Raw genomic sequence first — 144,179 nt, forward strand, 5'->3', positions numbered from 1 at the left:
GGAGAGGCAGACCCCGGCCCAGGCCGCTGGGTGAATCATTCTGACCTCCCCAGGAAGGTGGCGGAACTGGGAGCGGCCGCAACCCCCGAGGAGGCCCCTCTCAGACTGTCTCCTCCAGGCAGGCACTAACCTTGCTGCGGAGCTGATGGGGAGCGCCCACAGGGACCCGAACCCGCAGCTCATAGGAGCGGGCCACCAAGCCCGGGCCGAGCCACCACCCTCCAGTGGTCTCTCGGCGCCTCATTCGCACGCGCCGTGGCTAGCTGCCGCGCGAGGGCCGAGCGTCGAGGCTCAGGAGGCAGGGCAGGGCGCGCACCTCCCTGCCCGCGGAGGCCGTTGCTCGCGTGCGCACGCGCCGCAGGCGCGCGGCCAGAGGGTGGTGTGCTCGGGCCGCGCGGGCACCCTGAGGCCCCCTCCATCGGCTGCTCTGCCTCAGCGTGCTTCTCTGCCTGTTCCGCCTGCTCGCGGCACTTGGCCAGCCCCGGCAGGCGGGAGACCTGCAGCCCCGGGCTAGCGTCCCGCAGCCTGACCGTCCGGTAAGCGGGGACGGGGGCGGCGGGGAATGGGCAAGCACCATGAGGGGCTGGTCTGCGGGCAGCGGACAGCCCTCCGTGGACTCTGAGATGTGGTATTGCGGCCGCCCCGGAGCGGTCCCTTTGTGAGTGGATGAACCTCAAGTGAACCTCAGGGGTCCCTGCTTCTACCCTCTGGGAGCGTGCCAGAAGCAGAGCTGCCACACGGGGAAGACCTCGTGTGAATGGAGACTCCGGGGTGCTCTCTGCATTTGCTGCCATGGGGAGGCCCTGTGCGGAGGACGCTAGATGGAGACCTGTGAGAGGGCAGGGGTGGTCTCTGGTGTTGTTTCAGTGAAGACGATTCGGGAACAGAAGGGAGCCTCAGGACCCTGCACCGTGGGGATGGACCCCGCAGAGGACTGGTATACGGGAGGACCTGAGTTCTGCCCCAGAACTGCCTGGAAGGAATCTAAGTGGTGGGAGGGATTCAGGAGTATCTTCCCTTATGCCCAAAGATCTCTGGCCTTGATCTCCTTCAGGGTTTAATGTGCCCTAGGTTGTGTCCCTCCAACATGGTCGAGAGGCAGGAGCCCTGTGGGGCTGGACTTTTGTCCATTCCTCCCCCAAACCCTGTTAGAATGAGTATGCTCTGTGGTAGCTCAGTTGGCTCCAAGCCGGATGTTAGTGTGGAGGCATTAACTTTGATAAGAGAACAAGGTTAGGGGAGTTGGGGAGGACCAGCGAGTCCTCTGAAACAAAGAAAGGAGATTTGAGACCCTAGACTTGACCCCCAGGAAGAAAACGGTAAAATCAGGTAGAATAACTGACTCTGGCAGGTCCTGTAAAGAAAGTACTTTGAAGGAAAAAAGAAAGGAAATAAAGGTTTATTGAGCACCGGTGTGCTAGGCACTACACTAGCAATGTTTAAACCTATAACTCTTAAAACAACCTTGTGAAATTATCTCTTGAGGGATAATTAAACTGAGACAGATTAAGCAATTTGAGAAAGGTTATAAGGATTAGAATCATGAAGTATGGTTTTCAGATTTTATTTGGAAAGAAATATCAAGAGACTGCAACGAGAATGTATGTTTGTCTAAGATCTAGAACTATAAAACTCTTAAGCGAAAGAAGGAGAAAATCTTCATGGTCTTGGATTTGGGAATGGTTTCTTAAGTATGACATCAAAAGCACAGACAAAAAAAGAAAAAATAGAAAAATTGGGCTTTATCAAAATTTAAAACTTTTGTTTATCAAAGGACGCTGTTGTGAAAGTGAAAAGACAACCATGGAATGGGAGAAAATATTTGCAGATCTACAGCTGACAAGGGGTTAATATCCAGTTAAAAACAGAACTTTTACATCTCAACAAGAGCAAAAAATCCAACCTAATTCAAGAATGAGGAGAGGACAGGACATGAATATACATTTCTTCAAACAGAAGATATACAAATGGTCAACTAGCACATGAAAAGATGCTCAGCATCATTAGTCAGTAGGGAAATGCAATGAGATATTAAAAAAAGTCAAACTGTAATGAGGTAGTCACATCCACAGAAGGCTGTTCTTGAGAGAAAAAAGGAATATAATGTGTCTGCAAGGATATGGAAAAATTCGAATCCTGTTGCATTGCTGGTGGAAGTGTGAAATGGTGCAGCTACTGTGGAAAATGTTTCATGGTTCTTCAAAACATTAAAAAGAACTTCCATATGACCTAGAAATTCTACTCTAGGATAAATATCCAAAAGAAATGTGATGGGTTATGGAAACTGACTAAATTCCAAAATTTAGTAGCTTTCTCCCATGAGCAGAGAAATCATATCTGTTGTACTGGTTACCTAACATCATCCCTGCTAACCTTCAGATCAGATCAGATCAGTCGCTCAGTCGTGTCCGACTCTTTGCGACCCCATGAATTGCAGCACGCCAGGCCTCCCTGTCCATCACCAACTCCCGGAGTTCACTCAGACTCACATCCATTGAGTCAGTGATGCCATCCAGCCATCTCATCCTCTGTCGTCCCCTTCTCCTCCTGCCCCCAATCCCTCCCAGCATGAGTCTTTTCCAATGAGTCAACTCTTCACATGAGGTGGCCAAAGTATTGGAGTTTCAGCTTCAGCATCATTCCTTCCAAAGAAATCCCAGGGCTGATCTCCTTCAGAATGGACTGGTTGGACCTCCTTGCAGTCCAAGGGACTCTCAAGAGTTTCTCCAACACCACAGTTCAAAAGCATCAATTCTTCGGTGCTCAGCCTTCTTCAAGGTCCAACTCTCACATCCATACATGACCACAGGAAAAACCATAGCCTTGGCTAGATGGACCTTTGTTGGCAAAGTAATGTCTCTGCTTTTGAATATGCTATCTAGGTTGTGCTAAACTTAGCTCACCATTTAGCCTCCACCTCTGAGGAAACACAATGGATATGATGAGCTTGTGATTGCATAGTTTCTAGAAATGAGTTCTGAAGAATCGGTCTTCTCATCCCCCTTTAGCCCACATTGAACTAGAGAGAGGGTCTGACATTGATATAAAAAAAAAAAACTTTTAGTTTTCCTTACTCATCTTTTCAACATTTCTTCAAGAAAAATTTATTGAATACCTACTCTATGTAAAGCTGTGGGAACTATCTCGATTGTTCCTCCTTCCTGAACTGAAAAATCTGGGGCTCATTTTTCTCTCTGTAAAACCCTTTGTTTTGGGTTGCTTCCCTACTTTTCAAAAGTTTCTTTTGTGTTTTCATTTCTTGGAGAACACCCCTGTGTGGGTGTGCTAAGTCACTTCATTCATGTCCGACTCTGTGCAACCCTATGGGCTGTAGCCTGCCAGGCTCCTCTGTCCATGGGATTCTCCAGGCAAGAATATTGGAGTGGGTTGCCATGCCCTCCTCCAGGGGATCTTCCCAACCTAGGATTGAACCCAAGTCTATTATATCTCCTGCATTGGCAGGCAGGTTCTTTACCAGTAGCACCACCTGGGAAGCCCTGGGGAATACCCTTCCACATGTTCTAAAGATCACTGTTAATTATAATTTTGAGCCTTTTAGGAATGTGTGCATGAAGGCACAAAAGGATAACTTACATTTAATATGCAGGATGAGATGTTTCCAGCCCTATAAGGAGGGCTGCAGGCTCTCCCTAGCTACACGTCTTTATAGAATAAGCTGAGGGAGAGGAGTTCCCTAGATGCCTTCTCCTCTATTTCTTCCCTGGCTCATACTGTGGAATTAGGGTGTGCCTTGCTTATGCACAAATTCCATACTGCAGACATATGCCTTACTGCCTTACAGATTCTTCTCTTTCGTGGTTACAGCAGTGTATTTTCTATTACTGGGTAACAAATTACTGTAGATGTAGTTTAAAACAGCCTACAATTTATTGTCTCATAGTCTCTGTGGCCTCAGAGGATAAGATGGTTAGATATCATCATTGACTCAATGGATATGAATCTGAGCCAACTCCAGGAGGTAGTAGAGGACAGAGGAGCCTGACATGCTGCAGTCCATGGGATTGCAAAGAGTCGGACATGATTTAGTGACTCAACAACAACAATTTCTGTGGGTCAAGAGACCAGCTTGGTCCTCTCCTTAGGGTCTTACAAGGCTGCAGTTGGTGCAGTGTTGTCTGGGCTGTGTTCTCATCTGGAGGCTTGACTGGGGAAGAATCTTCCAGGCTCACTCAGCTTGTTAGCAGAATTCATTTCTTTGCAGTTGTGGTACTGAGAGCCTAGCTTCTTGCTTGCTCTCAACTGAAGACCACTCTCAACAACAACTAAAGGCCACACACAGTTCCTAGAGGCCACCTACAGTTCTTTGCCACATGGGCTTTCCCAGCATGGCCACTTCATCAAGGCAGGAGGTAGTCTGTAGAGTGAGTATGCTAGAAGACTGTCTTATGTAATATAATCATGCAGTGGCATCCTATCACCTTTGCTGTGTTCTGTGGATTAGAATCAAATCACATGTCCACCCATACTCAGGAGGATGAGATTACACAAAGCATGAACACCAGGTAGGAATCATGAGGAGAAGCCACTTCAGAGACTTTTGCTTCTAACATGGAAAGGTTTAGGTTGTCATTGGCTCTCATTTTTTCCATTTCATTCTGCCAAATGGACCTATTCAGCTTTCAGGTTCTACTGTTATTTGCCACCACCTTCCCCTGCCCCTTGAAGATTTTTCTGAACTATTCTCAAGTTACCAGTTTTTTCAGTATTCACATTGTCCCTATGATAGTATCTTCTCTCTCCCTTGATAAGGACCAAGACAGCCTCAGTTGCACCTGTCAGTTAAAGAAGTAACGAATAAGCATTCTTTGTTGAGGCTTTGTTAATTGATTTCCTTTTTAACTGGAGTATCTCCCCTGGGACTTCTGGTATAGATAAAGCTGGTTGGTTTTGTTTCGTTTTTTTTTTTTTTTCTCCTTCACCAGCCATTTATTTTTACCCATTGCTAATCACTGTTGAGAGGCAAACCACCTTAGGCCTTTAGGATTCCTGAATGTTCTTACTAGGTAGGCCAAGACTGCAAAACCCTGTTTCCCAGACCATTTCTCACAATTGAATTTGCAACAAGCTGCCTTGACAGATAAAGCAACATCTCCCCTGGACAAAGATTAGGCCTGATTCTTCTTACTATAAAAGCAGTGAATCACCAAACTTCATTGCCACACACATTTGCCTTACTGCCTTACAGATATTCCTCTTGTAACACAGCCCACTGTATGTGCAGGCATCTACCATATATCCTGTGCCAATGCCTTGGTACTTGGTAGGCATGGGAAACTGATGCACAAACCTATGCTAAAGCTCTTGCTATGCCTGTGCTATGAGTAATAAAATCCTTTACATCAGACCCAGGAGTCTTGCGTCTTCTACCAGCATTCATGGAACAGTAACATGATAGCCAATTAACTTACAAATAGAGTAAAATCTCACTCTTTGTGTAGTACTTGGCAATCATGTTTATCTAGATGGTAAGCTGATTTTGTTAATTTCTCAAGCACCTCATGTGCATATCATGGAGCTTGCAGCCCTGAACCAACCCCTCTCTTGGTCCTGCAACCAACCTGGGTGTAGACATTAAGGAAGGTGACACAGAGACTCGAATGGCTGCACATATGACATGTGAGTAGCCACTTAAGTGTTCTAGTCTGTTGGGTAAGATTTGGGCTTGATGAGCTCTTGATGGAGCCTAGGTGGTATTGGACAGTCTCTGCAGTGGCTGAGGTACAGAGGTGTGTTACACCAGACGTCCTGTGCTGAGGGTGAGGGTGAGGGAGGTGCATGTGACTCCCTTTAGCTTTACTTGCTGATGAGCACAGAGTGAACACACTCTGTGACCAGATCGAGACCTAGAGGAGAGGTGGGGGATGTGCTGTCCACCCCTACTCCCCCAGTGTTGGCAGCCACCTCTTTAGGACAGGCACACGGGCCAGGCTCTGGGGTAGCGGTCCTAGTTGTGGGTTCACCAGTCTGGAAACCCCCACATTGGGAAGAGCCTGCATTCCCTTCAACCCCAGGCCCATTCATTCCTGCTTGATGGGGGTTCCAGGACAACAGATGCTCCCAGCTTGGCAGGCAGGAGCCAGGAGGGGTATGGCAGGAATTTTAGCCCAGAAGCTGAGCTAGTCCCAGAACAGGGCTGGGGGTGAGCTGGGCCCCTGAGGGCTCATACATCTAACAAGGGTCAAAGGACCTGGGTGCACTGGTGCTCCTGAGCTCCCAGCTGAGTACTGAGGCCTCTAGGGATTGGGTGCCCTGATGACTGTGCAGATGTTATTGAGGGAACTGTAGGGTCCCTGGACTGCAGATGACCCTTTCCTTCCTCAGTGTGTGAGGTTTGTGTGCTCAGTGTAGTTGCAGACATTACCCCATGTGTGGCTGCCTAGGGTCAGGGTTAGCGTTAGGACTATGCATGGAATCACACTGACATATCATCACAGATTGCAAGTAAAGAGTGGTAAGCATAAGGTAATGTAAAGATTTTTTTGGTAAAACCTACTAGTATTACCTTGATGGAGTAGGTCTGTTTGGTTGACTCTTCCTTTAGATTGTTTTTCTGCTGCATCGGAGAGACTGACTTAGAGTCAGGGCCCTGCAGCAAACTGGGGATGCTCCTGGGGGTGGGAATGGGTGTGTAAGTGAAGGATGGGGCTGCTGAAGAGGACTAGGGACTCACTTGCTGACTGTGACATTTCTTCAAAGCACACAGCCAAGTTGTTGAAGGCAGAGGTATGCACGTGGATCCAAGACTGTCCTTATTAAAGGACAGGCAATGGGACAGAAATTCCAAATTGGAGTTTAGAGGTGGATCAACAGGCCTGGGCTGAGGTGGCCTAAGAGGATTTATGGAGGAGAAAGACTTTACAGGCTGGATTTGGAATGCATTTGTGTTTGTGGCCTGCAGGATGGGGGCTGTGTCTGTTCCATGTGTGTGGTGCCAGGGTCTGTGGAGCATGTCTGAGGCTGGGTGTTTATGAGTCTCTGGAGGTGTGTTTTCTGAACGTGTCTCTGGCTACTCCGAGTTAGTCTCTGAGTGGCGTCACTGAAATTATGTCCTCTTGTGTCTGTAACCGTGTGTCTTTAACTGCAGTGAGGCTCTGCTCTGGCCTCTCACTTTCCCCTGCCCCTCTCTAATGCACCCCAGCTGCCAGCGCTGTTTACCGCAAGAGATGGTTTCCTTTCCCTTCCCGCTGTCTGGATTCCCATGTGTCCGGCTGCCTGCCCGGGGCCCTGCCCCTGGGGCCTCAGTGTGGGGCCTGACCTTGGGAATGATACACTCTGGAAAGCCCCCAGTATGCTCTCTGCCTGGCTGTGGACCCAGAGACGTTCCAGTGGAGGAGGGGGACAGGGTGGGAAAGGGGGGCAGCTGGCAGCAGGCATCCCTCCTTCTGGAAACAGATCGCCTTCTGGCCCCTTCTCAGGCCCCCTCTCTCCTCCCGTGCTCCCATCAGAGCAAGTACACAGGGTCCTGGCCTCACTGTGTCTGTGCCTGGGAAGGGACAGTCCTCTCCAAGCCCCGTTAGGCACAGGTCCTCGGCCTCCCCCAGCACCTTGCGTGCCTGCACTGTTCTCACTCCTCATGTCCCCGCCTGCACTTGGGGCCGTCCTCCCTTCTTTCCTCTCCCTGCAGTGGACTCTGTGCTTCCTTCTCCGACAGCCCAGGCCTCTGCCCTGAAGCAGGTGCAGCAACAGGCTTGGCTGACTGGGGAAGAGCAGAGACTCAGCTCCTGTCACATGGCACAGGAAGCAGCATCTCCAGTGGTGTTTATTCCTGTGCCCACCCTGTGTTTGTTGAGGTGGTACAGAAACGAAGCAGCCACAGTCCCTGTTTGCTGAGACTCAGTGTTTTACAGGAGAAGTGATTCTGTGGAGAAGCCATCCCCCCACTGCAGGAAGTTGGTTGCCTGAAGTCCTCTCTAGAATTCTGAAAGGCTCTCTGCAGAGATCAGGATAAGGGCTCCATGTCAGGACGGGGTGGTACCTCAGAGCAGAGAGGCAAACTCCAAAGTTCCCAAGCAAGCACCACTGTATTCCTAGCATCTGCCAGCAGTTCTGGAGTTTGTGCTCTGCCATGAGGGTTTTCATTCTGATTTTAGCTCTTGAGCCAAGGGGGAGCTGGATGGTGGGGCTTGTGCTAGGGTTATAGGATGGGATGAGTGAGACTTCATCCCACTACACCATCCTGCATAAATCCTAGGCTCTGAGCCTGTCTTCTCTCAGCTCTTGATTTTGCTGAGAAATTGAGAATCCTGAAGGTCATCTCTCTGCCCCCAGCCCTTTGTTGCAGGACTTGGTCAGCAGCAGATGCCAGGGCTGGCATCCAGCAAGTAGGATACATCGGAAGGACCTGCTCCACCTAAGCCAGGATGTTTGCACACTAACCTCAGCTTCCCAGTTGATGCTTAGTCAGTTCCCTTCATTTGGGCCTCCCTCTCCTCTCCTCTGTGGCTCTCTTTTCAACTCCCAGTAGGCTGGCAGGATGTGCCTGCCACAAGACCTCCTCTGATCTTTGGGGATGCTTTAGGGAAACAATGGAGGGTGTGGCTCAGCAGGGTTGAGCCTTGTGCCTCCTCCCCTTGGGGGCACAGTATCACCATCCAGAGGGACACTCTTGCTTCTTCCCATCCTGGCTTTTCTGCATCCTGCTTGCAGGACACATTGTGCTACATGCTGGGTCCTCGCAGAGGAAGAGTCCTGCCTCCACCTCCTGGTCTGATGTATGTTGAGCCATCCTGGATTTCCTTGGGAATCAGTGAGGCAGGGGCACCCCACAGAGCCCCACACCATATGGCAAGGAAGCTGCAGCACTTCCTGTCCTTACTGCAGCTTTTGGCTCCTCTGTGGTAGGTCAGAAGGTGAGAATGCAGAAGTGTCACCTTGTGAGAGAAACGAGGTGTGCAAAGCAGAGGTCCCTCCCATCCACTCAGGGCAGCCTCTCTGTCTTTCTGTTTCCCAGTTCTCTCTTCCCACCTGCAGACATCCCTGGTTTCTGGCTGGACACTAGGATGCCACGCCTGCAATACTTCTGTGTCTCTAGCCTCATGCCCGAGGCTGCATGCATCTAGAAGATCTCTGGTCTTTCCTGCTGCTCCTGCTTCCAGGAGCATCTTCTTCACACATATGATCAGCAACTCAACCACCTTGGACACCTAGTGCTTACGCTGAAATAGTAATTTCTCATGGTAACTTCCAGAATCCATTTCCACCTTTGACATTCAGCTTTGGTTCTTCATACTCCCATCCTCTACCCTCAGCCATGGTCCCTTCCCAGTTCCTGTTTTAAGATTGTAAAAAAAACTTTAAAAAAAAGTTTATTTATTTATTTGGCTGTGCTGGGTCTTCATTGCTATACTCGGCTTTCTCCGTTTTTGGTGAGCGGGGGCCTACTCTATCTTTGCAGTGTGCGGGCTTCTAGTCGCAGTGGCTTCTGTTATTGCAGAGCATGGGCTTTAGACTGTGAACTTCGGTATTTGCTGCATGTGGGCCTAGTAGCTGCAGCACATGGGCTTAGTTGTTCTGTGGCACGTGGAATCCCTTCAGCCTATGAGTCAAACTCTTGTCTCCTGTGTTGGCAGGTGGATTCTTAACCACTGGACCACCAGGGGAGTCCCTCATTTACTCTTTAAGTCTTTGCCCAGGCTGTCTTACATGTGGGAGCAACCTTTCTTCTAATGTTCAAAGTCTATCTCATTAATGGCTTCTTCTCTCTACTAACCACCAGCCAACTGTCTGTGCTTTTTCCAAGACCAGCTCCAGGACTTGGATATTTGCTCCTATCTCCTCATCTCTCCACCACCACAGGACTCCAGCCTTCTCTCCTTCCTCTCCTGCAGTATCAGTTTATCACACCTCAACTGCATCATTGATGCTAGCATCCAGCACATTAAGTCTCAGGGTGCTTAGTCTCTCAGTTGTGTCCGACTGTTTCTGAACCCATGGACTGTAGCCCTCCAGGCTCCTCTGTCCGTGGGGATTCTCCAGGCAAGAATACTGGGGTGGGTTGCCATGCTCTCTTCCTGGGGATCTTCCCAATCCAGGGATCAAACCCAGGTCTCCCACACTGCAGGCAGATTCTTTACCATCTGAGCCACCTAGGGGGGTTGCTCCCCCTTTTAAAAAACCCCTCGCAACCTCCCTGGGTTGCATTTTCTCTTATAGCTATATCCTTGTTTTTCTGCACCTCTGTGGAACAAACCTCCTTGAAGGAATTAATTACACTTGCTATCACCAACTGCCCTCCTTTCATTCTCTTTTGAATCCACTCCAGTCATGCCGTCACCTCCATCATGTGTGAGTCTGTTCTCAAAGCTGCGAGTGATCTCTGTGTTGTTAAATCTAGTGGTCAACTCTGCATCCTCATCTTACTTGGCCAATTTGCAACTTTTCATGCAGTTGACCAACTTTGTCCTTGCTATATTCCCCACTCTTGACCTCCAGTATGCCACACTCTTCTGGATTTCCTTCTTCCTCCCTGGTTACTGCTTCTCAGTCTCCTCTGCTTCCTGGTTCTTCTTTTCCCTTCCAATTTCTTAATGTCAAAATGTCCCAGAGTCCAGTCCTCAGATCTGTCCATTTACACTCTTTCCTTTGGTGACCTTATCTGGCCTCATGGTTTTATATTCCTCTATCTGTCCACCCATCATCTGTAGCCAGTACCCTCCCTGAGCACATAGGGCTTCTGTGTTGAGAATAGACTGTATGGTCTCAGGAAGAAGCAGGGTGATTAGTTATGAAACTACTGCTGCAATCATCGTAGCAGAGGAAGCAAGAAGGGGTTTCATTTTGTTTCTGATTCTGGTTTCATTTTGAAGGCAGGGACAATAGGATTTACTGATGTATTGGAAGCTGATTGTTAGAAACGTAAGTCAGGGATGACACCATTATCTTTGGCCTGAACAACTGGCAAAAGACAGATGCCATTAACTAATGTGGCAAATACAGTGATTGGAGCAGGTTTAGTATGTATGATTGGGTGGTGGGGGTGGTGGGACAGGGATAAACAGTTTTGAGATAAACATTGGACATCCAAGTATATTTTGATTAGACGGTTTGTGCGTATGAGACTTTCTACCCCATAAGATAATGACCTTGGTCAAGGCATGTGTCTTGGTGACTGTTATGTCTGACACAGTTCCTGGCACATGGTAAGTACTCAGATATTTTAATTGTTAAGCGCAAGATGCCTCTCAAGGTCATTTTTATTGTGACCCCTTTATGCCACCCTACTTTATTTTTTGGGCTCCGAAATCACTGCAGATGGTGACTGCAGCCATGAAATTAGAAGACGCTTACTCCTTGGAAGGAAAGTTACGACCAACCTAGATAGCATATTGAAAAGCAGAGACATTACTTTGCCAACAAAGGTCCATCTAGTCAAGGCTATGGTTTTTCCAGTGGTCATGTGTGGATGTGAGAATTGGACTGTGAAGAAGGCTGAGCACCGAAGAATTGATGCTTTTGAACTGTAGTGTTGGAGAAGACTCTTGAGAGTCCCTTGGACTGCAAGGAGATCCACCCAGTCCATTCTGAAGGAGATCAGCCCTGGGATTTCTTTGGAAGGAATGATGCTAAAGCTGAAACTCCAGTACTTTGGCCACCTCATGCGAAGAGTTGACTCATTGGAAAAGACTCTGATGCTGGGAGGGATTGGGGGCAGGAGGAGAAGGGGTTGACAGAGGATGAGACGGCTGGATGGTATCACTGACTCTATGGATGTGAGTTTGAGTGAACTCCGGGAGATAGTGATGGACAGGGGGGCCTGGTGTGCTGTGATTCATGGGGTCGCAAAGAGTCGAACATGACTGAGTGACTGAACTGAACTGAACAGTCATCCTCATCAGCTGAGTACTTCCTTCTGTGGCAGGACAAGACATACCATAGCACTCATCACACTGATGTATAAATTGCTGTGCTCCCTCAGTCCAGACTTTGCATCAAGTACTATCAAGGTATTGCTATGCATGTGCCAGCCACTATTCTAAGCCCCGGGGATACTGTAGTTGTTCAGGAAAGAAAGGGTGAGAAACTGAACTATAAGCAGAGACAGTAAAAAATAGAGGAAAGGGGGGCAACTTGATATCAAAATTAGAACCCAGTGACTGACTTGGTGTATGGTCTGAGTAGATGTATAGTGGCATCCATTCCCTGACATTAGAAAACAATTTGGTGGTGTGGAGGATGTTTGGAAAATTTGGCTTAGTTTGCACTGTCTTTGGAGCAAGACAGAGCTTCCCCTGGCTATTGACTGTACAACTAGAGCCCAGAGGAATGGCTAGTGCAGAGAAGTGGCTTTGGGAATTACCAGCACATTAACAGTGAATGATGTTTTGGGTTTGAATATACTGTTATTCTCTGTTTCTCAGATGAAGAAATGGGCTCAGAAATATTAAGTAACTTGTCAAATGTCAGATTCTGACTCTGATGATTTTTTCCACATTCCATTCTTGTGAAATTGACCTTAAAGTCTGAGTCCTCTCCAAGGGTCACACATTTGGCCTGAAAATTGCAAAAACACATGCCCAGGGATTTTGTAATGTTTTCCTTGTGTTGTGATTTTGCTGCCCTTTATTCATGTTTATCATCATTGTCTGAAATGATTCTCTGGCCACTTTAGCCAGAAGTTTCCTTCCAGAGGGAAAGGGGTGATCCAAATCTTTTACTTATACTTAACCTTAAATTGAGTAGAACAAGTACAGCCTTGAGCTATGCTGTTCTGCCATGAACTTCTTAATGGTCTGTGGTTCCAGTCTTCCTTCCAGGGAGACCAGTTCCTGCTCCAACCTAGTTAACAGGAGAAGCTAGGACAGGGTCCACTTATGCCTCCTCAGGAGGTCAAGGGAATATGAGTATGATGGCCACCATTAAGAGGTCCATTCTGGCGCTTCCTTGGTGGTCCAGTGGTTAAGAATCTGCCTTGCAATGCAGGGAACACTGGTTCAATCTCTGGTCAGGAAAGATTCCCACATACTGCAGAGCAATTAAGCCAGTGCACCACAGCTACTGAGCCTAAGTGCTGCAACTACTGAAGCCTGCACATCATAGAGCCTGTGCTCTGCAACAGGAGAAGCCACTGCAACAAGAAGCCTGCACACTGCAACTAGAGGGTAGCCCCCACTCACAGCTGGAAAAATACTGTATGCAGCAAAGAAGACCCAGTGCAGCCCCAAATAATATATATATAGGCTTCCCTGGTGGCTGAAGTGGTAAAGAATCTGCCTGCAATGCTAGAGACCAGGGTTCAGCCCCTAAAAAGAGATCCATTCATGCATTGGGTGGTGGTGCTGGATGTGGGGGTGGGATGCAGGCTGACTGCACAGGAAGCAGGAAAGAGCTCTAGGAATATCTCAGTATGGCAAGTTATTCAAGAGGCTTCCTATAACAGTATGTAGGAGGAACTCCATTCAATCTAAGGGTTTCAGAGAATTTCATGTAATTACATTAATGATAAACAGATATTTCTCTGAAGTATCCAATTATTGGGCATCGTCAGAGAGAAGTAAAGGGGCCATAGACCCTCTTCTGTTCTGAGCATTTTATCTGATTTTTGAAGATTCATGTGTGGCATTAAATTCTAGATTCCTGGCCACTTTCCATGTCTGTTTAATGGAACCAGACACTTTCCAAAGCCTTAAAAGTTTTCTTTTGACAGTCAAGGTGAATCATCTGGTGCTTTCTGCAATGCAGTAAGACATAATCAAGAAATGGGGAATGATGACAGGAGTGAAGGGCTGGAGCTAGCAAGGTTATATGATGAATCTTTGGGGAAAGGACAGGAGGCACCCTCTGAGAGGAAAGCACCAGGCAAATCCTGGCAGGGCCCACAGCTGACTTGAGTTTAGCACCATATAATATACATATATAAATATATACATGAATATGCAGGGAGGCAAGGCTGGTGGGAAGGAGGAAAGTGGAGAAGGATCCCAGGAGTAGGTGGTGTAGAAATGAGACACAGCAGTAGGGCTGAGTATAGGCTGCTGGCAGTTAACTCAACCACAAGGATCTGTTTAGAAAACCTTGTGTTTGTGGTACTCTCCCAGAAGCTTCAGTGCTAAACTCACTGCTCTTTATTACACTGTGGGCAAACACTGAAGCTGAGATTTACTTGCCTTCTTCTTCCAAAAGGAGGACCTTGAGGTGGCTTCCTGGCTCAAGGTTCTTTTGAACCAAGGTTCTTTCGCTGGTTTTAGATAGCAAACCATCCTTTTGTCTTATCATGCCCTCTTCAGGAACATGTCAGTTTCTATCCCAGGTACTCAGACCCCCATCTACACGATCTTTCTTTCTGTTTCTCTTCCTGCCTACCCTTAAGGGAAGGGTCCAGCCCCTTCCCATGTCCTGCTTCTGTGGACTACTTTCCATGTCCCTGATCTTCACTCCAGGTGCCATTCACTCCATGCAGCTGATAGGCAGTGGGAGTGGGATACAGGCAAGAGAGCTACAGCAGCCTCCCAGGTGTGTGTGTGCATGCTAAGTTGCTTCAGTCAAGTCCAACTGTTTGTGATCCCATGGACTGTAGCCTGCCAGGCTTCTCTGTCCATGGGGTTCTCCAGGCAAGGATCCTGGAGTGGATTGCCATGCTCTCCTCCATAGGATCTTCCTGACCCAGGGATTGAAACTGTGTCTCCTGTATCTCCTGCATTGGCAGACAGGTTCTTTACCACTGCACTATCTGGGAAGCCCAGAAATATGGAACCAATAACCAACAGGGGCAGAGAGGAGAGATTCTACCATTTGCCTTTGACATTTGATTATACTGTCGTTCAGTCCCTCAGTCATGTCTGACTCTTAGAATTGAAAGACATGACAGCAGAAATTTTTAAAAAGTAAACAATATAGAGTTTTGTAGATAGATTTGAGGAGTCTTCCATAAAGAAAGGTTCAAAGAAAGAGAAACCAGGAGACCCCCTGGACTGCAGCACACCAGGCTTTCCTGTCCTTCACAGTCTCCCAGAGTTTTCTCAAACTCATGTCCATTGAATCGATGGTGCCATCCAACCATCTCATCCTCTTGTTGCCCCCTTCTCTTCTTGCTCTTATTCCTTCCCAGAAGCAGGGTCTTTCCCAAGGAGTTGGCTCTTAGCATCAACTCCAGCATCAGTCCTTCCAATGAATATTCAGGGTTTATTTCCTTTAGGATTGACTGGTTTGATCACCTTGCAGTCCACGGGACTCTCAAGAGTCCTCTTCAGCACCACAGTTCGAAAGCATCAGTTCTTTGGTGCTCAGCCTTCTTTATGGTCCAACTCTCACATCCGTACATGACTACTGATTGATTATGTTATCCTGCTTTCCCTGTTGTTTCCTTCTGGAACAGCTATTTTTGGCTATTATACTTCCTTCCTTCTCTCCTGGTTTCTCTTTCCTTGTGCTTTTATTTCTGGAAGACTCCTCAAATCTGTCTTCAAAACCTCTATATTGTTTACTTTTAAAAAAATTCCACTGTCATGTTTTTCATTTCTAAGATCTTATTTTTTGCTCTATGAATGTTCCTTATTGATACTATCTTGTTCTTGTTTCATGGCTACAGCAGTTTTGTCTGTCTCTCAAGATACATTAATGAAAGATTTTTTTTCCTCTGCGTAAGCTCTATTTCCCCAACTTGATATTTCCCTGTTTTATTTGGTCTCCATTTTCCATGTTAGAACCTTTCCATAAAAATCCAGTGGTCCTTCGATTGTTCAGAGGAGCTAACATCCTAATTGAAAGCTCAAGTGATGGGAGCTATTTACCAATTTTGAACTTTACAGTAGGGTGATGGGGGCAGGGTCATTTCTTGTAAAGGTCTTTCCTCTTATCTGGTCAGTATTCCAGGGGAAAGTCTTTCAGTCTCTCAAAGATAAAGGCATCAATGTCCTGAAAGCTGAGTGGGTAGTATTAGCTTTTAGTGCTGAGCACTCAGATGACATGTCATTTAACTCTCCTGCTTTTTGAATAGTACCAGCACACTCAACCATGCCTTGTATAGCCCCCAATCTAGCATCCTTGTTTTACTGCAGAAAATAGATATCCATACTTAGCTCAGAGTAGTAATGGCATAGCATGAGAGGATATACTTAGGGATAAAACTTATACTTAAGGATAAAACTGCTTCTCAAATTGCTTTCACCCCACCTTCCCTTATACCCCAACCCCTAGTTCCAGAGGTACCTGCTTCTGCCAGTTCCTGAGTCTGTTGGGAAATCTGCAGTGTAAACCTAGATTGCTCAGTTTCCCCACACTACTAGCTTAAGATTCAGCCTTCTTAGGTTAACTCAGTTCCAAGTTTTCCATCTACTTTCCAGCTTCATAATTTTGTCCCTGTTCTGCCTTTCTGGCTCTGATTCTTTAAAAGAAAAATGCATTTGACTCTAGTTTCAGTGGAGTTTTAGAAGAGAAAAATGATTGCCATCACACCCTGGAAAACATTCAATATTTCTGCTTCTCAACTCAGTTATCCCCAATCTTTATACCTTTCTTAACTTCCTCAGCCCATGTTCATGACTATAAGATAGATTAAATCAGATTTGCTTCAGAGCTGCAGTTCTTTTTTAGTTGTACTCTATTTGTAATATTTAATTTTTTAATTAGAGGGTAACTGCTTTACAATATTGTGTTGGTTTTTGCCATACAACAACGTGAATCAGTCATAATTATATGTATATCCCCTCCCTCGTGAGCCTCCCTCCCATCCCATCTCACCCCTCTAGGTTGTCACAGAGCACCAGGCTGGGCTCCTGTGTTATATAGTAGCTTCCCACTAGTTATCTATTTTATACATGGTAGTATATATATATATATATATATATATATGTACATATATATATATATATATGTATCATTGCTGCTTTCTCAATTCATCTCACTCTCTCCTTCCTCCACAGAGCTGCAGCTATAAAAGCAAGAGGTAGACTACAACACATTCCTGCAAGGACAACATTTTATCCTTAAACTTCAGCACACTGGATGGTCAAGAACAATTGGCTATATACATTCTTTTTCTTCTGTGAGATCTGGCCTGCTCACATATAAATGGCATTTATAATGTTGGTATCATGCTCCTCTGCTTGGAGCCTGGAGGGGAGTATATCAGCAATAAGTGGTAGTCAGGGGTGCAGGACAGAGCAGGGGGACCAAGGCCCCCTTCCCACAGCAAGCTTCCAGGCTGAAGCAGACCTGAACTGGATCAGGGAGAGGATTGATACTGCTCTGTCCAGCTTTGAGTTTTGATTTCTATGTGAGAATTCTCTTCTAAATAGTCTATGGTTGCAACTTCTCACCCAGGGCAGGGGTTTTTACTTGGGGCCATGAACCTACTGGGTCAATGGGTAAAAAAATCTGTATTTCTACACTGAATGGGAAAAAATAATGTTTATTTACTTACTAAACTAACTGGAATTTAGCATTTCATTTAGTATAAAATGCTAGCACCAAACCCCAGGAGGATTATTGGTATCTGTGACTGTGTCACCAATAGAAATCACAGATATTTATAATTTATATTAGGTTCTTTGCAGATGTCTCAGAATACAATTTACCTTCATCATGATGTCAAAATAATGGTTGTTAATACATGCGCCATCAGTTCTTGTAATTTAATGTGCCAGTAAAGCAGCATCAATACCTGATAGCTCAGTTAGTAAAGAATCTGCCTGCAACGCAAGAGACCCTGTTTCGATTCCTGGGTTGGGAAGATCTGTTGGAAGGGATGGGCTACCCGCTCCAGTATTCTTGGGCTTCTGTGGCGGCTCAGCTGGTAAAGAATCTGCCTGCAATGTGGAAGACCTGGAGTTCAATCCCTAGGTTGGGAAGATCCCCTAGAGAAGGGAAAGGCCTACTCCAGTATTCTGGCCTGGAGAATTCCATCTACTGTATAGTCTATGGGGTCACAAAGAGTTGGGCACAACTGAGAGACTTTCACTTTGATAATGTAAAATATCACAACATTTTTATTTAAAAAAAATTTATTTCTTTGAACTTGTTTCATTCTTTTCATTTGTTTTTTTTTTTGGCCACGTCATGAGGCTTGTAGGATTTTAGTTCCCTGACCAGGGATTGAACCCAGGCCCTAGAACAGAGTTCTAACCACTGGACAGCCAGGGGATTCCCCACAACATTTTAAATAGTTTGGGAATAATCTTTCAATATCATTGGCTTCCTTAATAATCTTATCTATTTTATTTTATTTAAAAACATTATTCCAAGGGGATCCTGAGCTTCAGAGGAGTCTATGACATAAAAAACCCTTGAGACCTTGATCCAGAGGAATATGAAGTCATGAGGCTGCTGAAGTGTGCACTGAGGGTGGGGAAATCTTTACCCCTACTCAGTAAATTCTAAAGGGCTGCAGGAAACAGAAGTCATCCAGCATGTCAGGTACACAGGTAACCTGCTTATCACATGCAGTCTGACCAGGCGCTGTGATGGGTATTGGGATAGAAATCACAGGGGGAGAGGCCCTAGCTCAGATCCCAGGGTTGGGCATAGCTGCTGGGAGTCTCTGAATTGAGATGTACAGGACAGAGAGGAGTTGGGCAGGCTGATGCCGAGAACAGACAGAGTGGTGTTCCATGCAGAAAGTGGAGCTGAGTAAAGGGCTGGAGGAGAGAGAACAAGGCTTGACAGGAACAAAGATTTCCTGTGCCTGATTGGGGGCTTTGGGGTGGAGAAAGGTGGGGAGGAGGCAGAATGTGGATCTTCTTTGTTTATTAAGTTTGTTGTCAACCCCTACCAGAATATAGTCTGCTTAAGATCTGTCTTACTCTGCTTCCCCTGGGTCTAGAATTGCACCCATGACACAGGCTCAATAAAAACAACTGATTAGTGAGAGAACAACTAGGAGTGAGATCACAGAGGGCCTGAGAGGTCGTGTTAAGAAATTTTTGGATTTCATCTAAGAGTAAATATATCTGTTTCTGAAATGACTGATCAAGAACAGCTTTGTGATGAATTAAAGAGCATTAATTTTACTCCTAAAATTACACTGGAACTCATAAAACTCCCTTTGAAGAGATGTTTATCTAGCTCTTGAGTTCTACCTTGCTTTACAGCAATGGGAAGATGTACCAGTAAACTGAAATTAAAAAATTTTCAGAAAGTCAAAATCCTAAAGACAGTGAAGGACTCTATAAAAATGTATGCCAAAGGCCATGAAATGTGGTTCCTGAACTGTCAGCCTGAGAGGTCACAAGTCAAAGGTCCTTAGAACTAAATTCCCACTCTCTGGAAATTTAAGAAATATAAATTCTCAAATAAACCTGATAAACAAATGCAGATGAAAAATTAGAACTGGATAGTTATTCTTAAGTTTTGCACTTGAAAATTTATCTTACTCCATATTTTCAAGTTGAAGCAAGGATTTGTGCCTATTTCCTATTTTCAGCTATGAAAACGTCTTACCGTCTAGATCTGGAAAGAAAAGATATTATTTTAAGGCTTGCAAAATATGCTTTGTTGGTGATTCATTCCTATCCTGTGGACTTTTGGATATATACGCTGGAAATCCTTGTCAAGAGGCATCATAGTATATAAACATAAAGGCTGGTTTCCACCTAAATAACCCCAGTACCCACCATCATTTTTATTGTCATGTAGATTTGAAATCCCAGTTGGAGCTCTTCTTCCTTTTAACTGCTTCATCCAGTCACCCCTTAATAAATGGAGGGTCTGCATTTACAAGGATTCCATTCTAGTTTTCAGGCCCTCATTTTTCTCTCAAAAGATTTACTTCTCTTTTATGGTTCTGGTTCAAGATGATGGAGTAGAAAGACATACACTCATCTTCTGTGAGAGCAACCAAAATTGCAACTAGCTGTTGAACAACTATCAAAAGGAAGACACTGGAATCCACCAAAAAAACCAAAACAAACAAAAAAAAACACCACGTCTAAAGACAAAGAAGCGGCAATAAGATGATGGAGGGGTGCAACCAAATAAAATCAAATCCCATACCTGGCGGGTGGGCAACCCACAAACTGGACAGCAATAATAGCAAAGAAGTTCTCCCACTGTTGTGAAGGTTCTGAGCCCCGTGTCAGGCTTCCCAGCTTGGGAATCTGGCAGAGAGACTGGGAATCCCTAGGGAGTCTAACCTTGAGGGCCAGTGGGATTTGATTATAGGACTTCCACAGGACTGGGTAACACAGAGACTCCAGTCTTGGAGGGTACAAACAAAATCTTGTCCACACCAAGACCCCGGGGAAAGAAGCAGTGACCCCACAGGAGACTGAACCAGACCTGCCTGCTAGAGTTGGAGGGTCTCCTGTGGAGGTGTGGGTCAGCAGTGGCTCACCTTGGGGACAGGGGCACTGGTAGCAGCAGTCCTGGAAGGTGCCCCTTGGCATGAGGTCATCAATAACCCTATCATAGAGCCCACATATGCTAGGGCTGGGTCACCTCAGGCTAAACAACTAACAAGGAGAGAGTGCAACCCAACCCATCAGCAGATAATTGGGTTAAAGCTTTACTGAGCATGTCCCTGCCTACTAGAGCAAGACCCAGTACTCACCTCCAGTCCCTCCCCCATCAGGAAGCTTACACAAGCTTCTTAGCCTCATCCACTAAAGGGCAGACAGAACCAAAACCACATTAAAGAAAGTTAATCAGGATGAAAAAGCAGAAGGTTATGTCCCAGATGAAGTGACAAGAAAAACAACTAAATGAAGTGGAGATAGGCAAGCTTCCAGAAAAAGAATTCAGAATGATGATAGTGAAGTTGATCCAGGATCTTGGAAACAGAATGGAGAAGATGCAAGAAATGTCTACCAAAGACCTAGAAGAACTAAAGAACAAGGAGAGATGAGATGATTATACTAGAAGTAATCAAATAGCAGAATAACTGAGGCAGAAGAATGGATAAATGACCTGGAGGACAAAATGGTGGAAATCACTGCTACAGAGGAGACCATAGAAAAAAAGAATGAAATAAAATGAAGACTGTGTAAGACCCCTCTGGGACAACATTAAACTCACCAACATTAGCATTATAGAGGGTCCAGAAGGAGAAAAAAGGACCTGGGAAAATATTTGAAGAAATAATAGCTGAAAATCCTAATATGGGAAACGAAATAGTCAACCAAGTCCATGTTGCTCTCTCCAAGCACAGAGAGTCCCAGGCAGGTTAAACCCTAAGAGGAACATGCTGAGATACACGGTAATCAAAAGCACAAAAATTAATCTACACCACCTTTATGGCAGAAAGCTAAGAGGAACGAAAGAGCCTCCTGATGTGAAAGAGGTGAGTGAAAAAGCTGGCTTAAAACTCAACATTCAAAAAACTAAGATCATGGCATCTGGTCCCATCACTTCATGGCAACAGATGGGGAAACAATGGAAACAGTGACAGACTTAATTTTCTTGGGCTCCAAAATCACTGCAGCCATGAAATTAAAAGATGCTTGCTCCTTGGAAGAAAAGCTATGACAAACCTAGATAGCATATTAAAAAACAGAGACATCACTTTGCCAACAGAGGTCCATCTAGTTAAAGCTATAGTTTTTCCAGTAGTCATGTATGGATGTGAGAGTTGGACCATAAAAAAGGCTGAGCGCCTAAGAATTGATGCTTTTGAACTGTGGTGTTGGAGAAGACTCCTGAGAGTTCTTTGGACTGCAAGGAGGTCAAACCAGTCAATTCTAAAGGAAACCAACCCTGAATATTCATTGGAAGGATTGATGCTGAAGCTGAAGCTCCAATACTTTGGCCATCTGATGTGAAGAGCCAACTCACTGGAAAAGACCCTGATGCTGGTAAAGATTGAAGGCAGGAGGAGAAGGGGACGACAGAGAATGAGATGGTTGGACGACATCACTGACTCAATGGACATGAGTTTTAGCAAGCTCTGGGAGACTGTGAAGGACAGGGAAGCCTGAGGTGCTGCAGTCCATGGGGTTGCAAAGAGTTGGACATGACTGAGTGACTGAACTAAACTGATCAAGGTGCCAGGTACTGTTCTCAGCACTTTCCTTACATACACTTAAGGTACTGTTATCATCTCTGTCTTACCAATGAAGAAGCTGGGGTACACAAAGGTTAAATAAGCTCCTTATTCACAGTTACTGACTAGAAGGTTCATGAGGCAAGGTTCAAACCCAAGCAGGCTGGCTACAGAGCTCAGACCTGTGGCCACTACAATATACTGCCTGTTATTCTGTTGTGTGTGTATGTCTCTGGGTATGTGTGTCTGCAGAAACTCTGCAAAGCCTGCCTTATTTAAACAGTTTTCTTTGATCACCCATTCAAGCACTGTGTATAGCAGAGGGGAGGCAGCAGCAAACAACAGGGATAAAGCTCAAAGAATATGTCTAGTTAAACAAATATGGGGTCAGTAAGGATGCTGACCAGTTAGAAAGAGTACTAAACAAGTGAGCAGGTAGCCGCATCCAAACCAGGATGAGCAGGGAAACTTCCTGAAGGAAGTGACGTTTAAGCTAAAGCAGAAGGAGAAGCAGGAGTTAGCTAGGCAGGGTGTGTTGCGGGGGGCGTATAGAGGGGTGTCAGAGAAGGGGCCTAGCCCAAGGTCATGAGAATGGCCAAAGTTTGTCCTGCCAGTTTTCTACTAAAGCCTCACTACTCCTATATATCACACCCCAAAGCTGGTCAACCGGTAGCCCCGCTGGTCGAGAGGACGAGATGTGCCACAGTACCACACACCACCCTTTTCTTCCCCAGCTAGCTGCCCTGGGCCAGGGTTTTAGAGGCGCAGTTTCATGTAGGCACATCCTAGAACTAAAATTACTTCAGCAATGCCTGCAGCAAAGCTGGAGGAAATACCAGAAGACCAAAGCAAGTGTTTTTTTTTAAACTGAATTTATGATGCAGAAAATATAATGTATTCTTTAGACATTTGTACTACCATAAATTACACATTATGGGATAATTATTAATGGTTTGAAGAGAAACAGTTAAATGAAATACAGCCAATATTATGAAAATGTAAACCATGTAAATCAAAATCATAAAATAATTATTTCATTACTTAGAGGTCTTCTTAATATATATGTATGAAATTTCTTACACATACATACAATAAAAGCCCACAAAAACCATGACTCTGAAGCTAATCACTGTACAAATATGAAAATAAATCTTTATCTTTAAGCTCAATTTTATCTTCAGCAAGAGGGTTGTGTGGTTTGGGCCTTATGAAAATCACATTTAGTATTCAATAATCAGATGTCACATATGTTATATAAAGCAGCAAGTGGAAAAAATAAATTATAAAAATGCATGAGGCTAAAAGTTAACAGGGAAAAATGTCTCTATGGCCAGTGTTCATGTCGAAACTAAAAAACATCCAGTGTGTCAGGATACATAAAAAAGAGTGTAGTGTGATTGTGATTTTAAAATCTCTACAAGGAGTAATTGAGACAAGATGAATAGAGTAGCAAATTAAGTTCAAGTTAAAAACACTAGCTGTTTTTGTTATTACCAAAAATAAACTCTAAATTTGGGAACAGCTTCATAAAATAATAAACTTAGTTTCCTAGCAGGGCAGTGAAAGAGCTAGCAGTAGCTTTTCTTTAAATAGGATTGCTAACCAGAGCTGTAAGTCTAATTTGAAAGTTGTAAGTCTAATTTGAATTTTGTTGCAAAAATATTTATCCACATTAAGATAGTTAAAGATGTGTGCTTCATTTATCATAGGCACCTATGTAATCTAATCGGTTTGGGTTACTGCCCATATAGTCCAGAAGCAAAGACCAAGATAATACTTCTGTATCAAAGGTATATACTATTATATACATATTGTAAGACAATATAGACACTGGGGGAAAATAAATAAAGACAACACAATAACATGTATACTAACACAATTTTGTGCAACTGCACCAAACTCCTAAACTTGAATACCATATATCAACACACAGGTCTGTTAGGTCTGTTCTAACCTGGGCTCCACAGATGCCGAGGCAAACAGCAGTGGTAAAACTTTCATCGCACCATGGCACAAAAATAACCATCCCTCCCTGAATCAGTTTGACAGTTCCCCACCAGCAAGGTATTTCTTTTTAGTAAAAAATGTAAATTTTTTCCCCTCTCTGGGACCAAAAAACAGGAAACAGGAATCCATGGTAGAGTTGTTGAAGACAGAACCAACTTCCCAGTGAAAAAGAACAAAACCAAACTAGATCTCACCAGCAGAGAGAAGGCACACTTTGAAAAGCTAAATGGATGTTGTGGCTATTTATAAGCTGTGTTAACATACTACCCAATTTTCATTAAAAAAAAAAAAAAACCTTGGAGAATTTAAGGTCTGATCATAAAAACTGTAAGTAGAGTTGTTTTAATTCCATAAGAGGGATGTTTTTAGCTTACATAGTACAATAAATAAGAGCTATTATTTTTTTCAGCAGGCTACTTGGGGCCTGGACCTATGAATCACGTTAAGTTCAAGTCTTTCTGGTTGGGAATAACTTAGTTGGTTCTGGCCACTGAAAATTGAAACCAAAGACCACGCCTGGCTGACCCACCCTAGGGTCAGATATTGACTCCTTTGGCTCTTGGAGACATTTCAGTGCGGAAGTCTGGGAGGCAGCACAGCTTCTTAGGAGAGCAAGACCCCTGAGGCTGTTGGTGAGGGTGAGTCCCGAGTCACCTCAGACGAAGGACTGACTCACCTGTACCCTAACCACAATTCCTCTTCAAAAGAGATGATTTTTCAAAACTACACATAACATTTCTTTCACTGTTCATTATTTAAGATGTGAATGCTGGCAGCCAAGGTGTTAGGGTATCTGTTATAGAAAAGACATTATGCTCTTAAGCCATGGGGAGGTTTGAATTTGCATATTTTCATCTGGCAAAATGATAAATTAAACTAGTATATTTTAAAAACTATATATATACACATATATAGCTCACATACCATAAGATTCACCATTAAAGTATATAATTTAGTATATAATTTAGTGGATTTTAGTATATTCACAAAGTTGTGCAACATTAGTACAATATAATTCCAGAACATTCTCATCATCCCCAAAGAAACTATATACCCATTAGTACTGCTACTACTAAGTCATTTCAGTCGTGTCCGACTCTGTGTGACCCCATAGACGGCAGCCCACCAGGGTCCCCCGTCCCTGGGATTCTCCAGGCAAGAACACTGGAGTGGCTTGCCATTTCCTTCTCCAATGCATGAAAGTGAAAAGTGAAAGGCAAGTTGCTCAGTCGTGTCCGACCCTCAGCGACCCCATGGACTGCAGCCTTTCAGGCTCCTCCATCCATGGGATTTTCCAGGCAAGAGTACTGGAGTGGGGTGCCATTGCCTTCTCCGATCCATAGTAGTCACTCTCAGTTACTCCCTTTCACCAGCACCTGCAGTCTCTTGCTGTTTTTTTTGTTTTTGTTTTTTAAGTGAAGTGGGACAACTTTCCTGGGCATTGTATTTTCAGTAGTATGTGGCTTTATATTTTTCGTTAGAATTTTTAGCAGTGAATTCAAACCATGGTCTTTATAAGTATTCTGAGATTATAAAACACCCTCTTTAATATACAAACTATTTTTGTCCCCCAAATGTTTTCTTTATATATAAGACAATAGATTTTTCTATCTCCACGGGAGCATAAAACATTACCATCTTTCCCTCAATTAAATTCTGTTCTTGTACAAGAAGTGAGAAAAATTGATACTTAAATATTTAAAAAGAAGAACAACCAGAGTCCTTATAAAACTGTGGGCCATCACACTCTCCTTCTCAGTCCTTAAAGAGCTTCAGAGCTGAGAGAGCCGAGGCCTCAAAGGCCAAGCTGCTTGTTTACAGATGAGGAAATGGATCTAATGTGGGTTGGTGACAGGTTCAAGACCAGAAGGCTAGTTTACAGCAAAGGTAGGAAGGTAACCCCCTTTTACTAGTTTTCTATTGGGTTGACCAAAAAGTTTGTTTGGGGTTTCCTGTAAAATGGAGAAAAACCTGAACGAACTTTGTGGCCAACCCAACAGTACTGAATATTGGAAGTAAATGTCATCTACCACATGAATCTAATTATATCAGTGAATTCTGATATATCAGTGAATTATATCAGTGATTTCTTTTACAGCTTTGATCTGAGCATAAAAATACTTTCTAAAGATAAGGCAGGCATATTTAACCAGGGGGCCCAAATCACTCATCGAAACAGCAAAAAAGAGCTGAGGTTCTGGAGGGACCCAAGAACACAGTTCAGATTCCTCGCACTGTAACTCTCCACGCAAGTGTCTGTAGGATGTACCACTTCACGTAAGAAGCAAATAAGTCATACACATTCAGTACTCTGGGAATGATGGCTTCGTGGGCTGAGGATGTTTTGGAGTTAACCATTGCAGCAGTTCTTCATCTGGGTTGACTTTTTGGAACTAGTGCCACTCAGATTGGTAATGGATTTGCTGTCATCCTCATCAGTTCTTTTTTTCACTTCCCTGGAGACAGAAAGAGAGACATACAGACAGAGAAGATTACTGAGGTATAAAATAGAACCATAAACAACTCTGTAGAAATAAAACTGCACTGCTAAGCACTTGCTGTGTGCCATCCAGACAGGGTGCTAAATGCTTTGTAGGTATTGACATTTAATCCTCACAGGTAGGATTTTACTGTGTCCCATTTTATATGTGAGAAAATGAAGGCAAACAACGTTAAGAAATTTCCCTTAGGTCACATAGCTGAAGAAGTGGCAGAACTTGGATTGCAACCATGCAGGTGAGCTCCAGCCATCTGCATTCTGAACAGTAGGCTACACACTCATGCATGTACACAGAAACACATACCCAGGTGCATACACACATGCACACAGGCTACTGTTGCTCTCCTGTGGTCATGCCTGGTGTATAGTCTGCCACACGCACAGCTCATTCCTTAGGACTCTGGAACCTAGCTTACACCCCCAGCTAATGCTTAACATTAACAAAAGCAATGATGGCTTTATAACCATTTTGTAATAATACTTGATCATGGAGATAACAGCAGATGGTTAAAATCCAAAAAATCTTTTTGTCTCTTCCTAAATTTCTTTTAGAATTAACAGAGGCACTTTTAGAATTAACAGAGGAACATTTCATGCAAAGATGGGCTCAATAAAGGACAGAAATGGTATGGACCCAACAGAAGCAGAAGATATTAAGAAGAGGTGGCAAGAATACACAGAAGAACTGTACAAAAAAGATCTTCACAACCCAGATAATCACGATGGTGTGATCACTCAGCTAGAGCCAGACATCCTGGAATGTGAAGTCAAGTGGGCCTTAGAAAGCATCACTATGAACAAAGCTAGTGTAGGTGATGGAATTCCAGTTGAGCTATTCCAAATCCTGAAAGATGATGCTGTGAAAGTGCTGCACTCAATATGCCAGCAAATTTGGAAAACTCAGCAGTGGCCACAGGACTGGAAAAGGTCAGTTTTCATTCCAATCCCAAAGAAAGGCAATGCCAAAGAATGCTCAAACTACTGCACAATTGCACTCATCTCACATGCTAGTAAAGTAATGCTTAAAATTTTCCAAGCCAGGCTTCAGCAATATGTGAACTGTGAATTTCCAGATGTTCAAGCTGATTTTAGAAAAGGCAGAGGAACCAGAGACCAAATTGCCAACATCCGCTGGATCATGGAAAAAGCAAGAGAGTTCCAGAAAAACATCTATTTCTGCTTTGTTGACTATGCCAAAGCCTTTGACTGTGTGGATCACAATCAACTGTGGAACATTCTGAAAGAGATGGGAATACCAGACCACCTGACCTGCCTCTTGAGAAACCTATATGCAGGTCAGGAAGTGACAGTTAGAACTGGACATGGAACAACAGACTGGTTCCAAATAGGAAAAGGAGTACATCAAGGCTGTATATTGTTACCCTGCTTATTTAACTTATATGCAGAGTACATCATGAGAAACGCTGGGCTGGATGAAGCACAAGCTGGAATCAAGATTGCCAGGAGAAATATCAATAACCTCAGATACGCAGATGACACCACCCTTATGGCAGAAAGTGAAGAGGAACTAAAAAGCCTCTTGATGAAAGTGAAAGAGGAGAGTGAAAAAGTTGGCTTAAAACTCAACATTCAGAAAATGAAGATCATGGCATCTGGTCCCATCACTTCATGGGAAATAGATGGGGAAACAGGGGAAATAGATGGGGAAACAGTGGAAAGAGTGTCAGACTTTATTTTTTGGGGCTCCAAAATCACTGCAGATGGTGACTGCAGCCATGAAATTAAAAGACGCTTATTCCTTGGAAGGAAAGTTATGACCAACCTAGATAGCATATTCAAAAGCAGAGACATTACTTTGCCAACCAAGGTCCGTCTAGTCAAGGCTATGGTTTTTCCAGTGGTCATGTATGGATGTGAGAATTGGACTGTGAAGAAAGCTGAGCACTGAAGAATTGATGCTTTTGAACTGTGGTGTTGGAGAAGACTCTTGAGAGTCCCTTGAACTGCAAAGAGATCTACCTAGTCCATTCTGAAGGAGATCAGCCCTGGGATTTCTCTGAAGGAATGATGCTAAAGCTGAAACTCCAGTACTTTGGCCACTGATGTGGCCAAAGGAGCTGATGTGCTAAACTTGGAAAACCGCTGCACCTGAGTAGGAAAGAAAAGGGAAACTAGTTCTTGCTGAAGACCAGTTAATAAATGCTATGGTACACGTTTTCACGTAGTCCTTATTACACACAACACACACACTGTCACGTGACAGGTGAGCATCACTGTCTTCACAGATGAGGAAACAAAGACTCAGGAAAAGGAGGAGGATATACAGTTCAACCCATAACACCCTATAAGACCTGGTTCAGATTTATGACCTCCTGAACTATATTTGTATTGCTTAAACCACTAGGTTAGTAGGAATTTGTTACAGTGACAACAGAAAACTAATACAGCTTCCAAATGCAAAATCTTGACTACCGGGTCATTCAACAAGTGTCCGACTTATGCCAGGCTCTGGGATCCTCAACTAGTGAGCTCTGAGAGCCAGATAATCTAAATAAATCGTTACCAGGTCCTGAAAGCTGCTAACACACAAGCACAGTGGAGCCGACCTACTGGCAGGATAGGGATTCATTTAAAGAGGAAGGGAGGTCACAGCTTGCATAGAGACAAAGAGGAATAAAAGAACCTGGCCATGACTGGAGGCAACCTTGCTGTGTCTAGAGATATCCTTCATTTGGGAAGCAAGAAGAGATGCAAACAGAAAGGCAGGTTAGATCTGGCTCTGGGGGACTGTTAGCCACTTGCTAAAAGAGACAGGGTTCTTTGCTGTAGGTCGGACACCAATGTGGGGTGCAGGCAGGAAAGTATTAATTGGATTTTTATTTACAAAGATCACCCTGATTAGAGAAAGAATATGGACAGATTGAATAAAAAGTGCAGAGAGGTCACCGAATCATTAGGGCCTCAGAACCCACTAGAGGCAGATGATGAAGAAAAAGGAAGAAGTCAAGACTGACTCTAGGTTACTATTTTTTTTATTATAATGTTAATAGTTTCCTGAAAAGGGGAGTATAGAGTGAAGAACAATTTTATAGAAAACACATTAGGATTTAGCTATGTTGGGTCACTCAGATCTATGGAATTTCCATTTGTTGGTGGGTGGGAACATGGAATTTTAAAAAAGATGGGAGTTAAAAAAAATGGGAGTTAAAAGTATAGAAATTGGAAGTCACCTTCTAGACACAGTTTTAGGAACCATGGGGATGGAAGACATTAGGCAGAGAAAGTAAGAGCAAGAATAGAATCCTGAAATTGCCAGCATTTAAAAGGCAAATCAGAGATTCAGAGTAGTGCAAAGTCCTAATTTTGCCACTTAGCAGCTGTGTCACTTTGAGCAAGCTGATAAAGCATTCTAAACCTCAGTTTTCTTATCTGTACAGTGGGCACAGTAAACACAGCATCTTCACAAGACAACATACATCTCTCTCTCCTGGGAGGTCCAACAGGCCCCTATCAGCTATGCATCATATGGCTGCCTGGTCATAGTTTTCTTTTTTTCCTCTAATTTTAAATTGAACAGCCTATCTTACATACCCTGATATCCCTACAAGGCCTTCATGCTGAGCACTCATAATAATGCAGACATTACTGAACCTTGAAAGCAAATATTAAGGGAGAAAAACAGGCTGTATTTTTCACTTGGCCTTCCGTTTCCTTAAATCTACTCAAAATGCAGGCACTCCCACTTTAAGGGACTCAGGAAAATACAATTCCAAACATCTAAACCAGGTTTAAGGTTGGGAAAACTAAATTACCTCACCCCAAACTGCCATATGCTTAACTGCATTTTAAATGAATCAGTCTTATGGACAGATTTACACCCAGTGAGTTCAGCAATGGTGCTGAACTGATTTTTCAGCCTGAGCTTTTTATGTTTTTCTCAAATTTCAGGCCACTGACCAATTTGATGCTTGTTGTACTTGAATCTATTGCAAAATGTTTAAAGCCTGTGGCTCTAGTGGCGGCAGACTAACTTACTGATGGACAGTAGTTGGAATGAACGTCCTGTCAGCCCTACAGGGAAACTGAATTTCTAGGAACGACTTTTCTTGGAATTGAGATGTTTTTCAAGAAAAGGCAAAGGAATTCAGGTTGTTAACCAAACACTTATGGCCTCCCTTTAAAAACAAACACTGTTTCAGACAGTGAAAATCCATAAACTTTTCTAGATCAGGTTTTAAGACATGACATGGTATGAAATGGAATTATGGGAACTATCTTATGAGATCAAGTCAAGAATTTAATGTTTTGCATTATACACAACGTTTTGAAGGCTGTAAAACTTTTTAAAGTTATCTTACTGGTGGAAACGAAACCATTTTCATTTAAGACTTGGTACTCTGACAAACAATCAGATGACATGGTATAAAGCAAATTAAAGGCTCTCCAGATTTGCTTTATTTATAATTTTCCCTATTTAACATATTGTTAACATAAGTAACCTAGAGGTCTCAACAACAATTTAAAGAGCTCTCTGATGAGTGATTCACAAGAAGTGACCTTGTTATCAAAATGCTTCTGCACATAGCTGTTTTAAGTAAAGCTACATTGTAAACAGGGGGGCTGCTAGGCTGACTCAACACACTTATCTATGGACTCATAGGCTGTCAGGACTAGAAAGCCTTACGGATCATTTTCTTTAGCCCCTTCCCTCATTTTACAGATTAGAAATGCCGGACTTAGTCACGACTCCACAGGTGTTCGGGGAAGATTTAAGATTGGACTTTGAGCCTCCTGACACTACACTCCTCCAGCGTGCTGGGCAAAAGCCCTCAGCCACGCAGAGCGCCTTAGCTGGAGCTTCCTTTCCTGTTCAGCTGGGGCAGCAATATAGCACCTCCTACCTGAGGTGAAGGTAGTGCTGAGCCCTTTATTCTACTAAAGTTAAGATTCTTATAAAAACCAGAATCTCACAAATGGTCAGACACAGAACTACATGCCTAAAGTGGTTTTGCTTTGTCAGCAATTAAAATTCATTGGCTGGATTTTGATAACACACGTTTTTATACTTTTTCTTTCTTTTTTTTTATATTTAAACTGTTGGATCAGTAAAGAATCATCTTTTCACTTGTGGCAGAAAACTAGCAGAAGAAATAAGTCTAACAGAAAACACTGTTATTTCCTAAGAATACTGCAAAGATTGAAATACAGTTAAATCCAAGTTCCTCAATGCTGCAGTTTTCATTCTAATCCACATCCCAAAATGTTATTTATTATTAACACCATTGTCTAAGCTTAAAAATTACCTGGATAATAATGTAAACAAAGTGCTTCCAACTGGCATGATATACAATTTGCTTTGTGAAATTTTTTTCCTTTACCTTGGAAAATGTCATAATACATAGTTATATTCATAATGGTCTCTTGTGTTTAAAATCTGGTTCCTGGAAATGATTCATACACGTCAGCTGTTAGCTTTGTGGTGACATTTTGCAGAAATGTCAACGACACCTCAGATGCACCTGCTTTTGTTTGGCAGTAGAGGTATTTTCCCAATGTTCACAGGGAACAAGCAGCATTACCAGTTTTTTCAAAAACTGTTTCTCCAACCACTACTGAAAGACAAGACAGTGTTCCCCAATATAGATTCACTTTATAGTCAATATATTTGACACATACAGCAGCTAAGTGAAAATTCAATCCTACATTCAGTTTTTCAAATATAAGGCAAAACTTTACCGAGCAAGATGGAGAACAGCTTCCACTATATTTGAACCATCTTTGGCGCTTGTTTCACAAAATAATGCCCCATAGGTCTGTAAAAAAACATATATATATGTATATACAATTAAATGAAGGTTTTGATTAGGTTTCCTGGAATGTTCACTTTTAATATCAATAAAATAAAAATATTCCCCTGTTGAGTATGCTAAAAATAATAGTTAAGTAATTGGATTCAAAGTTTCAAGACTTTAAAAAAAAAAACACATTTGAGCCTAGTTATTCCAGTAACATTTCCTAGTCAAAGAATTAAAAAAAACAACTTTTTATTTTTTATTAGGGTATATCCAGTGGCACCCCACTCCAGTACTCTTGCCTGGAAAATCCCATGGACAGAGGAGCCTGGAAGGCTGCAGTCCATGGGGTCGCTGAGGGTCGGACACGACTGAGCGACTTCACTTTCACTTTTCATTTTCCTGCATTGGAGAAGGAAATGGCAAGCCACTCCAGTGTTCTTGCCTGGAGAATCCCAGGGACAGGGGAGCCTGGTGGGCTGCTGACTATGGGGTCACACAGGGTCGGACACGACTGAAGTGACTTAGCAGCAGCAGCAGCATCCAGTTAACAAATAATGTTGTGATAGTTTCAAGTGAATAGCAAAGGGACTCAGGCATACATATACATGTATCCACTCTCCCTCAAATCCCTGTCTCATCCAGGCTGCCACATAACACTGAGCAGAGTTTCATGTGCTATACAGTAGGTTCTTGCTGGTTATCCATTTTAAATATAGCAGTGTGTACACGTCCATCCCAAACTCCCTAACTATCCCTTTCCCCCAACCTTCCCCCTGGCAACCATAAGTTCCTTCTCAAAGTTTGTGAATCTGTTTTTGTTTTTTAAGTAAGTTCATTTGTATAATTTCTTTTTAGATTCCATATATAAGGGATATCTTATAATTTTTCTCCTCCGTCTGACTTACTTCATTCTGTATGATGCTCTCTAGGTCCATCCATGTTGCTGCAAATGGTATTATTTCATTCTTTTTAATGGCTGAATAATATTCCACCCAGAGAATTTTTATTTTGCACCCCCTCCAAAACCCATCCCACTATACAAAATTTCATAGTTTAACATTCTTATATCCAAAAGTCACACATGCCACCAAATGTTCTCTATCAAATAATTTGAGACAGATAAAAATGATAGCTTAAGGTAACCACACAGGAATTAAATGTCCATCAGAAGTATGTCTCCTTTAGGCCAGCAGCTAACACACCCCTCTTCACCATATCATCCTTTTCGAATGAGATTCAGCAGCCTTTGTGTTGCTAAAACCAATGGACATTTTCTAGTCCTCTATTATTTAACCTCCCAGTGGTTATACATACAGTCACTGATTGTTATCACTCTTCTGCTTCAGACCTTCTGATGTTTCCCATCCCTCACAAGCAATATTGAAACGCTTACCTGGCTGACAAGGCCTAGGTATGCTTGTATGGGGCCCCAGCCAACCTCTCAGTTCTACTAGTGGCCACTCTCCCTCACAACGCTCAAGTTACCCTGGCCATCCCTCTATTTCTCCAATGCTCCAAATTTTCTCCCACCTCAGGACCTTTCTGGGCTTCCCTTGTGGCTCAGTGGGTAAAGAATCTGACTGCAATGTGGGACACCTGGGTTTGATACCTGGGTTGGGAAGATCCCCTGGAGAAGGGAAGGCTATCCACTCCAGTATTCTGGCCTGGAGAATACCATGGACTGTACAGTCCATCGGAGAAGGCAACAGCACCCCACTCCAGTACTCTTGCCTGGAAAATCCCATGGACGGAGGAGCCTGGTGGGCTGCAGTCCATGGGGTCGCTAAGAGTCAGACACGACTGAGCAACTTCACTTTCACTTTTCACTTTCCTACATTGGAGAAGGAAATGGCAACCCACTCCAGTGTTCTTGCCTGGAGAATCCCAGGGACGGGGGAGCCTGGTGGGCTGCCATCTGTGGGGTCACACAGAGTCGGACACGACTGAAGCGACTTAGCAACAGCAGCAGCAGCAGTACAGTCCATGGGGTCGCAAAGAGTCAGACACAACTGAGCGACTTTCACTTTCAGGACCTTTGCACCTGTTGTTACCACTACCTAGGTTATCCTATATCCTTAGTAACCCACTTCACCAGGCTGACTTTTACCTGCCTTTTCAATTTTTCAGTAATCCTTCCTTGAAGTTGAGAAGGATGAAGAAGTCAGCACTAGGAATTCCTATTATAAAACCTCTTGACATGTATTTTTCCAGCACGGCACTTGCCACAATTGTAATTGATGAAGTGTGTCTTTGTCTAACAAGCTGGAAACAACTCCTTTAGGAAAGGAGGACTGTGTGTGGGGTGGGGCTAGGTATGGTTTACCTGGTTCCTGTGTGGGACTGGGAGAGGATATGATGGATACTCTGGAGCAGGGAGAAAGGAACAACCAAACAATGGGGAAAGATTACTGTGAAGCTTTTACTCATGACCCCCTCAATCCACAGCAATGCTAGAATAATTCCCCAAATGAATCTTATTTCTAGTAGAAATGGATAGTTCTGCTGCTGAATTTCATAGTCAGGATGTTACCGGGTGAAATAGAGATGGCCTTAGAGGATGCAGGAGGGTGGTGGACATGAGATGCATAATAAGTAAGCAAACCTTGGGGAACCAATAAGAAATTTTGGAGAAGGAATAAAGTTGGCATGCGGCCAGGAATGATGGCTCTCTAGGGGGGACAAGTGGATTACATAGGTTTAATGTCTGTCTCCCCTAGACAGTAAACTATGTGAGGGCAAGGATGGTCTCTTTTGTTCTCTACCTTTGCTCAGCTCACAATAAAGTACTTTTCACATGGTAAATACAATTAAATATGTGTTGAATGGATCTTGTCTGTATTTCATTGCCTAGTTTTAATGTTTATCATATTTGGCTCACAGTTATAACATTTAAAATAAGAAACAATTCCAACTTAAAATAGGGAAATTGAAACTTCTTTTTAAAGTTCACTTGTTTGTGTTATAGAGCAGTCTTTTCATTGATGATGATAGACAACAATGTAGCTATGTCAAATGAGACTGTTACGGTAAGAACTTATTTGACCCAAGGGCCATCTGATTCCTTGTTTGGGTAAAACAAATCATAAGAAGGTCACGAAGATTCTGACATAATGACAATGATGAGAGAATAAGCACTGCCCACAATAGTAATCTGAACAAAAATGAGGCCCATTCCTTATACAAGTGCGTAACCAAGAATAATTTTATACTATTCCAACTGAGTACAAATCTTAGAAAAAAGAACATGTCTACCAATTCTCTTCACCCTGTCACCCAGTTAACACCCTGCATCATCCGCTGCTCCTTGGCACAGTGACCCTCTGGAACCAAAGTCAACTTTTCAAAACAGGACACCCATTCTTATTCCTTTACCTGGATCCCAGGACTAGAGGAGGGTTCCAGGAACTGGGGAAGAGTGAGGAAGAAGACAGGAGAATTTTGCCTCCTCTTTGTCACTGATACTCAGTGGGGAAAATGATCACATGATTGTTTTACCCCCACAAGGGATTTAATTCTTGTTGTTAATTATTTACATTCATGGGGTGGATAGGGGGCACTGGGAATTCTGTCTGTGTAAGGACAGAAAACCCATCACACAGAGTGGAGGTAGCACACATAGAGAAAAGTGAAAGACCCCTTCTAGTTTGGACCCACTCTTACTCTTACCATGGCCAGTTTTTCTCCAAAGTACCCTGGGACACATTTTTGTCCCTCTGCTTCAGCAGTGTCACGAAGATCAGCCTTGTTTCCTACCAACATGATAGGAATGCTCTCATGGGCTGCATCCTACCATGAAGAAAAGAAAAAATGGTGCATACATGAAACACTGGACAAGTTATGAGGATGATGACAACAGCTGCCGTTTCTGAATGCCCCTTGTATACCACATGGTGTACAGACAATATCTTTAAACTTCAAAGTATCTCTAAAAGGACACAAACTTTTCCCCATTTCCAGACCAGAACACTGAAATTCAGAGAGGTTAAATAAGATGTTGTAAGGGTGAGGGCCAAGGTCCAAATGACTCCATCATCCTTGCCACTACAGAAATCGATACAAACTCAAGATGCATGACCTAGAGTTACATTTAGCTGTAGTGCTCACATAATTTGCTATAATTTTCACTCCAAACAGAGGTGATAACAAGCCGGCTTCATTATCCCAGGTACAAAACACACAAATATTCCCTCAGCTATGAGGGGACAAAAAAGGAGTCTGAAAGTTCCACACTCACCGCTATCTGGCTCACAACAGAAGCAAAATACAAAGGCCCTAAAGATCAACATATTTCTTGTGAGGAGTCGATGAGCAATCATTCAAAGTACCAGTTTCTCAGGATAATGCTCCCCAATTAGCATGTGCACACTGTCGCAGCCTTCACAGAGGAGCTGGCTGACTGACTGGAAGATGTGAGAGGCAGAAGTGAGTTTGAGACTCCACCTCTCCCACCACCTGGCTGCTCACCGGCTGTGACTGAGTGAAATCCAGCAAATCTCTTCCTGTTTCTGACTCCATTTCCCTGTCTGTGAAATGAAGGGGTCAGTAAGCCCCCCTCAGCAGGCTATGATGAGAATAGAAGACTACGTGACTAGAAAAACAGCCTTTTGGCTCCTAAACAAGCGAAGCAGCAGTGGTGACTGACACGTGGGGAAATGACCCTTTGCGGTGCCTAAACACAGCCGGGTGCTCACCCACTTTGGTGCCACACCTGATACAGCATCAAAAATGAGCCTTGAAACTAAAATTATACTTCACCATTCTCCTCCAACGGAATGCATCAGAATGAAGTAAAAGCCAAGGGGAGAAGGAAATGAAAAGCCCTCCCCAAGACTAGACCCCACCCATTAATGTGTTGAGTAATTGCATTCTGTGGGGAACTGCTCAGGATCATATGGAAGCCATTAATCAAATATTCACTTAAGTCAGCCAAGACTTCTCAAAGCCACATGGGTAAGTAATGGCACATTCAAGTCTTGACTCAAGTATGACCTCCTGGTCCGACCGGCCTGACTGCACTACCTGCAGCACGCTGCCTCCCCATAGGCCGTTTATCCTGGCCTCGTTTTGTTTCTACATCTAGCACTTCCTGTCATTCATTTTATTTACCTATGTTGGTTGCCTTTTACATCTCCCTAACTAGAATACAAGCTCCAAAGGGTAGGGCCTTTTGTTTTTGTTTGTTTTTTTAAATGGATATACTGCCAATACCTGCACAAAACTGGGATGCCCAAAATATTTTTGAATGTGTAAAAGTCGAAAAGAGATCTCATGTCTCAAGTGTCTCCATTCAACTTTTACCCACATATCCAATCAACAAATTATTCATGACAGGTATATGGCCGTAATTTTAAGATTTTATAACCCAGTGGTTTTCAAGTGAAATATATTAATTATTAATTCAGAGGGTCCATTCAGCACTGACACTCCACTGCTTCCCAATCCTTTCATGCATCTGAACTATCTCACTGTTAGTTTTGACCCATATTATAGTGGCCATATAAACTGTCCCAACAGAATTTCCCCAAATGAGACAAGGTGAGCCATGGTGAAGACTCACTGAGATAAGTCAAAATCAAATGCCAAGTGACGTCTCATTTTTTCTCCAGTAACAAATTCAATATTTCATCTTGAATACAGTTTTCTCCCTTTTCCGACCCTATGAAAGATAACACCAATAGCTAAATGAATCACTTGCCACAAGTACGTGCTTACTTATCTAGCAAATTATGGCAGTAGGGCACCTGGTATAGGCCGTAACGTCACACAGGGCTTTTTCCAACCCTATGGCTGACCCTGCCTTTTGTGCCTCCTTGTCTTGAGTATAATCCAAAGTCTTAAAAGGGAGATCAAGTCCAAAAGTTTCAACAATAAACAGATTTGCTATAGATCCTAAATATCTGTGTGTGAGTTAGTTGGGATTATCCATTCTTCTCTCGTTGGTCTCCCCAGAGCTTCCTCTGTTCCCTTGAGTAGATGCCTCTCCTCTAGGTACTACCTACCTTGGAGATCCTTTCTTGATATTGCAGGAGTTTCTCTTAACCTGCTGCTCATTCTGGAGCTTCATCAAAAGAACAACCTGTGTTGAATCAGGAGGTCTAATTCTCCCTTCCACTCCAACCTCTAAATGACTAAAAGCCAGTGTCATGTACTTTCTATGACTCATGTTTCTCATAAAAAGTGAGAGCAACATTACATTTACTTCCTTTCTCAGATATGTTACAGAGGTGAATATAACATGGAGAAAATTTTGTGAAATAAAAATACTACATAAATGTCAACATGCTTTTGATGTATATATAATTTTCAGTCATGATTTTTCAGTTGAGCAAAATGCATATTTATCATTGAGTCTTATTGCCATTTTTCAGTCAGTCATTTCTTACATCTTTAGTTAGAAAGAGAACATTTTGGTATTTTACAGGGTATGAAACAGGCCCAACTAAAGAATCTAGAGGCTGACTTGAGCAGCAGCAATCAGCAATTCAGACAGCAATCAGTTCTCTGTTCAGCCACCACTGCACTTAATGCCTGTTAAAAATGATAGATCATAGACATACTTGAAAAATTATATTAGCCACTAGGTTTTTTTCTCTTCCCCCAAGAGACTATGCTGAATCATGGCTTGAACTGTAGTTTTACGGTGATTAATAATGTTGGCAGCACATTAACTGTGGTCAAAATAGTTTCCTACTCTAAAAAATTATTGACCATGAAACAAAGGATATGAAAGCTCCTCAGATGAAAGACACCATCTCATTTGAGCAAAAGAAAGCATAGATAGTAAGCACACATGTTTAAAATACCAATTAGTATGTTAGTAGTACTTTGGGTATGTAAAGACCCAAATCTCTATCAGAAGAAGACAGAGAACACAGTTCCTATGGAATTTGGACCGGGTGGTGCCAGGTGGTGATGGTATTTCACCTATACTTCTAGCACACGTGTTGGTGTGCTTTCACCTATACATCTAGCACACGTGGAAGCCCCTATTACACCTCCAGTCACACTACACACCCAGCTCCATCACCCTCTTGTTTGTGAGAACTGATTTTCCTTGGGTTGTCTGGATTTTTACTTGCTGCCAATCGGGTTCTGATCATATTAAAACCCAGGACTTCCCCCTCTCCCACCACCACTCAGAAGCTCACTTTGTTAGTGTCCTTGGTTCTGTGGGAACTGGCCCGCTACTGAGGAGGAGACCAGTGCTGCCAAGTACCATTAGGAACCCTGCCTCCCACAGGTTCTTTCTGAGAGCCTAGATCAGTGGATCTAGGTTCTTTCTGAGATCCTAGATCAATGGTTTCTGAGTTCATTTTTACAAAGGAGAAACAGCATTTCCTGAGATCCAGCCTATAACTCTCCCGTGTAATTTTTTTGTTGTCTGTTTTGATTTCTTACCTCAATCATATCTACCCATTCTCGTACATTAAGAAAGCTTTTCTCACACGTAACATCATACAGCAGCAAAACACCATCTGCTCTTCTGAAGTAAGACTTGGCAATGCTTCTGAATCTGGAAAAAAGCATGAAGGTAACAGTTCTAATCAGTCAGTCAGTTTGGTGTTGCCTCATTCTTCATCTCTTTTATGCTCACTTCCCCCACCCCCTTCATCTTTAAAGCAAGCCTTGGGACTTCCCTGGTGGTCCAGTGGTTAAGAATCTGCTTTGCAATGTAGGGGGCGCAGGTTCGGTCCCTAGTCAGGGAACTAAGATCCCACATGCCTCAGCGTAACTAAGCCTAAGCAAAACTGCTAACCCCTTGTGCCACAACTAGAGTGTCTGTGTGCTGCAATGGAAGATCCTGCATGACACAACTAAAACCCGATGCAGCAAATAAATAAATAAAAATATTAAAAAGAAAAACCAAGCCCAATTGAGAAGAATCTAATGGCAACGTATTTCTGTGAAAGAGTCATCCCAGAGGACTAGAATGACCTAGTGAAAGGTAACAGAAGAATCTGCGCTAGTGATTTAAAAAAGTCAATCATTTTTTCCACCAAACAATCTCAAGGAAGTCTACAAAGCCCAGGGCATAGTCAGGACAAGGTTGAGAGCATAACTTCTAAAACTGTCGGCCTCAGCAACAAGCTACTGGAACCCAGGTGTGGGACACAGAGAAATATGGAAGAAGAGGCACATCCAAGCAAAATTATTTTTTGGGTGGTGGGGAGGGAATACTGTGGGTGGTTGGAAGAAGACCCAACCACGTGGAACACCACAGGTACACACATGGGGTGTGGGGGGCTTCCCAGGGGAAGAGCACACCTCAATCTATATGTCCTAACTCAACCAAGTATAATATTCTGCAAGATCTTAAATAGGGGCCTGTCAACCACACATTTTTAAAATGCTGCTGGAAAATATGAGCTCTGTGTGAGCAGGTATTTGTGTGTGTCTATTCACTGTTGAATCTGAATACCCTAAGTGGCGCCCCATTACAGAGGCTGGCAGGTACCCCCAAAATTTTTGCTGCACAACCAGATTCAGTCTGTTCCCAAAGAGTTAGATAAGATTAAGACCTATGCTTCACACTTCTGTCCATCAGCAATGACAGAAAGGGAGGGAACTGTCTGTCGCCATATGCAGCTCTGCTGTTTAGTTTGTCTCTCTGCCCTTGAACAGAAGAGCTAACAGGTCTTCTTCTCCATCTTCTCTGGAGCCCCAGCTCCCCAGCTGCTCACAGTGTTGCCACTTTCAGGAGTGCTGCCTCACCAACATTCTCTCACTAGGAAAGGGCACTCTCTTTTCCCAATGGGTCACCAGTTCAAAGGGAGCTTAGAAGGACTCACATGACTGATGACGGAAGAGTGAAGAAGGAAAGGATGTGGAAAAAAGTGAGCATTCTTAAAATTCTAACACTATATCAGAACTATATTATCATGAGCACAAAAGATACCAAACGTCCTACAAGGCCTGTCCATGCAAACCCCAGCAGAATTCAAAGCACTGGGAAAGCACTTGCCTCTCCTGGCCCGCTGTATCCCACAGCTGCAGTACTGTCCGTTCTCCATCTACGATCAGCATTTTCATTTGAAAATCAACTCCTGAAAAAGAATATAAGAGAACATGGAGAACACGATGTAAATAATTCCCTTGGATTTTACTTTTCAAGCCCTCTTTAGATGAGACAAAGCCAATAAGGTGAAGTTCAGCGAGACAGAGGAAAGAACCTGGCCATCAATGAGAGTGACCTTCACATAGTAATTATAAGCCAGATCACACTTGTAATCTGGCTTGGAGATCGGCTGGCTTGGGGAAGGATTTAATCTGTGGACAAAAGGAAAATCTATGTTCTGTGTTCACGTAATTAGATGGACTCAGTTTTATGTGTGTGCATGCACACAAATATGCCTATGTATATATGCAGGTATATCCATGTGTGTATGCATATGTATATAAGTACATGTATATGGTGTGTATATATGCCAGGTGCTCTAGCAACTGAACCAAATATTTTAGGCTTTTTATGACTTGAAGTGAACTTTCAGCTTTGTTATCTTGAAGGGTTATAACAGTACCATAAATTTACAAAGACATCCATTGTGAAGAGGGTAACCAATCTGTTTTAGGGTTTCTGGTTATCAAAATAAGAGTTCTTTGCGACCCCATGGACGGTAGCCTACCAGGCTCCACCGTCCATGGGATTTTCCAGGCAAGAATACTGGAGTGGGCTGCCATTTCCTTCTCCAGGGGATCTTCCCAACCCAAGGATCAAACCTGGATCTCCTGCATTGCAGACAGACGCTTTACCGTCTGAGCCACCAGGGAAGCCCAGATAAAGAATAATAATATATGATAATTTGCATATCTTCTTTTACTGATTATTATGCAAATGTGGAAATGAGGAAACTACTTTTCCTTGTTCTGAGAGGTATTATTCATGTGTTCCATTGTGAGGGAGGGGAGGGAACATACACTTGTCTATAATTCTGACCATGATGACAAACTGGCCATCGGTAAGATCACTTTATCAACATCAAGTGACTCCTGATCAGAAAGGCTTTCCCTGGGCATCCTGTGCCAAAAGGCACTTCTCCCAAACCTTGTTTTTTAAAATGTGTTTCTCATCCATTTCCCTCTTTGTGGGCTGGGATCTAGCTAACTTTGTTTACTGTGTATCTGTGGTGCCTGTAGGGCTTCACTGGTGGCTCAGTCGGTGACGAATCTGGCTGCAATGCAGGAGACCTGGGTTGGGAAGATCCCTTGGAGGAGGGCATGGCAACCCACTCCAGGATTCTCTTTCCTGGAGAGTCCCCATGAATAGAGGAGCCTGGCAGCTGCAGTTCATGGAGTCTCAAAGAATCGGATACAATTGAGTGACTAAGCAGTGCCTGTAACAGTACGTGGCTCACAGTAGGACTCCAGAAATGCTTGCTGAATAAATGAATCCGTCATCTCTGGCATTAAACTCGGTTTGGTTGATCTCACTGGGTAAGCAGATACCTTAGTCCCTTGTTAGCAGATACCTCAGTCCCTTGTTAGTCTTCCTTTCCGAAATTTAGGCCTTGGCCAAAGCAGAGGATTATTCTATAGCGAAGGACACGTGAGCATTGACATACACATGTACATATGTATTATACAGAGGGAAAAGAGAGAGACCTATGGGTCTGTGAATATAATACCTAAAGAAAATAGAATCAACCTAAAGAAGGTCATTTTCCCGTTATCCTCTGAAAAAGAACCGTACCCAGGGTAGCACTTGTGTTTCCTCGAAATTCATTCTTGCAAAGTCTCATGAGGAAACTCGACTTCCCCACTGCAGCGTCCCCGGCCAGCACAATCTTGTAAGCCTTCTGTGAGCTGGAAGATTTATGGCTTTCATCCACCATGTCTGTCTAGGGGAAGGAAGCCACAGTGGATGACAAAGGCAGTGCCCGCTTTCTTCTTAGTAAGTTATATGACATGAAAATGAAGAGTGTTCATGAAGAGAAGTGTCTCTGAAACCACATACCTGTGGTGAAAGTGCAGAGATGGGCTTTCTTGAGGAACTAATGATACTGCCTTCACTAGCAGATCCCGGGGGCTTCCAGTCCAGGATGGAAGCCACACCTTCTGAGCCATATGTCTCTTCATCCCTTATATCAGGAACCTGTATTTTTTTTTTTTTTTTAAAGTCGGTCATTAAAAAACAAAGAAAGTCTTTCATTACACATGTACATTGTGAAATAAAAAGAAGAAAAATATGCTGCTGAATCAACAGTCAGTGCTGTTAGGGAACAGAGTGGCCACAAAAGGAAATCTATTTTCCTTTTTCCCTAACTTGGTAGAGAAAAATGTTCTCCCAACTATGTTTCACATGTATAACCTTTAAAACAATGCCTGTGACAGATAAAGCTCAAACAGGGTGGGATATGTATTTCTGTGGAAGAAAGGAGAGCAGGCCTAGGACTTGAAGCAGTGACTTCAGGGCTTACGTCCGTGTCCGAAGCATCACCCCCAAAGCTCTCTTGCATGCCGTGCGACCTCTGGAATCCCCTCTGGTGCTTGTACTCCACCTCCGAGTCATATTCATTGGAATCCCGAAGGGTAGACAAGCCACTATCGAAGCAGCTCTCAGGCAGGCTGTCAACATCACAGTTCATCCTCTGCATGGGATCACAGAGGGCCAGCGAGTCACAGTCCTCATCCATGTAGGAAGAGCGGGATGATCTGGTAATAAAGGAGAGGACTGCTATACCTGAGGGCTAGTGATTCTCAAGATGACACAGCAATGGAATCAGAGAGCAATGCAATCAAGACCAATATTTTTGTTCTTACCAAGAGCTGTAATGTAGTCCAGGATTAAGCATCAGGGGAAATAAAAAACTCAAAGAAACAGTTCATTCTATGCAACAATCGATTAAGATAAAGACATTTAAGTCAAGTCAAACATTTAATTAAGGAAGTCATTTAAAAAAAATCACCTTCCTTATACAAAAAGAATCAGAATGTCCAGAATGTAAATGCAATCTCAAGTTGTGTTAACAAAAACGTATACAGAACATGGGAACATTTTTATTCTAATATGATCGGACCATATTCTGAACAGTGTGTTCATTTCTGGATAATATCTCTATTGTGACTTGAGACTTAAAACCCAACGGTCTGAGAAATGATTCAGTGCACTTGGCTGAAGTTGTAATTGTTTCTTCTCTCCTCAAATACTTGGAAGAGTTGACCCTAAGGGCCAAGTGATAAACTTTTCCGGGAGTCACATCTCTAATCGACATAGTGAAAACTGACAGGCAGTTAGACGTGTATGACCTGGACTGGTTTGGCATATGAGACGAGGTTTCTGCCACGAAGTGTTGACGTGATGGGGGGGGGGGCGGGGAGGGCGTTTCCTAAGAAGGTGCCCCAGAGAAAAACTAGAAATCCTGACTTCGATGGGTCTTTCCACTTGGGAAATGCCAATATTTTATAAATGTATATTTTCTCAGTTTATTTTGCTTTTCCATTTGATTCCCATAAGTATCTAAGTTTATATTGAAAGAAAACAACTTATTTAGTCCCTACTACACATTGGGAACCATACTAGCCATTTGATATGATATCATCAGAAAGAGGAAATGGGAAGGAAACATAGATCTCCAGATATGAGAAATATTCTCAAATGAATATTCTTAGACAAGAAAGGGTAATCTTTACAGAAATATATGCCATATAAACCTGAGAAGTCAAAAATATTTTGGTATCATTAGCAAATGTTTAAAATTAACTAAAAAGGTAATTTAATCACCTAACTTTCTGTAAATATGTTGCTCAATTATAAAGTCTTTCTCCTGGGACAGGAATTTCACACAATATCTCAATCTGCTTAGCTAAATGTGTGTACATTTTTTTAAATTTGTCTCATCTTTTATGAAACTCTCCTTCTGACACTGATTTTAGGTCAAGCTGTAAGGAACCTAAAGAAACCATTTCATTATAATATAATGAAAGATATAAAATATATATAAAAATCAGCTCCATGTTATGATTAGTCAGAACATTTTTTTTAACCTATTTGTATTTCTGATTAGGAATGACAGAGAAAAAAATCCTGATTGAAAAGACACCTTCATACAGAATCTAAATTAAAAATATAGGTATAGATCAGACTTTCTCCGGAGAAGGCAGTGGCACCCCACTCCAGTACTCTTGCCTGGAAAATCCCATGGACAGAGGAGCCTGGTAGGCTACAGTCCATGGGTTGCTACGAGTCAGTCACGAGTGAGCGACTTCACTTTCACTTTTCACTTTCATGCACTGGAGAAGGAAATGGCAACCCACTCCAGTGTTCTTGCCTTGAGAATCCCAGGGATGGGGGAGCCTGGTGGGCTGCTGTCTATGGGGTCGCACAGAGTTGGACACGACTGAAGCGACTTAGCAGCAGCAGCAGCAGCAGACTTTCTCAAACTCAACTTATATACATACCCTTTCAAAAGTAAACTAGTCTTTCTGCCTGAAGAATATTTTCACTACAATTAAATATAAAAAAATATAACACAAGTTATTATATATTTTAGAGTTCTTAGAAAAAACACAAAACTAAAACAAATATACAAATTAAAATCCAATAAGGATGCAAAAGCAATAAATAAAATTAAATTTACAAGATGCTTTTGATTAAAAAATTTTAATTGAAGTATAGTTGATGTACACTATTATATAAATTATAGGCACAGAATATAGTGATTCACAATTTCTCAAGGTTATATACTCCATTTATAGTTATTATAATATATTGGTTATATTCCCTGTTGTATAATATATCCTTATAGCTTTTTTTATGTCTAATAGTTTGTACCTTTTACTACCTTATCCCTATATTGCTCCTTCCTCCTCTCCCCTCTAGTAGCTATTGGTTGGTTCTCGATATCTGTAAGCCTACTTTTTTGTTATATTCACTGCTGCTGCTGCCAAGTCACGTCAGAAGTCACGTCAGTCGTGTCCGACTCTGTGCGACCCCATAGACGGCAGCCCACCAGGCTCCCCTGTCCCTGGGATTCTCCAGGCAAGAACACTGGAGTGGGCTGCCGTTTCCTTCTCCAATGCATGAAAGTGGAAAGTGAAAGGAAGTTGCTTAGTCGTGTCCGACTCTTAGCGACCCCATGGACTGCAGCCTACCAGGCTCCTCCACGGGATTTTCCAGGCAAGAGTACTGGAGTGGGTCGACAGTGCCTTCTCCAGTTATATTCACTAGTTTGTTGCATTTTTTTTAGATTCCACATATAAGAGAAATCATACAGTATTTGTCTTTCTCTGTCTGATTTATTTCACTTAGCATAACGTCCTCCAAGTCTATCCACGTTGCTGCAAATGGCAAAAAATTTCAATCCTTTTTTTAAATGGATGAGTTGTATTTCACTGTATATATACACACTACTGCTACTGCTAAGTCACTTCAGTCGTGTCCGACTCTGTACGACCCCAGAGACGGTAGCCTACCAGGCTCCCCCGTCCCTGGGATTCTCCAGGCAAGAACACTGGAGTGGGTTGCCATTTCCTTTTCCAATGCATGAAAGAGAAAAGTGAAAGTGAAGTCACTCAGTCATGTCCAACTCTTAGCGACCCCATGGACTGCAGCCTACCAGGCTCCTCCGTCCATGGGATATTCCAGGCAAGAATACTGGAGTGGGGTGCCATTGCCTTCTCTGATATACACACTACACCCTTTTAATCCATTCATCTGCTGATGGACACTTAGGTTGCTTACATATTGTGGCTATTGTAATGCTACTATGAACACTGGGCTGTATGTATCTTTTAGAATTTTTTTTTTTTTTTCAGATACATACCCAGACGTGGAATTGCTGGGTCATATCATTTATTATTTGTGTTCTTTTTGATGATACCCATTCTGACAGGTGTGAGGTAATATCTTATTGTGGTTTTGATTTGAATTTACCTGATAATTAGTGATGTTGAGCATCTTCTCATATGCCTATTGGCCACTGGCATCCTCTTTAGAAAAATGTCTATTCAGTTCTTCTGCCAATTTTTTAATTCAGTTGTTTGCTTTTTTGATTAAGTTGTATGAGTTGTTTATGTATATTAGATATTAACTCCTTATCGATTATATCATTTCCAAATATTTTCTGGCATTGAGTGGGTTGTCTTTGATTTTCTGATAGTTTTCTTTGCTGTGTAATAGCTTGTAAGTTTAATTAGGTCCCATTTGTTTGTTTTTGCTTTTATTTCCTTTGTTTTAGGAGACAGATACAAAAACTATTCTATGATTTATATCAGAGTGTTCTGCTTACATTTTCCTCTATGAGTTTTATGGTACCTGATCTTACATGTAGGTCTTTAATCCATTTTGAGTTTATTTTTGTATATAGTGTTAGAGAATGTTCTAATTTCATTCTTTTACATAAAAGCTATCTGGTTTTCCCAGGACAGCTACTGAAGATACTGTGTTTTCTTCATTGGATATTCTTGCCTCCTTGTAATATATTTATTGACAGTAAGTGCACGGATTTATTTTTGGATTCTCTATCTTATTCCACTGATCTATATATGTGTCTGTTTTGATGACTGTAGCTTTGTAGCATAGTCTGAAGTCTGTGAGTATGATTCCTCCAGCTCTGATATTTGTTTTCAAGATGATGTTGGCTATTCAGGGTGCCCTGTGTTTCCACACAAATTAAAAAATTTTTTTTTCTAGTTCTGTGAAAAGTGCCTTTGGTATTTTGTTAAGGATTACACTGTTAGGGATTGCATTGACTGTAGATTGCACTGGTCATTTTAACAAAATTAATTCTTCTAATCCAGGAACACAGTATATGTTTCCACCTATTTGTGTCATCCTCAATTTCCTTCATTGGTGTCTTATAGCAGTAGTCCCCAGTCTTTTGGTACCAGGGACTGGTTTCATTGGAAGGCAATTTTCCCATGGACCAGGGTGGGAGATATGGTTTAAGGATGATTCAAGCACATTACATTTATTGTGCACTTTATTTCTATTTTGTGGCAACCTCAGGATATTTTTGCCTTGACTTTAGGGTTAGGGTTCACACTCCTATGAGAATCTAATGCCGCTGCTGACCTGACAGGAGGCAGAGCTCAGGCAGTAATGTGAGCGATGGGGAGTGGCTATAAATACAGATGAAGCTTCACTTGCTCCCCTGCCACTCACCTCCTTTTGTGCAGCCTGGTTCCTAACAGGCTAGAGACTGGGGTTGGGGATCCCTGTATTATAGTTTTCCTAGACAAGTCTTTTACTTCCTTATGTAGGTTTATTTCTAGGTATTCTTATTCTTTTTGATGAGATGGTAATGAAAATATCTCAATTTCTGATAGTTTGGTGTTAGTGTATAAAAATGCAACAGGTTTCTGTTAAATTGATATAAAATTAATATATAAATGACAAATATACAAATTTGTATATATTATTATATTATAAATTTGCAATATAAAAATTACATTAATTAAATTATTATACAAATTAATTTTGTATCCTGGAACTTTACCAAATTCATTGATGAACCTAACAGTTTTCCGGTAGCATCTTCAGGATTTTCTATGTATAGTTTCATGTCATCTGCAAACAGTGAATTTCACTTCTTCCTTTTCAATTTGAATTCCGTTTGTTTCTTTCTATTCTCTGAGTGTTATGGATAGGACTCCCAAAATCATGCTGAATAAAAGTGGCAAGAGTGGGCATCCTTGCTTTGTTCCCGATTTTAGAGGAATGCTTTCAGTTTTTCATGTTGAGTATAGTATTAGCTGTGGGTCCATCATATATGGCCTTTATTATTTTGAGGTATGTTTCCTCTATGCCCACTTTTTGGAAAGTTTTTCAAATCATAAATGGATGCTGAATTTTGTCAAAGGCTTTTTCTTCATCTATTGAGATGATCATATCGTTTTCATTCTTCAACTTGTTAATGTGGTATATCACATTGAAACAGAAAAATCCTTGCATCCCTAGGACAAATTCTACTTGATCATGATGTATAATCATGTATGATCATGATGTATTGTTGGATTTGGTTTGCTAATATTTTGTTGAAGATTTTTTTGCATCTACATGTATCAGTGATATTGGCCTATAATTTTCTTTTTTAGTGATACCTTTGTCTGGTCTTGGTATCAGGGTGATGGGGGTCTCAGAGGATCAGTTTGGAAGTATTCCCTCCTCTGCAATTTTTTGGACTAATTTTAGAAAGATAATTGCTAACTCTTCTCTAAATGTTTGGCAGAATTCACCTCTGAAGCTATCTGGTCCTGGACTTTTGTTTGTTGGGAGTTTTAAGATTACTAATTCAATTTCATTACTGGTAATTGTTCTGTTCATATTTTCTATTTCTCCCTAGTTCATTCTTGGGAGACTGTACCTTTCTAAGAATTTGTCCATTTCTTTTAGGTTGTTCACATTATTGGCATATAGTTGTTTGTAGTAGTCTCTTATAATCCTTTGTATTTCTGTGGTGTTGGCTGTAACTTTTCTTTTTTCATTTCTGACTTTATTGATTTGGACCCTCTCTCTTTTTTTTTTTTGATGAATCTGGCTAAAGGTTTATCAATTTTATCTTTTCAAAGAATCAGCTTTTAGTATCATTGATCTTTTCTATATCTTTTAGTTTCTATTTTATTTATTTCTGATCTTTATGATTTCTTTCCTTCTACTAACTTTGGGTTTTGTCTGTTCTTTCTCATTGCTTTAGGTGTAAGGGTAGGTTGTTTATTTGTGATTTTTGTTTCCTGAGGTAAGCTTATATTGTATAAACTTTCCTCGTAGAACTGCTTTAGCTGTGTCCCATAGGTTTGGATCATTATTTTTTAGTTTTCATTGACCTCTTGGTATTTTTTAATGTCCTCTTTGACTTTCTCAGTGATCCACTGGTTCTTTCATAGCATATTGCTTAGTCTCCCATGTGTTTGTGTTTCTTTACAGTTTTTTCTTGTAGTTGATTTCATCTCATTGTGTTGTGGTTAGAAAGATGTTTGATATGATTTCAGTTTTCTTAAATTTACTGAGGCTTGTTTTTGTGGCCCATCATGTAGTCTATCCTGGCAAATGTGCCATGTACACTTGAAAGAATGTGTATTCTGCTAATTTTGGATGGAATGTTCTCTCTATATCAATTAAGTCCATCTGGTCTAATGTGTCATTTAAGGCCTATGTTTCCCTATTGATTTTCTATCTGAATGATCTGTTCATTGATTCGAGTTAAAGTCTCCCCCACTACTATTGGGTTACTGTTGATTTTTCCTTTTTTGTCCATTAATATTTGCTTATATACTTAGGTGCTTCTATGTTGGGTTATGGCAGAAAGTGAAGAGGAACTAAAAAGCCTCTTGATGAAAGTGAAAGTGGAGAGTGAAAAAGTTGGCTTAAAGCTCAACATTCAGAAAACGAAAATCATGGCATCCAGTCCCATCACTTCATGGGAAATAGATGGGGAAACAGTGGAAACAGTGTCAGACTTTATTTTTTTGGGCTCCAAAATCACTGCAGATGGTGACTGCAGCCATGAAATTAAAAGATGCTTACTCCTTAGAAGGAAAGTTATGACCAACCTAGATAGCATATTGAAAAGCAGAGACGTTACTTTGCCAACAAAGGTCCATCTAGTCAAGGCTATGGTTTTTCCAGTGGTCATGTACAGATGTGAGAGTTGGAGTGTGAAGAAGGTTGAGCGCTGAAGAATTGATGCTTTTGAACTGTGGTGTTGGAGAAGACTCTTGAGAGTCCCTTGGACTGCAAGGAGATCCAACCAGTCCATTCTGAAGGAGATCAGCCCTGGGATTTCTTTGGAAGGAAGGATGCTAAAGCTGAAACTCCAGTACGTTGGCCACCTCATGCGAAGAATTGACTCATTGGAAAAGACTCTGATGCTGGGAGGGATTGGGGGCAGGAGGAGAAGGGGACGACAGAGGATGAGATGGCTGGATGGCATCACTGACTCGATGGACATGAGTCTGGGTGAACTCCGGGAATTGGTGATGGACAGGGAGGCCTGGCGTGCTGCGATTCATGGGGTTGCAAAGAGTCGGACACGACTGAGCGACTGAACTGAACTGAACTGATGTTGGGTTTAGATATACTTACAATTGTTATATCTTCTTGAATCCAAGAATTCATCCCTTGAATGAACTGAATCCAAGGGATTCATTCCTTGATCATTAGTAGTATCCTTTTTCATCTTATGCTATGCTAAGTCACTTCAGTCGTGTCCGACTCTGTGTGACCCCATAGACGGCAGCCCACCAGGCTCCCCCATCCCTGGGATTCTCCAGGCAAGAACACTGGAGTAGGTTGCCATTTCCTTCTCCAATGCATGAAAGTGGAAAGTGAAAGTGAAGTCGCTCAGTCGTGTCCAACTCTTAGCGACCCCATGGACTGCAGCCCACCAGGCTCCTCCGTCCTTGGATTTTCCAGGCAAGAGTACTGGAGTGGGGTGCCATTGCCTTCTCTGTTTCATCTTATAACAGTCTTTATTTTAAAGTCTATTTTGTCTCATATAAGTATTGCTATTCCAGCTTTCTTTGGATTTTCATATGTATGGAAATCCTTTTCCCATCCCTTCACATTCAATCTGTGTGTGTCTCTAGATCTGAAGGGAGTCTCTTGTAGGCTACACATATATGGGTCTTGTTTTTATATCCAGTCACTCTATGTCTTTTGGTTGAAGTATTTAGTCCATTTACATTGTTGATGGGGTGATTTTAGCAGAAACTAATGTCTATGGCTGGGGATTTGTTATGTAAGTGAACGTCGAAATGTCTCTTGTCAGTAATGTTTGGGTAACAAAAGACATATAAATATGTCTCTGGTCAATAAAGTAATTATCAATGTGAAGAATCCTCCTGCCAAGCAGGAGACACGGGTTCGATTCCTGAGTCAGAAAGATCCCCTGGAGAAGGAAATGGCATGCCATTCCAGTATTCTTGCCTCAGAAATCCCATGGATGATGGAGCCTGGCAGGCTACAGAGCATGGGGTTGCAAAAGAGCTGGGACTAACTAAACAAACAAACAAAAACAATCTTATTGTCATTTAAACATTAATTTGGTCTTGTTTTGTAGGTATTTTTTCCCTTTCTTCTTCTTTTCTTTTCTCTTGTGATCTGATGACTAATAAGTTTTACATTAGCATCAAAAAGAAAATAAAATATTAACTTCCTATATCAAACTGTAACTCCCCCCTAAAGGAACATCAGTCTGGATCATGGTGGCCCTCTAGTGACTGTTCCAGGTTATGAGCACAGAAGTGCTATATTCCTGTCACTTGGAGGCAATGGGATATGATGACTTTGTCCCTTAGTCATATTGCTAAGGAGCTCTTTGTTTAGTACTACCAGCCTTATTCATGGTGCCCACTATTTTCAAAAATGAATCATGGTGAAATTTCTGAAATAATTTTCAGTAATCTAGCTTTTCCCTTATTTGCTTAGAACTGACCTTAAGCGTCAGTAAAGAAAAATAGCATCACACCCATATATTTTAAAAAGTAGTATCTACTTCTCAAAAACAGAAAAGCCAGATGCCTAGAGATACCATTAAATTGTTTTACTTCACAAATCAGTGAAAAAATTCTGATATTTGGATAAAATTTTATTAAAAGTGATCACCAATAACCTTTGAAAATAGACCTTCTGGAAAAGCTATCTGGCCATTTTGCTGTTGCCAAGATATTAGGTGCATTATTCTTTAGCCCAAAAGTTCTCAAATGAAAAGGGAAGGAACATAAAATATGAAAGTGGCATCAGAAGTGGAGGGCCAGAGATCTACAGTTTATGCACTCACTTCTACCATCAAACTTGATACACTACAAAATGAGCCTTCTAAGTAGCAACACTGGACACGTGTGGTAAATCTCCTACATAGGAACCTTCAAGTTGTGAACTTTCAAAGATGTGAACATGCATTCATCAACGTAAGGCATGAGTGAAATTGCCCTCCATCTCCTATTGCTGACAATCCTTCAGCTCTACCATCTCCCACCTCCTCTCCTATCTCCATTCAGTAACTCTTCTTACCTGTTCACTCACAGCCAGCCCCTGTATGCCAGCTGCTGTACTTACTACTGTACTTTCCAAGGTACTGGACTGTAAGATTAAAAATGTTCGCTTTATTTTTTGAGTTTACTTTTTATGTATTATTTATGTGAAAATATTATAAACCTATTACAATACAGTATTATAGAGCAGGTTGTATTAGTTGGGTACCTAGGCAAACTTTGTTAGACTTATGAACAAACTAGACTTGTGAATGTGCTCTTGGAATGGAACTCATTTGTATGTAGGATATTTATTATATATGTACACACATGTATACACAAATATAACCTTTTAGTTTTCATTGCTAGATCTCAAGTAATAGCAGGGCCAATATTTCACTTCATTTGATTAAAAACAGAGCTAAATTCTCACTTCTGGAAAGCCTCTGTGACTCCTTTTGTACATTAACTCATAAACATCTACTCTCTACATTTCTATTTGTTTTGAAAGTTTCCCTTTCCTTGAACATAGCTTGCATAATATATACTGAGCCGCTAAACATTTACAGATTGTTCCAAGAATCTTAACATCATACACCACAACATCCCATATCGTAGTTCCACTGGCTTTCCTGAAACACCTCTTACAAAGGGCACTTCTAAGAAATAAGACATAATAGGGATGAAGTAAGGGTGAGCATACATAAAACCAAGTCATGATAACATCTTAAAGAAATCACTTTGGCCTCTCTGAAACATTCTAAAACACTTTAATCTTTATGTGTTTCATGTTTCAGAAATTCACAGAGAGTAGAAAATAAAAATTAGTGCCCCAAATGTATGCTTTTAATTTACCTCTAAGGAAATGTACTTTCCTTTTAACTTTGATCCAGAATTCAAACAAAAAGTTAAAAAGGTGTTAACATACCTGTCATAGCCCAGAGGTTGAGGAGAATGAAGATTAAATTTAGGACTGCTTCTAGAAACTGTATTCCCTGGTGAGATATTATTTATGCGCTGTAATACATAAAATACAGAAGTAATATTTTGTCATTCCATTTAAACATTTTCTATACATTTTAAAAACCTGTAGTACACTAATTTACTAATGTAGTTGAGAGTTTGGTATCCTATATGAGAAAATGTAAGCACAGATATCAAGGGAAAAAGTGCAACAAATGCCCAAAGGACTCTCTCTCTTCATCTGAAGTCCAAACCATGCCATATAAGCCCTCAAGGGGCATCCTGGCTCCCAGATTTGCCAGGACCTTGCAGTACCAGCTTTGGATTAGTCTCTTCTCAAATCATCATTTGACTTAGTGACTGACTCATCCACACCCAAAGCTGTGGCACTGGAACCCCAACCTTGAAGCTGACCTCCAAAAGTCAGGGAAGAGGCTTTCTGGCTTTCTGGTTGGGAAAAGGTCCTCAAAATTCTAAATGGGCCTTAGTCTGTTTCTGTAGGAGGGTTTAAAAGCCCAAGGTTTCCACTCTGGTGATCTCATAACCACAAAGAACAACCAAAGAGTCTAAATAAACTCCTTGGCCAGAAGCACTCTCCCTCTTCTCTCTACAGGGAAATAGTTATTTGTACCTCCATGAGACATCTTACTTTTTATATTAGTGGTATCTGTGCACATCTTAATTCCTTGCGTGCGTGCAAAGTTGCTTCAGTCGTGTCCAACTCTTTGCAGCCCCATGGACTGTAGCCCACCAGGCTTCTCTGTCTATGGGATTCTCTAGGCAAGAATACTGGAGTGGGTTGCCATTTCCTCCTCCACGGAATCTTCCTGACCCAGTGATGGAACCCATGTCTCTTTTGTCTCCTGCCTGGGAAGCCCCCTTAAGTCCTTACCATACTACAAACTTTTCCAGGATCCAGGCCACATCTTTTATATCTTTCTCTGGTTTTCTGGAACATTGAACAAAGAGTTGGCAAACATCTACACATTATTCAGAGGAGTGGCATATTTTTTAATTTGGGAAAATGTTGCCTCCTTTTATTATAGGAAATTGTTTTCTCTTTCTTATAAGTTCTAAGACACGATTTTTTGATCAAAATACTCTACCACAAGAAAGAAGAAATTGCGTTGTAAAATTCTGTGGCCTACCAAGGCTCTGCTGAGCTTGCTGCAGCTGTTTTCAAGGGCACTCCTTAGGCCGTCGTTACTGTCATGCAGTTTCCTGTTAGCTGTTCTGCAGAGTAAATACATACAATAAAGAAGCAGATAAGAAAAGTATTAGTGGGATCAATGTCACCACTTTCTTTTCAGGCTGTGATGTTCAGAACATGGACCTATTACCTCTTGTAACTTTCTACCACTTCCCTTCAAATCTTCTAAACTGAGATGTTAATTCATTACTAGAAGTGCAATTTAACAATGTGTTAACTCTCTTCAAAGGTCTCCAGGCATTTTAGGAGTGAGTCAGTCATGCTGTGGAAACTGCTTCTCCTTCAGGGAGCTCCACTGTTAAGACAGGTTTGGTGCAGGCCTTTCTGTGCCCTAAAGGCCTGAAGCCAGCTTGCCCCACTTACTCTCTCTCCCCTCCATGCTGGGGGATACATCTGGTGTGTTCTGTCACACTTCTTTCTCCTGGTTCCTCCTACTTGTGGCCTGGTGCTATACTGCCAGGCCACAAGTAAACCAGTTAAAAGCTCCAATGTTACAGCTATATGCAAAAAAATGAAATTAGAACACCTCCTTACACCATACACAAAGAGAAACTTGAAATGGATTAAAGACCTAATGTAAGACCAGAAACTATAAAACTCTTAGAGGAAAACATAGGTAGAGCACTTGATGACATAAATCAAAGCAAGATCCTCTATGACCCACTTCCTAGAATAATGGAAATAAAACAAAAGTAAGTAAGCGGGACCTAATTAAACTTAAAAGCTTTTGCACAACAAAGGAAACTATAAATAAGGTGAAAAGACAACCCTCAGAGAAAATGCTCATTTTCTCCCAAAGGAAACAACTGACAAAGGATTAATTTCCAAAATATATAAGCAGCTCATACAACTCAATACCAGAAAAACAAACAACCCAATCAAAAAGTGGGAAAAAGATCTAAACAGACATTTCTCCAAAGAAGACATACAGATGGCTAACAAACACGTGAAAAGATGCTCAATACTGCTCATTTTAGGGGAAATGCAAATCAAAACTACAATGAGATATCACCTCACACTGGTCAGAATGGCCATCATCAAAAAGTCTACAAACAACAAATGCTGAAGAGGGTGTGGAAAAAAGGGAACCCTCTTGCACTGTTGGTGGGAATGTAAATTGATAAAGCCACTATGAAAGACAGTTTGGTGATTTCTTTAAAAAACTAGGAATAAAACCACCATAAGACCCAGCAAGCCCACTCCTAGGCATATACCCTGAGGAAACCAAAACTGAAAAAGACACATGTATCCCATTGTTCACTGTAGCACTATTTACAATAGCTAGAACATGGAAGCAACCTAGATGTCCATCAGCAGATGAATGGATAAAGAAATTTTGGTACATATACACAATGGAATATTTCTCAGCCATAAAAAAGAACACATTTGAACAGTTCTAATGAGGTGGATAAACCTAGAGCCTATTATACAGTGTGAAGTAAGTCAGAAAGTTAATATCATATACTAACGCATATATGTCGAATCTAGAAAGATGGTACTGGATAATTTATCTACAGGGCAGCAATGGAGAAAGACATAGAGAACAGACTTATGGACATGGGGGGAGGGCAGGAGAGGGTGAGATGTATGGAGAGAGTAACATGGAAACTTACATTACCATATGTAAAACAGATAGCCAATGGGAATTTGCTATATGTCTCAGGGAACTCAAACAGGGTTCTGTAGCAACCTAGAGGGGAGGGATAGGGAGGGAGGTGGGAGGGAGGTTCAAGAGGAAAGGGACATATGTGTACCTTATGGCTGATTTATGTTGAGGTTAGACAGAAAACAACAAAATTCTGTAAAGCAATTATCCTTCAATTAAAAAATAAATTAATTTAAAAAAAGCTCCAATATTGACTCAGGATTCAAACCCCAACTCAGGCACTTACTTTCCATATATCTTACAGAAGCCATTTAAACAGCCAGAGCCTCAGCAACCTCTAAAATCAAATAGTCTCTGCCTTAGAGACCAGCTACTCTTTCCCTGCTTCAGGTTTATTCATCCTTCAGAACTCAATTCAATTGTTTCTTCCTCCAGAAACACTTTCTGGACCTTCCTGGATAGGAGAATGCCCTTATAAGATGCATGGCTCCCCTTGGCCCCCCTCTCTCCTTTGGCACGTTATATTTAGAAGTACTGATCAGGTTCCATCTTCTTCCCCTAGACTAGCCCATAAGGAGAGAGGCTGAGTGCCTCTCTGAGTGTCAGCTCCTGGTATACCTGAACCATAAAAGGTGCTAAATGAAAACCTGCTGAATAAATGAATTAACAGGATTTTTATAACATATCAACTCTATCAGTGCCACAGGTGAGGCTTAATAAGCATTTGTAATGGTGAAAAAAATCATCAAGCCTGACCTGACATTACCTGAGGGAAGTAAAACCAGAAGAAAATATTGCCTGGGAGAAAAGAGAGAAAGGGCGTCAGGGAAGAGGGAGGTTTTGTCAGTGAGGTCCTCAGAGAATGGATTCTGCAGCTTAGTTGCAGAGTTGACAGAGCAGGTGCAATATTTCCAAGAGATTTAAAAAAAAGAAGAAAAGCATACTGCTAACCAGGCACAACAGACTGAGCGAGAATGATCGTGTAAGACTGGTTGATGTGACAAGCACTATGAGGGATGCCTGAGGCCTCTCAGTGTGCCAAGCTGCACAGAAAGCTGATGAGGTCAGGGCTGTTGTTCTTTCCAGTATAATAAATCTATTATAAAGATGCGCTGGACATACCAACCTGATTTAAGAGGACTTCTAGAGAATTCTAATCTTGTTCCTGGATTGGAGGAGTTTATGTAGGATGAGCAGCATCAGAAAGCTAAACTGATGTGCTAAAGTCACCATATCAAGAAGGAACATGTGTGGCTCTCCGAACCCAGCCTCTGATATATGGCAACTCGTGTTATATGTGGCACATGTTTTACTAACAAAATGTAAGTTAAATCTAAGTGTGATGAGAAATATGAGAACTTACTGGAGTATTTCAATTTGCCTCTCAAGACTATTTCGATCTTCTGTGTATTCTCGGATTATTTCCAGATCCCTGTAAAATTACATTTTATGTTTGAATGAGCATTAGGTGTTCAGTCCTGCCTTACCTGTACCTACTCTCCCAGACTCCTTTCCACCTCTTCCAAAGTCCTGTGTCCTTGACCATGGTTTCTATCTCTCCATGCTCCTGCTCAGATTCCCTCAGCCCACTAGCAGCCTCTTCTCCCCTGTGAGCCACAAGCATACCCACACCTCTGCTTCCTCCTGCAAGGCTCTGCTTCCTCCATTCCCCTTTGCAGCATCCACAGCTCCTCCACCCCAGCCCACTGCTCTGGCTCTGTTCCTTACCGGGACTGAAACCCTGGTCTTCTACTAAGCCTGTTCTCCACAGGCGCTCACATTACCCATTCAACCCAACTCACTCTCTCACCTCTGACTCTTCTCTGCTCATTCCAAGCCTTACTGCTATTGCTGCTAAGTTGCTTCAGTCGTGTTCAACTCTGTGCGACCCCAGAGATGGCAGCCTACCAGGCTCCTCTATCCCTGGGATTCTCCAGGCAAACACTGGAGTGGGTTGCCATTTCCTTCTCCAGTGCATGAAAGTGAAAAGTGAAAGTGAAGTCTCTTAGTCGTGTCCAACTCTTCGTGACCCCATGGACTGTAGCCCACGAGGTTCCTCCATCCATGGGATTTTCCAGGTAAGAGTACTGGAGTGCGGTACCATCAAGCCTTACACAACCCCTGCTGCTGCTGCTGCTAAGTCGCTTCAATAGTGTCCAACTCTGTGCGACCCCATAGATGGCAGCCCATCAGGCTCCCCTGTCCCTGGGATTCTCCAGGCAAGAACACTGGAGTGGGTTGCCATTTCCTTCTCCAATGCATGAAGGTGAAAAGTGAAAGTGAAGTAGCTCAGTCCTGTCCGACTCTGAGCGACCCCATGGACTACAGCCTACTGGGCTCCTCCGTCCACAGGATTTTCCAGGCAAGAGTACTGGAGTGGGGTGCCATCGCCTTCTCCGTACGCAACCCCAATCCCAGCTATATTAATACTCCTTTCTCATCTCTGTGCTCCCAGTCCTGCTGGCCCAATCCCAGCTATATTAATACTCCTTTCTCATCTCTGTGCTCCCAGTCCTGCTGGCCCAATCCCAGCTATATTAATACTCCTTTCTCATCTCTGTGCTCCCAGTCCTGCTGGCCCTCCCCTCCCCACCCTAAGCCACAGAGGGATCCACAGAACTAGGCTTTCTCTGTTCACTATAAACTCATGCTCAGCAAGTCCTCTGTTGCTTTATTATGAAGCAGTCCTGGCCTTCTCCTTAAAATGTCCATTCAGAACATCAGCCACTTCCCTCCAGCCCCTATCCCACCCCAGCCCCATTTCTAAGCAGACAACCCCCATCACTATCTTCCCCAGACCCCCAGGCTGTCAAATTTTGTCCCTAATAACTAACTTGCCCATTTGCACTCTTGATAAAGCTATAAGTGTCCCAATTGTCTCTAGGAATTTAAGTTCCTTAGCCAAAAATTCTGGGACCTTACATTACAGCCTTAAACTAGTTTTAAAACTTTTAAAATTTTTTAAACTTTTGCCTTTCCATTCAAAATATCTTTTTCTGTCCACTGGCCTGACCACTGTTGCCCAAACTAGTCATGTCCCTCCTTATGTCCTTGCCTCTGCTTTGGGTTTTGCCACACATGGAATGTCTCTGAGATTCTTTTTCCATCTGTAAAATGAGGATAAGGAAAGGTCCTATTGCATAGGAAACTGTGACTGAGTTAATGCTAATGAAGTACTAAAGACAGTGTCAGGCAGTTGTCAGTGGGACCTGTGTTACTTGTTGACAAGCTAACTCAAGTGTCTCTTCTTTAATAAAGTCTCCACCTTTCTGAACTAAAAGAACACTTTGTCTACCATCTCACGGCAATAAACGCAACGTGTGACACTGCTGGTGGTATTGTTTCTGACATTGTTGAGTTCTTATACTGTTTAACTCCGTAACCTTTTAGGTTTTAAGTTTCCCAACTAAATTTGAAGTTCTCAAGAGCAGAGGCCACATCTTTTCTTTTTTTAAAATGTACTCCACACTCATAACTCCTTATCTAGCTCAGGGTGTATATAGTAAACACTTAATAAATGTATGACTGCTTTTCACTGTGCGTGGGCATGCTCAGTCATGTCTGATCCTTGCATCCTCATAGACTGTAGCTCACCAGGCTCCTCTTATCTATGGAATTTCCCAGGCAAGAATACTGAAGTGGGTTGCCATTTCTTACTTCGGGGGATCTTCCTGACTCAGGGACCGAACTCAGATCTCCTGCATTGGCGGGTGGATTTTTTTTACCACTGAGCCACCTGGGGAAGCTTTCCATTACAGGATCTTAATTCTGAATAAGGTTGGTGAAACAACAAACAAAACACAAGGTATTTTTCTCAAGTGTACATGTACTAGGGGATACATGCATATAGTCATGCATATAGATGCATTTTCATATTTACAATACTCCTATATAAATATCTATGTGTATCTTCCCTATGTATAATTACATGCCTTTGTGTGTACTAGATCCTATATTATTATGTGTGTGTTAGATCCTATATTATTAACACCATATTGCAAAACTAAAGCATAGTAAAAATAAAATGACTTGCCTATGTTGCAGGGCTGGAGTTTCTACCTTCAAAGCACCTCAGTTAGCACTGCCTCTTGATACTTTAGGTATATTCTTCTGCTCCCATTTAATTCAAGCATTTCTAAGCCCTCCACTGTTCTGAGCAGTCAATAATTAAACTAATGAATCAGTTTGTTTTTTAAAAAATTAAAAACATAAGAATCACTAGATCTGACACTAAACATAAAATCTTTAGAAAGCAAAGAAAATATTAGCAAACTTAATAAATAACTCCTTATTACTACATAGCTAAGCTTCATTCACATGGATGTTACCTAAATAAACATTCCATTCAAACTACAAAGTAAAATGTGAAGTTTCATACCTTTCAGAATTCAGACTCTGATCAGCATAATCACTTTTCAAAGAATCTAATTCACTCTGAAGAAAGGCTATGTTTGTCTGTGCTTCTAAAAGATCTTTCTTAACTTTCTGATTTTCCTAGAGGAAAGGAACAGTGCAGGTCATTAGACTCAGAGTTTCTTCCACAGGGAGACATGAAGTCAAGTACAGTTTAACTTTCCCACATGTCACTCTCACCCCTCCACTGTCTTCAAACCTTGGTGTTCAAAGAACTAATTATCAATTCAAGGTAATTTTAAATTTTAATAAAGTTTTAAAATGTCAAAATTAAATCCTCAAAGTTGTTGTTGTTGTTGTTCTTCTTTTTTAAATACTTGGCCATTTGGTGCCAAACTACAACAGTAAGAGTTTATCATGATGATTCTTTAACATGTAATTGGTAAAACAATGGAGACCAAACATTTAAACATCTGCTTTACTTAATGAGAGCTGTGGAATTACTGATAGTGTGTGGAATTGACAGTATCTATTACCAGGTAGATGGGCTACTTTTCATAATACATCCTATTACCTAATATTATTAACTTTTATACTTAAAAATAAGCCTGTGTGGTTAGGAAATTTCTATATTTTTCTTAAAAACAAAAGAGAAAGAACAAAAAAAAAATCACTGGAAGTTTCTGGTTAAATATGGTAGACTGGGCACATGAACTAGTCTTATTTCCCTTTTGAGACCCTATTAACATGAAATACCAAAGGAAATAAACGAATAAAAGAATGGAAGAGGGGCCAGTCAACAGCCAAGTGATCTAAAAACATTACTGGAAAAAGGAAACTGGATGGCAATGCGCTGACAAAGGGAAGAAAGAAGGGGAAAATGAGGTCCAGATGATGGGTGTTGAAGGTTCTGCTGTAGAGCAGAGCAGAGACAACTGGTCAGGCAGAAGCCCAGAGAGTGAGAAAGAGGGCTGAAAACAGAGATTAAAATTGTGTATTAAGTCATGCTGCCTCTCAAGCCCATACCTGCTCTTACTCTAGGAAAGAAGAGCAGAAAGCCAGAGCTGATTCCAAAGGCAACAAGTTATTTAAAAATAACTGAATGATTCCCCAAAGGAAAGCTACGCCTTCTCTTTGTACATATCCATGCCTCATGCATATGGTACCTGGGGTTCCACGTTTGACAGCCAGCTTCACATAGAGAGCTCCAAGCAGACTGTCTTTCAGAAGAGAGGCCCTGAAGTAAACAGATCTATTTTCCTAGCTGCACAGGAATCATACATTGGCTACCTGAAATGGTCAGAAATTCCAAGGTGACATTTGAGTAGCAAATTTAAAAAGCAATCAATCCAATAAGAATTGAAATCTCCTGGACTCCAAAACTTCTCCAATATTTTCAGGAGATGAAAAAACAAATTCCATGTACTGCAAAGAATAGATAGAAGTTGCAAGGTATCAGGGATATGGAGATGGCAGAGTTTCTTTTTATAAGTAACCAAAAACCCCACCAAGAGAATCCAAGAGAAGTAAGCAACTCTTTAAAGTCATGATTCAAGCATAAAACCAACTAAGAGGTAGCAAAATCTGGAACTGGTAGTGCATAAATGGATCCTAACCACAAAGCTGGGGGACCTTCTCTTTTTGAGTGACACAGGGATAATAAGTGGAGAGAAATAAATGCAATTCTAGCTCATTCATGCTCACTTCTTGGCTCTACAGGGGAGAATATTTAGATTCATAATAAAGGAAATATTCATTATTGGCTTTCAGTGTTTGAGTCAACCTAGAAACTAAAGAAAATAATGATGATGAAACAGATATAGATATTATCAGTTCTGGGAACAGAAATACTAGAGATATTGTCAGCAGAAGATGGAAAGGGACAGCAAGAGGAAGGATAGGGCAATAAGACCTCATCTTACAAAGCTAGGGAAACAGATCTGAGTTGATGTTATATGAATGCAGGGGTTAACTAATAAATGTTTAAAGGTCACATAATCATTGCTCTGAGTGAAAAATAAAAGCATTTACAATAGGTATTAGGTAACAGACTGAGAGAAAAGTCTGCCAAAAATGTAACACCTTTAGTCAGAGGTATTTCAAAGACTCTCTAACTGTAGTATTAATTTCTCTTTAAGTTTTTATTCCTGGAACACTGAAATCATAGCATGATTTTATTTAAGAAACAGTAGTCTAACAGGAAATACATTACTGAGAATGAAAAGGTAATTCTTACCATTGATAAATCATAAATTTGTTTCTTTAATGCAGCCACATCTTGTTTCTGACTTATGTGTTTTGATTGTTCTTCTAGCTGAAAGAGCAAGTAAAAGTTGAACATTTACAAATTCACTTTTAGTTGGTTCCACTAAGTTTAGGAATATATTCACATTCAGATCTGGGAATTCTAAACGTCTTCAATTTTGAACATTATACAACCACATAAATCATTAAATTAGATGTAATCCATAAGAATTTGAAATTTTGCTTTAAATAATTAAAATCTTTGAAATGCAGGTTTATTTATTTTTTCCAAGTCGTACTTTTAAAAAATTTATTTATTTTAATTGGAGGCTAATTACTTTATAATATTGTGGTAGTTTTTGCCATACATTGACATGAATCAGCCATGGGTGTACATGTGTCCCCCTGTTACAAACCCCCCTCCCACCTCCCTCCCCATCCCATCCCTCTGGGTTGTCCCAGTGCACCGGCTTTGAGTGCCCTGTTTCATGCATCGAACTTGGACTGGTCATCTATTTCACATATGGTAATATACGTGTTTCAATGCTATTTTCTCAAATCATCACACACTCGCCTTCTCCCAGAGTCTAAAACTCTGTTCTTTATATCTATGTCTCTTTTTTTGCTGTCTCGCATATAAGGTCATCGTTACCATCTTTCTAAATTCCATATATATGCGATAATATACTGTATTGGTGTTTTTCTTTCTGACTTACTTTACTCTGTATAAGAGGCTCCAGTTTCATCCACCTCATTAGAAATGACTCAAACGCGTTTTTTTAATAGCTGAGTAATATTTCATTGTGTATATGTACCACAACTGTTTTATCCATTTATCTGCCGATGGACATCTAGGTTGCTTCCATGTCCTAGCTATTGTAAACAGTGCTGTGATGAACATTGGGGTACACGTGTCTCTTTCAACTCTGGTATCTTTGGTGTGTATGCCCAGCAGTGGGATTGCTGGGTCATATGGCAGTTCTATTTCATTTTTTAAGGAATCTTCACACTGTTCTCCATAGTGGCTGTACTAGTTTGCATTCCCACCAACAGTGTAACAGGGTTCCCTTTTCTCCACACCCTCTCCAGCATTTATTGCTTGTAGACTTTTTGATAGCAGCCATTCTGATTAGCGTGAGATGGTACCTCATTGTGGTTTTGATTTGCATTTCTATGATAATGAGTGATGTTGAGCATCTTTTCATGTGTTTGTTAGCCATCTGTATGTCTTCTTTGGAGAAATGTCTGTTTAGTTCTTTGGCCCATTTTTTTGATTGGGTTGTTTATTTTTCTTGTATTGAGCTGCATGAGCTGCTTGTATATTTTTGAGATTAATTCTCTGTCAGTTGTTTCATTTGCTATTATTTTCTCCCATTCTGAAGGCTGTCTTTTCACCTTGCTTATAGTTTCCTTTGTTGTGCAAAAGCTTTTAAGTTTAATTAGGTCCCATTTGTTTATTTTTGCTTTTATTTCCAATACTCTGGGAGGTGGGTCCTAGAGGATCCTGCTGTGATTTATGTCAGAGAGTGTTCTGCCTGTTTTCCTCTAGGAGTTTTATAGTTTCTGGTCTTACATTTAGATCTTTAATCCATTTTTAGTTTATTTTTGTGTATGGTATTAGGAAGTGTTCTAGTTTCATTCTTTTACAAGTGGTTAACCAGTTTTACCAGCACCACTTGTTAAAGAGATTGTCTTTTCTCCATTGTATATTCTTGCCTCTTTTGTCAAAAACAAAGGTGTCCATAGGTTTGTGGATTTATCTCTGGGCTTTCTATTTTGTTCCATTGATCTGTATTTCTGTCTTTGTGCCAGTACCATACTATCTTGATGACTGTAGCTTTGTAGTAACTTTGAAGTCAGGCAGGTTGATTCCTCCAGTGCCATTCTTCTTTTTAAGATTGCTTTTGCTATTCAAGGTTTTTTTGTGTTTAAATACAAATTGTGAAATTATTTGTTCTAGTTCTGTGAAAAATACCATTGGTAGCTTGATAGGGATTGCATTGAATATATAGATTGCTTTGGGTAATATACTCATTTTCACTATATTGATTCTTTCAATCCATGAACATGGTACGTTCTCCATCTATTTGTGTCCTCTTTGATTTCACCCGTGTTTTATAGTTTTATATATATAGGTCTTTTGTTTCTTTAGGTAGATATATTCCTAAGTATTTTATTCTTTTCATTGCAATGGTGAATGGAATTGTTCCCTTAATCTATTATGGGGAGTGTGGGGTCAGTTCAGTTTAAGATAGTTCCTTGTTCCAGCCTTTATTTGTTCTCAAGGTCTATAGGCCCCCTCCAATGCATAGTCAATGTTAACTACAGGGTTTAATCTGTTGCACCTGTCACTTCTGGAGCAGTTCCCTCTTGTTTGTTTATTTTGCCTTCCTCTGTTTGCAAGTCTCTTCAGTGTCCAATTTCTGCCCTGACACAAGGGGGTAAAAGGGGTCACTTATTTAGGCTCACTTGTTCAGTTGTGTTGTGGGGAGGGAGGGACACTGCAAACAAATATTGCTGGTGTGTGTGTGGGGAGTGCTTGCAGTGTATGGACTAGAGGACCCTGCTGTGATTTATGTCAGAGAGTGTTCTGCCTGGGTCTGCCACAGCTCAAGGCAGCATGTGCTTCCCGGGTCTATACTGCTCAGGCTCCAGGGTGGTCTGCAAGGGCACTGTCTGAAGTGGGCCCTACATTTCATACATTTCCCAGGTCTAAGTCTGTCAGGTTCTTGTGTACTCTGCAAGGGCATAGACATGGATTGGTGTGCATTTTGCACCCTTCCCAGCTCTGAGCAATTCAGGTGACCAGGTGCTTGGCGAGCACACTGTCCTGGGGGACCATGCATCTTAATCACCTCCCTGGTCCCAGCCACTCAGGGTGCTTTATGAGAGCACCATCTCAGCTGTGCCATGTGTCTCCTCTGGGGAGCTGATCTCAGGCTGCAACCCTCCTGGCAGATGTCAACCATCCAGGATCCCATGAAGACATGGTTAGCAACTGGAAGCATGCTCACAGTTTGGTGGAAGATGCTGTCTCTGGGGCCGAGACTGTAGCAGCCCCTTGCCTTCTGGCTCTGGCTGTCACATGCCTGCCTCTGGGAGGATGGAGTGAAGGGGCTTGTGTGCAGCCACCTAGCTCTCCTTTGGTATTCGTTCAATCCATTTTTTTGTGAATGGGCCAGGTGAACATTAGAGCTTTTGCGCGAAAGTTCTTTTTTTTTTTTCTCTCTCTGGTGATCCCACAGTTCGGGTTGCTTACCTCACGTTAGCTTCCTCAGATTGCCCTCAGGCATTCAGGCCTAGTCCTTACTTTAAGCACTGATGATACAGCCCACATCTCCCTGCCCAGTGCCCTGCTCACTGGTGGTAGATGCAGGTGTCTGGGCTACTTCTCCACTGGCAGTTGCGGTTAGGCTTTGAACAAGCTATTAAACCTGGAACTCAATGTCCTCAGCTGTAAAAGTGGGAAACTTATACTTTCCTCAGACAAAGTTTGAGAATTCGATTTTCTTAAATAATGAAGAAGAGGGTTAATAAGCTACACAGTCAATAAAATGTCAGTTATTGTGGTTAGACAGGACAGTTTATTATTAATCCCATTTTACAGATGAGAAGCTAACCATCAGAATCATGAAGCCAATTGTCCCAGGTGTTACAGGAAGGAATTGGCACAGCCTCGATAAAGACTCAGGTCTCATCACTCCTGACTCTTACTGTTCAGTGCCTTTTTGGTCTTCATCATTATGTTGTATGAGGGCAAGAAATTCTTGTGTCTCCTCTTTTTTTATTAAAATATTTATTTATTTATTTTTGGCTGCGTCAGGTCTTAGCTGTGCATGTGGGATCTTTGTTGTGGTGGGTAGGCTCCAGAGTGCTTGGGCTCAGCAGCTGCAGCCTGCATGCTTAGTTGCCCCATGGCATGTGGGATCTTAGTTCCCTGACCAGGGACTGAACGTGTGTCCCCTGCAATGGCAGACAGATTCTTAACCACTGGACCACCAGTGAAGTCCCTCTGTGTCTCCTCTTGCAAACATAATCTTAGTATAATGATTTGGGATGACATGGAAATAAGTAAGGACAGGGACTAGGAGAATCTATGACTCTAGCATAAAGCAAAGGATTGGTCCATTCAAATTCTGTAATACAAGCATTGTATTATGGTCTAATGACCTCTGGAAATCACATACAAGGTTGACATTGATAATACTTTTCCAAGAAGAATGCTGGGGAGAAATCTTAATATGTCAGAGGTTTAAATTACAATAACCCACAAAATACAGTTGTCACTTAATCTCATTCAGTATGAGCACTGAAAGGAGCATTAAAGGTTATCGTATGACCGATCAGAGAAGCAAAGTGATGTGCCCACATTCACAGTGCCACTTGCAGGGACAATTATTTTTTAAGTACCTATTTTCATTTTAGCTAAGATATTTCTATTAGTTATAGAGACAATCCACATGCAGGAAGTGAATCCAATACTGTGCTGGAGACAATGTATATCAGCAGGTGACAGCCTATTTATTTTAAGCATCTCTTCCCAAACTGCATTCAGTGATGTCAACTTGGCAGCTTGAAATTGGTAATGGTGGAAATATTTATACTATGGAAATTGGCAAATATCAGAAATCCTCCTTCTTTCCTCCCCTTTCCAGAACCTGCTTTTTTTTTTTAGGCTGTGCCAGGTGTGGCATGTGGGATCTTACCCCCATCAGGGATTTAACCCACGACCCCTGCAAGGGAAGCTCAGAGTCCTAACCACTGGACCACAGGGGAACTCCTCCAGAGCCTGTTGTTAAACACCTACCAGCAAACCACACAGTAAAATGGACCCTAATCTTTAGAAAACAAATAGAACAAAGGCCAAAACCAATCACACCTTTGCTTTCACTTCAACAGATTCTCTCCCACCCTGTGCTCTGATCAGGGGTCCTCTAGATCTGGAACTTGCTACAGAGAAGAGAAATATTCATTTCATTTAATAAATATCCAGTGAATACATGTAACCTGTAGTAAGCTGGGTGAAGGACTACATGACCAGGAAAGACTGTTGCTGCTGTCATGAGAAGACAGTCCACCAGACACATGGGACTCGAGGGCACTTGGTAAAGACATGGAAAGAAAACTGAGGTTTGATGGACAACTGTTCAAGGGATCAGAAATATCCATTAGATCTATGCAAAAGATATGCTGCCCTTAGAAAAAGAAATTGAGGCCTTTAAAAAAATTCTTGCCAAGGAGTCCAATTTGATTCTGATATCTGATCCATCCACAGCTTCAATATGATTCCCTATGTTTTTAGTTGCTAAAAATTTAGACACACGGAGATAATGAAGTTATCCCTCAGTCGAGCTGCCCTATATCTACCTTCTTGAGTTTCTTTATCGTCACCTGCAGGTCTCCCACTTCTGTTTCATACTGACGCCTGAGGTCACTGAGGGCTTCCTCAGCTTTGCGTTTTTCCTGGAAAAAAAAAAAAACACACAACAAAACCAACTTGTTGATTTAAATAGGCTCTTCAAAATACTAGAGGTGAGAAACATTTTGTGTCTAACCAAGAGAGTTGGACTATAAAGAAAGCTGAGCGCCAAAGAATTGATGCTTTTGAACTGTGGTGTTGGAGAAGACTCTTGAGAGTCCCTTGGACAGCAAGGAGATCCAACCAGTCCATCCTAAAGGAAATCAGTCCTGAATGTTCATTGGAAGGACTGATGTTGAAGCTGAAACGCCAATATGGTGGCTACCTGATGCAAAGAGCAGACTCATTGGAAAAGACCCTGATGCTGGGAAAGATTGAAGGCTGGAGGAGAAGGGGACAACAGAGGATGAGATGGTTGGATGGCATCACTGACTCAATGGACATGAGTTTGAATAAACTCAGGGAGTTGGTGATGGACAGGGAGGCCTGGTGTGCTGCAGTCCATGGGGTCGCAAAGAGTCAGACATGACTGAGCAACTGAACTGAACTGAACTGAAGGCTGATCCCAAATCTTCTACACAGAGATGGTGAGAAGGCAAAAGGGAAGTAACCAAACTTAAGATGCCCAGCACTTCCAGAATGGAAACCTACAAGAGTGAAGGAACTGCGGAATCCTACAACCTATATACACACATTACCTGGGGTGACACCTCTAAGGCCACTACTTGATTGTGATAGAGGGCTGTAGCACATTGATTAAGTAGCTAATTAAATACTGCTATGTTTAATGAAAAGCTCTGGCTCAGCCAAGGGCCCCATCACTTGCCCGAGTCCCATCATGTTATCAGGACTCAGGAAGACCTGGGGTGTTCACTGTTTTTCCAAGAGTCTCCCTGGGCTTCCCTGGTGGCTCAGATGGTAAATAATCCACATGCAATGCAGGAGACCCGGGTTTGATCCCTGGGTTGGGAAGATCCTCTGGAGGAGGGCATGGCTACCCACTCCAGTATTCTTGCCTGGAGAATCCCATGGACAGAGGAGCCTGGTGGGCTACAGTCCATGGGGGTCACAAAGAGCTGGATACAGCTGAGTGACTAACACTACTACTATACCTTATCTAAATACAAATCACACCAACTGCAAATTTCCAAGCAAAGTGCTGCTCACAGGCTAGTACTTCTCTTATGTATTGCTCCTGGTGCAGAGAATGGCAAAAGGGCACCCCTGGAGGTCAGGGGCTGTAGCTCTCATGAGCCTAAATAGCTCTTAATTTTCTTTTTCTCTTAACATATTGTGGAATTTTATATCCTGTGTTCTGTATTCAAATAAAGTTTTAAGTTTATAATGTAAAACTGAGTGTAATAAGACCTAAATAAACAAAGAATATATCAAGTTTGTGGATCATTCATTGTTATTAAGATGCCAATTCTCCTCCAATTGATCTATAGATGCAATGAAGTCCAGCCGAACCCCAGCAGAGTTTTTTTGTTTTTTTTTTAAGAAACTGACAACCTGAGTCTTAGAGAAGGAAATGTCAACCTGCTCCAGTATTCTTGCTTGGAGAATTCCATTGACAGAGGAGCCTGGAAGGCTATGGTCCGTGGGGTCGCAAAGAGTTGGACACAACTTAGTGACTAAACAACAAACAACAACCTGATTCTATGGAAATTGAAGACCTAAAATAGAAACTTTGAAAAAGAACAAACCTGAAGAATTAATTTTATTTGATTTCAAGACTTATTTATGAAGCAACAGTCATCAAGACAATGCAATACCAGCATTGTTGCCATTGCTGTTCAGTCGCCGAGTCGTGTCCAATTCTTTGCGACCCCATGGAACAGAATGGAAAGCCCAGAAATAAACCAAACACAGATAAAAATGATTTTGGACAAAGTGCAAAGGCAGTTCAACTGAGAACAGATAGTATTTTCAACAAATGGGCTGAAACAATTAGATATGCACATGCAAAAAAATATGAACTTTGATCCATACCTTGCGAAATGGATCCTAAATGTGAAACCTAAAACAATAAAACTCATAGAAGAAACATGGGAGAAAAATCATTGCAACCTTGGGGTAGGCAAAGATTTCTTAAATATCAAAAGCAGGATACATGAAAGAAAAAGCTGACAAACTGGACTAAAAAAAAAAAAAACAAAAAATGTCTACATTTTTAGAGACACTGTTAGGAGAATGCAAAGATAAGTCACAGTCTGGGAGGAAATATTTACAGATAAGAATATATAAACAACTCCTAAAACTCAATAATAAGAAAACAACCAGGGACTTCCCTGGTTCCCAGTGGTTGGCACTTCATGCTTCCACTGCGAGGGGCACAGATTTGATCCCTGGTTGGGGATTTAAGAACCCACACATTTTGCCCTGTGCATGGCGAAAATAAAAAAAGAAAAAAGAAGACAACCAAACGGAGTTTTAAAAATGCACAAAAGACTCTGACAGATGCTTCACTGGAGAAGACACCAAATGGTTCTGACAAGGAGGGGCCGAGAGGGAGGCATGACACAGGGGCATGGAAACCAGCAGTATGTGAATGTAACCATTACCTTGACTGTGATGGTGGTTCCTCAGTATATACATAAATCTCATCATATTCTACTCCTTGAGTATATACAGTTTATTGCCTGCCCATTACACTTCCATAAAGCTGTTAAAGCATATTTTTTAAAAAAACCCTAATTGACATAATGGGATAAACACTACCTGTGCAAGAGGAGTCAAGGTCAGGAGGAGGTGAATGTGGCTGGAGGACTATGGCAGGGCACTGGGGAGAAGGGAAGACTTTCTCTGAGCTTTGCAAAATTTAGGAAAGTGGAAAGGAGTCATCAAGGCCAAGAAAACAGCTGGAGTGAAAGCAGAGCAATGAGCCGTGGAGAGCCAGGCGAGACATGCTTAGTAGAGGTAAGTTACGGAAAGTCTTCAATCAGCCTAGATGTGTTATTCCAGACAGACTAGGAGACTGGGACAGACTAACAAACAGGTGTCATCCCACGGTCAAAGGAGCTCTGTTGGCAGTGTGTGCTGAGGTTTTCAGAGACTGTGTCTGTGCAGTGACTCACTGGCTGTGTATGCCATTTCTGTGGAACACAGCAACGCTGCTGTGGATGCCACGTATGCACCACCCCTGTACCAGAGCCAAGGAAAGAGAGGAAGATGTTATAATGAACAAAACATGAAGTTATAACAGGTGGTCTGTGGTCAGGTATCCACTGTGTGCTAGTCTGTGCTTAGTCATGTCTGACTGTTTGCGACCCTATGGACTATAGCCCACCAAGCTACTCTGTCCATAGAATTTTCCAGACAGGAATACTGGAGCAGGTTGCCATTTCCTACTCCAGGGGAGCTTTCCCACCCAGGGATCAAACCAGCATCGCTCTGTCTCCTGCACTGGCAGGAGGATTCTTTACCACTGTGCCACTTGGGAAGCCTGGGTATCCATTACCAACAACCAATTTGGGAAATGCTTAGCTGGATGAGGCAGAGATTTATTGCAGAACAAAACATGTGCTTGATATGTGTGATGAATGAATGAATACAGATTAAATGGCTGGAGAGGGGAAAGGCAGAAAAATTAGGATGTTATTGTTTTTAGACTAGAAAGATAAAGGGCTAACAAAAGAATGAGATAACCATTACATTAACCCTGGATCATGGACTCTGAGCCATTTACATGATATCCAAACAGTTATTAAATGTGTTATTAAGAGATAGGAGAACAAAGAGACCTGAAGGCATATATGTGGTAAAGCAAAGCAAGGTGAAGAATCTGAAAGATCATAAGGTATACAGAGCAATGGGAAAGAGGAGAATGGTAACAGCCATGGTGCCCCTACCACACCTCAGCACTAGGCTAGGCATGCATATAGACCATCAGGCTCCACCCTCCTTAAAGCAGGTTGGTGGCTTATCCTATCTAAAGTTGAAACAACAAAGGCTCAGAGGCTAGGTAATTTTTCCAGTGCCACTTAACTGAGATGGGGCAGAGCCAGGAGGCAAACTTAGGCCTGCAGTTAAGTTGCTAAGTCCTGTCTGACTCTTGTGACCCCTGGACTGTAGCCTGCCAGGCTCCTCTGTCCATGGGATTCTCCAGGCAAGAATACTGGAGTGGGCTGCCATGCATTCCTCCAGGGGATCTTCCCAGCTTAGGAATCGAACCCAGGTCTCCTCTATTGCAGGTCTATCAGAGGCCAATACCCAGGCCCTTCTCACTCAATTTTCTCCTTCTCAGAGTTAATGGGGAAAAATGAACAGAAAAAAGAGAACGTTCAACCTAACATTAGCTACTCAAAGAAATATGTCTCTTTTCTGTTTGCAGTAAACATTAATCACTCAAATATATTTTATAAGGAAGAAAGACAATTATTTCTCCTATGAAAGTCACTAAAGGTTAACACCTAACTTCCAACTATGAGAGTTCCTGTATTGGTAAGTAAAAGCATATCCCACCGTGACAGTGTTTTAACTTCATTGTAATCTAGATTTATTTAATTTATATTATTTATTTATTTGACTGCCCCGGATCTTAGTTGCGGCATGTGGGATCTAGTTCCCTGACCAGGGATCGAACCTGGGCCCTCTGTATTAGAAGCTTGTAGCCTTAGTCACTGGACCCCAGGGAAGTCCTTGCAATCTAGATTTAAAGCAGTAGTGGCCATGGGCTGAGAGACAGTGGTATTAAGGGTGAAGCCAACCTCCCCTATGAAGACGGGTTCAGCCTTCTCCTTTAGGCCTCAGCTCTCCTGTCCCCTCTTCAAGGAGGCTCCTGACCTCCAAGTCTGAAGCAGCTTAGCCCCTTTATTTGACTTCTTATTGTCTCTCTCTTTTTCCCTAATCTATCCCCCTCAAAACCACCACCAACAAAGCCCTTGTTGAGAGTGCCTGTGGCAACCTGGATGTGCCATAACCCAGAGAATGCCCCGTGCCCTGTACACAAAAGGTAGTCCAAGGATTCATCGCATAAACAGGCCAGTCCCACAAACTCACATCTTTCCGTGTCTTGTGTTCTGCAGCCTGAATCCTCTGATCCATTTCCTCTTCCAGTTCACTCAACTGCATGGCTGCCTTGTCCTGGGCTCTGAAATTCAAGAGGGTACACACCTTTTCATTATACTCTTGGCCTTGTAGCATGAAGAGAAAATTCTGACCTCAGCTATTTCAAGCTATTTTACAGATTCCTTCCACATAATAAAGTGAGATTGGCAATTTGACCAGCTGGGTGTAAAGGGACATTGAAACTAGATATTAAATAAATGGAACAGAATAGATTAAGTGGTATTAAACTATACTGTAGCAAAGAACAGAGAAAGATACCAGATTACTGAGAGCTCGCAGTAAATTCTGAAGTTTTTTTGCTGCTGAGCTACAACACTGAAAATCTTTTTTGCTGCTGAGGTACAACACTGGATTAAAAAAAAAAAACCCTCCATGGATAGACACAATTCTGAAATTTTATTACATGAAACACACAATGCTATATGCTACAGTTAAACAGGAAAAAAGATCTCAAAAATTATTTCTAGTCAGTTTCCTAAAGTTTTGCAATGTAGATATTGTTGCCCTTTAGAAAATTCCTGTTTCTTTTATGAATATAATCAATAAATCATATTTCTATGGGGGCAGAGCATACTGAATTGCCAAAAGTTAGAAACAGGACAATTTCTTTGAGATGATGTTCAGATAGTTTTATTTAATAATTGTCTAGTAAGAAGACATCTGTCACTTTACAATAATTGAGGCTTCAGATTAAGCCCTAAAAATTTTTTGTTCAATCTCAGCTCGATGTCCAATTATCTAAATTTTCACATGCATATGTCTTGCCTACTCAACTAGATTGTGACTTGAAAGCAGCCACCATGAGACTTAGAGTCAATTTACTTGCCCCAATGATATGGTGTTGATAAAAGGAGAAACAGGATTCAGTAGAAGGCCTTCATCTTCCAGTCTAATGGCTTCCACCACACCATCCTGCTGCTGCTGCTGCTAAGTCACTTCAGTCGTGTCTGACTCTGTGCGACCCCATAGACGGCAGCCCACCCGTCTCTGCCGTCCCTGGGATTCTCCAGGCAAGAACACTGGAGTGGGTTGCCATTTCCTTCTCCGTTGCATGAAAGTGAAAAGTGAAAGTGAAGTCGCTCAGTCGCGTCTGACTCGTAGCGACCCCATGGACTGCAGCTTACCAGGCTCCTCCACCCATGGGATTTTCTAGGCAAGAGTACTGGAGTGGCTTGCCATTGCCTTCTCCACCACACCATCCTACCTGCTTCTAATTCATTTACTCTCTCTCATACAATTTACTCGTTAGTTTAATTTCTACATAAGGTTCCAAACAAGCATTGATGGGTGGAGGGAAGACCCCAAAGTAAAATTCTGGGTGACTTATAACTGTTTTCTGCTCCCGTTAACTTCCTCCTCACCTTACAGCCCGCTGAGGTTATGTTAACCAACTCTGGACTGTCATCTAGTTTTAGTCTGTTTACAAACACTTGCTATTTCAAATGCAGGCACCATGTATCTCCACAGAGACTTTCAGGTTTTATTGGTCAGCTCTGGGACTGTACGTAGCTAAGCCACACATTTGTTTCTCCCTTTATATGTTCATTTTCCTCAGCCACCCAGTGCCAGACATCTGGGCACTCAGGACTGCTCCTGAATGTGTCCTCTTTGCCTTCTTCACTTCTGAACAACTCTTTTTTTCTTTCATTTTTTTTTTTTTTGGAGGGTTAAATCAGGGTAGTCTATAAAGACACACTGTTTGCCCCATAAGACTTGGTCAGTCAGTCAGTTTAGTCGCTCAGTTGTGTCCAACTCTTTTCGACCCCATGGCAGAAAGACTCAACTCCCAGTAATGTGTCCAGCATGTTGGGAATGCCCACTTTAACCTTAGTCCAGGACTCCTACTAGGACACTGGGAATCCCTTCTTCAGACGCAAGGGTGGAGTGAAAAGACTGAGGCCCTCCCCCAACCCAAAACACATGAGGACAGATGGTCCTTAGTCAAGAAGGTAAGAGAATGTTTACAGGAGTCACCTAAACACCTCAGTGAGGTTTCTGTCAGCTCAGAGAAGCGGCCTTTAAGAGGCCTTGTGCTTAGACCAGATCCCACGCACAGAAGTAGAAGGGAGAGACGCCCCAAGAGTTCCACTCCCTCTACAGCGGAGAGCAGCCTGGCTGGGAAGGAGAACAGAGGGGACAGAATGCCATTCTTTCTTCCTGATGGGTTTACACAGGACTATCCTTACAGGCCACCTGTGTGAATGTGTGTCCCATGTATCTGTGTGGGTACATGTATATACAGGGAGTGAGTGTGTTTTCGCTGATGTTTGGACTGTAACATATAAATTATATTGCAAATATAAATTTTTCTTTGGCACTGCATTGCTGTTAAAACCATTAACAAAGTCTGTGTGAGCCAGCTGTGGCTTTCATAAACTGTCTGATGAGAGTCAGGGGCTAGAGGTTTTCAGACTTTCAGTTTAAGCTGGTGAGGAGGGCTAGAGAGAGGGAAAGGAGCACTGCTGAGCACTCGCCATGTGGTAAGGCCAGTGCCAAGGGCATCACCCATGACTCACCCATGAAGTCTCCACACCCTGAGGATGTGAAAATTTATAGCCTCACTTTGCAGATGCAGAACCTGAGACTCAGGGAGAGTAAGTAACCCACCCAGAGTCACTCTCCTGTAAGTGACAAGGTCAGGCTTCAAATGAGAGACAGGCTCTGCCTGCCTCTCTCTGGATGAAAAGTTTCCTGTAGGTTTCAAGTGGCTGGATATAAGATAATGAAACTCTTTGAACAGTTCTGTATGGATCACAGCCCTTGAAAGGTTTATACGATAGGATCACGGGGACATGCTGATGGACTGCTGGCTGATGCTACAAAGTACTGCCAGACTCAGCTTCCCTCATGCTGGCTTAGTTCAGAAGGCTCCAGATTCCTCAGGTTTGGGCAGTCCCCCCATATCATAACATAATATGTTTCATCTTTGTGCCACTCAGTCAGAGAGCCACTTAAAGGACCCCTTCTGCCATGGAGAGAGGAAAGACTTTAATACCTCTTCACTGCAATGGCGAGGTTTTCCATTTCTGTGCTCTGAAGTTTGATCTCACGGATAAAGTTCTTTATAACATGTTCATATGGTTGAATGAGTCTTGGCTCCACGAGGTTGATGTTTTGATACAAGGTACTGACTTGCTCTTTTCTGTCCAAAAAAAAATTAAATTAAAAATTAAATAAAACCAAATACAAAAATTCAAATTTCAGAATATGTCTCGGAAAGAGATATATAAGAACCAAGGAAGAAAAATGTAAAAACAAAATGACCAGAATGGAGGGAAAAGAGAAGTCAGAGATGCTAATACATTATTCTACATATTATTATTATTTTTTAACAGTGAACAGCAACTTCATTTTTCCCCAGCTTTATTATGATTGACAAATAAAAACTGTATATATTTAGGTTGTACAATATGATTATAAAAGGTGTATAATGTGTACAAAGTGGTGATTTAATATTAGAAGATGGAGGCCTTCTTCACAGGGCAGGTCTGATAGGGAAGGATATTTTTTGTCACTGCTGGCTATTTCCTTTCTTTCACACATAGATTTATAGAAAAAAATTAGGCAACCAGTTAATTACTTATAACATGTTCTACCAACCCCTATAAGATGTATTTCAGACTTTATGATCATAAAAGTACATATACCTATCATTTTATAGTCAGTTAAAAATTATTTCATTTATTATTATGTGACAATCCTCATACCTGTTATTGTTTGTAAAAGCCAAATATTTTGGGGTCATTTCAAAAGAAAAACTGGCAAGACTGGGCAGCTGACCTGCTAGGGGACAAAGGACTGAGTCAGTGAGGCTAGTGGTGTCCTTGACCCAAGTATGGGAGCTCACATGCTGAGTAATACCAAGGGAAGACCATGTGAAGACATGGTTAGATGGCCAGTGACAAGCCAAGGGGAGAGGCTCTCACCTCCAACCCTCCAATACCTTGATCTTAAACTTCTAGCCTTCAGAATTGTGAGAAAATAAATCTCTCTTGTTTAGGCCACCCAGTCAGAAATATTTGCTATCAGAAATACCTAGGCAACCATAGCAAACAGTGAAAGTTTCCAAGGTCATATACTGATTGAATGGTGGAGTTGGGATTCAAACTCAATTTGATACTACAGATCACATGGCCAACCATTACATTATATTGCTTCCTAGTGGTGTCAAACATCTGAAACTTGGCAGAAGAAATGGGATTCAAACTCATTCCAATAACTATGAAACACTGCAAAGTGTCAGGTATATATTAACCCGAAGCTTAGTTAAGCATGGCCCTGAGGTGTGTCCATGTAGCTATAAACTCTCCCAGGGTTTGCTCTTAAAAATAAACTGCTTGATGTGTGTAGAGGCCAATTATGATTCAAAAGAATGGCTCATGTGAAGTATTATTAATAAATCTGCAGGAATATGTCAATTTATTTGGTGATACGAGGTACTCATTCCTATCAGAGCTGAGTACAAACACTGCCCACAGTAGTGAGCCTTATATTAAAGGGCAGCAAAAAAAAAAAGTCTACTTTTAGATTGTCCCGTACTTTAATGGATCACTAACTTCTTTACTGACTACCAGTGGTATACAAAGCATTAAAACTTTCTTGTTAATAGGAACCTGCCTGTGAAGGATGGCCATTAAGATGGTGCTCTGTGACAACCTAGAGGGGTGGGATGGGGAAGGATGTTCAAAAGGGAGGGGACATATGTATACCTATGGCTGATTCATGTTGATGTATGGTAGAAACCATCACAATATTGTAATTATTCTCCAATTAAAAATAAAATAAAAAAAATAGTCACCAAGAGTCCTTATCTCTTGGATAACTGCACAGCAATAAAATGTTCAGAAGTAGATGTCTCATAAGATTCCCTGAATTTCTGAAAATTTCTAAAATAAGAAAGACGCATAATGTATGTACATTCTCTTGGGTCCTTTGCTGGTCCTGGTATTATACAGAATGTCAGGAATAGTTTACAGTGAAGCGTACAAATAGGTTAATTGTAGGAATGTCTGCCATTAGCAGGAAATATGTTACATGGTTAACTGTTGTATCAGGGACTAGCTGAGATCTACCCTGCTTCTTTTGTTTGTTTGTTTTGTTTTAATTAATTAATTTTAATTGGAAGCTAATTACTTTACAATACTGTAGTGGTTTTTGCCATACATTGACATGAATCAGCCATGGGTGTACATGTGTTCCCCATCCTGAACCCCCCTCCCACCTCCCTCCCCATCCCATCCCTCAGGGTCATCCCAGTGCACCAGCCCTGAGCACCCTGTCTCATGCATAGAACCTGGACTGGCAATCTATTTCAGTTCTAATGAGGTGGATGAAACTGGAGCCTATTATACAGAGTGAAGTAAGTCAGAAAGAATAACACCAATACAGTATATTAATACATATATATGGAATTTAGAAAGATGGTAACAATGACCCTGCTTCTTTTTATAGGGGAGAACTGATTCTTCAGCACCTTAGGCAGGTAGGCGGGAGCCATGTGACTAGTTGGGGCCCATGGAATGGGAACAGAAATGATGTGTTTGCCACTTCTGTGCTTGGTTGCTAAAATCCTTTGTAAGATGCTAGCTCGAAGCTAGCTGATATTCATTCTCATTATCTCTTTCTTGTATCTATTTTATTTGCACTCTCACACCCCTGCCCTCTCTCCTCCCCATCCCCACCACTATCTGTCTCCTCCTTTGTCTCTCTCCTCCTTTCCTCACCCTCGCAGCTGAAGTGAAAATCTCTAGCATGGCCAAATATGTGATGAAATGTGTTTGGATCACCTCACTGAAAGACACTGCCTGACTACATCAATCTTCCCAACATGAGAGAAAGAAGTTAGTATTTTGTAGAGCTTAAGACTTGGAAGTTCTTTGTAAAAGTCAACTTGGACTTAAAAAGTTGGCATTACACTTTCCTATTTTGTTTTTTTAATCATCATCTTCCAGATTAAATTACCTTCTTCCTTCCTTCCTTAATAGCTTCATATTAACTAAACAATAAAACTTCTATGACGAAGGTAAATCTTTACTGCCACCATCTACTCTCTTCCAAAGGAATAAAAGACTATTCTGAAGCATTTATATAGTGAAGCAGACATTTATTAAGCTCCTTGTATATGCAGTCCTGGGGTGATCTCAGCATTTACATGTACCAGTCACTTAACGTTCATGACAACACTATGAAGACGTTACCACTGGTATGCTATTCACCACAGAAGAAAGGAGGTGAGTACCATCCTGGTCTCAGAGCCAGGATTCTAATTCACCCCACCTGGCTCCAGAGTCTAGCTCTCAGGGAAAAACTATCTCTAGGCCTAGAGTAAGCACTAATGTGCTGTTCAAGGGTCCGAAGGGCATACTTCCAATAAAAAATATTGATGTACCAAGATGTTTTGAAAATTATTTTAGAGGAGGATAGGTATTACCACTATAAGGACCATCTATATTACAAAGGGACTCCTTTAAAGAATGAAGGCATGACTAAGACGAAGATGAGATAACCTTACCAATTCTTATTTACCTAAAGCTATCTGGGGAAAGCACTACTGTACACAGGGGGCACACTTCCAACTCCCGCTCCTTTTGCCCGCTTGCTTCATCTAGTCCGTATCTGTGAAACTAGAGAACCACTGGGATTATGCCAAGAGACTGGAATGAAGTGCAGTTGGAGATTTTCATACCTGATGCAAAAAACAGAACAAAAACAAAAAATACTTTATCTGAACAAAAGATGATACGTGGTCCCTTTATGTAAGACCCTGTACAGGCAGCTAAACACCTACGGATTCTTCAGTTCAGCAGGCTGGGCACCATTACTTGGTGCCAAGACAGTCTTTTGTTCTGCTGCCAAGAGGACAGGAGTCCCCAGCGTCCTCACTCCTGACGTCAAAGGTTAGACAAGCAGACCGCATGACAGTGTATACATAGCTCTTGTTTTCTCCTGGCCCTGACCCAGGGTGGTACCTCTGGGTGCTAAGAAGGGTGCCCAGTAGTGACAAGGCTCTGAACATTTTGAATTCATTAAATCCAGGGTCTCATATAAAACAACTGGGCTTGGATTCACAAACGCCGTGCAGACCTGTTACAGGTGTACTGGACAAATACTGGGTAAAAATTCAGGGTTGCACTGTATGTGTTAATTAGCCAAGATGAAAAAAGGTTTTTTTCTTCTGTTCAGAGAGAGTTACTCACTAAAAATTACCTAATTTATATGTTAAGGAAAGAGATCAAATGAAGTGAGAAAAACACGCCCTGGATTACCAACTGGTTTTAGATGTCTAAAATCCGAGCCTTTTCATCTTCTTATTCGATAAATTACAAGACTTTGTATGAAAGACAGTGCTAGAGGCAAACTGCTGATGAAAAAGTCACAACTTAAAAATGTAAAATTATCCCTGGAAAATAGACATTGTAAATTGTAAATATTTCCATTAAAGCTGAGAGGGAAATTGTCTGAATTTAGGAGAAAAAAATTGGTTATCATTAAAATGGGTAAAAAAATTTAAAGGTCACACACTTCCACAGGATTAACGTTTTACATATTTAATATTACATATTAACATAGCACATATTTGTCTATGTTTATATATTGGTAATGTAGTAGGGCCTCAGATGGTGGAGAATCTGCTTGCAATGCAGGACACCTGGGTTTGATTCCTGGCTTGGGAAGATCCCCTGGAGAAGGGCACGGCAACCCAGTCCAGTATTCTTGCCTGGAGAATCCCATGGACAGAGGAGCCTGGTGGGCTACATACAGTCCATGGGGTCCCACAGAGTTGGACAAGACTGAGCAACTAACACACAATGTAGTAAGGCCAGTATTCAGAATGCCTGGACCCCTTTAGTCTCAGGACAACCTTGGGAAATAGTCAAGTACAGGCAACACCACTCTAGGCTAAAGAACATGGTGAACCAGTAAGGTTGGTAGGAAAAGTTGGCCCTTAGATTCCACATCTTGCTGTTTTAAGCATTGAAATACAGAGCTAAACTACTTATTTAAACTATAAGTTATATATATTTAAAACTTTAAATGACTTTCTGTAGACAAAAGCAAAGAGTATTCAATGCCAATGTCTACATCATTCTACATTCAGTTCAGTTCAGTCGCTCAGTCGTGTTCGACTCTTTGTGACCCCAGGAACTGCAGCACATCAGGCCTGCCCTGTAATCATTCTACATTAGGGATGGCTGGAAGACTGATGCTATGACCCTAACATCTGGGCATGGGAAATGAAATACCCACACAATCCAAAGGGCACTATGTTAGATCCTGGAAATAAAATGCTAAGAAACAGACTGAGTACCTTCCCTTATGGGGCTCACAATGAAGATTAAGTATAAGATGCTCTGACAGCCCAGAGCAGGTGAACGAGACCAAGCCTTGGGAGATGATGACCTGAAACATGACTAGATGTGAATGAGGCAGAAGTGGGGTACAGGTAACTTCTCCCAGGAACCAATAACCATAGGCTGAGGGAGAAGCAAGGGAGGGGCCAGAAGAAGTTCCTGTAAATGGAAGAGGCTGGGGAGCTTGGAGTAGGGGAGGGGCCAGCAGCATTAGATTGGGAGAGGTATTAACAGGAGCAAGGGACTGTACAGAGACTGAAAGCATGGTAAAGATAAGACATGCAAGGGAGCAGTTATTTTGAGAGGGTGGTAAGACACTGGAAGGTTTGAAGGAAGAGATGACATGATCAAGTATACATCTTAACTATTCCCATCTTCACAGAGTTCTGGCTGAAGCAGAGAATTAAGCAAAGGATTGTGAAACAAGTTTACAGATACAAAGGTAAACCTCAGTCTACTGTAATTTAATCCAGCAATGTGGGGCTTCAGGAATTTTCATGAGCTTCTATTTTCCTTTATTATAGAACATGTAAAATTATAGACAACTAAATGGCAGAAGTGAAGAAGAACTAAAGAGCCTCTTGATGAAAGTGAAAGAGGAGAGTGAAAAAGTTGGCTTAAAGCTCAACATTCAGAAAACTAAGATCATGGCATCCGGTCCCATCACTTCATGGCAGATAGGTGGGGAAACAGTGGCTGACTTTATTTTTCTGGGCTCCAAAATCACTGCAGATGGTGACTGCAGCCATGAAATTAAAAGATGGTTACTCCTTGGAAGGGAAGTTATGACCAATCTAGACAGCATATTCAAAAGCAGAGACATTACTTTGCCAACAAAGGTTTTTCCAGTGGTCATGTATGGATGTGAGAGTTGGACTATAAATAAAGCTGAGTGCCAAAGAATTGATGCTTTTGAACTGTGTTGTTGGAGAAGACTCTTGAGAGTACCTTGGACTGCAAGGAGATCCAACCAGTCCATCCTAAGGGAGATCAGTCCTGGGTGTTCATTGGAAGGACTGATGTTGAAGCTGAAACTCCAATACTTTGGCCACCTGATGCAAAGAGCGGACTCATTGGAAAAAGACACCGATGCTGGGAAAGACTGAGGGCAGGAGGAGAAGGGGACGACAGAGGATGAGATGGTTGGATGGCATCATCGACTCAATGGACATGGGTTTGGGTGGACTCTGGGAGTTGGTGATGGACAGGGAGGCCTGGCATGTTGCGGTTCATGGGGTCGCAAAGAGTCGGACATGACTGAGCGACTGAACTGAACTGAAAATCTGATTGTGTAGACAAACACATCAATGGAACAGAAGAGACAGCCCAGAAGTAGACTCACGTAAGTACAGTCAGCTGAACTTTGACAAAGGAGCAAGGACAACACAATGAAGCAAAGATAGTTTCAACAAATCATGCTGGCACAACTGGACAGCCACATGAAAAATCATGAACCTAAATACAGATTTTATAATCTTCATAAAAACTAGCTTAAAGTGGATCACAGATCTGAATGTAAAATGCAAAGTTATCATACTCTTAGAAGAGAAGCCTAGGAGAAAATCAAAATAGGCTTGGATATAGCGATGCCATTTTAGATTAACACCAAAGGCATGATCCAAGAAAGACGTAATCAATAACCTAGCCTTCATTAAAATAAACTGCTCTGCAAAAGACAATGTCAAGAGAATGAGAGGATAAGTCAAAAGCTGGGAGAATATATTTGTAAAAGAAACATTTGATAAAGTTATCCAATATATAAAAAGAACTCTTAAACTCAGTAACAAGAAAAACGACCTGATTATAAAATTGGTCAAAGACCTTAATTGATACGTTATCAAAGAAGATATACAGATGGCTAATGAATATGAAAAAGATACTCTACATCATATGTCATCAGGGAAATACAAATGATAACAATGAACTATAACTATATACATATTACAATGGCCAAAATCCAGATCACTGACAGCACTGTTACTGAGGATGTGGAGCAACAGGAATTCTGGTTTGCTGCTACTGGGCATGCAAAATGGTATAGCCATTTTGAAGACAATTTTGCAAAATGTAATAAAACTAAATACTCTTTTACCATATGATCCAGCAATCGATTTCCTTGGTTTTTATCCAAAGGAGATGAAAACATAAGTCCACACAGATTTATTCTTACAGCAGACTTATTCATAACTGTCAAAATTTGGAAGTGACCAGGATGTCCCTTAGTAGGTGAATGAATAAACTGTGGTATGTCCAGACAATGGAATATTATTCAGCAGCCAGACAACGGAATATTTTTCAGCATTAAAAATAAATAAGCTATCAAGCCATGAAAAGATAGGGAGGAACTTTAAATATATATTACTAAATTATTGTTGTTGTTCAGTTGCTAAGTTGTGTCCAACTCTTTGTGAACCAATAGACTGTAGCATGCCAAGCTTCCCTGTCCTTCACCATCTCCTGGAGCTTGCTCAAACTCATGTCCATTGAGTCAGTGATGCCATCCAACCATCTCACCCTTGGTCGCCCCCTTCTCCTCCTACCCTTAATCTTTCCCAGCATCAGGGTCTTTTCCGATGAGTCAGCTCTTTGCATCTGGTGGCCAAAGTTCAACTACATGACGTTGTCAAAAAGGGAACATTTCGAGGCAGTAAAAGTATCAGTGGTTGTCAGTGGTTGGAAAGCAGGGAGGTAGATGAATAGGTGAAGCATAGAGGATTTTTAAGGCATTGAAGATACTTTGTATAATACCATAAAGAAGGGTACACATCATTGTACACTTGTCCAAAGACACAGAATGTACAACAGCGAGATTGAACCCTAATCTAAAATAAGGAACTGGGTGATGATGTATAAATATAGGTTCATCAACTACAACAACTGTACCAATCTGGTGGGAGTTGTTGCTAATGAGGGAGGCTGTGTACGTGTGGGAGCAGTGCGGTATATGGGAGATCTCTGTATCTTCCTCTTAATTTTGCTGTGAACTTAAAACTGCTCTAAAATATAGACTTTTTAAAAATCTGATAGTTATTTTTCTCTGCGAGTAATAATAATAAATATATTCCTATTCAGGTAACACCAGCAGATGTTTTTAGTTGCCTTGAACAAACCAGACTGTCATATGTCAATTGAGGGGACATACAAGTTAAATGAAAATGAATGATTTCAAAATGTATTTTCATTACATAGTACACATACTTTCAGAATAAGCCCAACTAAGTGGAAAATAAATTCCAGCAGCCAAACTCCAGCAGTGCTGCTAGAACAGGGCAGCATTAGTTCCCGGCATTAATTTAAGGCTTGCTTTCCAGACAGGATATGCCTCTGCCTGCTAACAGCCTAGCGCCGGCTGCCTGTAACTGGAAGTGATTCGAGTCCCTGTTCTCACAATAGGTTTGGATCTTCATTAACTCAGTTACAGAACTGTGACTGGCTCTCCCTTCTAGAGAAAACAAACAATGGTCTATTCCACCTGGTGCTGCTCCCCCCAGACTGGGAAAGACATCCAGCAGTGGCCTGGGCTTTTTCCAGTTGTTTTGATGCTGCAGAGTCAGAGGATGACCTGGTCCAGGTATTCAACCACTGTTGAATCCCTCAGTTCCCCCAGCCCGAATACACCTCCTGTAGGTAAAATTCCTCCTGGGTTCATGCCACCCTCAAAATATCTTACTTGCCTAAGTACTTACAGGCAGTGAAAGGTCCCTGGAGGAGGGCACGGCAACCCACTCCAGTATTCTTACCTGGAGAATCCCATGGACAGAGGAGCCTTGCAGGCTACAGTCCATGGGGTTCACACAGAGTTGGACACGACTGAAGCGATTGAGCATGCACACAAAAGTACTTATTTGGGTAACAATTCCTCGTAAAGGCTTAAAATGGAAACTTCTGGAAGAACAGCCTGTTAACGAGATGTATTAAAAGTCTAGAAATATTTCAAATTGAAAATTGCTTTCTATGTAAAATCACTGAGATTTAGTTTCAATGGGAGTTTGCCAATGGAGGGAGGAAGACAGAGCCAGCAAGAGGCACTGTGCTGAAGGTTTAGAGATGGCCCACATCTAACAGCTGAGGGCTTCTGAAGTCAGGAAGGAATAGCGCATGGGGTATGCCTGACAGCCTGGCTAAATTCAAATGCTTCCTCAGCACGTCCTGGCTTGACCCAGGGCAAAACACTTAATCTCTTGAGCTCCAGTGTCCTCAGGTACAATGTGGGTATAGTACTGGAATCTACCACGAAAATGAGGATTAACTGTACTGAAGTACACTCAACAGCACAAGGCACGCTGTAGGTAATTGGTAAATGTTAGCCATTGTTATAATCTGTTATACTTTTTGACTCTTCTACTCAAATGAGTTAGACAGAAGTAGGTGGTAATTTCCTGTCTGCTTCTATCAATACATTGTGTTTTGGAAAAAGGCTGAAAGGAAGAAAGTTGTGTGGTGTGGAAGCCCCTTGGACAGAAATGTTGTCTTCTGGGACCAGTGCAAAGGAAACTGACAAATGAGAGTTGGGTCACACTTGAGGTCAGTCTGCAAAGCGTATATAGTCCAGGGGTCAGTACAGATATAAAATATTACCATCTTTGCTGTTACTACTTAACTCTGCTATTGTAGCATGAAAGCAGCCATAAACAACAATCAATGAATGAGCTTGGTTGTGTGCTGATAAAACTTTATTTATACTAACAGGCAAAGGGCCAAATGGGCCTTACTTTGATTCCTTTTATAGTCTATTAGCATAAGGCCCTGAGCACAGGAATGGGGATGGGGCAATGCCCAGGAAAATAAGCCTTTGCTCACATCTTGATCCTCGGTCCATACCACATTTTTTCATTTATGGACATCACATTATCAATGTGCTTATATATGCAGACAGTAAACAGGGCTTCCTTTGTAGCTGAGTTGGTAAAGAATCTGCCTGCAGTGCAGGAGACCCGGGTTGGATTCCCGGGTTGGGAAGATCCCCTGGAGAAGGAAATGGCGACCCGCTCCAGTATCTTTGCCTGGAAAAATCTCATGGACAGAGGAGCCTGGTGGGCTGCAGTCCATGGGATAGCAAAAAGTCAGGCACGACTGAGTGACTAACACTTAAACAGGCATATGTGGGAATATGCACCTTTTAATTTCAGAATTCTTAACTTATAATGCACATCCATTCTCTCAATATTTCTCTTCTATCAATTTACCTCAAGTCAAGTAAAATGTAGGCATAATCTAGTAATGTTAGTGCAATTAGGTGTATTATAGTTATTTTTCACTGAAAATGTCTATTTTGGCAAGAAAGAGAGGGATTGGGAAAAAACTAAAGAGTGTTATGTCAGTTTCTATGCTAAATTTTCCCTTCAGATGACATCTATCACTTCTCAAGTTTGCCAGAAACAATTTCAGTTTAAGCCTGTTGTCCTGTATTCAGTCCACTTTAGTATTTATCATTTCGCCTTTTCGGTAATCAAAAAGTTACATTAGCAGTAACTGTTATTATACCGTACATTAAAGTTATTAACAGCTGTGTTAAAATAAGCCAAGATGAGTTGGTGGATGTGCGCTTTACACCTTTGCCGTTCAGCTGGTAGTGAGACATCCATGCAGTTGGAAACATTCTCATTAATGTGCAGCTAAATCAGAAGACAATCAGTGATAACTCATCTCTCCTCTCCTGACTCTCTCCAGACACAAGATAACTACGATTTTCCTTTCAGGAGTGGGGAAACAGGAATACTCACTGATAAAACAAATTAAGCATAGGCAAGAGAAGCTGGAGACAGATCACTCCTACTGGTCTCAATGCTGATGAGAATGATGGAGAGGGTTACCCTGCAGGCCACCGGGAGAACCTGCCCGTTGTGCTGCTACCTGCAGATGCACAGTGCTGCAGGGCAGCCTTTCAGCCAAACTGACAGGAAATTAGGAAATTACAGGCACAGTGTATGTGAAATGGGTAGAGAAAACAGAGGGTGGAGAGTCCTGCTACAGAGCAACAGACAGTAACTAGAGCGTCCTTGCTATTGTGATTTAACCATTTTTAGTATGGCTTAATTGTATCAGTAATGCTTTTTATATTTGGAAATAAATCCTTTTAGAAGCAATGTCTTCACAAAACAAAAGTGCATGCCTAATGCACCAAATTTCCTGTCTTTAATAAAGATGGTGATAAATGTATAATTCGCTTGAAATATTTAACTATGACAACTAAGTATAATGTGGTGCCCTGGATGGAATGGGAGAAGGCAATGGCACCCCACTCCAGTACTGTTGCCCGGAAAATCCCATGGATGGGGAGGAGCCTGGTAGGCTGAAGTCCATGGGGTTGCTAAGAGTCAGACATGACTAAGTGACTTCACTTTCACTTTCCACTTTCATGCATTGGAGAAGGAAATGGCAACCCACTCCAGTGTTCTTGCCTGGAGAATCCCATGGATGGAGAAGCTTGGTAGGCTGCAGTCCATGGGGTCACACAGAGTCGGACACGACTGAAGGGACTTAGCAGCTGGATGGAATGATGGAACTAAAAAAGGACACCAGGGAAAAACTGAGGAAATCTGAATAAAGTATGGACTTTATTTGCTAATGATGTGTCAATATCATTTCAATGACTTTAACAAATGTACTACACCAATGTAAGATGTTAACAATGGGGGAACATGGCTACAGGTTATATACGAACTCTCTGTACTGTCTACACAATTTTTCTGCAAATCTGAAAAGATTCTTATAAGCATCTTTAAGATTCTATAAGCTTAAAAAAAATGGAGAAGGAAATGGCAACCCACTCCAGTATTCTTGCTTGGAGAATCCCGGGGACAGGGGAGCCTGGTGGGCTGCCATCTATGGGGTCACACAGTTGGAGATGACTGAAGCGACTTAGCAGTAGCAGCAGCAGCAGCAGCAGCAGCAGCAAGCTTAAAAATAAGCTTATAGGGGCTTCCCTGATGGCGCAGTGGTAAAGAATCCACTTGCCAATGGAAGAGATGCAGGTTTCATCCCTGATTTGGTTTTTTTGTTTGTTTGTTTTTGTTTTTTTGTTTGTTTTTTTTTTCATCCCTGATTTGGGAAGATCCCACATGCCACAGGACAACTAAGCCTGTGGGCCATAAGTACTGAGCCTGCACAGTGCAACTACTGAAGCCTGAGCACCCTAGAGCCTGTGCTCTACAAGAGAAGCCAGCACAATGAGACGTCTACACAACGCAGCTAGAGGGGAGCCCTCGCTTGCCTCAACGAGAGAAAAGCCTGTGCAATAACAAAGACCCAGCACAACCAAAACTAAATAAATAAAATAGAAAAAAAAAAGCTTATAAAAAAGTCTGTCAACATTTATTTTCCATATGAACCAGATGACACAAATCAATCTGAAGAAGCATCAACATCAACATCTTTTAAATTTACACCTTGTATCAAAATAAAATGAATTTGAAAAGGCCTATAATTTTGAAGCATCTACGTATGGGAAAACATTCAAGGGTTTTCAATGGAGACAACTTACTTGATAAGTCTTATCTCATAAAAGCTAAGAAACTTGTCAAGATATTTGTCAAAGAAAGTACTTTGAAGGGAGGCAAAAACATAGAATTTGTGACAATCAAGGGCTGAAATATTTACAAAAGTCAATATTTATACATGTCAATATCAAAAGAAAAATAGAATTGAGAATATCTTCCATTTTGTAGAATTTGCTCTAAGCTTATCACATAATTTGCTCTTAAAGTGCTCTTCAGTCCTTGTACAGAGAATAATTTTCTTAATTAAAATATTATGACCTACAGAGAAGAGTCAATTGCTGATTCCAACAATTTCAAGTTTAATAATCATAATATATAACTCTAAAAAAGATTATAAGCAATTTTATGGGGGAAAAAGCATGATAGGGTCACATTGAAAAATATTTATATTCTTCAGAAAAGTATTAGAGGTACACATGAAAAAGTAACTGATTAAAACACTTAACCTGTTTTCCAAAACTAACTATTCTGCTTATGTAATTTTAAAATATTCATGGAATTAACAAAAGATTTTCTTTGTGCTAATACACCTAAAATTTTTATGTTTAGAAATAACTATTTTTTATTTATTAAAAAACTTTTTATATAGAAATCTTTTAAAGGACAACATATATAATAAAAATAATTTGTCAGACAATAATATAATATTTAGATAATATTAGATAATTTTAAGTATATTAGTCCTTCTCATTTTATTCATAGGAAAATTCTGGTTTGGAAACTCATTCTATGGCCACTCTACTTGCCTATCTCATCTACTTCAACTTTCCCATTTTCTAAACACTCTTAGGTGCTCACACTCCCAAGTATTTTGCACCATGCCCAACACACAATACATAAATTTTCAACAAAGGCAACAAATGTATTATCTTAGTTGATTTCACATTATCCCATCCCTTAACATTTTTTTTTCAATTTTTGAGACTGAAAAGAGTTGGGAAACAGCTTTATCTTTTAATATTACTCTATGACCAAAACCCAAACTTTTTGCATTTCCTACCTAGAAACCAAACCCTGCTTATCAGTCAAGGCTCTCCCAAAAGTCACCGCTTCCATGAAGCATGCCCTGACTGATTCAACCACAAGAAAATTCTTCCCCTGCCACATTTTATCTGAAACTCTATGTACTGAGTTTTTTGTGGATGTCTTATATCTTTCCATACCTCTTGAAGCACTCAGAGATCTGACCAGCAACAGATCCTGCATGAATGAGTGAATGAGGCTGGAACCTGGGGAAGGAGGACACAGTGGGAGGTGAAATGAAGAAGGTAGAGCTTTGTTTGGATCTGAGGCAGGTGAAGGACTCTGTCTTACGGAGGGCAAAGAAGACAAGTGGTGAGGAGGGATCGGAGGGGACTTCAGGGCACAGGATCAGGAAGGAGACACACTGGTGAATTTGATTGCCAAGCTGAAACAGGTCAATCCCCTTCTGAACACAGTGAGAAAGGAGAGATTCTAGAAAACACACCAGACTGCATCTGAAATCTACAGGCAAGAGATTTCAAAATCTACACTCCTCTTCAACCTGCTGGCCGCCTTTTGCCTTGATTTGATTTTCACCTTTTTCTTTTCACGTGGTTTCCAGCAGGGGAAGTGTCCAATATTTGCTATGTAACATTTACTAAGAAAGCTGAAGAGAGTCAGAAATGGTCAACTGGAGAAACTGTCCTGGGAGGATTTCTAGTATTTCTGATACACAGAGGCCCTTTCATTTCCCTCCACCTTGGACTTGCGTTTCTGTGGGTTGAGGATGCTGAAATCAGAACTCTAAGCTGAGTGGGCTACAACAATGCTGTGAATTCCAAATACATTTCAAGAAATTAAACTAGGATGCATCTTAAACAAAGTAATATTTATACTTAAGTTTATAAATACTATTACATATATATGTGAATTTCAAAAACATGAATTAAATCACATGATTTAATGAAGATCAACATGGACTTAAAATATTGTATTACATAGATAACTCATCACGTTTCTATAGAAGATAAGGATTGGCTTGTCTTTCTAAAATCTCCCAAACTTCTTAACATACTCCAGAATCATGAGTTCCAAGAAAGAACTCATTTTCTCTCCTAAAATTAGCATATTCTGGGATATAAGTGTATTCTATCTGTTACCTCAGCAGTAAATTTATTTCTTGAATTCGTACTTTAACATACATTGAATACCTACTACTAACTACTGAATGACTAGCATTTCACTCTAAATTATTATTGATATTATAGAACTGTTAGGTGCATAAGCTATAGTCACATTTTCTTCAACAGTTAAATCTCGACCTTAAGCTTGAGTATACATCATACTGGCAAGAAGATCTGTTGGAGATTACACACGACTTGCTCTGGACTTCTTTAAAGTTTTTCTCACAGGTTGTAAGAATCTGCTCTGAAAATCATGTAATTAAATGAGAATTTCTTTTCTATTAACATGGCATCTTTGAACTATCTTGAAACTATTTGTAAACATTAAGTATTTTTTTTAGTTATTGTATAAAAATAACACAGAAGAATTTTTAATCAACTTTTAGAATCATTGCCTTTACCTACCTACCTTGCAAGATAAACCAATAATGGTCTTTCAGTCTCTCTGTGCAGAGGTGGACCAAGAAATATTAAACTGAAACAAAATTAGTTGTAGAGATTTTCTTACAAATCTTCTTGAACACACTTCCCCTTTAAAATAAAATGTTGTTGGGACTTCCCTGGTGGTCCAGTGGTTAAGACTCCCTCTTTCAATGCAGGGGGTAGAGGTTCAATCCCTGGTTGGCGAGCTAAGATCTCACATGCCTTGCAGCCAAAAATCCAAAACATAAAACAGAAGTAATGCAACAAATTCAACAGACTCTAAAAATTGTCCACATTAAAAAACCTTAACATAAAATGCTGACATCTTCAATTTCAACATTCCAACAGTTAAAACCCTTTGAGAGGTTCTTGGTCTCATTCAACAATGCCTGGGGTGTATTCTCCACAAGGTGGAAGTTTCCTGAGATAAGAGGAGGAACTTTGCCCTTCATTCCTTCCCTAGCAAACTGCAGGAAAGTTTAATTACTTTTCATTTGGTTTTCTGAAGAACTATAGGGTGATTTTCTGAAATGTGATTTAAAAAAATGGTAGCCAAAAATCCTGTTGAAGTGTGACTTTCTTACACTATACCAGGATCGGTTGTGCTGAAAAGAGTCTACTTTTGTGCTCCCAGAGCCACAACCCATGAAAAAAGCAAATGATCAGCAGATTCTCAAATCCTATCTCCTGATGGAATCTAACCTCAACCACTCAGGAGAGCCATGCAAAGAAAAACCAGTCTTAACTGAGTCATCATCTTAATTCACTGGTTCATTAGATCATGAAAAAGCAATTTCAGTCAGCTGTGCATTTACATTTATTTCAGTTTACATTTTTCACACCAAACTTTTATCCTTCCCTGTTTTCCAGGTCTTGTTCCTGAGGTATGAGCTACCCTCTCTCAACAAGGTGGGCAACATCCCTTCTCAGCAGTACAAATAGCCTAATAGCTACAAAACAAAATGGAAATAAATGCTGAATGACTGCTTTAAATACAAGTGATACTGTATTTAGTATCACTAAATACAGTAGGAGCTGTAAAAAGGTTATTGCGATAATCCACAAGTGGCCAAGAGGAACCCACACAGCAGTAGTATCTGTTTACCTCCATGTATAGTTTTTGTAGCATTTCCCCAACACTCAAAAAAAAAAAAAAAAAAAAAAACACATTAAAAATAATTTGAATAACAAACCTTCGGGCTAGGGGCCCAAGATCCAGGTGCAAGCTCACATCTTTTCAGACTCCTGTGGATTCATCTCAGCTCTCACATGTATTCATAATAATATAAATGCACGTTTTGTGCTTACTTTTCTAGATGGTATAACTTCTACAAAGACAATTTAGAATTGCAGTGTCTACCTTGGGGAACTTTCAGAATGAATACAAGGGGGCAAGGAGTTAAAATATAAATAAAAATGGAAGAGGAACAACACTACAAATAATAATAATTTTAAACAAGGGCAGCATTCCAGCTATCTGAAACTCAGGTACCTGGCACCATAAAGAATTCAAAAGAAGACTGAAAATCAAGAAACTGTGAACAGCAGCCTATGAGCCACTTCGCCTTGGCACAGGAATAACCTGCATTCAAAAGGGGGTTTTAAAACACAATTCTAGTATATCTGATCATTTTGCTTTACTGCATCTTCAGCATACTAAGGTGCCCAGGAAGGACGGAAGGAAGGAGGGACTGACAATAGTAAGTGCACAGAAAATGCACACAGGAACTCAAAGAGCCAAGCTGGACTGCCATCCCCACAAACGCTGGGGACACGCTACACCAAAGTCCAGGATGAAACTTGACTCCATAACGATGACCCTGAGTTAGCAAGGAAAGCTGAAGTTATTTTGTAAACAGTTATTGAAAGCAAGGCATTGGGTGGGGTTTCCCTGGTGATCCAGTGGTGAAGAATCCTCAAGGGACACCGGCTTGATCCCTGGTCTGGGAAAATCCCACTTGCCACGGAGCAACTCAACTCATGCACCACAGCTACTCAGCCTGTTGCTCTAGAGCCCAGGAGCCGCAACTACAGAGCCCACGTGCCCTAGAGCCTGTGCTCCACAAGAGAAGCCACCGCACCACAACTGCGGAGTAGACCCCACTCTCTGCTACTAGAGAAGGCCCGCATGCCGTAGCGAAGACTCACCACAGCCAAAAATTAAAAAATAAATCTTTTTAAAAAAGGAAAACAGAAAGCAAGGCACTGTGTGAGCCCATGTGCTGACCAAAAGATGTGTGCCAGATGGCCCATTGCAGCATGATATGTAATAGCCACAAAGTAGAAATGACTCAAATGGCCACGCACTGTGAAGTGGATAAATAAGTTGTATCTTCACACAATGAATACTCTACAGCAGTGGGAATGACAGAGCTACAAGCACAATGTTGAGTGTGAGAAGCCAGACCATGTAAAAGGAAAAACACATAGGAGATCAGGCCTGGAGGTCAGGGAGGGACTGTAGTGATTGGAAGGGAGCACAGAGGCTTCTAGGTAACATGCTGTTTCTTTTTTAAGTTCTTTTTAAACATTATTATTAATTTTTAATTGGAGTATAATTGCACTACAACGGTGTGTTATTTTCTGGAGGGAGGGGATGTATGTATACATAAAACTGATGCACGCTGTTGTTACAATATGCTGTTTCTTGATCTGGATGCTGTCAATGTGGAGTCAGCAAGCTGTACACCAAGCTCCATGCACTTTTCTGTAGGTTTATTTGTCTCTGAAGAACACATTGCCAAAATAATACACAACAGACTTGATGGAAGTATAAATTTCTTACCTTCATGGGGAATTCAATCACCAACATGTCACAATTCAGATTTCAAGTTCAGAGGCAACCCAAGGCAAAAATTTTGAAGCAGGTGATGTTTATCTTTTCTACCTCAGTTCCACATTCTCTTTCTGGGGCTTTTCTATGTTGTTGTTGTTGTTTTTCATCATTTTTACTTTTCTGGGGTCGTGCTGGGTTTTCACTGCTGCACACAGGCTTCCTCAAGTTGCAGAGAGCGGGTGCCACTCTCTAGTTGTGACGCATGGGTTTCTCATTGTAGTGGCTTCTGTTGTTGTGGAGCACAGGCTCTAGGGCACGCAGGTTTCAGGAGTTGCATCTAACGGACACTAAAGCACAGGCTCAGTAGTTGTGGCACATGGGCTTAGTTGCCCCATGGCATCTGGGATCCTCCCAGACAAGGTATCAAACTGATGTCCCCTGTATTGAAAGTGGATTCTTAATCACTGGATCACCAGGGAAGCCCCTTTAGCTTTTTAACAGGAATTCTCGACCACATCCCACACACTAACTTCTCATTTCTTTATCAGAGTTTAAGACATACAAATCACCCAGGGACCTTGTTAAAGCACAGATGCTTCAGTAAGTCTGTGGTGGGGCCTAGTGTCTGCATTGCTAGAGAAGCTCCCAGGGGTGGCCAGTGCCCCTGGTCTGAGGCCTCAAGCTGCACAGAAAAGACGTGATTTAAAAACCAGTGTCTGCCGAGCTCCTGGGAGCGGAATGCCTGGTCCTGGGCATCTGAGCATGGAGCTCATCGCTTTCTTATGGCTGAATTTTAGGACCTAGATCCGGTGGAACATTCTGGGCTTCCCTATGCCTCTTGGCTTGCACCCCTGTTATTAAGCTACCAACTCAGAGTCAAGAACTGGTAGCTGGGGACAGTAAAGTAAGAACTGTTCCTACCCTATGGAGTTTTGTACTGTTTCTCATTCAAACATCATCTTTGGACTTCTGAGTACAGTGCTTTTCCCACAGCTTGTGCAGAAGGGAGGGAGGAGGGGAGGGAATAAAGGAGGGGAGCAGGCAGTTCATTTGCCTGAGGAAGTGTAGCAATGGTAAGTGCTGGTGTGACTTGCTAGATGACTGAGGCTGCTTAAATTCAAGATGTGTCTTCCATGAGGGGCTCAGTGTGGTTACGGACATTTTAATGAGTGAGATTGGAGGGTGAGCATGGAGGGGTAGACACCAGGGTGAATAAGCCCTCTTCTCCCAGGGGGTCATCTCGGAGCCATGAACACAAGGAGGCAAAGCCTTTCCTTGGCAGATAGAAGAATGTTAATAAATTTTAAAGCTGCCCCAGAAAATTGGAAGTGTTTAGGCATTTGGAAACAGTACAAGGGGAATATAATGTATGTGGGATTTTTTTTCAGAAATAAACAAATATTTTAAAATTTTCTAGTGCACATTTTATAAGTTGGAAGCAATAAAAAATGCTCTCTGATCTCTCCAGAGGTGATTCCCATAAAACAGGGAATCCCATAAACAGAGTATCTGGAGAAGTTTTTTTTAGCAGCTGTGATGGTTAATTTTATGTGGCAACTTGGCTAGGCTGCAGTGCTTAAATACCTGGTTATACATGTCTGGATGTTGCTATGAAGGTCCTTTTTAAATTAAATTGATTTTTAATTGAAGGATAATTGCTTCATGAAGGTGTTTTGTACATGAGACTAACATTTCAATCTGTTAAGACTCTGAGTACAGCAGATTACCCTCCAGAATGTGGGCAGGCTTCATCTAAAGAGTTGAAGACCTTTAAATGAAGACTGAGTACCCCCAAGGATGAGGTGATTCTGCCAGCCCACTGCCTTGGGGCTCAAACTGTTGTATCACATCCTCTCTAGGTCTCCAGTCTTCTGGTCTACCTTGCAGATTATAGACCTGCCAGCCTCCACAATGGTATGAGCCAATTCCTCAAAATAAATCCAACCCTGCCCCTCTTGCTCCTTCCACACTCCCCATACTGTTTCCTAGCCACTACATCTTATTGGCTCTATTCCTTTGGTGAAGCCTACTAACACAGTGGCTTATATCACTGTACTTTCACTGGGGTTAATCACATAAACAAATGCACCAGCTTTGCAGTGAATATATGTTAGCACTGCTTAAAACAGTTGAATCAACATTGGATTCAATAAGAACTGAATTATTATTCAGTTGTGGAATAAGAACCTTAATTTTAAATATTACTCAACAGAATAGGTCACTTTTTAATGGTCCAAATGCTCACCTACAACATAATATTATAATAATTCTCATCAGGGTTCATTAGGATTGTAACAGCTTATCTAACAGATCTGTGGACTTTTGTGGACGGATTTCTATTCGCCTGAAGACAGCTTATTCACTGTAATCTTTCAGCAGACAGGCAATGCATTATCCTTTTTAGTTCAGTTCAGTTGCTCAGTTGTATCCTTTTAGACCAATGTAAAACCTCTGGACTCATGCACACAGAATCAATCTAACCCTCATTTTTGGCTTGGTGCCTTGCTTTAGTCTCCCATGAATTTGTATTCATGACTAGGACTGCTCAGACACAGTGCGTGTTCCTAGAGCATCAATTAGCTTTCCCCTACATTAGTAGGTGAATGATTAAAAGACGCTTACTCCTTGGAAGGAAAGTTATGACCAACCTAGATAGCATATTAAAAAGCAGAGACATTACTTTGCCAACAAAGGTTCGTCTAGTCAAGGCTATGGTTTTTCCTGTGGTCATGTATGGATGTGAGAGTTGGACTGTGAAGAAGGCTGAGCACGGAAGAATTGATGCTTTTGAACTGTGGTGTTGGAGAAGACTCTTGAGAGTCCCTTGGACTGCAAGGAGATCCAACCAGTCCATTCTGAAGGAGATCAGCCCTGGGATTTCTTTGGAAGGAATGATGCTAAAGCTGAAACTCCAGTACTTTGGCCACCTCATGCGAAGAGTTGACTCATTGGAAAAGACTCTGATGCTGGGAGGGATTGGGGGCAGGAGGAGAAGGGGACGACAGAGGATGAGATGGCTGGATGGCATCACTGACTCGATGGACGTGAGTCTCAGTGAACTCCGGGAGCTGGTGATGGACAGGGAGGCCTGGCATGCTGCAATTCATGGGGTCGCAAAGAGTCGGACACGACTGAGCGACTGATCTGATCTGATCTGATGCAGAACTGGAAGTTGCATTTCCCAGCATGTCAATGCTCTGCGCCCAGGTAACAGCCACCCAATGCAAGCCCATTACTGCAGCTGAAGGCAGCTGGCTGCAAGTGGACATGGTGCTAGACACAATGCCCACTCCCTGGGCTCTTCTTGGCACAAACTATCCACATGCTTTGTCTTTGTGCATTTTGTCTTGTCCCCGTAACTCAGCAACCACAACTCATATACCTCCATCCATGAAGCTACCTTCACCTTAAAAAATAGGCTGCAAAATGCTATACTTTCATTGTTTATAACAGTAACAGTTTTTCTGTACTGATATTCTGGACTGTTGCATGTTTCTATTAGGCATCTAATGTGACTTTTTAAAAATTTTGCTATTATTTTTTTTTAGTTTTATGGATGCAAATCTGTATAGATACAGAGAGATTGGCCCCATCCCTGTTTTCTCCCTCATACATCCTTTGTGTTCTTGCAGAACATCAGGTTCTTCTGAAATACAGATACTGTGTTAGAGCAGAAACGTGTGACCATACTTCATTCATTAACATCCCCAACCTAACTATATCTGCCAGACTGAATTACATGCCATGCCAACAGACTGTCAAGGAGGAAAAGAAAACATATTTGGATCATAAACATGAACACTAGTTTATGGCGAGTCCATTACAAACATGGCATACAAATGTCTTAAAACATAGATTTTCTTTTTTTTTTTTTGTCTTTAGATATTTATATTGTCAAGTCTGAGAGGATATCCAGGAATCTGTAGTTTTTTTTTTTAATTAATTAATTTATTTTAATTGGAGGCTAATTACTTTACAATATTGTGGTGATTTTTGCCATACATTGACATGAATCAGCCTCAGATGTACATGTGTCCCCCATCCTGAACCCCTCTCCCACCTCCTTCCCCATCCTATCCTTCTGGGCCATCCCAGTGCACCGGCTTTGAGTGCCCTGTTTCATGCATCGAATTTGGACTGGTCATCTATTTCACATATGATAACATACATGTTTCAATGCAATTCTATCAAATCATCCCACCCTCCCCTTCCCTCACAGAGTCCAAAACTCTGTTCTTTATACCTGGGTCTCTTTTGCTGTCTCGCATATAGGGTTGTTGTTACCATCTTTCTAAATTCCATATATATGCATTAATATACTGTATTGGTGTTTTTCTTTCTGACTTACTTCACTCTGTATAATAGGATCCAGTTTCATCTACTTCATTAGAACTGATTCAAATGCATTCTTTTTAATATCTGAGTAATATTCCATTGTGTATATGTACCACAGCTTTCTTATCTATTTGTCTGCTGATGGACAGTAGGTTGCTTCCATGTCCTAGCTATTGTAAACAGTACTGAGACGAACACTGGGGTACATGTGTCTCTTTCAATTTTGGTTTCCTTGGTGTGTATACCCAGCAGTGGGATTGCTGCATCATAAAAACATGGATTTTCTAAGCAAATGTTGGTTGACTCCTCAAGAATTCTTCCACCTCAGCCAGGGCAGACTGTCACTCTGTTCTACAGGAGCAAGAATTATGAGGTCGCACCTGGAGATAAAACTGCAGCCATCATGCCCAAGAAGATGGGCAACAGGCCAGCACCTGCCACAACCTCCCACCACTCCTCCATGTGGGGACCAGGCAGTCACAGGAGGCTTACAGCAGGTGAGACTTCCACCACTGCATCTGGATTCAGAATAAAGAACTGATTTGTGCTTGTTTGTTTTCAAACCAGACATTAAAACAAAACAAAACAAAACACTCTAGGTCAGAGGTACCATTGTAACAAAGTGGCCACTTGAGCATGCTCCATAATTGTAATGCTCACTAGGGGGTATCATGGCTGAACATGCCCATAAAATGTCCCCCAAAACTAAAACTGAAGAGAGTGGTTGTTTTCAGTATGTGTGGTGGGAAGGAGCACCCAGAATGTGTCATTATCACAAATATTTCTGCTCGGTTACCTAAACATGACAGGTGTGAGTACATTTAAGGGACAACCCTTGAGGGAGCCTATATTCGGGACTGATCCAAGTAGATATGAGACATAGAGCCTTTGTAGCTATCCAGATCTTTTACCTCTGTAAAAAAAAGAAGTTTTACACTCTACATGTTTGCTTTTCTTGTGGTTAAGAAGCATATAACATAAATCTACGTCCTTCACAAACTTTGAGGTGTACAGTGTTGTTGCCTACATGCCTATTTTCACGCAGAGCCTTTTCCACGTTGAACGACTGAAGTTCCATAACCCACTGAACAGCAGCTCTTCATTTCCTAATCCCTGGGCCCCTGGCAATCACCATTCGACTTTCTAAAAGTTGTCTACTTTAGACACTTCATATAAGTGGAACTGTACATTATTTGTCCTTCTGTGACTGGCTTACTTCACTCAGCATAATGTGCTCAGGTCCATCTGGGTTGTCACATACTGCAGAAATTCCTTCTTTTTGTATAGCTGAGTAATATTCCATTGAAGTATATAGCACATTTTCTTTATTCATTCATCTGTCAATGGGCATGTGAGCTGTTTGCACCTGCTGGCTATTGTTACTAATGCTGCAATGATCACAGGAGTGCGGATATCTCTTCAAGATCCTGATTTCAATTTTTTTGGATATACACGCAGAAATGAGATTGCTGGATCATATGGAAGTTCCATTTGTACTTTTCTGAGTAACCTTCATACCATTTTCCATAGTGGCTGCACCAATTTACATTCCCACCAACAATATACAAGGGTTGCGATTTCTCTATATTCTCAGTAGTACTTATAATTGTTTTTTTGATAACAGCCAATAAGTGGCAATTTCCATTGCAATTAAAAAAAACTTATTTATTTTTAATTGATGGGTAATTGCTTTACAGCACTGTGTTGGTTTATACCAAACATCAACATGATCTATTGCAGTTTTGATCTGCATTTCTCTGATGATTAGTGATGAGCATCTTTTCATCCTCACAAAAATCTTTTTTGACTGCAGGACAAAATATTCCAATAATGAAAGGATATACCATTATGTTACCAGAACATATAACCTCTTATCACTAAATTCCCTTATTTTTATTCCATGCCAATTGATTTTTTTCCATGTCTTAAATCCGTGACAAATACGTTCAGTTTCAAATGACGAGAAGGAAAGACATCAGGGTAAAAGGTGTTTTGGACATCTCGGTGCTTTCAGAGCTCAGCCCTCCTCCCCCAGGGACGCACTTACCAGAGCAGCATAACCGGGAGATAGAAAATACTGTACAGTAACATCTGATGGGCTTGAACTTGGTAACTTGGGAAAGTACAAGAACATGCAAGAGCAAAAAAGAGAGTCAAGACAGACTACCTTTGGGTCAAAATACTATCCCACAAACTTGGACGGGGCAGAAGCAGCATGGTTAAGGTTCTAAGCTACAGTGCCATGGAACCACATGTTCACATCAACACGACCTTCAAAGCAAAGATCACATCTGACACTTGAACTTATCACTGCACGTTCTCAGGCAGGAAACAGGGGCTGCAAACTGGGAAAAGTATCTTTCCCACTTTTGTGCTCTGTCCTTCACAGAGAACACAAAACTGGAAATTCCTACATAAAATCTGGATACCTTACCATCCTTTCTAAGTTGGCATCAGTGACAACACCAGGCCTACCTCCTGCATGGCAGCACGTGTGTCTATACTAGTAGATGATGCAGAGGTGGGTACTGGGCCCCAACTCCATTCCACCGGGTCAACGTTAGCTGCCTAATCCCGGAGGCCTCGGTGTCTGTGAGCTCCCAGTCCATTACATTAGTCACAGTCCACAGGGGGACTGAGGGGATAATCTGATCAGAGCCTAGAGTGTCTCTTGTTGGAACTGTAACACTAACATGCAAGATAACTGCTCTACTAAAGAGAAGAATAAACTCCCTGAATTTAGTTCATCTGCTTGTTTCCTGACTCCCACTGACAGCTGGACCCAGACTTTGTGATTTTCCCTCCTCATTATCTTCCCTGGTGCCACCACCTCTGGAGAGAGAGCAAATGGCCAAGAAACTTTGATTTTTTGACTGGATATAATTTTAAAGCACCCAGTTTCTAGTGCAGTCCCAGGCACACATAGATTACAAAAGTATTTTAAATGAAACAGTGAATGAATGACATAGGAAAAAGGCAAGAAGAGTTTCTTCTTTGGGCAAATAACAAAAATGGTCCTTAAGACTGAGAGCAATTTAAGTTGAACTTCTTCCACAATATTGATATTATGCCTTCAATTTATTATTTTTTAAATTAATTAATTAATTTTAATTGGAGGCTAATTACTTTACAACACTGTAGTGGTTTTTGCCATACATTGACATGAATCAGCCATGGGTGTACATGTGTTCCCCATCCTGAACCCCCCTCCCAACTCCCTCCCCATCCCATCCCTCAGGGTCATCCCAGTGCACCAGCCCTGAGCACCCTGTCTCATGCATCGAACCTGACCTGGCAATCTGTTTCATATATGATAATATACATGTTTCAGTGCTATTCTCTCAAATCATCCCACCCTCACCTTCTCCCACAGAGTCCAAAAGTCTGTTCTATACATCTGTGTCTCTTTTGCTGTCTCGCATATAGTGTCATCGTTGCCATCTTTCTAAATTCCATATATATGTGTTAGTATACTGTATTGGTGTTTTTCTTTCTGGCTTACTTCACTCTGTATAATAGGTTCCAGTTTCATCCACCTTATTAGAACTGATTCAAATGCATTCTGTCTAATGGCTGAGTAATATTCCGTTGTGTATAGGTACCACAGCTTTCTTATCCATTCATCTGCTGATGGACATCTAGGTTGCTTCCATGTCCTGGCTAGTGTAAACAGTGCTGCAATGAACACTGGGGTACACATGTCTCTTTCAATTCTGGTTTCCTCAGTGTGTATGCCCAGCAGTGGGGTTGCTGGTTCATATTATATCTTCAATTTAAATGACAGACAAGATTGATATGCAATGAAAACCAGGGAAGCTAATGTTTTCCATCTTATATAGTTCTTAAGGATTTCAAGTCCTTTTGAAACAGTATTTCTCCCACTTGATAAACATGTAGTCCTTACTAAAGAAAAGGTGACATAAACATTATTTATATCATGTTACTTAACTATGAACAAACATAAACCAGATATAAACTCCTTATACTTACAGCTCCCAAGCATTTATGTGACCAACACATGTTTGGAGAATCAAGGGAGTGAGAATGAGAAACATTTATTTAATCCGACAAGGGACACTCCGCTACTGAAACTACAGCCCCAAAGCCAATAGCACCATGGTCCTTGGAAGCCTGTGTGCTGCACTCTCCAGCCACACTCACAGGATCAAAACCCTGTTCCCCAATCACTTTTCAACTGAGAACGCAGACAACCCAACACTCTGTGTTGCTGGTCACTTTCAATTTACATGGACATGTCTCTACACTAGGGCCACAGCTGTGCCTTCCTCACCAGCCCATGACAAGAACAGCGTGCTGTGGACGCCACACAACCTTAAACACCACACAGGCAGGTTCTCAGTCAGTCAAATCTGTCACGGCACAGTCATCTAGGTGATCCCAAATCTGCTCAAATTAATTTGTTTTATATTATCAGATAATGATAACATAAAATGAAAACAAAACTGTTTAGTCTTCTAAGATTCCCAAGCACACATGTAAAGACCCAAAGGGCCCCCAATTTGAGGAACTATTTTGCCATGAAATTTCTACATTTTGGAGATGTGCCCAGAGGCATTTTTCTGCATATATTATACTGCATCTCAGCTCCTTTGGGTGTCAGAAACTCCTAGGTATTCAAAAAGGTGATAAGCTCCTTGAAGGTCAGGGTCAGGTCTGTAAGGGAGTCTCTCTAGTGCCTGGGACACTGGCAGGCACATGAATACTGGGGGAACTAGAGAAAGAATGAAAGAAACATGCCTGAGCTACTGCATCTATATGTCTTGCTTTTATAAGGCATATAGATGAAGGCCTCAAGAGTTAAAATTCACCTTTCTCTTTTTATAATTACTCTGACAGAAGCAATTATAATTTGGAAGACCCCACATATTTACCAGTTGAACCAATGAAACTGTTTTTTTTTTTGAGGAACTAATATCAAAGAAGTCATACATATCATTCCGTCATTACAACTTTCCTCTGGGAAACAGTGTTTACTTTCCATTTTATAACCTGATACGAGACTAACAGTTAGATAGGAGCAGCCCGAATACCCATGATAAATCGTCTCTTCCCATTTCTTCCCTCCAACAATAGACTGCAGTCAGGTACAACTAAGCTTTAACAAGCTATATGGGAAGCAAGAAAGTATTTTCTGTATATTCTCTTAGGAGAAAAATGCAGACATCTGAATCACCTTGGCACCCTAACCTCACCATCTTCTAAAGGTTCTGCCATCAGCCTCTACACTTCCATTCCAGGAAGATTAGCCAAATTTGGCTACTTCTGCTTTTTTTTTTTTTTTAATTTTTTAAATTTTTAAATTTTTTTTTTTTTTTTAAATTTCAGGTATACACGTGCTCCCCATCCTGAACCCTCCTCCCTCCCCCCTCCCCATACCATCCCCCTGGGCCGTCCCAGCACACCAGCCCCAAGCATCCAGCATCGTGCACTGAACCTGGACTGGCATCTCGTTTCATACATGACATTTCACATGTTTCAATGCCATTCTCCCAAATCTTCCCACCCTCTCCCTCTCCCACAGAGTCCATAAGACTGTTCTATACATCAGTGTCTCTTTTGCTGTCTCGTATACAGGGTTATCGTTACCATCTTTCTAAATTCCATATATATGCGTTAGTATACTGTATTTATGTTTTTCCTTCTGGCTTACTTCACTCTGTATAATAGGCTCCAGTTTCATCCACCTCATTAGAACTGACTCAAATGTATTCTTTTTAATGGCTGAGTAATACTCCATTGTGTATATGTACCACAGCTTTCTTATCCATTCATCTGCTGATGGACATCTAGGTTGCTTCCATGTCCTGGCTATTATAAACAGTGCTGCGATGAACATTGGGGTACACGTGTCTCTTTCCCTTCCGGTTTCCTCAGTGTGTATGCCCAGCAGTGGGATTGCTGGATCATAAGGCAGTTCTATTTCCAGTTTTTTAAGGAATCTCCACACTGTTCTCCATAGTGGCTGTACTAGTTTGCATTCCCACCAACAGTGTAAGAGGGTTCCCTTTTCTCCACACCCCCTCCAGCATTTATTATTTGTAGACTTTTGGATCGCAGCCATTCTGACTGGTGTGAAATGGTACCTCATAGTGGTTTTGATTTGCATTTCTCTGATAATGAGTGATGTTGAGCATCTTTTCATGTGTTTGTTAGCCATCTGTATGTCTTCTTTGGAGAAATGTCTATTTAGATCTTTGGCCCATTTTTTGATTGGGTCATTTATTTTTCTGGAGTTGAGCTGTAGGAGTTGCTTGTATATTTTTGAGATTAGTTGTTTGTCGGTTGCTTCATTTGCTATTATTTTCTCCCATTCTGAAGGCTGTCTTTTCACCTTGCTGATAGTTTCCTTTGATGTGCAGAAGCTTTTAATTTTAATTAGGTCCCATTTGTTTATTTTTGCTTTTATTTCCAATATTCTGGGAGGTGGGTCATAGAGGATCCTGCTGTGATGTATGTCAGAGACTGTTTTGCCTATGTTCTCCTCTAGGAGTTTTATAGTTTCTGGTCTTACATTTAGATCTTTAATCCATTTCGAGTTTATTTTTGTATATGGTGTTAGAAAGTGTTCTAGTTTCATTCTTTTACAAGTGGTTGACCAGATTTCCCAGCACCACTTGTTAAAGAGATTGTCTTTTCTCCATTGTATATTCTTGCCTCCTTTGTCAAAGATAAGGTGTCCATATGTGCGTGGATTTATCTCTGGGCTTTCTATTTTGTTCCATTGATCTATATTTCTGTCTTTGTGCCAGTACCATACTGTCTTGATAACTGTGGCTTTGTAGTAGAGCCTGAAGTCAGGTAGGTTGATTCCTCCAGTTCCATTTTTCTTTCTCAAGATCGCTTTGGCTATTCGAGGTTTTTTGTATTTCCATACATATTGTGAAATTATTTGTTCTAGCTCTGTGAAGAATACTGTTGGTAGCTTGATAGGGATTGCATTGAATCTATAAATTGCTTTGGGTAGTATACTCATTTTCACTATATTGATTCTTCCAATCCACGAACATGGTATATTTCTCCATCTATTAGTGTCCTCTTTGATTTCTTTCACCAGTGTTTTATAGTTTTCTATATATAGGTCTTTAGTTTCTTTAGGTAGATATATTCCTAAGTATTTTATTCTTTTCGTTGCAATGGTGAATGGAATTGTTTCCTTAATTTCTCTTTCAGTTTTCTCATTATTAGTGTATAGGAATGCAAGGGATTTCTGTGTGTTGATTTTATATCCTGAAACTTTACTATAATCATTGATTAGTTCTAGTAATTTTCTGGTGGAGTCTTTAGGGTTTTCTATGTAGAGGATCATGTCATCTGCAAATAGTGAGAGTTTTACTTCTTCTTTTCCAATTTGGATTCCTTTTATTTCTTTTTCTGCTCTGATTGCTGTAGCCAAAACTTCCAAAACTATGTTGAATAGTAATGGTGAAAGTGGGCACCCTTGTCTTGTTCCTGACTTTAGAGGAAATGCTTTCAATTTTTCACCATTGAGGATAATGTTTGCTGTGGGTTTGTCATATATAGCTTTTATTATGTTGAGGTATGTTCCTTCTATTCCTGCTTTCTGGAGAGTTTTTATCATAAATGGGTGTTGAATTTTGTCAAAGGCTTTCTCTGCATCTATTGAGATAATCATATGGTTTTTGTTTTTCAATTTGTTAATGTGGTGTATTACATTGATTGATTTGCGGATATTGAAGAATCCTTGCATCCCTGGGATAAAGCCCACTTGGTCATGGTGTATGATCTTTTTAATGTGTTGTTGGATTCTGATTGCTAGAATTTTGTTTAGGATTTTTGCATCTATGTTCATCAGTGATACTGGCCTGTAGTTTTCTTTTTTTGTGGCATCTTTGTCAGGTTTTGGTATTAGGGTGATGGTGGCCTCATAGAATGAGTTTGGAAGTTTACCTTCCTCTGCAATTTTCTGGAAGAGTTTGAGCAGAATAGGTGTTAGCTCTTCTCTAAATTTTTGGTAGAATTCAGCTGTGAAGCCATCTGGACCTGGGCTTTTGTTTGCTGGAAGATTTTTGATTACAGTTTCAATTTCCGTGCTTGTGATGGGTCTGTTAAGATTTTCTATTTCTTCCTGGTCGAGTTTTGGAAAGTTGTACTTTTCTAAGAATTTGTCCATTTCTTCCTCGTTGTCCATTTTATTGGCATATAATTGTTGATAATAGTCTCTTATGATCCTTTGTATTTCTATGTTGTCTGTTGTGATCTCTCCACTGTCATTTCTAATTTTATTGATTTGATTTTTCTCCCTTTGTTTCTTGATGAGTCTGGCTAATGGTTTGTCAACTTTATTTATCCTTTCAAAGAACCAGCTTTTGGCTTTGTTGATTTTTGCTATGGTCTCTTTTGTTTCTTTTGCATTTATTTCTGCTCTAATTTTTAAGATTTCTTTCCTTCTACTAACCCTGGGGTTCTTCATTTCTTCCTTTTCTAGTTGCTTTAGGTGTAGAGTTAGGTTATTTATTTGACTTTTTTCTTGTTTCTTGAGGTGTGCCTGTATTGCTATGAACTTTCCCCTTAGGACTGCTTTTACTGTGTCCCACAGGTTTTGGGTTGTTGTTTTTCATTCGTTTCTATGCAAATTTTGATTTCTTTTTTGATTTCTTCTGTGATTTGTTGGTTATTCAGCAGCGTGTTGTTCAGCCTCCATATGTTGGAATTTTTTATAGTTTTTCTCCTGTAATTGAGATCTAATCTTACTGCATTGTGGTCAGAAAAGATGCTTGGAATGATTTCTGTTTTTTTGAATTTACCAAGGCTAGCTTTATGGCCCAGGATGTGATCTATCCTAGAGAAGGTTCCATGTGCGCTTGAGAAAAAGGTGAAATTCATTGTTTTGGGATGAAATGTCCTATAGATATCAATTAGGTCTAACTGATCTATTGTATCGTTTAAAGTTTTTGTTTCCTTGTTAATTTTCTGTTTAGTTGATCTATCCATAGGTGTGAGTGGGGTATTAAAGTCTCCCACTATTATTGTGTTATTGTTAATTTCTCCTTTCATACTTGTTAGCATTTGTCTTACATACTGTGGTGCTCCCGTGTTGGGTGCATATATATTTATAATTGTTATATCTTCTTCTTGGATTGATCCTTTGATCATTATGTAGTGACCTTCTTTGTCTCTTTTCACAGCCTTTGTTTTAAAGTCTATTTTATCTGATATGAGTATTGCTACTCTTGCTTTCTTTTGGTCCCTATTTGCATGGAAAATTTTTTTCCAGCCCTTCACTTTCAGTCTGTATGTGTCCCCTGTTTTGAGGTGGGTCTCCTGTAGACAACATATGTAGGGGTCTTGTTTTTGTATCCATTCAGCCAGTCTTTGTCTTTTGGTTGGGGCATTCAACCCATTTACGTTTAAGGTAATTACTGATAAGTATGATCCCGTTGCCATTTACTTTATTGTTTGGGGTTCGAATTTATACACCATTTTTGTGTTTCCTGTCTAGAGAATATCCTTTAGTATTTGTTGTAGAGCTGGTTTGGTGGTGCAGAATTCTCTCAGCTTTTGCTTGTCTGAGAAGCTTTTGATTTCTCCTTCATACTTGAATGAAATCCTTGCTGGGTACAATAATCTGGGCTGTAGGTTATTTTCTTTCATCATTTTAAGTATGTCTTGCCATTCCCTCCTAGCTTGAAGAGTTTCTATTGAAAGATCAGCTGTTATCCTTATGGGAAGTCCCTTGTGTGTTATTTGTTGTTTTTCCCTTGCTGCTTTTAATATTTGTTCTTTGTGTTTGATCTTTGTTAATTTGATTAATATGTGTCTTGGGGTGTTTTGCCTTGGGTTTATCCTGTTTGGGATTCTCTGGGTTTCTTGGACTTGGGTGATTATTTCCTTCCCCAGTTTAGGGAAGTTTTCAACTATTATCTCCTCAAGTATTTTCTCATGGTCTTTCTTTTTGTCTTCTTCTTCTGGAACCCCTATGATTCGAATGTTGTAGCGTTTAATATTGTCCTGGAGGTCTCTGAGATTGTCCTCATTTCTTTTAATTTGTTTTTCTTTTATTCTCTCTGATTCATTTATTTCTACCATTCTATCTTCTAATTCACTAATCCTATCTTCTGCCTCTGTTATTCTACTATTTGTTGCCTCCAGAGTGTTTTTAATTTCATTTATTGCATTATTCATTATATATTGACTCTTTTTTATTTCTTCTAGGTCCTTGTTAAACCTTTCTTGCATCTTCTCAATCCTTGTCTCCAAGCTATTTATCTGTGATTCCATTTTAATTTCAAGATTTTGGATCAATTTCACTATCATTATTCGGAATTCTTTATCAGGTAGATTCCCTATCTCTTCCTCTTTTGTTTGGTTTGGTGGGCATTTATCCTGTTCCTTTATCTGCTGGCTATTCCTCTGTCTCTTCATCTTGTTTAAATTGCTGAGTTTGGGGTGTCCTTTCTGTATTCTGGCAGTTTGTGGAGTTCTCTTTATTGTGGCTTTTCCTCGCTGTGTGTGGGTTTGTACAGGTGGCTTGTCAAGGTTTCCTGGTTAGGGAAGCTTGTGTCAGTGTTCTGATGGGTGGAACTGTATTTCTTCTCTTTGTTCAGTCGCGCTGTGGGGAGGGAGGGAGGGAGGGATGCTGCAAACAAATAACACTGGCGTGCGCTCGCAGTGCCTCAGCCACACTGGGTCTGCCCCCGCTCATGACGCGTGTAGCCTCCCTGCCCACACTGCTCGGGCTCTAGGTTGTTCCGCCGGGAACAATCCGAGGCTGGCCCTGGGTTGCATGTACCTCCCAGGTCCAAGCCGCTCAGGTTCAGGCACTCGGGTAGTCCTCAGAGGCGCAGACTCAGTTGGGCCTGAGTATTGTGCTCTTCCCAGGTCCGAGCAGCTCAAGTGATGAGGTGTTTGGCGAGCGCCAATGCTGCGACTTATCGCCTCCCCGCCACTCGGTTATCTGGGCGTAAAACCGGCGCACCTTCTTAGGCAGATGTTAACCGTCCAGACCCCCAAGAAGTTTTAGTTAGCAAAGAAGCCTGCTTACAGTTTTATAGATAATGTCTCTCTGGGGCTGCGATTGCCCCCTTCCGGCTCTGGCTGCCTGTCACCGGAGGGGGAAGGTCTGCAGCCGGCTATCTCTGTTCAATTCTTTGTTCCGTGCGCGGGCCTGGCGGTGTCTTAGGTTAGGGCTGGCTTTTCGCGTGGTAGATATCCCACAGTCTGGTTTGCTAGCCCAAATTATTTCGCTCAGATAGTGCTCAGGGTATTCAGGCCAGATTCTTACTCTAAGCGATGCAGCCCGCGCTGCGCCTCCCTGCCCAGCCCCCGCTTGTTAATGGCGCGTGCAGGCGTCTGCGCTGCTTCTCCGCTGGGGGAGTTACCGTAGGACTCGCAATCTTCGAGTTTTAATTGTTTATTTTTTCTTCCTGTTATGTTGCCCTCTGTGCTTCCAAAGCTCGGCACAGATTCGGCAGTGAGAAGGTTTCCTGGTGTTTGGAAACTTCTCTCTTTTTAAGACTCCCTTCCCGGGACGGAACTCCGTCCCTCCCTCTTTTGTCTCTTTTTTTGTCTTTTATATTTTTTCCTACCTCCTTTCGAAGAGTTGGATTGCTTTTCTGGGTGCCTGATGTCCTCTGCCGGCATTCAGAAGTTGTTTTGTGGAATTTACTCGACGTTTAAATGCTCTTTTGATGAATTTGTGGGGGAGAAAGTGTTCTCCCTGTCCTACTCCTCCGCCATCTTGGCTCCTCCCTCCCTACTTCTGTTTTACAAATAAAATCAAATCATATAACCTGGGAAGAAATCCAGAAACAGGTTTTACATGCTCAAAGTGATAGGAGTAGCACGACTGAATTTCAACAATGATTTAGGAGAGGAGTAAATGAAAAATTCAGGCTAAAAGACAGGCTAGAGAAGAGTCTGTAGTTCTTGGAGAGCAGCCTTCCAATGGCATCCTGTCTTAGGCATTTTACTTGGTACCTACACCATAAGGGCAGAGCAAACAATCTCTCCTCAAAATCTGACAGCAGTGTTTTGAACAGTCCGTGAGATCTGAGATTCAGAGCAGCCCCCTGTCCATATGGCCAAAGCCGGGAGTCCTCTAAGGCTGGGAAGGCCAGAATACCTTTCTGGGGCCAAGAGGCCAAAAAGAAACTACCCTGAGATGAAATTCCAATATCAGAACCAGAAGGGGCCACCACCAGCAAGCAGAGCTCATAAAAGGTAAGCCACACAGAGATGCCTGCCGGGCCCAGGAGGAAGGTTTGGAAGGTTCAAGGAAGGGCTGTAGTCTTAACAGACAGGTTTCTCCCACTCAGCAGTAGGGTAATGACACAGATAATTGTGAAAAGAAAAAACAAAAAGCAACAGACAAGCAACAGTTAGAAATAAAGACATATATAATCTATATAGAGATATACAGACACATAAAAATATATAAAATGTATGTATTATACACACACACACATACACACACGTGGGCTTCCCAGGTGGCTCAGAGGCAAAGAATCTGCCTGTCAATGCAGGAGATGCCAGTTTGATCCCTGAGTTGGGAAGATCCCTGGAGAAGGAAATGAAAACTCACCCCAGTATTCTCATCTGGGAAACCCCATGGACAGAGGAGCCTGGCAGGGCTACAGACCATGGGGTCTCAAAAGAATCAGATATGACTTAGTGTCTAAACAGCAACAACACTATACACACACACACATACACACACACACGCACACACAAACTCCCAGGTCTGAATTAAGAAAAGTCAGAAAATCTCTGGAAAGCTTGTGGCTAGCACTGATAGGCCCCAAAGTTAGTGCCAAAGGTAAGTATCACACACAAACACATCTCTGAACGTCTTCCAGGACTGAGGTCCAACCCACTCTGGTACCTCAAGGTTAGAGCAAATCTTTATTTCTGGATGAACACTGGACATGACTGGTCACATGAGTGACAAATATGTTTATCTTTAAACACTACAAACACCATTCAAAGCACCAGATGCTCACATATGGAAGATACTTTCAAGAGCTGTACTCAAGCAGAGAAGAGCTAATTTAACTCTGGCACCTCAAGCTGGCTCAGGGCCAGAACCACACTGAGTGGGCAGAGAGGGGAAACTGAGGCACTACCTAATCAATCATCAGTGTCTCTCCATCTGCCTGCTGGTCTTCTGCCTCCTCTCACCCTGCCCTCCTCATGCTGGGTCTCCAGCCCTCTCCCTGTGTTTACCTCTCTCTGTGCATCCCTCTCTCCTCTCCCTTTTCCATCTTTCCAAGCACCACATCTTGAAGTGGTGAAGTGGGCTTAGGAAGCAACTGCACTGTTACAAATGAAGATGATCAGAGCCCAAAGTGGACCCCAAGAAAGGGAAATGTAAAGGAAACTATGCCTCTGCCTACTGTAGCTTCGTCCTACAAGTTAAGTGGGATTGGTGTCAGCCGTTGTATTTACACTCCATTTTAGCTGTCATCCTCATAGTTATACAGACATGCTGAAGCAAACTGTTTTGATGATCCACGTGACAGTTCACATGTGGGTAGTTCTGGTTCTTCTCAATTAAATTTCTTGTTTCTAAGCCATTCAACAAAAGACTTCTTCAACACTGCATACAGAAAGGGCACAGACCATGTGAAACAACTGACCACGTGGGTCTAATTTTGGTACCTGAACAAATCCTACCCTAACCCTGTCTGGCAGGTCATCAGCTGTGCGAACCCTTACTACACCAGAGGCACCCACTCTGGGTCTGCTCTAAATACCGTGGCAAAACTCATGCCCGTTCACAAGTCCATTATGGTTTTGGTGCCGGCTGGACCCTTGTGCTTCTGTTTATGAGAATGTGGGGTTCTAAATTATTAAAGTTAATCAGTCCATAAATGAAACTCAGAATTTCTACAGATGGGACTGAGAACACTCTGAAAAGTTCTGGCTCTGACTAGACAAGAGAGATGAATTCCTGCCATGCCCCCTCCTCGGTCAAATGGTCAATGCATGCATACACACACACACACCTTGTATCCTTCTCTCCTTGCTAATCTCAGGACACATGAGCTCTCATCGGGAACTTGCAAACAAAGGGAGGGAACCAACAAAAGAAATGAAGAGAATGCATACAGCACGAACTAACTGCATTCTCAGGATATGAAGCAAGGAATCAAAGAACACTGAACAAATATTTACTGAGTACCCACTGTGTAAAAACCTTCCTTTCACCAAGATAATGCCTGGGGCCCCAGAAATGGGCTCCACTAGGTGGTTACAAGTCTGGTCTCTGTTTCTCCCCAGACATTCTCTCCCCACTTCATGAATTTTTCTTGGCCTGATGCAACCTTCCTTCTGGAATTCTCTTACATAACTATACTGCCTTGCCCATTCTGGTTTCACCTGCCGGCTGACCTTGTTCCAGCTTACCAGGAAGTGGCAATGGCCCATTCTGACCCTCTGGACCATTTACACATGTCCACCTCAGGTGAGCAGGTCACGCGGCTACTTGGGACGCTTCCCTCCCCAGGCTTGAAGGCAAAGACTCCCTCAGTTTTCTAAGGGAAAACCAACTTATGAGGGTATTAACACATATCTCAGAGACTATTTTTATTCTTTCACAGTACAAATTATTTTTCTCTAATATCACAATTATCAATGACTGAGGAGTTTAACCCAAATTTGCTTAACATTTTCGTCTAAGAGCTTGAATGATCTTTGAAATGGAAATCACCACCACCAGTTTTGCCTCTATAGGAACCAAACCAATCACTCCCAGTTTTGCCTCTATAGGAACCAAACATTCCTATATCTGATATCTGTTCTCCTCAAATTGTACATGAATAGTTCCCAAAGACAGGCATGGGACAGGGTGCTATCCGCAGGAAGGTGGAGTGCCAGGTGGGAAATTAAGGCACCAGGTGAGAAATTAAGGCACCAGGTGAAATGGCACACCTTCCCAGAGAGACAGTTTTTTCTCTGGAAGAAAATATAATATTTTATATTTTAAATATAAAATATATATATAAATATACATAAATATATTATTTAATATATATTTATATATAAATTTATATTAAATTTTATATTTATATTTACTATATATATTATATATATATAGTAAATATAAATATATTAAATAAATTATATTAAATATAAATATATATTATATATATTTATATTTATTTTATATTTAAAAATATATAAAATATATTATATATAAATATAATAGTATATATAATATATAATATATAATATATAATAAAATATAAAAAATATAATAAATATATATTTAATATATAATATATATTAAATATATTTTAAATATAAATTTTAATATAAATATTAAAATAATATTACATTAAACCAACTCGCAAGATATTATACAGTAAAATGAACAAATACATGACTTATTTTTTTGAGATAAAAATTCAAAACTTCAAAGAAAGTTCCTGCTTGCTGGCAGTCTGTTGGGCTATGCCCACAATTCATGGCATGCTAAGTCGCTTCAGTCATGTCTGACTCTTTGTAACGCTTTGGACTGTAGCCCGCCAGGCTCCTCTGTCCATGGGATTCTCTAGGCAATAATATTTGAATGGTTGCCATGCCCTCCTCCAGGGGATATTCCCAACCCAGGGATCCAACCCCAGTCTTGTGCAACTCCTACACTGCGGACAGATTCTTAACCACTGAGCCACCAGGGAAGCCCACAATACATGGAGTTTACTGCAAATAATTTTTCTGCTTTTACATGCCCTCTAAGGAAATTTTTGAGAAATATTTTACTCACACTATGAACTTCTTGAGGGCATGAACCACGGTCTCCTGCTCTTTGTCTCCAGGGACTTAGGACAGTACCTAGGACAGTGGTTGGCACAAAGGAGGCACTCAATAATGTTTGCAGAATTAAAATAATGACAACGGCATTGTCAATAACAACAGATTTTTATCAAGTTTGAATGGGAGAAAGAGAAGGTGAACAGCTATATGAGGAAGTGGAATAGAAGGAACCCAATTTACCCAAACAGCTAATGGCTGCCATAGAAACAATCAGATGAAGCGACTCAGTTTAGTTCTTCAACAAGTACAGGAAGGCAAATATTGTATTTGTTAATCTCTCAGAAGGCAAGGGTGGGGCTTAGGACACAAGTCTATCAGGTGACACTGGTGCCATTAAATTTAATAGGTTCTCAAGAATTGGAAAGGCACAGTGATAAGAATAATGCCATCAATAATATTAAGGCCAGGTTGTACGCTGATCTTAACAAGATCATTTTGATCATTTAGAGGCTGAGTCAAATATCTGCTGCTGAGACTTGACAACTCTGAAAAGTAGTTTTGTGTGTGCGTGTGTGTATAAAATATGGTGCGGGTGTACCTTTTCTTATTCTCAATATTGTTACCTTTTTTACCTAGCTGGACCCAAACCAAGTTACAGATGGAAGCTGATTCAAAGTGTGTGTATATATATATATATATATATATTTTTTTTTTTAACTTCCCTGATGGAGACACTGCATTTTCACTCATTTGTACATAATAGGAAAGATGGGTATCACACCCACTTTCTCTACACAATTCCTCTTATACTGCAGTGAGTCACTTTCCATGCCCAGTACTCCCTGAACTTTTCAAACTGGAGGGAGAAGAAGCTGGGCGGTGGAGGAAGTGAGAACTCCTAGCCCTGTAGGTGTAAGCTGTGAATGGGTGAGCCAGGTCACTGCTGCCTTCCAGAGCTATTTCCTTTTCTCAGTCTTCTGTCTCAGATATGTGAACTGCCAACCAAATGATGCCTTTCAGATCTTCCCAACAATGACAGCCAGAGACCCATACAATTCCAGAGAGCAGAAAAACATAGCATTAAGATGTTTGTGGCGCCCGAGGAAGATGTGCGAGTGGCTCAAGACATACAATGACTAGAAGCAGAGACAGATGCAAATTAATCTCAATAAAACCTGAGTATCCTTCCCACCAAGTCCTGAACCTGTAGGCATCCCCCTTTTGCCTGAAAAGTAACTTGATCCTATGCTATTTCTGTCAGAGCCACAAGAGTAGTTTATTGTGTGATTTTTATCATTTTATTCTGTGGTATAAAAAGTGAGAGTTTTTCAGTTCACAACATCTGGGATCAAATACTGCTCTTTCAGCAACTGGACAAGTCCCTTAACGTCTTTAGGTCGAAATTGCTCCATCAATCAAAGATAAGAAAGTCCACCCCCAAAGTTGCTCTGAATATTAAACAACCTTGTAAAATGCTCAGCACGTAGCAGTGATGAATATTTGTGTGCCGCAAAATAAATGCACAACAAGGTTTTGTTTTCTACGTAGTAGGAGAAAATACCAAAAACTACTATAGAGAATGCCAAATTGGCTAGCGGCCCGGGTCACCGCTCGGGGCTGCCGCTGCGAGTGCAGCCTGGAGGCCAGGAGTAGGAGACGATATAATCAAGTCGCCGAGGTTTGGGGAGCACTCCTAAACCAGTGTCCTGGAAGAATCTCCGGGCGCTGCGGGTTTCACTCTGGCCTGTGTAACTAACAAAGTGCCCTTTGCAGCTGAGAGGATTCTCGTTCCTTAAAGGGTCTCATCTGGGAAAAGTTCAAGTGAATCAATAAATGGAGACAAGGGAGAGACAGGATCCACGGGGTCTGCACACTCCGAAGGTAAGAGGGAGAGATGGCAGGGTCCCGGGAAGGACAGGAAACAACACCACCACCTCCCGCCCTCCAAACCACACTCGTACCTGGGGATGAACTTGACCTCGTCCCCGAGTCTCGCCTGGAAGTCCTGCCAAGCCTGGCCGGAGCTCGCCGGGTCCCAGGGAGCGGCCAGAGCCGCTGCCGCGTCCTCGTCGCCCTCGTCCTCCTCGCCAGACCCGGAGTCGGACCCCACCTGGGCCGCGGCGGGCGCGGGCTCTCGCGGCCCCCAGCCCCGGCGCGGACCTACGCGGCGGGCCCCGCGAAAGCCGCGCGCGAACTCCTGGAAGGTGATGGCGCCGTCGCGGTCGGCGTCAAGCCGCTGGAACACGGCCTCGGCGTCGGCCGGCCGCACGCGCAACTCCGCGCACAACGCGCGGAACTCCTCACGCTCCAGGCGCCCGGAGCGGTTCGCGTCGCAGGCGGCGAAGACGGAGCGTAGCCGGGCTAGCTCCTTCAGGTCCCCGTCCGCCTCCATCCCGCTCGCGAGGGCTCCGGGGCGCGTGGCCCACCACGACTGCGGCGACGGCGGGGAGTCCGGGGCCACCTGCTGCCGCTGGGAGCTGAGGCAAGTTCGGCGAGTCGGGCAGGTTAGGCCACTGGCGCGGACGTCGGGGCGGGGCGAAGCGCCTGAGTGGGTCGGTACTGTGCGCTCCGACGCGGCTTTGCGCGCCGACCTGTGCCGGCTCTGGCAGTCCCAGAGCCCTGCGAACGCGCCTCCGGCCACCCTCGGCCCGCTCAGCAGCGCCTGCCGCGACTGACAGCCCTGCGCGGCCGCACGCACTGGCCCGGAGGCGCCCGGCTCCGCCCCGCCAGGAGGAGGAGCGACTGGCTCCAGTTCCCACGCTTTCGCGTGTAGGGCTCTGGAGCCTGGGTTTGGGGCTTCTGGAGTTGGGGGACCCGGTTGGAACTGTGGGGAGGCAGTAGCGTTGCCAGGCCCTTGGTGTAAACAGTGTTTGCTCGGGTAAATCGAGCGCTGGTATGAGGAGCTAACTACTGGATAGAAAGAGGAAAGGAAGGTTAGGGGTAGGGTTGCAAATTAGTTAACATTATGTGTGTCTTATTATTTTCTGATTCTGGAAAATCGGTAAACATCTGTATATCCCAAACCAAAGTGTGAGATTTACCAGAAGACCCCGTTTTCTGATATTACGGGCTTTCTTTTTAAAAAACATTTATTTTTGACTGCATTGGGTCTTCGTTGCTGTGTGCTGGCTTTCTATACTTGCCAGGAGATGGGGGTTTCTCATTGCCCTGGCTTTTCTTCTTCGGAGAACGGGCTCTAGGATGGGGGCTTAGTTGCCCTGGGCATGTGGGATCTTCCTGGACCAGGCATGGAACCCGTGTTCCCTGACTTGGCAGGCAGATTCTCAACCACGGGGCCACCAGGGAAGTCCCATGGCCTTTCTTTAATGCATGTCGGTCCAACGTCGAGGTCCAACTAGTTAATGCACATTAGGAATCACATAGATCTTCCAGATCCTCAAATCCAAGTAATTTTTCTCAGTCCTTGTCTCCTCAGCCTGAGAGAAAATTAATCAAAATCTTTCAGGCAGCAATATTTAAACAAGGACTGAGGTATTGATAGCTTTTTTTTTCTTTAAACAAATCTTATGGAAATTAGGCAGTTGTATTTTATCCTTTGATCTTAAACATTTATTTCAACAGTGCCATTGTGTCTTTGATATTGGCTGCTTCCTGGTTGTGGAGAAGGAAATGGCAACCCACTTCAGTATTCTTGGCTAGAGAATCCCAGGGACAGAGGAGCCTGGTGGGCTACCGTCTATGGGGTCGCACAGAGTCGTCGCACAGAGTCGACACGACTGAAGCGACTTAGCATGCATGCATGCATGCTTCCTGGTTATCAGATCTTTAAAATTCATCTATTTTTATCCTTTAAAAAAAATCTTGTCTTATTTCTGAGAGACCCTCACTTTGTCATATGACTTATGTGTATGTGTACTTTGATGATTTTCACAGCCTGTGAAAATGCATTTGGATAATTTTTACTTTATTCATATAAAGTCCCTCCACTCTTAAGACGTTCTTTTATTTATTTTCACTTCTTTTAGTTATGACTCTGTATTTCATTTCTTTTCATTCTCAGTTCAGTTCAGTCACTCAGTCATGTCCAACTCTTTGTGACCCCATGGACTGCAGGATGCCAGGCTTCCCTGTCCATCACTAATTCCTGGAGTTTACTCAAACTCGTGTCCATTGAGTCAGTGATGCCATAGCCATCTCATCCTCTGTCGTCCCCTTCTCCTCCTGCCTTCAATCTTTCCCAGCATCAGGGCCTTTTTCAATGAGTCAGTTCTTCGAATCAGGTGGCCAAAATATTGGAGTTTCAGCTTCAACATCAGTCCTTCCAATGAATATTTAGGACTGGTGTCCTTTAGGATGGACTGGTTGGATTTCCTTGCAGTCCAAGGGACTCTCAAGATTCTTCTCCAACACCACAGTTCAAAAGCATCAATTCTTCAGTGCTCAGCTTTCTTCACAGTCCAACTCTCACATCCATATATGGATGTGAGAGCTACTGGAAACACCATAGCTTTGACTAGACAGACCTTTTTTGGCAAAATAATGTCTCTGCTTTTTAATATGCTGTCTAGGTTGGTCATAACTTTTCTTCCAAGGAGTAAGCGTCTTTTAATTTCATGGCTGCAGTCACCAAAAGCAGTGATTTTGGAGCCCAGAAAAATAAAGTCTGTCACTATTTCCACTGTTTCCCGATCTATTTCCCATGAAGTGATGGGACCGGATGCCATGATCTTAGTTTTCTGAATGTTGAGCTTTAAGCCAACTTTCTCACTCTCCTCTTTCACTTTCATCAAGAGGCTCTTTAGTTCTTCACTTTCTGCCATAAGGGTGGTGTCATCTGCATATCTGAGGTCATTGATATTTCTCCAGGCAGTCTTGATTTCAGCTTGTGCTTCATCCAACCCAGCATTTCTCATGATGTACTCTGCATGTAAGTTAAATAAGCAGGGTGACAATATACAGCCTTGATGTACTCCTTTCCTGATTTGGAACCAGTGTTGTTCCATGTCCAGTTCTAACTGTTGCTTCTTGACCTGCATACAGATTTCTCAGGAGTCAGGTCAGGTGGTCTGGTATTCCTATCCTTTGAAGAATTTTCCACAGTTTGTTGTGATCCACACAGTCAAAGGCTTTGGCTTGGTCAGTAAAGCAGAAGTAGATGTTTTTCTGGATTCTCTTGCTTTCTCGATGATCCAGTGGATGTTGGCAATTTGATCTCTGGTTCCTCTTCCTTTTAATTTCTCTTCTTTTCATTCTGGATTCTCTTTATTCTTATCACGTTGATTGTTTTCAATATAATACAAATAGAAGATTTGACAGACACACTTCCTTAAGCAGATGTTCTTAAACAGAAAGCTAAGTGCTAAGCATCTGAGGAACTGTTTCTTCTTGAATAGTACAATAGATAAAGTCAACTCACAACATCTGTCAAGCTGTAATTACCATCTATAAATTTAACTGGTAAATTACGTGTGCATGTGTTGCTTCAGTCATGTCCAACTCTTTGCGACCCTATAGAATGTAGCCTGCCAGGCTCCTCTGTCCATGGGATTCTCCAGGCAAGAATACTGGAGTGGGTGGCCATGCCCTCCTCCAGGGGATCTTTCTGACCCAGGGATAGAACCTGCATCTCTTAAGTCTCCTGCATTGGCAGGCAGATTCTTAAGCACTAGTGCCACCTGAGAGGCATTCCATTAGAAGCCCTGGCCTTAGCAATCTAATTACTAAGTGAATATAGTTCTATACAAGTAGGTGGTAGTACACTGAAATGAGTTTTATTATTAGTTCAATATAGATTGTTACTGATTTTGAGTTTATGTGCTTTCTTGCTTATTCTAAAGGTTGATATTTTTTTTTCCCTATTAAGAAATGGCTAGCTTGGTAATGCCTTTAAAGCTTTATAAATATACCTAAGTTGAATGTTTGAAATATTATCATTATTTTGTTAACAATTAATAAATATCTGTATTTTTCAAAATAAATAAGTTAATGATATTTTTTACTGCTTAGGCAGAAGTCTTTTTTAAAGACTGCTCATGCAACTTCCTTCCTTAACTCACTCTGATCTTTGCACTCAATTCTGAATTCCTGTATTGTTTGTCCTGCTGTCTTTCCAGTTAACCCCTTCGTTGAAAAGTCATTAAGAAACATGGATTATTACAAATGTCTGTGTACGTCGTCTCATTTCCACTGATTCAAATCTATTCCAGACCTACTGTAACAATTATCTCTCACTACATAACAGCACAGCAAACACCTAGTGATTTAAAATATCAGCCATTTTATTTGTTCATAATTTCATTGCCCTCAACTTGAGCAGGGCTCCAGTGTAGGTAGTTTTTCTGCTGGCCTGCCTAGAATCATGTAGTCATGGTAGGTTTATCATGGCTGCATGGTCTTAGAGTGCGTCATTCATATGTCTGAAGTTGGTGCTGGCTGTTAGCTGGGCATACGTCTTCAGGAGGCTGGCACCAGCTTTGTCACATGGTGGCAGTGTCTCAAGAGGGTTAAGTCCCAATGCACAAACGCTTTTCAAGCCTCAGCTTGTATCATGTTTGTTGATATTCCATCGATCAAAACTAGTCACATGGCCAAGCCCTAAGTCAGTAGAGGAGGAAATTATACAAGGTCATGGGTACAGGAAGATATACTTTATTTGGGGCCCTTACTGTAACAATATACCATGCCCAGCCTCTGATACATTCTCTCAGGCTCCTGTCCTGCTGGTCTCTCTCTTCATTCTATTGGGTTGACCAAAAAGTTTGTTCAGGTTTTTGTTAGATATTATGGAAAAATCCAAATGACCTTTTTGGCCAACCCAATACAAACACAGCTGGACAGTCCTTCTAAAATGCCAGTTATTCTGTCATTCTGGAGCTCAGTGGTTCTGAATTAGTGATCATTTTGTTCTCCAGGAAACATTTGGCAATATTTGGAGATATTTTTGGTTGTCACACTTCAAAAAGTGGGAGATCCTGCTAGTATCTAGTAGGTAGGGGCCAGGGATGCTGCTAAACATCCTAGGATGTACAGGGTCAGCCACCGTTAACAAAAAAATAATCTGGTCGAAAATATCAGTAGTCCTGAGGTTGAGAAAGCCTGCACCCTAGCTCATCAACCCCTAGAGGGGTTCTCCCAATAAAAAGAATCCAAGGTAGTCTCTTCATCTGGGCATCCCAAATCCGCTACAGTCTGGCCCCTTACATATCCAAACATCTTTCCCTTTAATCTCCATCAGGGCTCCTACTGTCCCCTAGATATGCCACACTTGATCATATGATTAACTTAATAGCTTCTCATTGTCATGACAAAGTGAAAATATCAAACATCGTTTAGTTTTTTTCTCTTCTGCCAAATCAAACCATATCTCAGCCTGAGGGGAAGGGTTGGATCCTGCTTTTCCTACCAGAGTTTCTACAATTTCATTGTGACCTGTCACTTATAAGGACACTGCTGAGCATATATTACGTCAGCTCAGGCCACAGAAATGCTTACTTTTTTAGTCTTTTTCACAGTTTTATTTTTCATATTAAAATGGGTTCATCTGGAATTTATTTTGTGTCAGGTGTGAATTGTAGGTTCAACTTTATTGTTTTCTGACTTTCTACCTAGTTTATTTCTACACTGTTATTCATGGATTTAAATACCACCTTTAGCATATACTAAATTCCTGTACATATTGGAGTTTATTTCTGGACTTTATAGTCTGTTTGTTGAGAAATCATTCTCATCTTAAGCTTATAAAAAGATTACTAAAGGAGCCCTATTGAGTTGCCTTTTGTATTTTCAAGTGTTTAAAGTACCTCACAAAGTACTTAGGAATGCTTTTGAATATTTCTAGCAATATACTCAGGGGAAGGCAAAGGTTATATAATCTGTCTCTAATTTTTTTTTTTTTTTTGAAGAATTAGGGGAAAGAGAGGAGCAGAAAGAAATAGGAGGCATTTCTTTTCAGTTTTAGTGTCCAGAAACAGCTAATGAGGAACTGGAGATAACAGAGCAGCCTTTGAGAGCCAGTGAATTGGTAGGTAAGGAGAGCTTGCTTATAGCTATCAGCACGACTTTTTAGAAAGATCAGCTTGCTTTGTGGCTGCTCAAGGATTTTAAAAATCAGAGATAATCTTGTTAGAGCATGTTTCTCAAAAGAGTGAAAGATACTATTGTGATGAAATATGTTTCTAAAATACAAATACATTTGGAAAAGAGTCCTACCATATCCCTTCTAAGATAAAGAATGCCGTTTATACTTGTTTAATATTTCCTAAATGTATTTGACTATGGAAGCTTTTAGGTTTGGGTTTTTTTTTTTTTTTTTTTTTCAATTTCTGTGGGCTATCCACAGAATTAGTGCTCTTGGGAACATACTTTGGGAAATCTTGTGATAGACAATGACAAGCATAATGAGTAATGAGAAATTATCCTTTGCCACTACATCCTAAATAGACCCAACTTCCTATAACAGGGAATGAGCACTACCCCTTATCTTTTTCATCCAGTAAATGGGAGAGGCTTTTGTTGGAAGCCTGTTGTAATCGACCTGCAAGGACTCTCCTTGCAGGTACAAGACCCTTCCTCAGAGCTTGACTTAACTCTGAAGTTACTCTGCCCCAGAAAGATCTGATAAGCCTATTAAGATGGAACTGGATATCCAAGTAATGGCATACCACTGAGGGACCAATTAGTAGGTTTAGGAACTCTCCTAAACAAACACAGCCCTGCAAGAACTTCTGAGTTTTCACATGAGTATTTACTCAAGGCTTCTTATTCCTAAGGAAGTCATAAGGAAATTTTGAAAAGTTTACAAAGAAGACTGTGTCAGCAAGTTTACATCACAGTGATTTACTCAAATTTGCTCAAAGTGTAAAGAATAAGTGTGTACTCATATCCCACTGTGATCTTAATTTACATTTCCCTGATGGCTGCTGATGTACACTTTTCATATGCTTAGCCTATTCTTGTATCTTCTTGAAGGGAATGTCTGTTCAAATTATGTGCCCATTTTTTATTGAGCTGCCATCCTAATAAGTTGTAAGCATTCCTCATATATTCTAGAAACAGGTCTTCTGTCATCTATATACTTTGAAATTTTCTCCCATGCTATGCTTTGCCTTTTCCTTTTCTTAATGGTGTCTTTTGAAGAGCCCATGGTTTTAGTTTTGATTAAATCCAACTTAATGTTTTATTTTATGGTTTATATTTTTGTGACCCGCCTAGGAAGTCTCTGTCTACCCAGAGTTGCAAAGATATTCCTTCTGGTTTTTTTTTTTCTAGAAATAAAGATTTTTCATTTTCTATGACACCACCCTTATGGCAGAAAGTGAAGAAGAACTAAAGAGCCTGTTGATGAAAGTGAAAGAGGAGAGTGAAAAAGTTGGCTTAAAGCTCAACATTCAGAAAACTAAGATCATGGCATCCGGTCCCATCACTTCATGGCAAATAGATGGGGAAACAGTGGAAACAGTGTCAAACTTTATTTTTCTGGGCTCCAAAATCACTGCATTTGGTGACTGCAGCCATGAAATTAAAAGACGCTTACTCCTTGGAAGGAAAGTTATGACCAACCTAGATAGCATATTAAAAAGCAGAGACATTACTTTGCCAACAAAGGTCCATCTAGTCAAGGCTATGGTTTTTCCAGTAGTCATGTATGGATGTGAGAGTTGGACTATAAAGAAAGCTGAGCGCCGAAGAATTAATCCTTTTGAACTGTGGTGTTGGAGAAGACTCTTGAGAGTCCCTTGGACTGCAAGGAGATCCACCCAGTCCATCCTAAAGGAGATCAGTCCTGGGTGTTCATTGGTAGGACTGATGTTGAAGCTGAAACTCTAATACTTTGGCCAGCTGATGTGAAGAGCTGACTCATTTGAAAAGACCCTGATACTGTGAAAGATTGAAGGCAGGAGGAGAAGGGGACGACAGGATGAAATGGTTGGATGGCATGACCGACTCAATGGACATGAATGTGGGTAAACTCCGGGAGTTGGTGATGGACAGGGAAGCCTGGCGTGCTGCGGTTCATGGGGTTGCAAAGAGTCGGACACAACTGAGCAACTGAACTGAACTGAACTGAATCTGCCTCTCATTCCCGATAGTCTATTAGTGAATGAATAGACATGATTCTGTTTTCGTATAACTGTTCTTATTCATTTCTGGGCCTAACCTAGATGTCAACATAAAAACCTCATTATTGCCCCCAGAGAGTGCAGACAGATTTCTGCTGAGGGTTTTCATGAGCACAAGACTGGTGCTTCTAGGAAAACAAATTCGCTAATGTGAGAAATGCAATGAAAGGACAGGTTTTATACTGCTGTAACACTTTTCTCTCACATTATTTAATGGCCACTGGAAGTTCCCATCACTATCACTTTTAGAACAAAACATTCTTTTCTCTCATCATTGAGTAAATCCTGCTAAAATTAGCCAGGCTCTGCTCAAGAGGTATCATGGCTCCAAGAGTTGTAGTAAAACAATGAGGCACTGATGTTCCTGAGTGCCTGACATACATTTATCTACTCAGTCACCGCTCTGTAAATTAAACTACTGAAGTACTGGCTTGGGTGCAATAAACAATACAGTGTACTTGTTTTGAATGAACATTTGAATCAACAGGATGGGAGTAAAATATTGGGTTGGCCAGAAAGTTGGTTTGGATTTTTCCATTGCATCTTACAGAAAAACCTGAATGAACTTTCTGTCCAAGCCAATATAAATGCAAGATAACAAGGAGGCCTGAAATACTTTGAGAGTTCCTGGAAAGCCAACAAAAATGGGGATGTTGCCATAGTTTCCAGGAAACACACACTGCCTAAAATCTCAGTATCAGAAGGAAACTGAAAATGCAGCATAATAAGCTCTAGAGTCAGGGGTTATTCTCTCCTCTGTGCTTTAATTAGTGTGATCTTGGCCTTTGGAGACAAGCCACAATGAAAAAAAAAAAGTGTCTTCAATTCTGCCTGTTGGCAACGTTCTATCCTTATGAAGCTCTTTGGAGCTTCTGCTGGGTAATGAGAGACACAACCTCTGTCTAAAATGAAGATGATTTCCTAATTAGGGAATTGATGGGAGCTTCAAAGCTCAGCACTGTCCGTAACCCAAGGAAACTGTGGTTCTAGCTGAATCACCCTTTTGTTAGTTCTCCATCACCCAAGGAAGCTACTTTATCCCAGAGACAAAATCAGTAGTAAAAATCTAACAGTGGCTTATCGTTAGCCCCAGCATACCCCATATTCACTTTTTTCTTCATTATATGTTACTAAGATAGTTATAAGTGAAATTCAAGAATGTATATATCAAAGGGATCATAACTGCAATCTTTATCCAGATATTCACAGATGAAAGACAAGAAATGGAGAAAGAGAATTTCCATCTGTAATAGGGCTTAAACATAAATAACAAGTTGGGCCTAAATTAAAATGAGGCTTCAGAGCTATAATTGTGTGCATGCATACTCAGTCACTTCAGTCATGTCCAACTCTTTGTGACCCTATGGACTAAAGCCCATCAGGCTCCTCTCTCCATGGGATTCTCCAAGCAAGAATACTGGAGCAAGTTGCCATGCTATCCTCCAGGGGATCTTCCCGACCCAGGAATTGAACCCATATCTTCTGCATCTTCTGCATTGCAGGCGGATTCTTTACCCACAGAACCACTGTAAATTTATTATATCTTTCTTTCTATTTACTTTGATTTTTCTCATATAAGAGTTTGCAGGACTCAGAAGTTTACTCCACCTACCACTTGCTGCATAAATGATGGAGACCATGGATGGAAGTATAACTAGAAAGAAGGGCTTCCCTGGTGGCTCAGAGAATAAAGAATCTGCCCACAGTGCAGGAGGCTGGGTTTCAATCCCTGGTTCACAAAGATCCCCTGGAGAAGGGAATGGCTACCCACTCCAGTATTCTTGCCTGGAGAATTCCATGGACAGAGGAGCCTGGCGGGCTGCAGTCCATGGAGTCACAAAGGGTGGGACATGACTGAGTGACTAACACTAGCATGAGCATGGTAAACAGCAGGGGCAGCATACCAATTTTGTAAACCCACCAGGGTGTTGTGAGCATACTAATGTGCAAGCACAGGGCTATGTGTGTGCAGTAAATACCTCTATGGTAAATGAGTGAAAAATACCTGAGTAGTTTGATTTCATGTCTCTCCAGTATGGCCCAGTTTTTTTCCCCATTGAGATCCATTCCTGGACCCTATATCTAATTAAACACACAGTTCCACAGGCAGAAACTAAGTACAATCATTTTCTTTGTTCTGGAATATCAGTGGATCACAACTTAAATGCCCCCTTAGAGCATGTGAGTTCTGTAAGAGCTTTGTCTGTGACTCTTGAATTGATAAATGATTATCTCACATATTATCTTTAATTAGAGATTTTCAAGTTTAAGAGATTTATGTTTTTATCATTTTGACATATCTAAAACCATGTATACTTTATATATCCTCATATGCTATGCTATGCTAAGTCGCTTCAGTCGTGTCCGACTCTGTGCGACCCCATAGACAGCAGCCCACCAGGCTCCCCCGTCCCTGGGATTCTCCAGGCAAGAACACTGGAGTGGGTTGCCATTTCCTTCTCCAATGCATGAAAGTGAAAAGTGAAAGTGAAGTTGCTCAGTCGTGTCCAACTCTTAGCGACCCATGGACTGCAGCCTACTAGGCTCCTCCATCCACGGGATTTTCTAGGCAAGAGTACTGGAGTGGGGTGCCATTGCCTTCTCCAATATCCTCATATATTCTACCTTAAAATATACTCAATATATGAAGAAAACCCAAGAGAATTAACTGAAAAACTTTTCATAAATGATATACTTGGACAAATACCTACAAAATATTTTAAAGAACAAGCATTAATACCCTAACATTAAAAAAAATATTTTATTGAAGTACAGTTGATTTACAATGTGTTAATCTCTAGTGTATAGCAAAGTGACTTATTCTTTTCCATATTCTTTTCCATAAATAGTTTATCACAGGATATTGAATCTAGTTCCCTGTGCTATTCAGTAGGACCTTATTGTTTGTCCACTCTATTATATATACTAGTTTGCCTAACATTTTTTGAAAAATGCAAATCTGTGAAATAGGTGTATGTTTGAATAGTTAAAGGGGCCAAAAAAATCCATACATATACACACACAAAATAAAAACAAATCAAGAAATACAAAGGGCCAGTAACAGTATTAAAAAATTAATGCCAAGAATCATCAGCAAAACAAATTAAAATAAGACACTCTTGACATAATGTTGGCTAAATATTTGAGAGCACTGGAGTCCAAAGGTGCGGCAAACTCAGGACCTTCATATATCACTATTAGAAGAATAAAATGTATAGCCTTTCTGAGGGCAACATAGTAATATTCACTTGAGATCCTTTAAGCTGTTCATTTTGTAACTTTTGAACTAGAAATTTTGTTTCTAGGGCTTTATACAAATTAAATAATAAAATATAAACATGCAAGGGTATTTTTTACTGTTATATTTTTCATGAGTGAAATCAGAAGCAATCTGTATGTTCTCTATGTTCAACAATAGAATAATATTGAAATAAATAATATCAAATTTCTATAATGGAATAGCAAGCATCAAAACAATGTTCTTGAAAAAATAATGAATAAGAACATGGTACAAGTTCAGATGGAAAGAGAGAGATACAAAACTATATTTACAGCATGACACATACTTAAGTATATCGTAATAATTCCATATCTTAATTTCATTACAATAACCTAAAAATGTTTTATTTGATTATGAAAATCCTAAATCAGTGGTCAACACACTTTCTTAAAAGGCCACATTGTAAATAGTTTAGGCTTTGTGAGATTTAATTTGTATTTGATCACAGGCTAAGAGGAAAAATAGCAAAGGTATAATACAGGTTTTTATACTTTTATACAACCATTTAAATTATAACCATTTAAAGTTTTAAAACGGAGAAGGCAATGGCACCCCACTCCAGTACTCTTGCCTGGCAAATCCCATGGATGGAGGAGCCTGGTAGGCTGCAGTCCATGGGGTCGCGAAGAGTCGGACGTGAATGAGCGACTTCACTTAGACTTTTCACTTTCATGCATTGGAGAAGGAAATGGCAACCCACTCCAGTGTTCTTGCCTGGAGAATCCCAGGGGTGGGGGAGCCTGGTGGGCTGCTGTCTATGGGGTCGCACAGAATCGGACACGACTGAAGTGACTTAGCAGCAGCAGCAAAGTTGTAAAAACCGTTTTTAGCTTGTTCAGTTCAGTTCAGTCGATCAGTCGTGTCTGACTCTTTGTGACCCCGTGAATCGCAGCACGCCAGGCCTCCCTGTCCATCACCAACTCCCGGAGGCCATGTTAAATAACAGGCAGCTGACTACAATTTTCCATTCCTATCCCCACATTAGTAACTAACTTGGTAAGCTCTCAAGTTGCTTTCTGGTTTAAAATGTCCTATTCAGTAGGTGGGAATATTAATACTTGCCTGATGCACTTCGCAGGACTGTGCCAAGAATCTGATGTGTAGGGAAGCTTTTGTCAAATGTAAACTCTAATACACACTTTATATATATATCTCTCTCTCACAGTGTAGAAGAATTTTCTGTCTTCTGGAGTTTCTTTTCCTTTTTTCTGCCTGCCTAAATCCTACCAGTCCTTCAAGGTTAAACCCTTTCCCAAAAAGCCACCTCCACTCCTAAAGCTCTAACAATCTCTTTTTTCCTTCAAAGGATGTGCATGCCATTTAGATTTCTGTATGTGTGTGTGATTTTCTTTTTTCTCAAATTAGATGACAAGTACCTTGAGGGAAAGACTTGTCTTGGATATTGTTTTCTATCCCTCACTACAAATAGCTCATTGTAATTATTTTGAATTTATTATATATTTAAAACACATCAGTTAAATGAAATGACAGGAATTGTACTATTGCATCTGTTTCAGCATACTCAGCTTTGTGGTTCCACAAAGAAGACAACAACAATGCAGTCTTTTATTTGAAATTTTAAAAATTGTAACAACAAATAGGTATAAGAACATCATTTAACTTTCCAGGACAGCAAAATTGTCTCCAGTAACTCACAGCTACCACCATGCCCTCCTACTTCACTGAAAACTAAAAAGTAGTAATGGTGATAATACATGGCATCTAGGGAGTCCATGGACTTCTTTTAATTATAGGGAGTTGATTGTCTATATTTAGCTATTCTAAACTAGTATCATTTACAGATATAAAATCTCCATTTTCACAAGATGAAATCACTGAAGCACCATTAAAAAGAAGCTGCAAAACTTCAAACAGTAATTAATAATGTGCACGAGATGCTTCAAACTGCACACATTCCAAACGGACACCTCTTCTATGTTTCTTATTTAGTTACTAGACATTATTAGACAGATTTCTGCTTCACTGACTATGCTAAAGCCTTTGATTGTGTGGATCACAACAAACCGACCACCTTACCTGCCTCCTGCGAAACTTGTATGTGGTCAAGAAGCAACAGTTAGAACCAAACATGGAACAATGGACTGGTTCAAAATTGGGAAAGGAGTATGTCAAGGCTGTATATTGTCACGCTGCTTACTTAATTTATATGCAGAGTACATCATGCAAAATGCTGGGCTGGATGAAGCACAAGTTGGAATCAAGATTGCCTGGAAAAATATCAGTAATCTCAGATATGCAGATGACACCACCCTTATGGCAGAAAGTGAAGAAGAACTAAAGAGCCTCTTGATGAAAGTGAAAGAGGAGAGTGAAAAAGCTGGCTTAAAACTCAGCATTCAAAAAACTAAGATCATGGCATCTGGTCCCATCACTTCATGGCAAATAGATGAGGAAACAATGGAAACAGTGACAGACTTTTCTTGGGCTCTGAAATCACTGTCGGTGGTGACTGCAGCCATGAAATTAAAAGATGCTTGCTCCTTGGAAGAAAAGTTATGACCAACCTAAACAGCATATTAAAAAGACCTTTGCTGGCAAAGGTCTGTCTAATCAAAGCCATGGTTTTTACAGTAGTCATGTATGGATGTGAGAGTTGGATTATAAAGAAAGCTGAGCACTGAAGAGTTGATGCTTTTGAACTCTGGTGTTGGAGAAGACTGTTGAGAGTCCCCTGGACTGCAAGGAGATCCAACCAGTCCATCCTAAAGGAAATCAGTCCTAAATTTTCATTAGAAGGACTGATGCTGAAGCATCCATACTTTGGCCACCTGATGCAAAGAGCTGACTCATTGGAAAAGACCCTGATGCTAGGAAAGGTTGAAGGCAGGAGGAGAAGGGGACGACAGAGGATGAGATGGTTGGATGGCATCACTGACTCGATGGACATGAGTTTGAACAAGCTCTGGGAGTTGGTGATGAACAGGGAAGCCTGGTGTGCTGCAGTCCATGGGGTCGCAGAGAATCGGAAATGACTGAGTGACTGAACTGAACTGAAAATTACTATGTTGAAGCCCTAACTCCCAATGGGACAGTATTTGAAGATGGGATCTTTGGGTAGTAAACATTAGATGAGGTCATGAATGTGGGACCATCATGATAGGATTGGTGCCCTTATAAAAAGAGACACCAGAGCATTGCATCCCCCCATCCTCCCACACCCCCTTTAAGAATACAGCACAAAGGCAGCAATCTGCAAGCCAGAAAGAGAGCTCTCACTGGAACACAACACTGCTGACACCCTGATCTTGAACTTCCCAGGTTCTAAAACTGTGAGAAGTACATTTCATTGTTTTCTTGTACTGAGTCTATTTTGCTATAGCAGCCTGAGCAGAGTATTCACATTCTATGTTATAAGGCCAGGGAGCACTGGTTCTGGATATACCGATTCTGGGCTCTGGAGGTGAGAAGGGTTTGAAATAAAACAAAAAGAAGATATTTCTAGAAACTCCAAGAGATGGTAAAATTGAAAGAGCTATATCATTAGAAGTTCAAGAAACCAAATGGAATGACTTTTTAAAAGCTATGCCCAAGAAATAGAAGGCTTTCCCTAACTCCTAGAGAAAGAAGTAAGTGACCGAGGCCCCAAAGATAATATCAGGGAATAGCAGAGTGGCTGAAATCAGGAATAGTTCAACTTGGCAGTTTGGGTGTCCAAAGAGGAAGAGTGGTGGCCCCATCACCATGGCAGGTGGAAACTAGGAGAAAAAAGTGGAGGAATGGCATAAGCAGCCAGAGCAAAGAGACAGCAGAGACAAGGGCAGCTGCTGGACTCTGCAGACAGATGGACACATCACTGGGTCTTCTTTGAGAGACACAAACTATAGAAGAATGGGAGTGCAGCCACTTGGCTAGTGGGAATTACAAATCTGGCAGATTTAGGGGCAGTCAGTTAAAGGAAACTTCCCCAGGAGACATGAGGTAGCAGAATGTTGGGCCCATTAAGATTTTACTTCATGGGGAAGATCCACTGGAGAAGGGAAAGTCTACCTACTCCAGTATTCTTGGGCTTCCCCTGTGGCTCAGCTGGTAAAGAATCTGCCTGCAATGCGGGAGACCTGGGTGTGATCCCTGGGTTGGGAAGATCCCCTGGAGAAGGAAAGGCTATCTGCTGCAGCATTCTGGCCTGGAGAATTCCATGGACTGTATAGTCCATGGGGTCGCAAGGAGTCGGACACGACTGAGGCACTTTCACTTTTACCAGTCAGTGTACGAATAAAAACATCAGGTTTGTAGAGGAGGCATTCCTCTGTGATAAGAAATGATAGTTTACCAAGAAGATACAAAAAAACTCCAGAAAACCAAGTTTAAATGCACAGCTATGTCATTTTATAAAGGGCTAAAGAACCCTATGCACCTTTATATCCTGCAAGGCCTCAACCACCCATCCATGAGTTGATGAACAATTATGTTGCTTCTGTATCTTGGCTATTGTAAATGACAGTGCTGTGAACACTGAAGTGCATGTATCTTTCTGAATTAGTGTTTTCATTTTTTTCTGGATGTATATCCAGGAGTGGAATTGCTAGATCATATGATAGCTCTGTTTTTAGGTTTTGGGGAACCTCCATACTGTTTTCAAAAGTGGCTGCAGCAGTTTACTTTCCCACCAACAGTGTATGAGGGTTCCCTTTTCTCTACATCCTCGCCAACATTTTGTTATTTATGGTGTTTTGATGATAGCCATTCTGACAGGTGTGAGATATATCTCATTGTAGTTTTGATTTGCATTTCTCTAATGATTAGTGTGCTGAACTCCTTTTCATGTACCCATTGGCCTTCTGAGCCACCAGGGAAGCCCCATTAAATTTACCTAGTAGTAAATATTTACTTAACTACCAGTGCTCTTTGTTTGTTTCTATTGATTCACATTACTCCTAGATAGCATATTGAAAAGCAGAGACATTACTTTGCCAACAAAGGTCCGTCTAGTCAAGGCTATGGTTTTCCAGTAGTCATGTATGGATGTGAGAGTTGGACTGTGAAGAAAGCTGAGCACCGAAGAATTGATGCTTTTGAACTGTGGTGTTGGAGAAGACTCTTGAGAGTCCCTTGGACTGCAAGGAGATCCAACCAGTCCATTCTAAAGGCGATCACCCCTGGGTGTTCTTTGGAAGGACTGATGCTAAAACTGAAACTCCAGTACTTTGGCCACCTCATGCGAAAAGACTCTGATGCTGGGAGGGATTGGGGGCAGGAGGAGAAGGGGATGACAGAGGATGAGATGGCTGGATTGCATCGCTGACTCGATGGACGTGAGTCTGAGTGAACTCCAGGAGTTGGCGATGGACAGGGAGGCCTGGCGTGCTGCAATTCATGCGGTCGCAAAGAGTCGGACACGACTGAGCAACTGAACTGACTGACTCTTTATTGTCTTTTCATTTAGCTCACAGGGCTCTTATTGTTTCTTGTAAAGTAATAATTTCTAATTTTACCTTCATTTTTAAAGGATAGTTCTTACTGGATTTAGAATTTTTGGTTGAGTTTTGTGTGTGTCAGTACTCTGAATATGTCACCCTACTAACTTCTGGCCTTCAGAGTTTTTGGTGCAAAATCAGCTCTGATGCTCATTTAATCTTAATGAACATCATTTATAGATGATGAGTTTCTGTCTTTTTGGTTTCAAGCATTTCTCTTTGTCGTAGTCTTTAAAGAATTGAATGATGATTTATCCACATACGGATCTGTTTGAGTTTATACTACCTGGAATTTATTGAGTTTCTTGGATGTACAGATTAATGTTTTTCATCATATTTTAGAAATTATGGGACGTTAGTTCTTCAAATATACTTTCTGTTCCTTTCCTTCTGTAACCCCCATTATGTGTATGTTGATCTGCTTTAAGATTCCCGGCAGGTTTCTCAGGCTCTGTTCATTTTCCTTCATTCTCTTTTCACTGTTTTCCTCAGACTAGATACTCTTAGTTAATGTATCTTCATGTTCATTGATCCTTTCTTCTGCCTGGTCAAGTATGCTGTTAATTTTGCATTTCAGTTATTATACTTATCTATTGCATAGTTTCTATTTGGTTTCTTTTTACTTCCTTTTATTGGTATTTTCTAATTGACATGAATATTTTCTATTGATATACACATTGTCATCAGACTTTCCCTTTAATTCTTTAGACATGGTCTTTGAGTATATTTAAAATAGCTGATTTAAAGTCTTTATCTAGGAAACCCAATGGCTGAGATTCCACCAGGACAGTTGTTACTAGTTGATTTAATTCCCTTTGTATGGGTTTTACTTTTTTGTTTCTTCACATGTCAAATAATTTTGGTTAACAACTGGACATTTAAAATAATATAATAAGGCAACTTTAAAATTCAGATTCTCCCCCTCTCCAGAGTCTGTTGTTGATGCTATTTATAATTCTTGTTGGCATTTATTGTTTAGTACTTCTATGAAATAATTTTTTGAATTCTGTATTCTTTATCATTTGCAGCTGCTGAAATCTCTGCTGAGTTAGTTTAGTGCTTAGCCAATGACTTCACAGAATGTTTCCTAAACGTCTGGAACCATTACATTCTCCAGGGGACTCCCTGTGTGAGTTGAAGCGTGCCGTCAATATTCAGTTAGGTAGGTAACTCTGCCTTAGTTTTTACTTCATATTTTCACAGAGCCTCAAGGTCTGTGAGTATTGTGGGCCTTCCAGGTATTTTTTGAGTATTAACATAGCTTTGCACATGTACATCTCTTTCCTTTTGAGCTTTTTGGTTAGTGTATTATTTGTGTCAGCTGTTCTCCACTGCCTCAAGCAGCTGTACTGTAAAAATATTTACCAAATGCTCTCTCAGGAGATGCTTTTGGTACCCAAGTTTGAATGAGGCCAAATAAAAACAAAACTTTTGATTGAGGTCTTACAGGGAATCACTGGATAGGTGAAATAATAATTCTTTGGGAATGAACTCCTGTCTGCTCTTTCTAGTATCAGGAATGTGGACTGTTATTTTCCAGGTGATCACTAAGCTGGGGGTGGGGAATTGGAAGTGAGAAATAGATTTAAGGGCCTAGATCTGATAGAGTGCCTGATGAACTATGGAATGAGGTTTGTGAAATTGTATAGGAGACAGGTATCAAGACCATCCCCATGGAAAAGAAATGCAAAAAAGCAAAATGGCTGTCTGGGGAGGGCTTACAAATAGCTGTGAAAAGAAGAGAAGCAAAAAGCAAAGGAGAAAAGGAAAGATATAAGCATCTGAATGTAGAGTTCCAAAGAATAGCAAGAAGAGATAAGAAAGCCTTCCTCAGCGATCAATGCAAAGAAATAGAGGAAAACAACAGAATGGGAAAGACTAGAGATCTCTTCAAGAAAATTAGGAATACCAAGGGAACATTTCATGCAAAGATGGGCTCGATGAAGGACAGAAATGGTATGGACCTAACAGAAGCAGAAGATATCAAGAAGAGGTGGCAAGAATACACAGAACTGTACAAAAAGATCTTCATGTCCCAGATACTCACGATGGTGTGATCACTGACCTAGAGCCAGACATCCTGGAATGTGAAGTCAAGTGGGCCTTAGAAAGCATCACTACGAAAAAAGCTAGTGGAAGTGATGGAATTCCAGTTGAGCTATTCCAAATCCTGAAAGATGATGCTGTGAAAGTGCTGCACTCAATATGCCAGCAAATTTGGAAAACTCAGCAGTGGCCACAGGACTGGAAAAGGTCCGTTTTCATTCCAATCCCAAAGAAAGGCAATGCCAAAGAATGCTCAAACTACTGCACAATTGCACTCATCTCACACGCTAGTAAAGTAATGCTCAAAATTCTCCAAGCCAGGCTTCAGCAATATGTGAACTGTGAACTTCCTGATGTTCAAGCTGGTTTTAGAAAAGGCAAAGGAACCAGAGATCAAATTGCCAACATCCACTGGATCATGGAAAAAGCAAGAGAGTTCCAGAAAAACATCTATTTTTGCTTTATTGACTATGCCAAAGCCTTTGACTTTGTGGATCACAATAAACTGTGGGAAATTCTGAAAGAGATGGGAATACCAGACCACCTGACCTGCCTCTTGAGAAACCTGTTTGCAGGTCAGGAAGCGACAGTTAGAACTGGACATGGAACAACAGACTGCTTCCAAATAGGAAAAGGAGTATGTCAAGGCTGTATATTGTCACCCTGCTTATTTAACTAATATGCAGAGTACATCATGAGAAACGCTGGACTGGAAGAAACACAAGCTGGAATCAAGATTCCTGGGAGAAATATCAATAACCTCAGATATGCAGATGACACCACCCTTATGGCAGAAAGTGAAGAGGAACTAAAAAGCCTCTTGATGAAAGTGAAAGTGGAGAGTGAAAAAGTTGGCTTAAAGCTCAACATTCAGAAAACAAAGATCATGGCATCCGGTCCCATCACTTCATGGGAAATAGATGGGGAAACAGTGTCAGACTTTATTTTTTGGGGCTCTCAAATCACTGCAGATGGTGACTGCAGCCATGAAATTAAAAGATGTTTACTCCTTGGAAGGAAAGTTATGTCCAACCTAGATAGCATATTCAAAAGCAGAGACATTACTTTGCCAACAAAGGTTCATCTAGTCAAGGCTATGGTTTTTCCAGTGGTCATGTATGGATGTGAGAGTTGGACTGTGAAGAAGGCTGAGCACCGAAGAACTGATGCTTTTGAACTGTGTTGTTGGAGAAGACTCTTGAGAGTCCCTTGGACTGCAAGGAGATCCAACCAGTCCATTCTGAAGGAGATCAGCCCTGGGATTTCTTTGGAAGGAATGATGCTAAAGCTGAAACTCCAGTACTTTGGCCACCTCATGCGAAGAGTTGACTCATTGGAAAAGAGTCTGATGCTGGGAGGGATTGGGGGCAGGACGAGAAGAGGACAGCAGAGGATGAGATGGCTGGATAGCATCACTGACTCGATGGACGTGAGTCTGAGTGAACACCAGGTGTTGGTGATGGACAGGGAGGCCTGGCGTGCTGTGATTCATGGGGTTGCAAAGAGTTGGACACGACTGAGCAACTGAACTGAACTGAAATTAAAAAAACACTACAAAGTTCACTGTTCCTACAGAGATACAGCTGTTCTGTTTTGTATAAATGTGTCCAGGGTTGCTTCAAGTTACAGTTCTGGAAAAGTTTGATTCTGACAATTGTTGCCAGTTTTTTTCATTGCCTTGATGGAGGGGCACATTTGAAGGTCTTTACTCTGTCATTTTCACTCATACATCTTGGAAACTTAAGTTATGAAAATCTTCAAATGTGGAAAAAACTATTTCCCTCAAAATGCCAGATAATAAGATGTTACTAACATGAGATGGCATTTTGAAAGCACATCTTTATGTTGATAGCTCCATGAATGTTTTAGTGGAGGTAGTCCCATGCCCAAGCTTAAGTGAGACTCTTCCTCTTATGGGTAAATGTAGGGCCCTTTGAAATGACTGAAGCAGCATCACTGGAAGAGTGGTCTATTATTTCCAATACCATGGGGAAGGGAGATTATGATTTGAGAATTTAGAAGGAAATGCTACTCTGGGGGAAAAATCGATGATGGTTCAGGAAGCATGAGTTGACAGGTTTCAAAAGCAGCTGGAATCAGTCAGCCAATACCCTGTGAGGTACCTGTGTAAGGGAACTGAGATTCCAGTCTTGGGACATGCTGCGGTAAACTGAGGTATTGAGAACATTTCTCCCTCGAAGAACCCAGTTGGCTTCACTGGAGATCTAGTTCCATAAGCATCACTGGAACAGGGGACCCTGAATCTACTGAACCACGAAGGATGAGTCTTTAACATCTCCCCTTGTGGCAGCAAGAAGCAAAGACAGTAGTGGACTCATGAGCTTCTTCTTTTCACTATGACCCTCCCTCCTTTTTTGACTGTAAACCTCTAAGGCCCCTGTATAATTTAGTGAAGAGGCAGACCAAAGAGAAAGAAAATAGATTTCCTATAAATAAGGCAGGAATTGCTTAAATGAACAATTACTTAGAAAAGTACTACCATATTTTAATTCCTTATTTGTGTAGTGGTTCATACTAGGCTATATACAATATATCATTTGTATATATCCTTCTTGGCAAACAACCTCCCCTCAGTTGATTGGATAAATCTCCATTCATATTTTCATTTAGCATCTATAGCTTCCTTTTGGCCCAGCATATCATAATTGACATTATAAAGTGATAAACTGAAATGGATAAACTCATGATTCATGTTCTTAAACTAGATAAAAAAGGATGATCTGAAAATTCCTATCTTCTTTTGCTTATCCCTATAGAACCTAGATCCAGATACTTGAGCTGGTGGCAGCTTCTTGCCAATGCATGGATGCCTGCATTGGTTACCTGTTGGCATTCACTCACATCAAGATAACTGTAGAGTTTAATTTAAAATGATTTAGTAGGGACTTTCCACAAATTGGCACACTCACTTTCTCCTCTCTTAGCTAGCAGGACAAGAATTGGTGCGTCTCTATGAGGAGAAACACTAGCTTCATATTTAACTAGCTGAGAGAAAAGGCCATTTCTATAGAATTTGCTGCTATAAAGAAGACACATATGCTTCAAATCACATGGTGCATTGCCCCAAGTCTCAGTTTCCTAAATAGAGAAAAGGCTCTGTCTTCTATGTTCCACACATCTATTTGGTTAAGTACCATGAGCTCTGAGCAACTAACAAGTTTAGCCTTATCTAGATTTTCATAAAATGTTCTGATCAGAAGAATTATTTTAAAAAAGGTGTTAGAGATAATATAAACTATATTTCCATGATCAGAGTTCAAATAAAGCTCAAATATTTCTGCTGCTTTGTTTAAATAATTTAAGTATCAAAATCAAGAAATAGAAAAGACTGTTCTAAATGAAAAACTATTTGAGAAATCATTGTCAAATTTTTGCAAGGGCAAAAATAGCTTTAGCTTTCAGAATAGAGAACTTCTACATAAACATTTACACAGATACAATAATAATAACAACCATATTATTAACTTTGAATTGTTCCTGTTATTTATGTTATTATTCCCCTTTCTTCTTCCATTTCTAAAATCACCTTGTGGAGTCAGTTTATAATCCTTCAAACATCACCTCCTTCGTCTTCTCTTATTTCTAGAAACCACCACACCCTACCTGCCTTGCTTCTCCAGGGAAGCAAATACCCATCTCTAAAGCCTCTGCTTGGCTTGACTGGGAGCCATGGGTAACAGCTTGTAACAAGGTGCACTGCTGGTAGCAGGAATAACATTGGTTGCCTTTTACTCCTTTTCCCTTCTAAACAAAAGAGGACATTCTTGGGAAGTGGAAAATTCACTAGATGAGTTCAGATGCTGGAGTCAAAAGTGCTGACTTTGTGTCCCTGTTCTATGATTCTTCCATGACATTCAACCCAACTCTCTTAGAACACATAAAACCAGGATACCCCTAACTATGTATGTTGCTCATTAAAGATGAAAACAGTTTTCTTATTTAGGAAAAATAGCATAGGATGTGCAACCAGATGACTTGATGGGGAAGCCTACACTGCCACTTACTGATTAGGCAAATTTGGACATGTTACTTAATTCCTTTGAACCCCAGTTTCCCTTGGGGAAAAAATGGGGAGAACTGCTTAACACTTAAAGAGTTATTACTGTGAATAAATACATTTCTCTGTGAAAGTGCTAATCAAATAGAAGGCAACGTTATTTGACAGGTAGCATATTGTGGATTTCCTAGTTGCTCTTCTATCCCCTATGTTTTCAGGAGTGGTGTGGTCACTGTTTTCTGCAGTCTTTGATGCTACTGCTGGTGTCTTTGCCTTTTCAAAGTGCTCTTCCACGAGAGAGACACTTGTTTGCAGTGAATGTTGTCTGGGCACTAGTACTCAATGGTGGGGAGAGCACTTGTTAATCAGATGATTGGGATCCAATCCCAGCTCTGCCGCTGCCCATCTGTGTGAGCTTGGGAAAGTCATGACATCTCTCTGGGTCCTGATAACATCCTCATTATTTAAGCAAGTGTTTGGATTAGGGGATGTTTAAGGATTTTTTCAGCTCAGAAATTCTAAGTCTATCATTAATTTAGATATATGACAAGTTATTGATACTTTCTTTTAGGTGCCTCACCTATAGGATGGCCCTTTTCTTTTTTTTAATGGGACACTCATGCTGGAGCCCTGAGCTACCATGTAAGAAGTTTTACTATCCTGAGGTCTCCCATGTTGTGAGGAAGCCTAAGCCGTAAGGAAAGGCCATGTGTAGGTTCTTCAGTTGATGTTATCAGCTGAGTCCAGAGTTCAAGTCATCCCTGTCCAGATGCCAGACGTGAGTTAAGGAGCCGCCAGATGATTCTAGACCCAGTCATTAAGTCACCATGGCCTGATACTTCCCTGGTGGTTCAGTGGTTGGGCATCTGCCTGCCAATGCAGGGGACATGAGTTTGGGGCCTGGTCTGGGAACTGGGATCCCACATGCCTTGGTAGCAACAGCTACTGAAGCCCATGTGCCCTAGAGTCTGTATTCTGTAACAAGAGAAGCCAGCACAATGAGAAGCCTGTTCACCACAACTAGAGAGTGGCCCCCACTCAACACAACTGGAGAAAGCCCATGCACAGCAACCGGGACCCATTACGGCCAAAAATAATAGGTGAATAAATAAATAAATATTAAGTTACCTCAGCCTTTCAGTCTTCCCAGCTGAGGCCATAGACATGGTGGAAGAGAGACAAGCTATCTTTCCTATGCACTTTCCACATTAAAAAACCACAGACTCTAACGAAATGGTTATTTCACACTATTGAATTCCAGGATGGTTTTTATGCAGCAACAGCAACGGAAACATACTCTTAACAATACCATATTGCATAAAGATACAAAAATTTCCCCATTGTATTTTGAAGCTCTGTTATTTGGGATTAAAAGCTCTGCAATTTGGGGACAAAGTGTCATGAGATGGGAATTAATTAAGCAAATAGTGCCATGGCTCAGATCCTTGCATGCCACATCTTTCTCTGGTGAATGCTCATGGGTAAGTGGGCTTCTGTCATGGAGTGCATTTCCTCTGTGACCACTCTGCCTTCTCTTACCTCTTCCCACTGTCCCAGCTCTTGCTTATGTTTGATGGTAAAAGAAAGCAGTAGAGTTCAGAGTTCAGAATCCTTACAGTTCTGTTTTAGAATTCATGTCCTAAATTGGCTCTTCAAAAAAATCATTCTATGAGGCCACCATCACCCTAATACCAAAACCTGACAAAGATGCCACAAAAAAAGAAAACTACAGGCCAGTATCACTGATGAACATAGATGCAAAAATCCTTAACAAAATTCTAGCAATCAGAATCCAACAACACATTAGAAAGATCATACATCATGACCAAGTGGGCTTTATCCCAGGGATGCAAGGATTCTTAAATATCCACAAATCAATGTAATACACCACATTAACAAATTGAAAAATAAAAACCATATGATTATCTCAATAGATGCAGAGAAAGCCTTTGACAAAATTCAACATCCATTTATGATAAAAACCCTCCAGAAAGCAGACATAGAAGGAACATACCTCAACATAATAAAAGCTATATATGACAAACCCACAGCAAACATTATCCTCAGTGATGAAAAATTGAAAGCATTTCCCCTAAAGTCAAGAACAAGACAAGGGTGCCCACTCTCGCCACTACTATTCAACATAGTTTTGGAAGTTTTGGCCACAGCAATCAGAGCAGAAAAAGAAATAAAAGGAATCCAAATTGGAAAAGAAGAAGTAAAACTCTCACTGTTTGCAGATGACATGATCCTCTACATAAAAACCCTAAAGACTCCACCAGAAAATTACTAGAGCTAATCAATGAATATAGTAAAGTTGCAGGATATAAAATCAACACACAGAAATCCCTTGCATTCCTATACACTAACAATGAGAAAATAGAAAGAGAAATTAAGGAAACACTTCCATTCAGCATTCCAACCAAAAGAATAAAATACTTAGGAATATTTCTACCTAAAGAAACAAAAGACCTATATATAGAAAACTATAAAACACTGATGAAAGAAATCAAAGAGGACACTAATAGATGGAGAAATATACCATCTTCATGGATCAGAAGAATCAATATAGTGAAAATGAGTATACTACCCAAAGCAATCTATAGATTCAATACAATCCCTATCAAGCTACCAATGGTATTTTTCACAGAGCTAGAACAAATAATTTCACAGTTTGTATGGAAATACAAAAAACCTCGAATAGCCAAAGCTATCTTGAGAAAGAAGAATGGAACTGGAGGAATCAACCTACCTGACTTCAGGCTCTACTACAAACCCACAGTCATCAAGACAGTATGGTACTGGCACAAAGACAGAAATATAGATCAATGGAACAAAATAGAAAGCCCAGAGATAAATCCACACACCTATGGACACCTTATCTTTGACAAAGGAGGCAAGAATATACAATGGAGAAAAGACAATCTCTTTAACAAGTGGTGCTGGGAAACCTGGTCAACCAATTGTAAAAGAATGAAACTAGAACACTTTCTAACACCATACACAAAAATATACTCACAATGGATTAAAGATCTAAACAAGGACCAGAAACTATAAAACTCCTAGAGGAGAACATAGGCAAAACACTCTCCGACATAAATCACAGCAGGATCCTCTATGACCCACCTCCCAGAATATTGGAAATAAAAGCAAAAATAAACAAATGGGACCTAATTAAAATTAAAAGCTTCTGCACAACAAAGGAAACTATAAGCAAGGTGAAAAGACAGCCTTCAGAATGGGAGAAAATAATAGCAAATGAAGCAACTGACAATGAATTAATCTCAAAAATATACAAGCAATTCCTGCAGCTCAACTCCAGAAAAATAAATGACCCAATCAAAAAATGGGCCAAAGAACTAAACAGACATTTCTCCAAATAAGACATACAGATGGCTAACAAACATATGAAAAGATGCTCAACATCACTCATTATCAGAGAAATGCAAATCAAAACCACTATGAGGTACTATTTCAAGCCAGTCAGAATGGCTGCGATCCAAAAGTCTACAAGCAATAAATGCTGGAGAGGGTGTGGAGAAAAGGGAACCCTCTTACACTGTTGGTGGGAATGCAAACTAGTACAGCCACTATGGAGAACAGTGTGGAGATTCCTTAAAAAACTGGAAATAGAACTGCCATACGACAGCAGTGGGATTGCACAATCCCACTACTGGGCATACACACCGAGGAAACCAGAGTTGAAAGAGACATGTGTACCCCAATGTTCATCGCAGCACTGTTTATAATAGCCAGGACGTGGAAGCAACCTAGATGTCCATCAGCAGATGAATGGATAAGAAAGCTGTGGTACATACACACAATGGAGTATTAGTCAGCCATTAAAAAGAATAAATTTGAATCAGTTCTAATGGGGTGGATGAAACTGGAGCCTATTATACAGAGTGAAGTAATCCAGAAAGAAAAACACCAATACAGTATAATAACAAGTATATATGGAATTTAGAAAGATGGTAATGATAACCCTGTATGTGAGACAGCAAAAGAGACACAGATGTATAGCCTTTTGGACTCTGTGGGAGAGGGCGAAGGTGGGATGATTTGGGAGAATGGCACTGAAACATGTATATT

General features: G+C 41.3%; 1 protein-coding gene, 1 long non-coding RNA gene and 1 other non-coding gene across 4 annotated transcripts; 2 read left to right on the plus strand and 1 right to left on the minus strand.

Moving 5' to 3' along the window:
* Positions 1-8,521: 8,521 nt before the first annotated feature.
* Positions 8,522-17,385, plus strand: LOC132345982 (uncharacterized). Its single transcript, XR_009495627.1, has 2 exons — positions 8,522-8,870; positions 16,878-17,385. It is a non-coding gene; the product is annotated as an uncharacterized lncRNA (long non-coding RNA).
* A 5,396-nt stretch (positions 17,386-22,781) lies between these two features.
* Positions 22,782-117,890, minus strand: RASEF (RAS and EF-hand domain containing). Of its 2 annotated transcripts, NM_001105362.1 has the most exon segments (17): positions 22,784-26,391; positions 32,133-32,209; positions 35,858-35,977; positions 39,590-39,704; positions 41,154-41,235; positions 42,879-43,026; positions 43,143-43,280; positions 43,606-43,840; positions 54,027-54,115; positions 55,210-55,294; positions 58,241-58,309; positions 61,256-61,371; positions 63,467-63,544; positions 68,842-68,937; positions 73,895-73,985; positions 76,959-77,105; positions 117,191-117,890. In NM_001105362.1, coding segments are annotated over 17 exon segments (2,223 nt in total). In that variant the 5' UTR covers positions 117,622-117,890; the 3' UTR covers positions 22,784-26,285.
* Positions 117,891-125,821: 7,931 nt separating this feature from the next.
* Positions 125,822-125,881, plus strand: MIR2285BR (microRNA mir-2285br). The gene has a single exon (NR_162305.1). It is a non-coding gene; the product is annotated as a microRNA mir-2285br (primary transcript).
* Positions 125,882-144,179: the final 18,298 nt, after the last annotated feature.

This window comes from Bos taurus, chromosome 8 (assembly GCF_002263795.3).
Source record: "Bos taurus isolate L1 Dominette 01449 registration number 42190680 breed Hereford chromosome 8, ARS-UCD2.0, whole genome shotgun sequence".
Lineage (NCBI taxonomy): Eukaryota > Metazoa > Chordata > Mammalia > Artiodactyla > Bovidae > Bos > Bos taurus.

Coding starts and splice junctions, on each gene's coding strand:
- RASEF (XM_005210318.5), bottom strand. CDS start 117,621: ATGGAGGCGGACGGGGACCTGAAGGAGCTAGCCCGGCTACGCTCCGTC. Junction 63,545..68,841: donor CGATAAAGAAACTCAAGAAG/GTAGATATAGGG, acceptor TTGCTCTTTCAG/CTAGAAGAACAATCAAAACA. Junction 43,841..54,026: donor CAACCTCTGGGCTATGACAG/GTATGTTAACAC, acceptor CTTTATTACCAG/ATCATCCCGCTCTTCCTACA.